This window comes from Nerophis lumbriciformis, linkage group LG21 (assembly GCF_033978685.3).
Source record: "Nerophis lumbriciformis linkage group LG21, RoL_Nlum_v2.1, whole genome shotgun sequence".
NCBI classification, from domain to species: domain Eukaryota; kingdom Metazoa; phylum Chordata; class Actinopteri; order Syngnathiformes; family Syngnathidae; genus Nerophis; species Nerophis lumbriciformis.
This window is the reverse complement of record NC_084568.2, coordinates 13,758,922-13,903,100: the sequence shown is the minus strand read 5'-3', so window position 1 is coordinate 13,903,100 and position 144,179 is coordinate 13,758,922. Positions and strand designations below refer to the sequence as shown.

Sequence of the window (144,179 nt, the reverse complement as noted above, 5' to 3'; positions counted from 1 at the left end):
CGATTGATAATTGTCAAAAATAGATTAGGGGCGGAAAAAAAAAAAATATATATATAATAAAAAATAAAAAATAAATAAAAATAAATATATATATATATTTAAAAAAAAATAAAAAAATAATAATAATTTAAAAAAAATATATATATATACATACATATATTTGAAATGTATAAATATATACGTATATATTTATATATCTAGTCGAGGTTACTGTTGTTTATCCGTTATACAGTGCTCAATACCGGGGTAGAGCGGAATATACGTTCGGTCAGGAAAAAACACAGAGGCTATTTCATCCCTAAAAGCCTGTTTCGCAGGTTTCCCTGCTCTTCAGGGGATTTAAATCCCCCTGAAACATTTAATACTGTTATTATATTGCGATAATGCATGTCGATGACACGTTCTAGCCGCAAATCTGACCGCGGCAAGCGAGTGAGGACGCAATGCAGCGTCCTCACTAGCGGCTAACGTCCCTCCACAATGCAAAGCCACTCCTAAGTCAGAAGTCCTGCCCTCTATGGCGGCAAATAAACTACGTTTCTTAAAAAGTGTCATTATCCCTGGAGGACGAAGAATAGCTCGGCATGCTACACTACACACTGTAGGAGAATATGCTAGCTGCAAGCTAGAGCTCTTGAATGTAAACAAAGGTGAGCGGATCGCTATAAATATTGACAGCAACGATACCAAGTATAGTATCAGTATATGGTCGATACTAGAGTGGTTAAATCGATACTTTCAATCATAAAAATATATTTTGATGTTTTTGTTATTGTTTACAAACTCAGTTAATAAGCTCCTCGACACAGGAGGACTTTAAGGGCAAAAACCATAGGATTTCAATTAGAGATGTCCGATAATGGCTTTTTTGCCGCTATCCGATATTCCGATATTGTCCAACTCTTAATTACCGATTCCGATATCAACCGATACCAATATATACAGTCGTGGAATTGACACATTATTATGCCTAATTTTGTTGTGATGCCCCGCTGGATGCATTAAACAATGTAACAAAGTTTTTCAAAATAAATCAAGTCAAGTTATGGAAAAAAATGCCAACATGGCACTGCCATATTTAATTATTGAAGTCACAAAGTGCATTATTTTTCTTAACATGCCTCAAAATAGCAGCTTGGAATTTGGGACATGCTCTCCCTGAGAGAGCATGAGGAGGTTGAGGTGGGCGGGGTTGGGGGGAGCGAGGTTGAGGTGGGGGGGGGCGGGGCTAGGGGTTAGCGGGGGTGTATATTGTAGCGTCCCGGAAGAGTTAGTGCTGCAAGGGGTTCTGGGTATTTGTTCTGTTGTGTTTATGTTGTGTTACGGTGCGGATGTTCTCCCGAAATGTGTTGTCATTATTGTTTGGTGTGGGTTCACAGTGTGGCGCATATTTGTAACAGTGTTAACGTTGTTTATACGGCCACCCTCAGTGTGACCTGTATGGCTGTTGACCAAGTATGCCTTGCATTCACTTGTGTGTGTGAAAAGCCGTAGATATTATGCGATTGGGCCGGCACGCAAAGGCAGTGCCTTTAAGGTTTATTGGCGCTCTGTACTTCTCCCTACGTCCGTGTACACAGCGGCGTTTTAAAAAGTCATAAATTTTACTTTTTGAAACCGATACCGATAATTTCCGATATTACATTTTGAAGCATTTATCGGCCGATAATATCAGCAGTCCGATATTCTCTAATTTAATTCAGAGTAGGAAATAATTTTGATATTTAATTGATATTGCTACACCGCCATCCACACTGCAAAAAGTCAGTGTTAAAAAAATAAATAAAAATTAGGGGTATTTATTTGAACTAAGAAAAATTATCTGCCAATACAACAAGAAAATTCGGCTTGTCAAGACTTTCCAAAACAAGTAAAATTAGCTAACCTCAATGAACCCAAAAATACCTTTAAATAAGTATATTCTCACTAATAACAAGTGCACTTTTCTTGGTAGAAACAAAAAAATGAGACCTTTTTGCTCAATATGTTGAAAAATATTCTTAAATTAAGTAAATGCTAGTGCCATTATCTTGACATAATGATATGCGCTCGGCATCATGATTTTTTTTTCATGCTTGAAGTAAGAAATTATTACTTTAAAAAAGTGGTTTTATACTTGTGAGTGTTGATGACACAGCTTTGCAACAGTTGATATTCTAGTTTCAAGCATGTTTTACTCAACATAGGTCATCAAATCTCAGCAACTAGCTGTATTATCTTACTGAGATCATTTAGGACCAAAACACTTAAAACAAGTAAAACACTCTAACATAAAATCTGCTTGGTGAGAAGAATTATCTTATCAGACAGAAAATAAGCAAATATCTTTGAGATATTTAATCTTACTTAGATTTCAGTTTTTGCAGTGCATTGTTTTTGTCTGATTATAATTGTGATCAAAATTATGTTGAAAATGTGAAGCGTCGGTATCAGCATTGGTATGACCGATACCGCCCAAATGTGTAATATCGCTCAATTATTGAAGTTTAATGTTAGTGCAGAAATAACTTGTTACAACAGAAGGTAACCAGATATGAATAGTAAATTAGCAAGTGGATTAATAATAGTTTACAACATAATGCAGGAAATGATGTCATATGTTACTGCATACGTGAGCCGCTAAATTAGGGATGGTTTTGACATGCTTCTATTACCATTTATATAACAAATAATATATTGTGTTATGTATTGTTATTGCAGGAGGCTGAAAAATAGAATTTTGGCCGTATTGCCCATCCCTAGTTTGTACCTTGCTTGGACATGACTCCTGTCACCCCCCTGTTTCTTTTTGTGACGTGATAAACAAGTGCTGGGGGCATCAACGCGGCATCCTGACATCCAGCTGAGTTCCCGTGCTGGTGCTGTTGTCAGGCAGATGCCGCTTATTGATGGCCATGATAACGCCTTCATTGGATGCTGATGGCGGCCGGAAAGACGGCGGGGCCATTATCGTGATTTAATCGTCGCCTCGGCCCACGCTCACTTTGGTGTCAGGTCCACCCATCATCCTGTCACGGGAAATAGCTGCTGGTCCTGTGTTGGAATAATGGAGAGTTATGTTTGGACGGTAGAGTACAAAATACTATTAGGTATGCACATGGACCCACTCCTTTTAGGTTGGAGCTTACCAGCGCTGCCACACACACCTTCCTCCGCTATTTATAAGATCAGGATATTTGGGGGGAATTTTTGCCTATCATTCACAATCCCTATGTTAGACAAGAACACATGTTTTTCTTTTTTGTTTGCATTCTAAGTCGTAAAATACGGCAAGTAAGAGGTGGCCCATAAAGCCCTCTAAAAAACATTCAAAAACCACCAACAATATTACATCTCGTGACCTGAATATTAACCAAGTATTAGCGATATTGCTATTATAAGTGCTTCACTAAAGCTGGATCTGTTCAGCACACAGTTTCTAAAACTTATAGATCCTCCTCCTTATATTCAGGCTCAAAAATATAAGTTTCTGAATTTTTAGCGGTGCATTGATCACAGAGAGCTAACTAGCTTGTGCTGCTATATTGACATATTGAGCTGCTGCATCGCCTCTGAGTTGGCCAAAGTTAATTCTAGACAATAAATCATGCCTCTCACCTAGATAGAAGGATGTGGCCATAAACGGAGAAGTTAGTCAACTTTGACATCTAACTGGCAAGAAATACACAAAAAGATGCTTGTTATAGGCCAATTTTTTTAACCCTTTGCAAGGAGTATGATGATTTTTTCATCTCATCGGGAGAATATAAACATCCCATCAGTCAGCATCCAGTTGACAGCAGACATTGTGCAGTAAGTGATGATTTTATCATGTCCGTAGTTGGTATATCTACATGATGCTTAGTGTCTCACTAAAGCTGGATCTGTTCAGCACGCAGTTTCTAAAACTTATAGCTCATCCTCCTTATATTCAGGCTCAAAAATATAAATATCTGAAACGTAACTTGTCCCAAAGTAGTCGCTGTTGTCTCTCACAAAATCTGCTGTGGTTAGTAGTGTTGTTGTTGAAGGAAATCGTCTGTGAAATTAATGTGCCGCTAACTAGCTTGTGCTGCTATATTGACATATTGAGCTGCTGCATCGCCTCTGAGTTGGTCAAAGTTCATTCTCGATAATAAATCATGCCTCTCACTTGGATAGTAGAACGATGTGGCCATAAACGGAGAAGTTGGTCAACTTTGACATCCAACTTAGACCCTGAGATGGCAAGAAATACACAAAAAGACGCTTGTTATTGGCCAATTTTTTTTATCCCTTCGCAATGATTATGATGATTTTTTCATCTAAACGGGAAGATACAAACATCCCATCAGTCGGCATCCAGGTGACAGCAGACATTGTGCAGTAAGTGATGATTTTATCATGTCCGTAGTTGGTATATCTACATGATGCTTAGTGTCTCACTAAAGCTGGATCTGTTCAGCACGCAGTTTCTAAAACTTATAGCTCATCCTCCTTATATTCAGGCTCAAAAATATAAGTTTCTGAAACATAATTTGTCGTCGTTGTCTCTCAGAAAGTCTGCAGTGGTTAGTAGTGTTGTTGTTGAAGGGAAAACGTCTGTGAAATTAATGTGCCTTATGTAAGACTAGAATACATACGTTTATCTTTTATTCATGCATTCTGACTCGTAAATAAATGTTAACTAACAATAGAGCCAATTGGAGTCACTCTATTCTGCCTACAAAGCGCTCTAAAAAACCTCTGACGCTTTATATACATGATGTAAGTATAAATGTAATGTAGTAACATTCATAAAAACATGTAATATTTACACAATTTGCTTATTTTAAGTAAAGGGCAGCGTATTAATTTCACAGACGCATCACTTTTTTTTTTAACAACACTACTAATCATGGCAGACTTCATGAAAGACAACAAACATCGACTGCTGGGATGTTTGTATCTTCCTGTTTAGACAAAGAATTAATCATAATCCTCACATAGGATAAAAAAAAAGGTGCCACAAACGATTGTCTTTTCGTGTCTTTTTCGCCGTCTCCAGGTCTAAATTGGACGTCAAAGTTGACCAACTTCTCGGTTTATGGCCATATCCTTCTACTATCCAGGTGAAAGGCATAATTTATCATCTAGGATTAACTTTCACCAGCACAGAGGCGATGCAGCAGCTCCCCAGCTCAAGATACACAGTTGTGGTCAAAAGTTGACATACACTTGTAAAGAACAATGTCATGGCTGTCTTGAGTTTCCAATAATTTCTACAACTCTTATTTTTTTTGTGATAGAGTGATTGGAGCACATACTTGTTGGTCACAAAAAACATTCATGAAGTTTGGTTCTTTTATGAATTTATTATGGGTCTACTGAAAATGTGAGCAAATCTGCTGGGTCAAAAGTATACATACAGAATGTTAATATTTGGTTACATGTCCCTTGGCAAGTTTCACTGCAATAAGGCGCTTTTGGTAGCCATCCACAAGCTTCTCGACAAGCTTCTGGTTGAATTTTTGACCACTCCTCTTGACAAAATTGTTGCAGTTCAGCTAAATTTGTTACCACACATTTAAGTCAGGACTTTGGGAAGGCCATTCTAAAACCTTAATTCTAGCCTGATTTAGCCATTCCTTTACCACTTTTGACTTGTGTTTGGTGTCATTGTCCTGTTGGAACACCCAACTGCGCCCAAGACCCAACCTCCGGGCTGATGATTTTAGGTTGTCCTGAAGAATTTGGAGGTAATCCTCCTTTTTCATTGTCCCATTTACTCTCTGTAAAGCACCAGTTCCATTCCACAGGCCCAGAGCATAATACTACCACCACCATGCTTGACGGTATGCATGGTGTTCCTTGGATAAAAGGCCTCACCTTTTCTCCTCCAAACATTTTGCTGGGTATTGTGGCCAAACAGCTCAATTTTTTTTTCATCTGACCACAGAACTTTCCTCCAGAAGGTCTTATCTTTGTTCATGTGATGTCAGATGAAACAAACATTTAGCTGTTTGAGTGGTCAAAAATTCAACCAGAAACTTGCCAGAAGCTTGTGGGTGGCTACCAAAAGCACCTTATTGCAGTGAAACTTGCCAAGGGACATGTAAGCAAATATTAACATTGCTGTATGTATACTTTTGACCCAGCAGATTTGCTCACATTTTCAGTAGACCCATAATAAATTCATAAAAGAACCAAACTTCATGAATGTTTTTTGTGACCAACAAGTATGTGCTCCAATCACTCTATCACAAAAAAATAAGAGTTGTAGAAATGATTGGAAACTCAAGACAGCCATGACATTATGTTCTTTACAAGTGTATGTAAACTTTTGATCATGACTGTAAATATAGAAGCATAAACTAGCTATCTCTCTGTGATCAATGCGCCGCTAAAAATAGGTCCTTAACGTTAGCGCTCATGATAACAATATCGCTAATACTTGGTTAATATTCACGAAATGTAAATGGAGTATTGTTGGTGCTATTTGTTTTTTTTGTTTTTTTGTTTGGCTCTGTGGGCGGAATAGAGGAGCTACTATTGACTCTGTTGTTAGCTGATTTTTGCTAATGTTTATTTACGATTTAGAATCCATTAAAAAAAGTGTTCTCGTCTTACATAGACAAATTTCCCGAGAAAAATTGCAGTTCCCCTATAAAATGAGCACAATACACAAGTATTACATGGTATTGTGAATGTTACTACATTACATATACTCACAAGAATATAAAACATTGATGGAGATTTTGGGATGTTTTTTAGAGCGCTTTATAGGCGGAATAGATTGGCTTCATTGTTAGTTGACTTTTGCTAGCATTTATTTACAACTTAGAATAAAAAAAAAACATGTGTGCTTGTTAGGAGTGTGAATCTTTGGGCATCTAACGATTCGATCTGATTCTTGGGTTGACGATTCGATTCAACACGATTGTCGATTCAAACAGATTCTTGCAATGTATTATTTAGTATAGTAATTACAATGAAACATTTTTAAAACAGTTACAGCTTAGAAAATATTATTCTGGTTGCATGGAGATGGCCTAAAAATGTCTTTTTAAAAAATGATTTTTTTTTAATAGATAAAAAAAATAAAATGTGTTGTTGCATCGATTATTGAAAATTATGAATTGATTTAGTGATGAAGTGATTCAGATGCAGTGTTGTCCCGATACCAATATTTTGGTACCGGTACCAAAATTATTTTGATACTTTTCTATATAAAGGGGACCACAAAAAATGGCATTATTGGCTTCATTTTAACAAAAAAATTTACGGTACATTAAACATATGTTTCTTATTGCAAGTTTGTCCTTAAATAAAATAGTGAACATACAAGACAACTTGTCTTTTAGTAGTAAGTAAGCAAACAAAGGCTCCTAATTTAGCTGCTGACATATGCAGTAACATATTGTGTCATTTATCATTCTATTATTTTGTCAACATTATTAAGGACAAGTGGTAGAAAATTAATTATTAATCTACTTGTTCATTTACTGTTAATATCTGCTTACTTTTTCTTTTAACATGTTCTATCTACACTTCTGTTAAAATGTAATAATCACTTATTCTTCTGTTGTTTGATACTTTACATTAGTTTTGGATGATACCACGAATTTGGGTGGTACTTTTCAGAGGCGGTATAGTACCGAAAATGATTAATTAGTATCGCGGTACTATACTAATACTGGTATACCGTGCAACTCTATTCAGATGTGAATCGATCATTTGTGCACCCCTGTCTCATGTAAAGATTGTGAATGATAGGTAAAATTCCCCAAAAATGGCAACTGCACTTTTTGGGGGGGAATTTTGCCTATCGTTCACAATCATTACATGAGACAGGGGTGCACAAATGATCGATTCACATCTGAATAGAGTTGCACGGTATACCAGTATTAGTATAGTACCGCGATACTAATTAATCATTTTCGGTACTATACCGCCTCTGAAAAGTACCACCCAAATTCGTGGTATCATCCAAAACTAATACTGGTATACCGTGCAACTCTATTCAGATGTGAATCGATCATTTGTGCACTCCTGTCTCATGTAAAGATTGTGAATGATAGGTAAAATTCCCCAAAAATGGCAACTGCACTTTTTGGGGGGGAATTTTGCCTATCGTTCACAATGATTATTAAAGACAAGAAGACAAAAGTTGTTATTTGTGCATTCTAAAATGTAAAAATCGTCTCGTTCTTGTTGGCTAGCAATGGGAACAATCGATTCGACCTCTAAATCACTTTTAAAATGCATTCAAAAACCGCCAACAATACTTCAATTACGTTCCATAAGCTGTATAATAACCAAGCTGTAGCAACATTGTTATTGTAAGAGCGAACACTGAGGAATTATTTTTCTAGCATAGTAACACATTGGCGTGCTTCGGTATTAGCCGTAAAAGCTAACTACAGAATGAGATAAGCTCACTTCTACGTCAGCACGAAACGTGTTTGAGTTTGTAATGCACAACACTGCGATATGACACCAATCTGTACTGGCTGAAAAACATGAACAATCATATTACAGTATCTGTAAAGTATTAGCCCACATTTCTTATGTTTGTACAATGTCTGGCGTGATACACGCATGATCAATATAAAGTGTGACTCACTCGATGGACAGTTGTGCGTTTGGTCCAGCTGGCCGGGGACGTTTTTTAAGATTTATTTGGGCAAGCACTCCATTTATGTCGAGTTGCACATTTTGCAGAGTCGAGTCATTGTCACCTCACTCTCTCGTCTTCCGTCTGCTCCAACGGCTCACTCTTCCTTCGTGCTGGCTTCTAGAAGCAATAGTTCATCCTCAGTATATTCAGGTTAAAAAATATATGTAAATCGTTGTTTGTCCAAAAGTAGTCGTCTTTGTTGTTTGTTACCAAATCTGCCATGATCAGAACACACACGCCTTTGTTTCCGGAAGTAGGACACGTATTTGTTGCCAGAAGTCGGTAGTGCGCTGCTGTGGAAACGGAAATCAATGCTCTGAAAAAATCTGTCAAAATAAGGTAAATATTGAACATTCTATATCTTGTTATGAACATGTCTGTTACTACATCATATATAGACTTGCAGTGTATATATAAAACGCTGATGGAAGGTTTTGAAGTGGTTTTAGAGGGCTTTTAAGGCTACAACGGTAACTCCCATTAGCCGCATCTTTCAAGCATTTTTTTTATCATCTTTAAAATCCCCAACCCCCCTCCCAAAAAAAGACATATCCCACCCAGCAGACACAAGACATTAATACACCGTTGTTTATACATACAGTACAGGCCAAAAGTTTGGACACACCTTCTCATTCAATGCGTTTTTTAAATTTTCATGACTATTTCATGACTATGTAGATTGTCACTGAAGGCATCAAAACTATGAATGAACACATGTAGTTATGTACTTAACAAAAAAGGTGAAATCACTGAAAACATGCTTTATATTCTAGTTTCTTCAAAATAGCCACCCTTTGCGCTGATTACTGCTTTGCACACTCTTGGCATTCTCTCTTGAAGCTCATCGAGAGAATGCCAAGAGTGTGCAAAGCAGTAATCAGAGCAAAGGGTGGCTATTTTGAAGAAATATAAAACATTTATTCAGTTATTTCACCTTTTTTTTGTTAAGTACATAACTCCACATGTGTTCATTCATAGTTTTGATGCCTTCAGTGACAATCTACAATGTAAATAGTCATGAAAGTAAAGAAAACGCATTAAATAAGAAGGTGTGTCCAAGCTTTTGCCCTGTACTGTATATGTCTTTTAAAACTGACTTCGAAACAACGTTGCAAAAGAGTTGTATTTGTAAATTGAGACCACATTGATGTCTAATGTTGGATCCACGTTGTTGGTTGGTAAATGACCAAATATCAATGGTGAAATCGTCACAACCTGACATTGAATAAATGTTGTCAAAAAGCATGTTGTTCCAACGTTAGGTTTCAGTTGCTCAACACCAGGACCTCATTCAGAAAGTTTTCAACGTTGTTTCAATGTCTTGTGCCTGCTGGGATGTGTTGTTCTTGTCATGATTGTGAACGGTAGGCAAAATTCCAAAAGAAAAGTGCAGTTCCCCCTAACTGTTCATTTAATTTTGTTTAATAGAAGGTGTCTGTCTGAGGCGCTTACGTAATGGCTCTTACTGCAACATGTTGACTTGAACTCCATCTCATTCGAGGGGACGGTTTAGGGTTGTGTGTGTGTGTGTGTGTGTGTGTGTGTGTGTGTGTGTGTGTGTGTGTGTGTGTGTGTGTGTGTGTATGTTCTTGTATTTCTACCCTTCTTGAGACATCAACAAGGAAAAGTACCTTCCATATGAGGGGCGGTGAACAAGTTAGGACATAAATCATGGTCCCAATACGGAAAACCATTGCATCTAATAGAGAGCCAAATACTAGAGTCTGTGAACATTGCTCCAAAGTCAGGATTTTTTGTTGATTTAATGTGCATACAAAAGTAAACACTGACAGGTGCAAAGGCAGCAATATATGATAAAACAAGACGGCAGCTAAAGAAGGACTTCCCTATTCAAACCCGAAAAAAAACGGCCAGGTGAACAGCTGATTTTACGACTTCCGGTGCTGAGGTAAGACAACCCGCGTCCCATATGTGACCATAGGATGAACAAATACACTACGGTGCTAACACTATAGTGGCCATTAACAGTTAGCTTCTACAGCTGGGTTGCCCAAAGTGCGGCACAGTCTGTGACTCGTTTGTCATCGGCCTTAAGCACATTACAAAACACAAAAAATAGAGATCTCATTTGCACCCCTGGTGGTGAAATCTATTAAAATTAGGGTGGTCCCAAAAAGGAGGGATTTTTCAAATTAACTGTGTGTCGGTTTTAAAAGTGCTCCCCCTCTGGCCAACATATGAAATAACAAGTGTGTGTAAGAAATTGAAATGCGCCCCCTTTGGCCAAAATTAATAATAATAAAAAAATAAAATAAAGTATATAGAGATAAACTGTAATAACGAAGTAAATAATGAAGATTGAAAAATAATTACAAACACAAAAATAACTAAAAGCTTATCTTTTTTATATTTGCATAGTATGTATATATTATCAATGTTGTAAATACAAATCTTTATATATCTCGAAAAAGTTGTCCTAAAGAGGTAGGCATTTTTCGGAGGTCTCAAGAATGCAACAAATACAAGAATGTGTGTGTGTGTGTGTGTGTGTGTGTGTGTGTGTGTGTGTGTGTGCGTGTGTGTGTGTGTGTGTGTGTTTTCATGTATTTCTACCTTTCTTGAGACATCACCAAGGAAAAGTACCTTCCATATGAGGACCGGTGACCAAGTTAGGACATAAATCATGGTCCCAATATGGAAAACCGTTGCATCTAATAGAGAATGTCTCATTTGCACCCCTGGTGGTGAAATATGTCAAAATTAGGGTGGACCCAAAAATTAGGAATTTTTCAAATTGACTATGTGTTGGTTTTAAAAGTGCTCCTCCTCTGGTCAACATACGAAATAACAAGAGTGTGTAAAAATTTGAAGTGCTCCCCCTCTGGCCAACATATGTAAGAACAAGTGGGTGTAAGAAATCGAAATGCGCCCACTTTTGCCAAAATTTCTAAAAAAAAAAAAAAAAAAAAAATTGTATATAGAGACATACTGTAATAACTTTTGTCTCGTCTTGTCTCATAGCAACAGTGGTACTATTGTATTGTTAGTGTACAGAAGCTTTTCTTGTTTTGTTTGCATGGTATTGTTCTTGTATTATATTGTTTATGATAAATGTGGAATGAGTGAGAGGGGTTGGGATATTATAAGCATCTGCTTCATCCAACCCCTTTTCAAGCCTTGCATAAATGTGTCTGCCAAAATGTAAAAAAAAAATGTGTGTTGTTGCACTGTGCAGGTTTGAAATAAATACTTGAAGTAAATAATGAAGATTAAAAAACAATTACAAACAAAAAATTTCAAAAAATGTTACTAACAGCTTACCTTTTTGATATTTGCATAGTATGTATATATTATTAATGTTGTAAATACAGATCTTTATATATCTAGAAAGGCTGGTCCTAAAGGGGTAGACTTTTTTGGGCGGTCTCAAGAAGGTAACAAATACAAGAATGTTTGAGTGTGTGTGTGTGTGTGTGTGTGTGTGTGTGTGTGTGTGTGTGTGTGTGTGTGTGTGAGAACCGGGCTCCTAAATGAAAACATCACCCGGGATGATCTTGTCTGTTTAAGGAGGCGCTTGAGTAGGTGTCCTAAGAGGCTCTCGGGGGACGAGTGCAAAAACTGCCTGGCCAAGGTGTGTTTTATTAGGAAATTAATGTCTCCCGCCGTCCCTTGATGCAAGAACGAATGTCATGGAGGACGGCGGAGAGGCTGCGTCCATTTACTGAGCCGGGTCGAAATTCGGGCTGAACCAACGGCGCGTTTATTTTGCTGGCGGAGAATGTTATTTTAGGGTGTGTTACTTTGCTGTAATGTCGCATTAAAAGTCCATTTACAATGGGGTCAATGAAAAGCTTACTTGACTCAGAGGAAGCAATGGGAGGAGAAGGAATTTGTGCTCCCTTCCAAAAATAAGTCCGCCCCCCCCCTTTTCCTACGTGGTGTTGCCATGACTGAGTGGCAAGAAGGGGGGAATGGTCGGGACTGTGAATAGAGGGATTTAGGTAGGAAGTGCAGGAAGGAAATATGGTTCTGATTAACAGGAATATAGTGTATGTGTTTGACCATTTAGCTGGGGAGCGAGCGGGGGAGGGGCTAGTAGAGAATGCACGCGAAAGCTCGACTGCCAAAAATGAGAAGGAGAGTTTTTTTTTTCCAGAGAGAAAAGAAAGTACGGTGGAGTGTAGGGAAGGGCGAGCGGGGAAGCGCTTGTGGGAGTAGCTGAGAACAGAAGGCGCAAAGATGGCGGCTAGAGTAGGGTAGAGGGGTAGGGGTGGAGGGGGTGGCGGTGTTTGAATCAGTGAGGTGCTGATTGACTGATAACCGACTTAGAGGTCAAAAGTTTTTTTCTTCGATATCTCACTCGCAGATTGTTTTGGAAGAACGCGACTAAGACTTTCTTCCAGTAAAGTGCAGGCATTCTGGGAATCGGCCATGTTGATTAGCCCCCGGGGTCTTCTGCGTGTGTGTGATGAGATCATCTCCGCGGACACGCACACTCTCGCCTGGCTGCAGCTGCCCCGATGGAAGGGGACTTTCCTTCCAGTTTCTGTGTCGCCGCCGCCGCGACTCAGCATCTGTGCTCACTGAAGTGACTAATCACTGGGTTCTATCTCTCTCTCTCTCTCTCTCTCTCTCTCTCTCTCGCTATCTTAACAGGCGTTTTGTGAGCTCAAGCCCAAAGGAGAAGTTGCCGGATGAAGCTCAACTGTCCTTAGACGGAGGGGTTTTCTACAATCCCGTCACTCCACCTGCGATAAAATCCGCCCCCCTACCTTCCCGGTTGGGTGATAGCTCTCTCTTCCTCCCCCCCTGACTTCTCTGATGGACCAGAGAATGAAGGGGGGTACCCCTCCGACCACCGACTCCACTCTGGACGCCTCCCCCGCACCTGAGGATTTGGAGCAGGACCAAGAGAAACGGAAGCGCAGGGTAGAGGCGGAGGATTCGAGGAAAAAACGAGAGGGGGAAAAGGGGGCAGTACTGGAGTTGCTCATCGAGGGGCGCTGCGGAGGCGCGGGGCATGAGCCGCTTCAGCTGTGTGGCAAAGACGCCAGCTGCCCTGACGGGAACGTGCGACTCCGGATCGGGGTCCAGGCCAAGCGCACCAAGAAGCCGCCCAAGATATTGGAGAGCTACGTCTGCAAGCCCACCATCAGAACCTACCAGAGACAGGTCCGAGGGGGGTCGCTGGCCAGCAGGAGCAGCTCTGCGCCGGACGGCGCAAACAGAGACAACTTCTCCAGCTCTGACGCCGTTCAGACCGCGTCCAAACAAACCGCATCTGTTGCCTCGCCGCCTCTATTACCGCCGGCATGCAGCACGGCTTCCGCCTCAGCCGTTGCCAGCTCGGGGACCAGGTCCGCCAAACAGGTGAGTTAAAGCTTCTTCACAGGCGTCTTAACATTGTCAACAAGCTGGGAACTAGGGTTGTACGGTATACCGGTATTAGTATAGTACCGCGATACTAATGAATCATATTCGGTACTATACCGCCTCTAAAAAGTATTGATTGATTGATTGAGATTTTTATTAGTAGATTGCACAGTGAAGTACATATTCCTTACAATTGACCACTAAATGGTAACACCCGAATAAGTTGATTCATGATACAGATATATACTATCAGATATATACTATCATCATAATACAGTCATCACACAAGATAATCATCAGAGTATATACATTGAATTATTTACATTATTTACAATCCGGGGTGTGGGATGTGGAGGGGGGGGGGGGGGGGGGGTGTTAGGTTTGGTTGTTATCATCACTTCAGTCATCAACAATTGAGAACAGAGAAATGGACATTGAAACAGTGTAGGTCTGACTTGATATGTACAGCAAGTAGTGGACATAGAGAGAGAGAGAGAGAGAGAGATCAGAAAGCATAAGAAAAAGTATCTACATTTGATTATTTACATTTGATTATTAACAATCCGGGGAGGGTGTTAGTTTAGGGTTGAAGTTGCCTGGAGGTGTACCTTTATTGCGGTTTTGAAGGAGGATAGAGATGCTCTTTCTTTTACACCTGTTGGGAGTGCATTCCACATTGATGTGGCATAGAAGGAGAATGAGTTAAGACCTTTGTTAGTTCGGAATCTGGGTTTAACGTGGTTAGTGGAGCTCCCCCTGGTGTTGTGGTTATGGTGGTCATTTACGTTAAGGAAGTAGTTCGACATGTACTTCGGTATCAGGGAGGTGTAGCGGATTTTATAGACTAGGCTTAGTGCAAGTTGTTTTACTCTGTCCTCCACCCTGAGCCAGCCCACTTTGGAGAAGGGGGTAGGAGTGAAGTGGGATCTGGGGTGGAGGTCTAGAAGTAACCTGACTAGCTTGTTCTGGAATGTTTGGAGTTTAGATTTGAGGGTTTTGGAGGTGCTAGGGTACCAGGAGGTGCATGCGTAATCGAAAAAGGGTTGAACGAGAGTTACCGCTAGAATCTTCATGATGCTTTTGTTGACCAGAGAGGAGATTCTATAGAGAAATCTCGTTCGTTGGTTGACCTTTTTGATTACCTTGGTTGCCATTTTATCACAGGACTCTAGAATGGAACCTAGGTAGGTGACCTCATCTTTCCTGGTGATAACAATGTCACCCACTTTTATAGTGAAGTCATTGACTTTCTTAAGGTTGATGAGGGACCCAAACAGGATGGATTCCGTTTTACCCAAGTGTACCGGTCCCCCACCGGTACTTTTGCATAGGTGCTTTAAGACATGGCTAGCTAGCTGGCGGCTAATGTCTGTCCGCAGTCAGCAGTGTTGTAACTACTTCAATATCACTAATCCGTGTCTCCATGGAGACAAATCAAGTACGATTATTTCAAGTATCAATAGGGCGCATGGTAGCTCTTCATGCTTCACTTCACACAACAACACATCAGAACCATGATGATGGATGAGGAAAAACTTGTCTATAGTTGACAAAGTCAACATAAGATTTCATTAGGTCCAATCATTAACCATTAAGGTGACCATCTTAACTTTGAACACACTGCACACATGTGAATGACTGCATACTTAGTCAACAGCCATACATGTCACACTAAGGGTGGCCGTATGAACAACACCAACACTGTCATAAACATGTGCCATATAGTGAAACCATACCAAACAACAATGAGAATATTTGCAACACAACATAAACACGACAGAGCAAATTCCCAGAATTCCCTGCAGCACCAACTCTTCCGGGACGCTACAATATAAACAAATTGGTGGATCTACACCTAGCATCCACTGTAATGATACCAAGTACAATAGCGTATCTAGTCGATACTACTATGATTACATCAATACTTTTTAGCATCACAAAAGCGTCTTTCGTTTAAAAAAAAATTACATTATGTTCATAAACTCAGGAAATATGTCCCTGGACACATGAGGACTTTGAATATGACCAATGTATGATCCTGTAACTACTTGGTATCGGATTGATACCCAAATTTGTGGTATCATCCAAAACTGATATAAAGTATCAAACAACAGAAGAATAAGTGATTATTACATTTTAACAGAAGTGTAGATAGAACATGTTAAAAGAGAAAGTAAGCAGATATTAACAGTAAATGAACAAGTAGATTAATAATTCATTTTCTACCACTTGTCCTTAATAATTTTGACAAAATAATAGAATGGAAAATGACACAATATGTTACTGCATATGTCAGCAGACTAAATTAGGAGCCTTTGTTTGTTTACTTACTACTAAAAGACAAGTTGTTTTGTATGTTCACTATTTTATTTAAGGACAAACTTGCAATAAGAAACGTGTTTAATGTACCCTAAGATTTGTTTATTAAAATAAAGCCAATAATGACATTTTTTGTGGTCCCCTTTATTTAGAAAAGTACCGAGATATTTCGGTACCCGTACCAAAATATTGGTATCGGGACAACACTAACAAAATCCTTACCGTTTACAATGTGAGCTTTGTTGCGGACATCCAGTTTGTAGAACACATTCACTCACGAGTCCAAGTCCCGCTGGGACAAGGCTGTAAACAATGACATGAGAGCTTGGGGGGGACGAGTCCAAAACAATAAAGCTGTTGTCGAAGGAGCAAAACAATGAGCTGTTACTCACTATTAAAGCCTAGCGACGCTGATATGAGCCATAAGACCGTTTCCTCACTGCGAGTGCCGTTTCTACACACAGGCACATAGAGATGCTAGCATCAAAGTTACAATAATACCTAACATTATTGGCGCTGTGCACCAAAAACACATCCGGTCGCATTTCTCAACAAATTAGAAAGAAAAAGCATGCTAAAAATAAAATGTTCTGCTGATTCGGGTAAAGATGGGTACCGGATTTAGTACTTTTTTGGCACCGACCGAAGCCACGCCCCCTCGGGTAATATACTCTTCGGTTTTGTGACCTCTGTCTACAACCCATCCATTTTCTACCGCTTGTCCCTTTTGGGCTCGCGGGGGGTGCTGGAGCCTTATCTCAGCTGCATTCGGGCGGAAGGCGGGGTACACCCTGGACAAGGGGCCACCTCATCGCAGGGCCAACACAGATAGACAGACAACATTCACACTCACATTCACACACTCGCGCCAATTTAGTGTTGCCAATCAACCTATCCCCAGGTGCATGTCTTTGGAGGTGGGAGGAAGCCGGAGTACCCGGAGGGAACCCACGCAGTCACGGGGAGAACATGCAAAATCCACACAGAAAGATCCCAAGATTGAACCCAGGACTACTCAAGACTACTCAAGACCTTCGTATTGTGAGGCACATGCACTAACCCCTGTCTACAATCCGTCATGTCAAAAATATTAGGGGTGTCAAAAAAATTTTTTCCCCCGAATGAATCGCTATTCCTATTTGTAATGATTCATAATCGATTCAAAAATTGAGTATTTTTATTTTTTTTATTTACTTATTTTTTTGCCACTCAGGCAAATCATATTGTTGATGTAGATGCCGATATCTGCCGTATTTGTATTTGACTTTGATAAATGTTTGGGCAGAATTTTAATAAACAAAACCAGTTTTCTTTTAAGTAATATAGACATTTATCAGAGCTCTTTATCTATTTTATGGAGGACTGTAATTAATAATTGAATTAGCATCCAAGGTTATTAAAAAAAGTAGTGATTTTTGAATCGAGAATCGTTTTGAATCAAGAATCGATTCTGAATCGAGTCTTTACCCCCGAGAATTGAATCGAATCAAATCGTGTTGTGCCCAAAGATTTTACAGCCCCTAAAAAGATATACCTTCTTGCTGGCTACTAATAAACATTCCAGAACTACAACTGGTTCGGAACTATCAATGTTCGGATTTTAATCATCCAAATATAATTAGCAAAATAGACAGGGGTCAACGTTGTGGCTTAGAGGCGACAACAAGTAAGCTCGATAGATGGTTAGCTAACTAGTGAGCTTGCTTCGGTGCTCATGATCGTCTCCCCGACCTTTAACATAGTGCAGCGTTTAGTCAAAAGGAGCAGCTCGTAACTTTAGCCCAGGTGAGCATTCAACAATTTTTTTGGTAGCTCGTTAAAAAAGCGAGGCAGTTATATTTCAACGCAAAAATGAGTGTTTAAAAATGCAATTTTACGTGTTTTTACAGAAATTTTACATGTTTGCTTAATGAAAACTACAACTAAGATGCACATAACAGTCAAACAGCTGGTGCGTAATAAGTACAATACTTACAGTATTACCCCAATGTAGGGCGCAACAGACAAAAAAAACCTGAAAAGACCAACACACCATAAACTATAAACTACTGCCGTGTTTTTCAACCACTAGTGTGCCGTGAGATACAGTCTGGTGTGCCGTGGGAGGTTATCTAATTTCACCTATTTGGGTTAAAAATATTTTTTGCAAACTAATAATTATAGTCTGCAAATTATGTGTTGTTGTTGAGTGTCGGTGCAGAGTAACTGTGGAACACTCTTCCATATCAGTAGGTGGCAGCCGGTAGCTAATTGCTTTGTAGATGTCGGAAACAGCGGGAGGCAGTGTGCAGGTAAAAAGGTATCTAATGCTTAAACCAAAAATAAACAAAAGGTGAGTGCCCCTAAGAAAAGGCATTGAAGCTTAGGGAAGGCTATGCAGAACAAAACTAAAACTGAACTGGCTACAAAGTAAACAAAAACAGAATGCTGGATGACAGCAAAGACTTACTGTGGAGCAAAGACTTACTGTGGAGCAAAGACGGCGTCCACAAAGTACATCCGAAACATGACATGACAATCAACAAAGTCCCCACAAAGAAGGGTAAAAACAACTGAAATATTCTTGATTGCTAAAACAAAGTAGATGTGGGAAATATCGCTCAAAGGAAGACATGAAATTGGTACAGGAAAATACCAAAAAAATAGAGAAAATAGGAGCGCAAGACAAGAACTAAAACATTACACACAAGAAAACAGCAAAAAACTCAAAATAAGTAAGGGCGTGATGTGACAGGTGGTGACAGTACACCTACTTTGAGACAAGAGCTATAGTGATGCATGCTTGGCTATGGTTTAAAGTCATATCCAACAATTGCGACAACGACTTTCTACTCTCAACTGAGTTTCGTTTTTTTAATGATTTCTGCTGGTGGTGTGCTTCCGGATTTTGTCAACGCAAAAAATGTGCCTTGGCTCAAAAAAGGTTGAAAAACACTGCCCTACTGCCATCTAACGTCTTGGACTTGCACCTTATGGCATGATTTACTAAAGGTTTGCATGTACTAAAACATGTGCAAACCTGATAGCGCACACAAAGATTGCACACTCAACGTGTGCAAAGTGGATTGCGTCTGTTAAGTGAGCAGAATTAGGCGTGCAATTCATTTTGCGTTCCTGTCTTCATTAATATGCACAATATATGTTGATCATCAAAATGCTGGGAGGAGAAGATGCACAGATATTGATTTAGCATGCACAGTGTGATTTTTCAATACTCATCACCGTTTTGAGAGCACTATTTAGCGTTTTATTTAGCACGTGTCAGAAGGACATATAAACTGACACACTGCTGCAGGATCAGTGCTCGCGCTGCACAGACGAGAATCCTCCATCCTACGTGTGTGTGTCAACATATTTGGATGGTCAGAAATAGTGTTGTCCCGATACCAATATTTTGGTACCAATACCGGTACCAAAATTATTTAGATAGCTTTCGGTACTTTTCTAAATAAAGTGGACCACAAAAAATTTCATTATTGGCTTTATTTTAACAAAAAAGTTTCGGGTACATTAAACATGTTTCTTATTGCAAGTTTGTCCTTAAATAAAATAGTGAACATACAAGACAACTTGTCTTTTAGTAGTAAGTAAGCAAACAAAGGCTCCTAATTTAGCTGCTGACATATGCAGTAACATATTGTGTCATTTATCTACCTATTATTTTCTCAAAATTATTAAGGACAATTGGTAGAAAATTAATTATTAATCTACTTGTTCATTTACTGTTAATATCTGCTTACTTTCTCTTTTAACATGTTCTATCTACACTTCTGTTAAAATGTAATAATCACTTATTCTTCTGTTGTTTGATACTTTACATTAGTTTTGGATGATACCACACATTTGGGTATCAATCCGATACTAAGTAGTTACTGGATCATACATTGGTCATATTCAAAGTCCTCATGTCGCAAGGGACATATTTCCTGACTTTATAAACATAATACAAATTTTAAAAAAACAAAAGAAGATGTTGTGATGTCAAAAAATATCGACATAATCATAGTAGTATCAACTAGATACGCTACTGTACTTGGTATCATTGCAGTGGATGTCAGGTGTAGATCCACCAATGGCGTTTGTTTACATTTTGACGCCGGTGAGCTACGGTGTGTAGTGAAGCATGTTTAGCTATTCCTCGTCCTGCAAGGATGATACTTGTAAGAAATGTACTTTATTTGTCACCATGGAGGCGAGGATTAGTGATTTAGAAGTAGCTAAAACACTGCAGACTGGGGCTGGACTTTAGCTGCTAACTAGCTAGCCATGCCTTAAAGCACCTCTTCCTGAGGGCGTTTCAGTGTTATAACTTCACCTTTATCTTTAGTTTCAAAGCCAAAATGCGTCCATTCTCCCTTTTCTGTCTACACACTGTGTCTGCTTGTAAGTACTCAGTGATTGTGCGCTGCCGAACATGCTCCTCTGCTCGTAAACCAGCAATGACACGACGTGGTGACGACTATGTGGTCACGGGGGCGGTATAGTACCGAAAAGGATTCATTACTATCGCGGTACTATACTAATACCTGTATACTGTACAATCCTAGTCAGAAATAAAAAAATATTAGATGTCTATTCAGCAACATAATTGTATTATTTAATAGCAGCTAGAGGACTTAAGGGCTGATTAAAACAAATTTAATTGATGCGTTTTTGTGTCCTTATAGTAATCTTTTAATGACGTTATTTTTTTCCCAAATAGAATATATTGTATATTATTCAAATATTTATTGTATGAAAAAAAAAGTCTGCATTGTTGCATATTGAGCGGCATAAGTGCAGCCTCTCTCTTTCCCTGAGCGCACCTTCAGCACGATTCCTTCTAAAATGCCCATAAAAAGTGGTACATGTCTCATGCATGTTTGAAAACATAGCAAAAGGCCACAGGTAGGGCCATGATAACACGAATGTGAAGAAAATTAGAGTGTCTCCACAGTAATAATAATAATAATAATATATTTTATTAGTAAAAAGCACTTTACATTGAGTAAACAACCTCAAAGTGCTACAGTGTATTAAAAAAATAAAAATAAAAAGATAATAAAAAATAAATACAAATACTAGTATGCATATACCTAAAAAAAGGCTTTTAAAAATTTTTTTTTTTAATTTTTTAAAAGAAGGGTTTTTAAGCCTTTTTTAAAAGCATCCACAGTCTGTGGTGCCCTCAGGTGGTCAGGGAGAGCGTTCCACAGACTGGGAGCGGCGTGATCTCTCATATAGTACACGCTGGTGTTGTCCCGATACCAATATTTTGGTACCGGTACCAAAATGTATTTTGATACTTTTCAGTACTTTTCGATACTTTTCTAAATAAAAGGGGACCACAAAAAATGGCATTATCGGCTTTATTTAAAAAAAAATCTTAGGGTACATAAAACATGTTTCTTATTGCAAGTTTGTCCTTAAATAAAATAGTGAACATACAAGACAACTTGTCTTTTATTAGTAAGTAAACAAACAAAGGCTCCTAATTTAGCTGCTGACATATGCAGTAACATATTGTGTCATTTTCCATTCTATTATTTTGTGAGGGACTGGTATTTTTTAGAAGCGATATAGTACCAATTTTTTGTGTTTTCACGGAAATTTTACATGTTTGGTAAATGAAAACTACAATTAAGATGCACATAAAAGTCAAACACCTGGTGCGTAATAAGTACAATATTTACAGTATTAACACAATGTAGGGCGCAACAGACAAGAAAGACTGAAAAGACCAAGACACCATAAACTATACACTACTGCCATCTAACGTCTTGGACTTGCACCTGCAATTATTGGCGTTATTTTAACAAACAATCTTAGGGTACATTAAACATATGTTTCTTATTGCAAGTTTGTCCTTAAATAAAATAGTGAACATACAAGACAACTTGTCTTTTAGTAGTAAGTAAGCAACCAAAGGCTCCTAATTTAGCTGCGGACATATGCAGTAACATATTGTGACATTTATCATTCTATTATGTTGTGGGGGACCGGTACTTTTTAAAGGCGGTATAGTACCGAATATGATTCATTAGTATCGTGGTACTATACTAATACCTGTATACCGTACAACCCTAGTACACGCAAAATCCTCATTTAAATAAGGCGGTCCAAGTTATTCCTTACATTAGGCGCACTAGTGCTAAATGTCTCATCGACAAAAAAGTAGCATAACAAAGCAGTGTCCAGTCTCACTAAGACGCCGACTAATGAGAGGGCTGTATTTTTCAGCACAATACTTGAGTGACGTCAGCGGGTCTCAGTTGAGAGCCAGTATGCACTGATATTGTTGGTCTGGATCTGTAGTTGGTAACGACGTAACGTGTGGAATGACCAACATCTCGGCTTATAGCCACAACTTTCCACTATATACTGTATGTGTGAGGCATGATTTATAACCTAGCATTAACTTCTTCTAAGCCAAAGGTTGGGTTGGGCCATAAACCGATATCAATACATGTCGCGATAAACACGTAATTGATATCAATAAAAAATGCATTAGATTAAAACTCGAGATATTTTTTTTCTTGTTCGTCAGAAGAAACCGGAAGTTGCAAAGCAAGGTTGGTTGCATGAACAAAGGCACTCGCTCTCTGGTAACCGAGCAACGCAGGAAGTGATCACTGATCAGTGGGAGTGCCACGCTAACAGTATCAACTATCCGATATGGTTGCGCCGTCTTGTCTCGCGGTTGATTCTCTGCATGGAGTGAGAAGAGAAAGTATAAATGAAGAAATTGTGGATAAAACTCGAAAAGTCACCTCAACAGTATGGCAGTTTTTTGGGATTTTTTCAAATGGACCGTAGTCAGACCAATGTGGTCTGTAAAAGATGCAAGACGCTCGTCCTCACCAAGACCGGTAATACCACACCACCTTAGCCGCGCTCACCCTTTAGAGCACAGCTGTAACTTCTTGGCACTAAACCTGCAGAAAATAGTTCTTCTCAGGTTTCTCTATGTTTACGTTTTCACACTTTGCACTATTTTGTTACACTTTATTAAGCATTTCTTACATATTCCTTATTTTTGCACTTTCATTTTAGAAGCTTATTGTGATTTTACCATTTTGTTTACATTGAGTGTTTCCCATGCTTGTGTTGACATTCATATCAATAATTACCAATGTGGCCCGATATAAAACACTTATTTACAGTTTTCAGCCATATCGCCCAGCCCTACTCCAACGTAATGCAGCACGTAAGTTTGACTGTACAATTATAGTCTGAATAATATTCACGGTTTTACCGTTATTATGCATTGATTCATTTTACAATAAAAAAATATTACAATACAGACATTCCTTAGGGATTTTGATGTGTGGTTTATTACTGTTTGAAATAACATTAATCAAATTGTAACATTATAATAACTGTTGGAAATAATACATATTAAGTATGAATAATAAATTGTATTATTAATTAATCATAATAGTCAAAAGTATAAATGACTTTAATTCCCTAACTTTGTTGATCACTCATGTGGGTAAAATACTCAAGTGTTATTGTCATCCTTCTCTATTAATTTTTAATATATTTTATGCTGTATTAATAATTGTGAAGCCCATGGTATAGTGCTGGTATTCTTCAAGCCCATGATGTTATGTTAATGGTTTTACACTTGCTATATTAATTTATAATGCCTATAGTTTGTTCAACACAATGCTATATGTACCTGTTGCTGTTTGTTTACACTAAACTGACTCAACACTATGCTACTGATTGTAAGTGACATGTTTGTATCTTTAAATTAGTTCCTCATTAGGTAACTTATCACTAGGGATGGGTACTGAATTTGGTACTATTATAGGCGCCGACTGAATTCCGTCTGTACTACCGGGTATCGATTGACATAGAATCAAACAGTGACATATTTTAGTACCTTTGTCACGTACGGTTGCAGACTAAACACCGGCTGACGTAAACAATCAGTCAAGCAGCACTCAGGGCGGACTCAGTCAAACTCCCTCTAAGTATTGTTGCAATTTTAAACACCAAAAAGCGTGTATGCCTGGTAGAAAACGTTTGAATGTAAAGTAAGGCCCCACTCTTCCAAAATATGCTAGCTTGATGCTAATTTACAATGGATTTACCATTGACTATTAGCATTAGCGATTTTATGTGGCGATTTCTACACTTCCAAATTTGGTAATGAAAACTACTACTAAGATGAATGTTACAATCACACAGCTGGTGTGTAATAAGCACAATACTTACAGCATAAACACTTTGTAGGGAGCAACATAACCTATTCAGCTTCCTACAACTAAGATGAATGTTACAATCAAACAGCTGGTGTGTAATAAGCACAATACTTACAGCATAAACACTTTGTAGGGCGCAACATGACCTAGTCAGCTTCCTATTTCCTAATTAGACAACATACCATAGATAGCTTATACCAGGCATGTCAAACTCGCTTTCATTGAGGGCCACATTGTAGTTCAAGTGGCCCCTCAGAGGGCCACTTGAAACAGTGAATATATCCATCCATCCATTTTCTACCGCTTATCCCTTTCGGGGTCGCGGGGGGAGCTGGAGCTTATCTCCGAATATATATGAATATAAATCTATATAAAGAAATACATGTACAGTATATAATAGGGGTGCACAAAAAAAAAAAAAAATCTGAATCGTGCTTCTTATTTATGATCGATTGATAATTTTCAAAATTAAGTTTTAAAAACAAGTTGTTGTTTTTTCTTTTTACAAGAATACATTTTTGAAAATATGTTTTTAGGCCATGTCCATGCAACCAGAAGGAGCTTTTCTAACTTGTAACCTGTTTTGAAAAAGTTTCATTATATTTTTTGGTGACTGTTGTTTTGGTTGAGAATTTTTAGTTAGTGGTTGTTGTTTTTGTTGAGAGTATAAAAAAATAAAAAAAAGGAACACAGGAAGTAAGATAACCAATAGTAATAGGTACCAAATGGAGAAGGGGTAGGAATTAATAAGCGAATGCTTCTTCCAGTCCTTTTCAAACATACAAAGGTTTTTTTTTATCATCTAGTGTTTTAAGCGTAATGTAGTTTTCACATATTTGAAATAAAGCATTAAAAAAAAAATTATTATGCCAAACAATACATTGCAAGAATTGGTTTGAATCGGGAATGCTGTAAAAAAAAAAAAGTTTGATTTTAGTATAAAAAACTGGGAGTAGTAGCCAAAATGTTACCGTAAAATTGGTGGTGTTTTTCACAGCATATTACTGTGAACGAAATGGAAAAACAGTAACAATGTTTTTTACGGTAAAATACATGTAACTGTAACTTTTTACTGTATAGTCTGCAATTTTTGTTTTTATAATGTATTCCTATAAATGGAAAAATGGTAACAAAGTTGTTTTTATGGTAAAAAAAAAAAAGGCAGCTCAATTGCCAAAATTTGATCGAAAACATCCATTGTCATTATTACAGTGTACAATTTTAAGGATAACTAGCTTTGGAATCATAAGTCAATCAGATATTTTGGTAATTATTATATTCAAACAATTTGTTTTTTAAATGTGAGATAATATATTATTTAATTAAATTAAAATTTTTTATTTTTTTTAATTGATTAAGAATCGTTGCAAAGAAAAATGGCAAGTCAATTGAAAATAGATTTTTTTTTTTTTTACACCCCTTGTACATATATTTTTTTATTGTCAAAATGGAAAAACATATACATTTAGTAAGAAAAAAATTAAGTGCTTTATTAACGCATATAAAGTATAACACACTTGAAATTATGTGATGGGCCAGATTTGGCCCCTGGCCCTTGAGTTTGATACATGTGGCCTATACAGTACTGCCATCTAATGATTTGGAAGTGCAACTGCATTGCAAATGAGGCTTACTTACATGATATAAATAATCCTACTTGCACTAACATAATTTAACTCACTTATGTCTTACCTTGACTTTGCCGTGTGAAGCTGCATGTTATCGGTCGTATTAGACTCTTTAGCCACAACTTTCTTTTAGACGGTTTAGCAAATGGGTGAGCAATTGTCTTCATTGGTCATTTTTTAAGTACCCGAAATGTCGAAATGTTCCCACACTGCCGACTTTTGCTCTTATTTTTTATTTGTTGTTTTGTTCTGCTTCTATTTTCAAGCTAATAGCATAGTAGTACATGGGCTAGTACCCAGTAGCTATGAGCGGGTCTCTCGATAGTTGCGAACAAGCGCGTGCATCGCTGGTTTTCATTCCGTGCAGGTTGTGCCGAAAGTAACTTATCAGCGTAATGCCCATTTATACAGTCGCGATCAAAAGTGTACATACACTTGTAAAGAACATAATGTCATGGCTGTCTTGAGTTTCCAATCATTTCTACAACTCTTATTTTTTTTGTGATAGAGTGATTGGAGCACATACTTGTTGGTCACAAAAAACATTCATGAAGTTTGGTTCTTTTATGAATTTATTATGGGTCTACTGAAAATGTGAGCAAATCTGCTGGGTCAAAAGTATACATACAGCAATGTTAATATTTGCTTACATGTCGCTTGGCAAGTTTCACTGCAATAAGGCGCTTTTGGTAGCCATCCACAAGCTTCTGCTTGAATTTTTGACCACTCCTCTTGACAAAATTGGTGCAGTTCAGCTAAATTTGTTGGTTTTCTGACATGGACTTGTTTCTTTAACATTGTCCACACGTTTAAGTCAGGACTTTGGGAAGGCATTTCTTTCATCTGACATCACATGGACAAAGATAAAACCTTCTGGAGGAAAGTTCTGTGGTCAGATGAAACAAAAATTGAGTTGTTCGACCACAATACCCAGCAATATGTTTGAAGGAGAAAAGGTGAGGCCTTTAATCCCAGGAACACCAAGCCTACCGCCAAGCATGGTGGTGGTAGTATTATGCTCTGGGCCTGTTTTGCTGCCAATGGAACTGGTGCTTTACAGAGAGTAAATGGGACAATGAAAAAGGAGGATTACCTCCAAATTCTTCAGGACAACCTAAAATCATCAACCTGGAGGTTGGGTCTTGGGCGCAGTTGGGTGTTCCAACAGGACAATGACCCCATACACACGTCAAAAGTGGTAAAGGAATGGCTAAATCAGGCTAGAATTAAGGTTTTAGAATGGCCTTCCCAAAGTCCTGACTTAAACGTGTGGACAATGCTGAAGAAACAAGTCCATGTCAGAAAACCAACAAATTTAGCTGAACTGCACTAATTTTGTCAAGAGGAGTGGTCAAAAATTCAACCAGAAGCTTGTGGATGGCTACTAAAAGTGCCTTATTGTAGTGAAACTTGCCAAGGGACATGTAAGCAAATATTAACATTGCTGTATGTATACTTTTGACCCAGCAGATTTGGTCACATTTTCAGTAGACTCATAATAATTTCATAAAAGAACCAAACTTCATGAATGTTTTCTGTGACCAACAAGTATGTGCTCCAATCACTCTATCACAAAAAAATAAGAGTTGTAGAAATGATTGGAAACTCAAGACTGGCATGACATTATGTTCTTTACAAGTGTATGTCAACTTTTGACCACGACTCTATATAGTAACTTTCTCTAGTGACTCAAAGCCCTTTACATAGTGAAACCCATTATCTAAGTTACATTTAAACCAGTGTGGGTGTCACTGGGAGCAGGTGGTGAAGTGTCTTGCCCAAGGGGATCGAACCAAGAACCTTCAAGTTGCTGGCATGCCTGCTCTACCAACCGAGCTACGCCGGTTCTCGAACACATTTTTTATTGATATCGCAATATACTGTATATTGATATTGCTTTATCGGCCCAGCCCTAAGTGTAATACATCTGATATTGTTTATTATAACACAGATTGGTTTGTTAGTTTAGTTTGTTGAAAGGTACATGAGAAGAAAACTTCGAAAACACACTTGCATATTAAACACTATTATTATTAAGAGGAGAAAAAAAAAATTGCAATTTCATTTTTTTCCGAAGTTGTTTAGCCTGACACAGTACATATTAAAAGTGAGTGATATTAGGGGTTTCTTGTGCCACGTGTCAACTCGGTAAACAAGTACATATTTTTGCTAGCAATAGTGCCAAGGAGAAGCCAGAGCCTGAAGACCCTCTTTCGTGGCATGCTTACTACTCACACATATTTCCAAATTGTTGAACGCTAGTGGATTGCAATAATATACTGTGATGTATTAATATGTGTTATTTTTTTAATGACAAATTGCAAATGCTAGTTCGCTGAAGTTAGTTCCAAAAGGCTAAAAAAATTCTAAATATTCAGATATAATAATGGCACTTAATGGCTAACTGTGCATTGTATTGGGTTTTTTGCGCACTGCCAAGCGTCACATGACGTAAAATCGCTTAGACTTTAGGTGCCCACGGTCAAATGAGTAATTGTTTCAATCCTTAAAAGCAAGCAGCACATTTAAATAAACTGGACTATAAATAGGACGGGCGGCACAGCAACCGCTCGGCCATTACAGGCATTGGTCCATCAGTCCTGACGATCGCCCAAGGGGACGCTTATTGCTTTAGCTGAACAAACGCCACTCACTGCGTACCAAAATTACAGGACAAGTACAAAATGTCAGGCCTTCTCATCTGTATTAGTGGCAATTTATAGCAACCAATAGCAAAAGTGTTCTCTTTTTGCCTGACACTCTATATCTGTCCCTCTCTTCTATTTTTACATCCTCTTCTTTCTCTACCTGCTCTCATTTATCTTTCACTCCACTTCTGTCCCCGTCCCGCTCTCTTCTTGTTCTTTTGCTTTGTGTCTTTCCTTTCTGTGTCACCCCCTCCGTTTTCCCATTTCCATCACCTCGCTCTGTCTCCTCCTTGCTGTGCCCTCCTTTCTCTGCCTGATTGAGTCACTTTGTTCCCAGTCTCAAATTTAATGGGCGGACAAAAACAAAAGCATTTGAGTTATTGTCTTCTGTCTCCTACCGTTGTCAGTTGAATTGTTGTCAACAGCAGCCATGTGATGTCCCAATCATCAGAGATTGCTTTTTTTTTTTTTACTTCCAGGTTCCGCTCAAACAGGCCGCTAACACAGAGTCGACTTCCAGCTCGTCTGAGAGAGTAAAAAAAGAGAGGACTCAAAGCGTTCATGACCAACCAGTCACTACAGGTCTCAAACCTTCGTCGCCCTCAACAGACCAGAAATCTTCAGCTACGCCCTCCACGACATGCACCGAAACTCCGCCTGAAAGGGAAATCAACAAGAAACACAATGGTGCGGTGCAGACGAAGAAACAGAAGGGTCTTTCGAATGGGAGATGCTCCGAAGACAACCTTGGAGACACCACACAACTCAAAGAAGGGAAACACAGGAGCTCTTCCCCTGTTCCTTCTGCGGACACGCCCGCAACACCTCCAAGTTCCTCTCATACAGAGCTCCGTTTGCCGCAAAGAAGTAGCTCTCCTCCGACAACAGCACAATCAAAATCCTTCCCTACTTTGGATAGGTCTGTCTCACCAGTTCGGGATCCTTCACTACCCCTCTCCAAAGACCAAAAGAGAGACAAAGAGCGTATGATTAGGAAAGAGAAACGGAAAGCGAGGAAACCAAAAGGAGATGGTCTGGAAGTAAAGATAGTGAAGGATGATAGCAGAAAGGAAGAAATTAAAAAGAAGAAAAAAGAGAGCAAATCAAGGCACATTAAAGAGCAATTCATGTCTGACCATAAAGGTGGTGAGGAACTGAGGACTGGAGAAAAAGCTGAGAAACACAAGGATAAGATCAGAAAAGAGGACACCAAATCGGGCAGCAGGGGTAAATTACATAAAACACAAGAAGGAAGATCAGACGTGAGAGATATTACCGTACTGCAAGCAACAACTTGCGACGGCAGCAAGTCAAAAGAGAAAGAAGTCTTCAGACATTCAACTGAGCCACCCAAACATCCCGTATTGTCTGTTCTGCCTCCTCTTTCTCCCCAGTCTTATCCCCGAGAGCAAGACAGCAGACCGCTTAAGAAACGCAAAGCTAGACGGCCAAGCTGGACAAAGCTGGTACATCGAGCTCAGAGGGCAGAAAATCAGGAAGATGATTCTCAAACCAGTGTCTGCCAGAATCCCAAGGCCACTAATCAGCAGACTGAAGAGCTGACTCCCTCTTGTTTCCCAACCAACAACTCCCCCTCCGTGTCTTCCTCAATTAAACCATCGTCCCCAAAACGAAATCACTCCACATTAGAACCCAACCCGCCTGCTCCAAAAAGCCCTGCGACTCCTACCAGAAAAAGGGGCCGCCCTAAATCCCACTCCATGATATACAACGAACCTCCTCTTCGACTTTCACCCGAGGAGATCGCCTTTCTGGGGTGTGACAATGTTCCAAAAAGCCCCATACTGGAGTCGAGCCCGAAAAGACGAGGTCGTCCTCGCAAACAACCCCTGAGTCCAACAGACGTCACAGATGATGGCACAGATCCTCATCCTTCTCCTGAAAAAGGAAACAAGCAGTTAAAGATCAGGAAGCTGATTAATGAGAGAAAGAAAAAAAAGAAAAGGCGGCTTCAGAAGGTGATGATGAACAGCTATACAGGGAAGGAGAGCAGAAGAACTAAAGGTGCAGACAACAATCCAAGAACATACAAGTCGACTGAACCTGCAATAGTACCTACGCTCTCTGCCCTATCCTCCTCCTTTGGGGCCAAGCTGGGCCCTCAGATCAATGTCAGTAAGAGAGGAACCATCTACATGGGCAAGAGAAGAGGGCGCAAGCCTAAAGCACAAACGACTCATACGAAATCCAACAGTTTCACTCAATCGTCTTTGTTTAACCAGCCCACAGAAACATCTCTCTTTACGTCTCACCAGTCCCAGCCGCCTCTCGCCCACCCGTTTCCCTCCCCATCTCTTACACACTCCAGTGGGGCACAGAGTCCTTACAGTGAGGGAAGTGTCACCGAACCAACATCTACTTTGGTCTTTCCTCCACTGTTCTCTCTACCGTCCCCATCATCTTCCTGCACTTCACCTAGACCCCTATCCTGCGCCTCCCTCTCCCCCTTTGTAAAGAAGAGTTGTCCATGCCAGGGCAGGCACCACTTCCCTTTTCATCAGTCGTCATGTAAGCTCTCTTCTCACACCCCTCCACTCCATCCGACTCCCGGCTCCCCTGGCCACCTTAAAGACCCAACACCGTCCCCCAGGAGTGAATCTCACAGCGAGGAGACTTTGCCTAGTGATAGTGGAATTGGAACTGATAACAACAGCGTTTGTGAGCGAGCGGAGATGAGGGGTGGTAGGCTCAGGTTGGGTCAAACATCAGGAGGAATTCTAGGTGGTCCGAAACATGCTTCTCTTGGCGACAGCTCCTCTCATTTCGTTATGTCCAGACTCAAGAATCCAATCAGTAACTCATCAACCATGGAGCGACACCGGCATAGGCACAAACGAAGGGATTACAGCTGTCCCTCTTCATGTGCTTGCTTGTGCCCCTACCCTGGACACAAGTGCACTCATTCAGAATACTTCCCTTGCCTTGGTCACAACACACTGAAGAAACAGAAAAATAAACACAAAAAGAAACACCAGCAGCTGCTCATGCAGGATCCAGAGTTTCTGTCTGAACTGGAAGAGCTCATCAGTCAATTCAGTGACATCCACATCGGTCGAAAAGGCTGGGCTAGGCCGGAGCTGGCACAGGGTTTTGACGCAAGTGGGAACACACTTGTAGGAAGGCGCCATCACTCCTCACATTCTCACCGCTCCAACGTATTCAGGATCAATCTGAATGGCTTCTATTCGCCTCACCCTCCGTCTTTTGCCGCTAATGCAACCTTCCCCCCTCAGCCTTTCTTCCCTTGCCAGCCGGTGCATTGCAACAGAAAGCCAGAGCTCAGGCAGTGTGGCTGCCCATCAAAGTTCCAGGAGAGCATTGAGAATATGAGCTTCTACAGCAGCTACCCTCCGGCCACAACACTTTACCACCACCTTCCCGGTTCATACCCACTTTCCTCTCCTCACCAGTATGCACCGCAACAGCCCCATCATGCCCACTTCCTCCTCAACCCAGCCAGGTTCCACAGGCGGAGGAGCAGGCTGCTGAGGGAGGGAGCTCTAGGGAGTGACATTGAAGGAAGTGGAGGAGGCCTCAACTTAGGGTACACATCAAGCCTTCCGTGCAACTGCGGGCAGAGTGAACACAAACATAAACATAGGCAGAAGTCTTGTGAACGAAACATAGATGACGAGGCGTTACATGATCGCGAAGAGGGGGAAGTGGTGGCGAGAGAGCGGTTTTCTAGTTTAAAGTCAAGGTTAAGTTTGAGGCAAGGAGGAGGAAAAAAAGGGACAAGACGAATGGACGGCGTGCTGTCCAAAGAGTCACCTTGGCTACGTGAGAATGGAAATAATTCCTTCTCTGTTGGCACATCATCATCATCTTTATCAGAGAGCTCTAGACCTGCATCTCTTTTCTCAGTGGGACTGGGCTCCTCTCACTTGTCTTTGTTTGGGGGAGGGTGGGGTGGCCTGGGCCAGAGTTGGACCAAACCTGGAGGTGCAGCATTCCCAAACTCCGGCTGGGGATCTTTCAGTGGACATACAAGTCGAACGATCCCCTCCGAGCAAGAAGACGATGATGGGGAAGACGTTGACTCCGTTCACTTGAACAGGACGTCTCCATCCCTAACGCACACCAACCTGTTTACGTCATCCGCTGTGACGACCCGAGAACGTGGCTTGAGAAGCGGGGCAGCCAGTAGAAACCTGGGGAGAGAAGGCAGGCTATGGAGGACAGACCAGCCGGCTTGGACGGAAAGGAGAGAAGCAGGTGAGACGACTGTAGATTCAGCCAGTAACCAAAAATGACTTTGTTTCTACTAGAGATGGCGTTTCAGGCAAATGACTAGTGCTTTTGCACTATTTCAAGTTACTTTTCATTTCTCAGCGATACAGGTATGGGGTTTACACCTCAAATTTACGAGGGAAAAAAAGGGACATATCTTTTACGCTGTTTTTTTGGCATGAAAGCCTGCAATGTGATTGAGAGAAGATCAGACTCTTGCCTTTTTATAGCCTTGTTCAAACTCCTTCTGCTGAGCAGCGGATGTGTTATGCACACTCATAACCACTCAGCAACCGCTGTCTCTCGGAATTTGAAAGAGAGAGAAAAAAAAAAGGGTTATGGTATAAAAGCAACGTCTTAATGGGAACCAGCCAAAACATTTTCACCAAACCGCGCAATGTTTCGTAGCTCAAGGCTACCCAGAGAGCAAAGTCATTAGTTAACCACCACATTGGCTATTTAAAGACGGCCCGTTTCCCCTCGCCGCTGGCCAACAGAGCCTATTTAACTTGGAGAGATTCAATAAGCAAAGAGTGGTCGGCATTGTCGGAGATTGTGGAAAAATGGAAAGAAAAAAGAAAGATGAGCTCAGCATTGATTGATGAAGGATTAGCAGGTCAGTGCCGGGCTTAGACAGAGCGAACGAGGGGGGGAATGTTTAGAAAAAAACATGACGATCATCTAAAACTAAACACACATGTGTTTAGATGTACAGCACACACACATTGATGTCACACAAAATGTATCTTCAAAATGAAAAAAGTAAAATAATATTAAATATATATTAGGGTTGTTCGGTATACTGGTATTGGTATATCCATCCATCCATTTTCTACCGCTTATCCCTATAGTACCGCCATACTAATGAATCATATGCTGTACTACCGTATACCACCTCTGAAAAGTACCAGTCCCGCGCCCCCGTCGTCGTCACGTCGTGTCATTGCTGGTTTTACGAGCAGACGAGCATGTTCGGCAGTGCACAATCACGGAGTACTTACAAGCAGACACAGTGTGTAGACAAAAAAGGTAGAACGGACGCATTTTGGCTTCAAAACTAACGATAAAGGTGAAGTTATAACACTGAAACGCCCTCAGGAAGAGGTGCTTTAAGACATAGCCAGCTAGCTAGCGGCTAACGTCCATCCGCCGTCGGCAGTTTTTTAGCTACTTCTAAATCACTAATCCTCGCCTCCATTGCAACAAATAAAGTAAGTTTCTTACAAGTATCATCCCTGCAGGACGAGGAATAGATAAACATGCTTCACTACACACCGTAGCTCACCGGCGTCAAAATGTAAACAAACGCCATTGGTGGATCTACACCTGACATCCACTGTAATGATACCAAGTACAGGCACGTATCTAGTCGATACTACTATGATTACATCGATATTTTTTTAACTTTGAATATGACCAATGTATGATCCTGTAACTACTTGGTATCGGGTTGATACCTAAATGTGTGGTATCATTCAAAACTAATGTAAAGCATCCAAACAACAGAAGAATGAGTGATTATTAAATTTTAACAGAAGTGTAGATAGAACAAGTTAAAAGAGAAAGTAAGCAGATATTAACAGTAAATGAACAAGTAGATTAATAATTAATTTTCTACCATTTGTCCTTACTAATTTTGACAAAATAATACAATGGAAAATGACACAATATGTTACTGCATATATTCAGCTGCTAAATTAGCAGCATTTCTTTGTTTACTTACTAATAATTTTGACAACATAATAGAATGATAAATGGCACAATATGTTATTGCATATATTCAGCAGACCAAATTAGGAGCCTTTGTTTGTTTACTTACTAATAAAAGACAAGTTGTCTTGTATGTTTACTATTTTATTTAAGGACAGACTTGCAATAAGAAACATATGTTTGACATACCGTAAGATTTTTTGTTAAAATAAAGCCGATAATTAAATTTTTTGTGGTCCCCTTTATTTGGAAAAGTACCGAAAAGTATCGAAATAATTTTGGTATGGGGACAACACTAATATATATATTTTTGTTACATATTAAAAAAAATAATAAATATATATATATATATATATATATATATATATATATATATATATATATATATATATATATATATATATATATATATATATCTGCAAATTGTTTTTTCTTTCCATGCAAATGTATATAAAGAAAATTGTCTCACAAAATATGATTACCCAGACTTTCCTTTGGAAAAATATTATGTCCGAATTACTTTTTTCACAGTGCCTTTCCGCATTCATTTTGACAGCAGTTTTTATTTTATTTTTAGTTATAGTCTTTTGACGAAAATGTTTTTTAGTTTTAGTCATATTTTAGCCATCTAAATTGAATTTGTTTTGGCTGACTAAATTCCTCAACATTTTAGTCAACTAAATTGACAGTAAATGTTGTCGACTAAAATATAAATTGATACAAACACAATGTTGTATGCATAAACTGTTGGTAATTTGGAGTGCGTAACTTTGAGAAATCATATCTTAACTATTACGTTCAATAACATTGCAACTATTTTCTCTTCCATCATTAAAATGTAATGTGTACATTTTATTATGTTGGCCTATTTATTTAGCCAATTATGACCAAACAAAAAATATCACTGATGTATATGAGAGTGATAAAAAAAGGACACACTCAACGCCAGTGTACAGTGCATGAAAATGTGTGCTTTTATTGTGGTCATATAAACAAAAAATCTAGTTTTATTCTATATTGTGTGGCGTCTTCAATCAATCAATCAATCAATGTTTATTTATATAGCCCTAAATCACAAGTGTCTCAAAGGGCTGCACAAGCCACAACGACATCCTCGGTACAAAGCCCACATAAGGGCCATTGTCCTGTTAATCTAGAATGTAGATATTGTATATATCTCACACCTGTCTTTTTTGGTGTGCTGGCTTGAAAAGTAAAGATTGCTTACTAAATTGGCGGGCAATGTCACTCAAGGTAATAGCTGAACAGTGTGCCGAGGACATCGATTAATGTGCACTGAACTTAGCTTATTAAATGGTAATGGTAAAGTAAGCGGTCTGGACCCTGCTCTACCGTCTTTAATAGTAACAGTAATTCAGTACAGTATGAGTAATTTTGAAATATTAGTTTCAGTCACTTATTGTTGCGTAAATGTCCGGACGATTAGCCTGCAGACGGGGCTTCAAGTTGTTTGTATTTTTACCGGTGAAAATCAAGCCACAGGGTTTACAACGTGTCTTATTGTCTACCACGGCAAAGGTGAAGTGCGTCCATATGTCTTCTCTTCTCTTTCTTCCAGGTGTAGAAGACATATTGTATTGAAGTGTGTCACGATACAGTCTTGTTTTCCCAGAGAAAAATCAAAACACTACGCCTTAGAAAGACAGTACCGTGAATTCCAAACTATAGGTCGCTACTTTTTTCCTTCGCTTTGAACCCTGCGGCTGATTTATGGATTTTTCTCCGCTCATGGCCATAATGCAAATAGTTTTCATTAAACACATGCAAGGACACTTAAATGGTGTGTTATTGTTTGTGCTATGGCGCCAGCTTTTGGACAAGTTCGCTCACTGTATTGTTTTTGCTCGAATGGATTCTTCATTCATCCATCCAAGCAACGTATGTAAGTTTACAATATAACTAAAACTATTCATATTTACTAAACCGTCGCATGTGTGATCTCTTCAGGAGTGTTTTCATGCCTATTTGTACGTGCTATCGTGATGTAATGAAGCTAGCGTCGGTAGCATTAGCTAATACGCTAACACGTTTACGAGTGTCTTTGTTGGTATTATTAACTTACAATGTCATTCTTTTTGTATTGTTTCAGTTAATTTACCAAAACAGTTATTGAGTCTGTCTAACTTCCGCAGCTAGTGGGTCCACGACAATGACTTCTGTTTTGTTTGATCCGCTGTTTTACTGACGTGTTACAGACACTGTTTGGAAACAATTAAGGTGTGTAAATAAACATTTACAAAATACTTCTGTGTAAATAACTAATTTCACTACGTATATATCTGCGTCTTATAGTCCAGTGCGGCTTATATATGGAAACTATGTTTTCCTTCTGAAATTTAGTGGGTGCGGTTTATATACCGGTGCGCTCTATAGTCCGATAATTACGGTACTTATGATTGGGTGACGACCGTGATTTACCTCCCACTCCTCTCTCACATGCAACTGTGATTGGATAGATTCCTAACTTGTTCCAACCGCCTAAAGACGAAGTTAAATATGATTGGATTTCGTCTTTGTCAACATTTTCGTCTCATTTTTATTCGTTGACTAAACTGCGAGTGAACTTTCTTCCTGCAAAAATGCAAACTTTGCAATGGAATAGATTCCTATACTTTAGCAAAAAACATTTGTCGAGTGATATCAAGGAGTTGATCGCGTTCCCAGACATGTCGTACTATCTGGTGCTCCAGACCCCATTCTACACGACAAAACAGATGGAAACTTGGAAAAGCATGGAGGTCTACTACTTCTTTGTGTGTGACTGGGTCTAGTAAATTGATATCAAGACTCTCTTGGATAAATATGCATCGTTTTTGCTCGGGTAAGGTTGCATTTCACGATTTAACTTTGCATCTACAGCCATGTTTGTTGTTGTTGCACTGGCCATTTAGGAGTAGCGTGTTTTTTCCCGTCTTTATCAAAATATAACAATAGATGTCGAGATTGTGTATGCGCTGAAAGATTCATATATGATGGTTGCCTTTGGTTAAAAACTGAACTATTTAAGTTTTGCTCACATTTGCTTTCTTTTACTTAGACTCGCCGAGTTGGTGCTTTTCAAAACACTCGTGGCAAACATGTGTCTAAGAAATACAAATGATGTCAAGATAATACTTAAATGGTAAATAATAGCCGTTAAAAGTATATCAAACAAACCTTTAACGAAGTGACTACTGCAAACTAATGCATTCTTCGACTGTGCTCCCTTGGACTCGAGTGTGAGCTGCATGCTTTACTCGTCGTCGTTTCCACAAATACAGTCGTGGTCAAAAGTTGACATACACTTGTAAAGAACATAATGTGATGGCTGTCTTGAGTTTCCAATCATTTTTACAACTCTTATTTTTTTGTGATATAGTGATTGGAGCACATACTTGTTGGTCACAAAAAACATTCATGAAGTTTGGTTCTTTTATGAATTTATTATGGGTCTACTGAAAATGTGACCAAATCTGCTGGGTCAAAAGTATACATACAGCAATGTTAATATTTGGTTACATGTCCCTTGGCAAGTTTCATTGCAATAAGGCATTTTTGGTAGCCATCCACAAGCTTCTGGTGGAATTTTTGACCACTCCTCTTGACAAAACCTGGTGCAGTTCAGCTAAATTTGTTGGTTTTATGACATAGACTTGTTTCTCCAGCATTGTCCACACGTTTAAGTCAGGACTTTGGGAAGGCCATTCTAAAACCTTAATTCTAGCCTGATTTAGCCATTCCTTTACTACTTTTGGCGTGTGTATGGGGTCATTGTCCTGTTGGAACACCCAACTGTGACCAAGACCCAACCTCCGGGCTGATGATTTTAGGTTGTCCTGAAGAATTTGGAGGTAATCCTCCTTTTTCATTGTCCCATTTACTCTCTGTAAAGCACCAGTTCCATTGGCAGCAAAACAGGCCCAGAGCATAATACTACCACCACCATGCTTGACGGTAGGAATGGATTTCCTGGGATTAAAGGCCTCACCTTTTCACCTCCAAACATATTGCAAACAGCTCAATTTTTGTTTCACATGTGGACAATGCTAAAGAAACAAGTCCATGTCAGAAAACTAACAAATTTAGCTGAACTGCACCAATTTTGTCAAGAGGAGTGGTCAAACATTCAAGCAGAAGTTTATGGATGGCTACCAAAAGCGCTTTACTGCAGTGAAACTTGCCAAGGGACATGTAACCAAATATTAACATTGCTGTATGTATACTTTAGACCCAACAGATTTGGTCACATTTTCAGTAGACCCATAATGAATTCATAAAAGAACCAAACTTCATGAATGTTTTTTGTGACCAACAAGTATGTGCTCCAATCACTCTATCACAAAAAAATAAGAGTTGTAGAAATGATTGGAAACTCAAGACAGCCATGACATTATGTTATTTACAAGTGTATGTAAACTTTTGACCACGACTGTATCACACATTTCCGCCCTTTTTGATAAAGTCTCGAAGAACTTGTTTATCCTTTCCGCGATTTGAATGATTTGTACAGCCGAAAACAACACAAGCATAGGGCCTTTTTTGGCGCCTAGTACCCATTGAAAACAGAGCGAGCTTGACCACCACTAGTGTTCATTGGGCGGGACGTGAGCCGGACTTGACGTCAGTAACATCCCAGCAATTTTAGTCAGGGGAAAATAGGTCGTTGACGATAACTAAGACGAATATTTTAAGTCAACAAAATGTCACTGGTGCCATCTGCTAGACCTGGTCTTCACTTTTCCCTGCTGCGAGGTGACAGTACGCATAAATCACTGCTTTCCCAGAAGTAATCTGGTGGTGACTCATCCGGTGGCATGACTCAGCCTCGAGTAGCGTCGCCTCACACCTGCAGGCCTCATCACTGATCCACATCCCTTTCATGGCCATCCCTCTGTTGCACCCACTGCAGGCTTACAAGGTGACTCAAGAAGCCGCCGGAAGCTCCAAGGTGTGCCGGCAGCCCACAGGGCGGAGGGGAAAAATAAAAGGAGACCGGGACGACCCAGAAAACAGCCTCTGCCCTCCGCTTTGTCGTCCCCCGTGCCGTCACCCGACCTCTCGCCCGATGATGATAACAATAGCGACGTCCAAGAGAGGAGGGAGGGGAACGGGCCGCAGCGAGACGTCGGCTCGGTGCAGCAGGTGACGGATTCTGAGCTGCAGGCCAAGCGGAAGAGAGGACGGAAGAGACAACACGACGCCTCTCCCTGTCATCAAAGGTAAACACTCAGCCTTTCATCACCCGTGTGACATCCTCATATTAACCGGCCACATTTCAGCACTGTGTGCTAAACCAGTGCCTCTTCTTTCTCTTTTTTTTTTTTTCCTCCCTATCGCTCTATCTCTCGCTTCATGCTTTCCTTTTTAGCGTCGCAGAGGAGGAGCCTGAATGTCTTGACACACGCGACGGAGCTTTCGGCCCTTCCGCCGTCGAGCTGCCCGAATCGCAACTGGTCGGCGTCCAAAGAGACAAGGGGGACGCCGGTCCTCCGTGGAAGACGTTTTTGAGGGCGGGTCTTTACTCTGACGATTACAAAACTACAGAGTGAGCATCTTACTCATGTCTGTTACCGTATTTATACAGTGGAACCTCTAAGGTTGAACACTATCTGTTACAGGATTGACCTGTGATTTGTGCAGCTTTTAAAAAAGTGTTCCTCATGGAAACAGAAATATTGTACAGTTGGTCCCGTTTATGTCGACAACCCGTCTATGTTGACCAACTCTTCAAGTCCTTGTCCACCATGTACGGTACTTCTTAGTGCCCGCTCGAACGCTTTTGGCGACAGAAATCGATTTATTTAAAGCGAAACTGCATCTTTTTTTGGAAATTTCTCTATCATTCACAATCCTTAAGTGAGACAAGAACACACGTTTTTCTTTTTAATGCATTCTAAATAAATGGTAAATAAACATTAGCTAACAATGGAGCAAGTGGCAGTCGCTCTATTCCACCGATAAAGCGCTCCAAAAAACATCTAAAAACCTCCATCCAGGTTTTATATACACACTGCAAGTACAGTCGTGGTCAAAAGTTTACATACACTTACAAAGAACATAATGTCATGGCTGTCTTGATTTTCCAATCATTTCTACAACTCTTATTTTTTTGTGATAGAGTGATTGGAGCACATACTGGTTGGTCACAAAAAACATTCATGAGTTTGGTTCTTTTATGAATTTATTATGGGTCTACTGAAAATGTGAGCAAATCTGCTGGGTCAAAAGTATACCGGTACATACAGCAACATACATTATCAATTTTAGTGATGTAGAAAAGTTACAATCAAATCAAATTAGCTTCATGGCATGGCCTCTTAACTTCATGTGAGTGATTCAAGTGAGCCTTTGCTCCAGAAATGACACATTAAGGCTTGTATAAAGTTTGCTGCTGATCACATGGACAAAGATAAGACCTTCTGGAGGAAAGTTCTGTGGTCAGATGAAACAAAAATTGAACTGTTTGGCCACAATACCCAGCAATATGTTTGGAGGAGAAAAGGTGAGGCCTTTAATCCCAGGAACACCACACCTACCGTCAGGCATGGTGGTAGTAGTATTATGCTCTGGGCCTGTTTTGCTGCCAATGGAACTGGTGCTTTACAGAGAGTAAATGGGTTGATGAAAAAGGAGGAGTACCTCGAAATTCTTCAGGACAACCTAAATTTCATCAGCCCGGAGGTTGGTTCTTGGGCGCAGTTGGGTGTTCCAACAGGACAATGACCCCAAACACACGTCAAAAGTGGTAAAGGAATGGATAAATCAGGCTAGAATTAAGGTTTTAGAATGGCCTTCCCAATGTCCTGACTTAAACGTGCGGACAATGCTGAAGAAACAAGTCCATGTCAGAAAACCATGCTGAACTGCACCAATTTTGTCAAGAGGAGTGGTCAAAAATTCAAGCAGAAGCTTGTGGATGGCTACCAAAAGTGCCTTATTGCAGTGAAACTTGCCAAGGAACATGTAAGCAAATATTAACATTGCTGTATGTATACTTTTGACCCAGCAGATTTGGTCACATTTTCAGTAGACCCATAATAAATTCATAAAAGAACCAAACTTCATGAATGTTTTTTGTGACCAACAAGTATGTGCTCCAATCACTCTATCACAAAAAAATAAGAGTTGTAGAAATGATTGGAAACTCAAGACAGCCATGACATTATGTTCTTTACAAGTGTATGTAAACTTTTGACCACGACTGTAAATATAAATGTAATGCAGTAACCACCACATTCATAATATCGTGTAATATTTATGTATTTTGCTCATTTTAAGCACATTAATTTTACAGCCGTATCACAGCGTTTGCTTTTCCCTTCAACAACAACAACACTACCACTCATGCAGACTTAGTGAAAGACAACAAAGACTACTTTGGGAAAAGCGATGTATATTTTTCAGCCTGAATATAACGAGGATGAGCTACAAGTTTTAGAAGCTGTATGCTAAACAGATCCAGCTTAAGCACCATGTAGAGGTATTGCTAAGCGCTAAACACGACATACAAACTCCGAACATAATAAAACAATCCCTAACTGTACAATGTCTGCGCTCACCGGGATGCCGGTTGATAGGATGTTTATATCTTCTTGTTTAGATTAAAAAATCTAACCTAATGCTCACCTAGGTTAGAAAAAATAAGTTGCCAAAAACACGCGTCTTACCAAATTCTTGGTTTATGGCTACATCCTTTTACTACCCAGGTGAGAGGCATGATTTATAATCTAGAATTAACTTTCACCAACTCGATGCAGCAGCTCGGCATGTTAGCTCTCTGTGATCACGAAGCAGCTAAAAATAGTTTGTTTGCGTTGGCGCTTATATCGCTAATACATGGTTAATATTCAGGTCACGAAATGTAAATGGAGTATTGTTGGCGTTTTATTTTAGAGGTGCTATAGCAGGGGTGCTCATTACGTCGATCGCGAGCTACCGGTCGATCTCGGAGGGTGTGTCAGTCGATCACCAGCCAGGCATTAAAAAATAGTCCTAAAAATGAGCGATCATTAATCTTCACTATGACGTCACTTTCGTCACTTGATTGACATTCACGGCACCCGAGGGTCTTCTGAGATGACGCTGGCTGCTGCCAGCTCATTAAAATTACCGATTGGAAGGCGAGAAACACTTTATTTTAACAGACTCTGGCGCCGTACCTGTCGTCAAAACTCCAAAGACCGACTGCACAGTTGCACAGTTGCGCTAACAAAACAAGAGTCTCAGAAAGCTGGCGTGCACAAGCTAGCAAGCTACGGAGTTTGCCGACAATGTATTTCTTGTAAAGTGTATACAAAGGAGTACGGAAGCTGGACAAATAAGATGCCAAAAACTAACCACTTTCATGTGGTATTGGACAGAAAGGAGGACTTTTTTCTCCTCCATTCGAAAATGCGGACGTTTTTAGCACCACTGTCTGATTCCAATCAATGCAAGTCATCAGAATCAGGTAATACACCAACTTATATTCTTGTCTTCATGAAAGAAAGGAATCTATATGTGTTAAACATGCCTGTATTATCTTTAAACACCTTAACTTGTTAACAATATTAACTATATGTGTTAAAAATGCTTGCATTATCTTTAAACACCTTTAACTTATTAACAATATTAACTATATGTGTTAAACATGCTTGTATTATCATTAAACACCTTTAACTTGTTAACAATATTAACTATATGTATTAAACATACTTGTATTATCATTAAACACCTTTAATTTATTAACAATATTAACTATATGTATTAAACATTCTTGTATTATCATTAAACACCTTTAATTTATTAACAATATTAATTATGTGTTAAACATGATTGCATTATCATTAAACACCTTTAATTTATTAACAATATTAACTATATGTGTTAAACATGCTTGCATTATCATTAAACACCTTTAACTTATTAACAAAAACATATATTTCATAAGTAAGTAAATATAAATTATATATATGAATGAGGTAGATCCCCACGACTTGATCAATTGAAAAGTAGCTCGCCTGCAGAAAAAGTGTGAGCACCCCTGTGCTATAGTGTACTCCCTTTGGCTGCATTATTATCCACCTCCGACTTGCTGTATATTAGACATTAGATTTGATTAGAATACATACAAAACGAAAAACATGTGTTCTTCTCTTAAATAAGGATTGTGAATGATAGGCAAAATCCCAAAAAGAGTGCAGTTCCCCTTTAAATAGATTATCTTTATGTTGACATATCATTGTCACTAACAGCATAAAAAAAGATAAATAACTACAGTGTATTAAAATGTGCACACAGTAACTTCCTGTTACTGTAGGTGCAAAGTAAGCTCTTCAAAATAAAAGCATGGCAATAGAGTATTAACTTGGATTCCTACACAGAGACATATAAAATGCACTTTTTTTCAAAGATTGTTAGCCACCGAAAGAAAGATTTGTGTTATTCTGGCCACAATGTCACAAGTAAATGCGCAAGCAGCGGCTAGTTTCGGTTGCCATTATTATCCACCTCGAATTTGCTGTATATTAGACATTAGAATACATACAAAACGAAAAAAACATGAGTTCTAATGATTATGAATGATAGGCAAAATTCCAAAAAGAGTGCAGTTCCCCTTTAAATAGATTATTTTTATGTTGACATATGTTCAACCATTGTCACTAACAGCATAAAAAAGCAACATAACTACTAGAGATGTCCGATAATATCGGACTCCCGATATTATCGGCCGATAAATAATTTAAAATGTAATATCGGAAATGATCGGTATCGGTTTCAAAAAGTAAAATGTGTGACTTTTTAAAACGCCGCTGTGTACACGGACGTAGGGAGAAGTACAGAGCGCCAATAAACCTTAAAGGCACTGCCTTTGGCTGTCGGCCCAATCACATAATATCTACGGCTTTTCACACACACAAGTGAATGCAAGGCATACTTGGTCAACAGCCATACAGGTCACACTGAGGGTGGCCGTATAAACAACTTTAACACTGTTACAAATATGCGCCACACTGTGAACCCACACCAAACAAGAATGACAAACACATTTCGGGAGAACATCCGTATCGTAACACAACATAAACACAACAGAACAAATACCCAGAACCCCTTGCAGCACTAACTCTTCCGGGACGCTACAATATACACCCCCCGCTACCCCCCCACCCCACCTCAACCTCTTCATGTCCCAAATTCTAAGCTGCTGTTTTGAGGCATGTTAAAAAAAATAATGCACTTTGTGACTTCAATAATAAATATGGCAGTGCCATGTTGGCATTTTTTTCTATAACTTGAGTTGATTTATTTTGGAAAACCTTGTTACATTGTTTAATGCATCCAGCGGGGCATCACAACAAAATTAGGCAAAATAATGTGTTAATTCCACAACTGTATATATCGGAATCAGTAATTAAGAGTTGGACAATATCGGAATATCGGATATCGGTAAAAAAGCCATTATGGGACATCTCAAATTTAGAATACATACAAAACGAAAAAACATGTGTTCTTCTCTTAAATAAGGATTGTGAATGATAGGCAAAATTCCAAAAAGAGTGCAGTTCCCCTTTTAATAGATTATTTTTATGTTGACATATGTTCAACCATTGTCACTAACTGACTAACAGCATAAAAAAGCAACATAACTACAGTGTATTAAAATGTGCACACAGTAACTTCCTGTTACGGTAGGTGCAAAGTAAGCACTTCATAATAAAAGCATGGCACTACAGTATTAACTTGGATTCCTACACAGCGACATATAAAACACACTTTTTTTTTTAAAGATTGTTAGCCACCCAAAGAAAGATTTGTGTTATTCTGGCTACAATGTCACAAGTAAATGTGCAAGCAGCGGCGAGTTTCGGTTTCCATTAAGCTGACAACCGCTTTCAGTGCTTCTCAAACGAGGTGTTAGGCAAGGGGCTTCCAGTATTAGCGTCTTTTTTTCCATTCTTGATCGATACACAAGCCTCCAGTTCAAATTAATCAACAGACTCAACCAGGAAATATGACCAGGTACAGTACAGGCCAAAAGTTTAGACACACCTTCTCATTTCAATGCATTTTTTTTATTGTCATGACTATTTACATTGTAGATTGTCACTAAAGGCATCAAACACCTGTGAAGTGAAAACCATTTCAGCTCATCCAGAGAATGCCAAGAGTGTGCAAAGCAGTAATCAGAGCAAAGAGTGGCTATTTTGAAACAAACTAGATTATAAAACATGTTTTCAGTTATTTCCCTTTTTTTGTTAAGTACATAACTCCACATGTGTTCATTCATAGTTTTGATGCCATCAGTGACAATCTACAATTTAAAGTGTGTGTCCAAACTTTTGGCCTGTACTGTATGCATAAGTGTGCGTTAAGGCGTGAGAAAACGCAAGTCCTCAGCTATGTGGCATGGAGATGCTGGTGCCAGCAACTCAAAGAGTGGTTTGTACAATTAAAGGAAAAAAAGACGACAATTATCAGGTTCTAAATCGTGTTTCAATTTGGGTGACGACATAAAATAATTGAGAAGCACTTACCTATGTCAACATCAGTCAGCCAGTCCGAGGGGCGTCGACATAAACGGGTTCCACTGTAACACATTGCAGAAGCAAACTGTTGCATCATAAAAATGTGCATTCAGTATTTGAAGTACTTCCATCTTTAACTTATACAAGTTAGCCAAGTGTAACATTGGGACGCCAGAGCGCTGAAACTCTCCACTTTTACTTTTTAGCGGTGATGGCTAAAATGCGCCTCCCTTTTTTTTGACGTTTTTAACTGTCACACAAGTGTAAAAAGAAGTTAACCACTGTAAAGCATAAGAAATAAACAAAACACTCTACTTTAACTTTGGTAACTTCGGTGTTTAATCTTGTTTTGTTCTTCCTCTTTTAACACTTCATGACCAAACCGGTTCTTTTTTTGCAATACAGCAAGTGTTGGCTAAAAAAAAGCCCCCAAAAAATCTAAATAAGTAATATTTTGATGCCCTCTAACTCAGGGGTTCTTAACCTTTTCAACCTTGGGGCCCAACTTTTCCACTACAGAGAGGTCCGGAGCCCACTAAAATAAATATTAACACAGAATTAGTAATACAACTCTTGATTTTAATCATATTCAATAATTATATCTAACCTACTTATAGTTTACAACCTTGTCAAATGATATGAAAGCATGTGTTGATCACAAAGATTATTATGGAGGCTTTGGTCAGCCTGATTACTAAAATAAATACAAATCAAATATACTGCAAAAGAAGGGAGTCTGATGAAAAATAATTGTACATACAATGCTAAAATAAATACATTATAACTGAATTAATAAAAATTCTAATAATACCGGTAATTATGTTTCTGAAATAATTTAAATGCAAATGAAAATACAGCTTGACCACTTTCGTCATAATAAGAAACTTCTCTGAGACTTTAGCTCCAGACTTCTTCTTTTTGTTCGACATTGTCATTACTGCCACACGTGGTGGAAAAGTGTATTACAACTGAGTACCGCTGCGGACCACAGCTGAGAAACAGATATTTTTTTGGTGGCCCTTTGAGTGTTCGCGGCACAACAATGGGCCCCGGCCCTATGGTTAACACTGCTCTAGCTGAAAGGCTTAGATCAGGGGTGTCCGACATTTTTCTAATAAGAGCCACACACAGGAAAATCCAAGGACTGGGGACCATTTTGATATTTTTTTAAATGTTAAGGCTTAAACCAACCCATGTAGAAATGCTAAGACGATGTCAATATTCAAAGATGAAACAGTGAGTCTGTCAGCTTTGAGTTATAGATGACAAAGTGCATCATTTTCAATGTTATTAGACTTCATCTGTTAAACACTGGAAAATGACACAGTCGTGGTCAAAAGTTTACATACACTTGTAAAGAACATAATGTCATGGCTGTCTTGAGTTTCCAATCATTTCTACAACTCTTATTTTTTTGTGATAGAGTGATTGGAGCACATACTTGTTGGAAACTAAAAACATTCATGAAGTTTGCGGTATAAAATGGATGGATGGATGGGTTCTTTTATGAATTTATTATGGGTCTTCTGAAAATGTGAGCAAATCTGCTGGGTCAAAAGTATACATACAGCAATGTTAATATTTGCTTACATGTCCCTTGGCAAGTTTCACTGCAATAAGGCGCTTTTAGTAGCCATCCACAAGCTTCTGGTTGAATTTTTGACCACTCCTCTTGACAAAATCTGGTGCAGTTCCGCTAAATTTGCTGGTTTTCTGACATGGACTTGTTTCTTCAGCATTGTCCACACGTTTAAGTCAGGACATTGGAAAGGCCATTCTAAAACCTTAATTCTAGCCTGATTTAGCCATTCCTTTACCACTTTTGACCTGTAGTTGGGGTCATTGTCCTGTTGGAACACTCAACTGCGCCCAAGACCCAACCTCCGGGCTGATGATTTTAGGTTGTCCTGAAAAATTTGGAGGTAATCCTCCTTTTTCATTGTCCCATTTACTCTCTGTAAAGCACTAGTTCTATTGGCAGCAAAACAGGCCCAGGGCATAATACTACCACCACCATGCTTGACAGTAGGAATGGTGTTCCTGGGATTAAAGGCCTCACCTTTTCTCCTCCAAACTATGCTGGGTATTGTGGCCAAACAGCAAAATTTTTGTTTCATCTGACATCACTTGGACAAAGATAAGACCTTCTGGAGGAAAGTTCTGAATGTTTTTTGTGACCAACAAGTTTGTGCTCCAATCACTCTATCACAAAAACATAAGAGTTGTAGAAATGATTGGAAACTCAAGACAGCCATGACATTATGTTCTTTACAAGTGTATGTAAACTTTTGACCACGACTGTATCTATGTAAATAATATCGTAACGGTGCACATAGAAGATCTTGGGATTAAAGTAAAGGGAAGACTTTGGAGGTTACTGTAGAAAGGTTTAATATTATGTAGTCCGTTAGGGATGCACAAAAATCGATTCAAATCCTAATCCATAAATGCCAAAAATGTATTTAAAAAAAAATAAATGTATCCAATAAAAAAATATATGTATTTGTTATATCTATATATATATTTTTAATAAGAATCGATTTTAAAAAATACGTTTTTTAGGGCCTCTCCATGCAAACAGAAGGAGCTTTTCTAACCTGTAACCTGTTTTGGAAAAGTTTTATTATAATTATTATACCAAATATCGATTTGAATCAGATATCGTGTTTAGTCAACAATCGATTCTGAATCGAATCGTCACCTCAGGAAACAGATTGAATTGTTAGGTGCTCAAAAACAGCTTTATCAAATTTGTGCTTTGTTTTATGCAATTATTCACGAGGTACTAGCTACCTAGTTTTCACATTTGCACATTTTTAAAGGGGCTGTTTGCAGGCGTTATATCATTATTTGCATTATACCCCGCCCTCTTCCTGGTGCGATCATGCGAGATACGCACGCACGCAACAAAGGAATATTGCTATGTTACAAAAGCAGTATCTATAGCAACCATGGTATCCTTTTTCAACCATTTTCTTCTAGCACAGGGGTGTCCAAAGTGCGGCCCGAGGGCCATTTCCTGCCCGTAGCTAATTTTTTAACGGCCCGCGGCACAATCGTTAGCATTCTAATATTAGCACGCCAGCTTTTTTTTTTGCTAATTTTGCAGGTATACACATCAGCGTCAAATATTTTGTTACTCGACAAATGCTAACATTTAGCATGCCAAAGTTGGTATACTAGATTTTTTAGCTAACTAAGCTAAGCATTTATTTTTTTCAAATGTGCACCTCAAAGTAATATATTTTGATACTAGACTACAGTTGGTATTTTAGCATGTAAACATTAGATTTTCTAGCCAATTTAACAGACATACACTTCAGTGTTCTATATTTTAGTATTTTACTAATGCTAACTGTAAGCAGACTGTTATTAGCATTTAAGCATTGTACTGTTAGCAGGCTAGCTTTTCTAGCTCATTTTGCTAGTATGCACAAATGAGTCATAATGTTTGTTAATTGACGCTATCTTGCCAGTGTGCTAACTGTTAGAATGTGTGTTTGGCTCATCAGCAGTCACCCAAAATTCCTACCGAAATTGCATTTTTTTAGTTCTTCGAAAACAAATCTATATTGTACTGGTTTTAAAGGTGAAAATACCAAAATGGCCCCAGCGTCCTTCGATTTGTCAGTGTGTGGCCCCCAGTGGAAAAAGGTTTGGGCACCCCTGTTGTCGAAGGTGTCTTTTGTGTGTGTGCTTGTTTGTGCGAGCCTCAATGCCCGAATAGCAATTTGTGCACAGGTGACAAATATTTATTTGTTAAATCTTTTCTCTGAAACCACTATTGGTAACATTTGCTCGCTGAAATTGTGTTTTCATATATTTTGGTGAAGAAGAAAAAAAATCATAGTTTTAAATGCTCGTTTGAATTGTCTTCTGTTTTCCTAAAAAAAACTGTTTTGTTTGGCTTTTAGCTGATGTTCTTTTAGACTTAGACTTCCTTTTATTGTCATTCAAATTTGAACTTTTCAGTACAGATAAAAACAATATGTTGTTGCATTAGCTCGTTGTAGTGCAGGATAAAAGAGCAATAAGGTGCAGATATAAATAAATAGATTACTGTACAGATAAATATATTGCACTTTTGCATATGCATCCACGTTTATGGATGTATGTTATATTGTCTTTATATTCCAGCGAGTTAATTCGTTTTTTGAGGGGTATTGAGGGGATTATTATGATGCGTTCAAGAGTCTTATATTTTGGTTATATCATATATTTTGGTTATTTATCGCAAGGAACTACATTAAAAGGTTTACATTTTTCACTTTTTCTCATTGCTCTACACATTTTTGCACTTCTTTCACATTTTCCTACAGCTTTTGCTTTTTTTTACTGTATTTTTTTTAATTAAAAAAAAAACAAGTTGCGGGCTGCAAATGGCCCCCGGGTGGTACTTTGGACACCCCTGGCTTAAGTCTTCTGCAACTTTTGAATATTTTGGTCAAATTCCAAATTGCATGACCTTAGAGGTTCCACTATACCTTAATTGGATTCCCTTGCTCAACGTGGGCCTTTTTTGTCTTTAGTCCCCCCTCCCAGTTGTTTTCCAGAGGGAGTGCGGAATACAAAGCAGGGGAGCGTGAACACAGCCTTTTACCTGCGCCCATCCATGTTGGTGAGTCGACACGAGGCCAAAGTGTGGCCGTCAGGTTTGGAACGCTCTCATCCCGACTCCTCTTGTGTCTCGCAGGGAAGTACTTGAGGCTGAAGAGGATCCATTTCCAGTTGCCATATGATGTCATGTGGCTTTGGCAGCACAACCAGGTACAGCACCGCCGTTGAAGTCCTGAGTGGAGGGGACAGGGGAGGGGAAACGACGTCAACAAGGAGAATCATAATCATGGGAGTTCATTGTGTGCATGCTGGGAATCAATCACTTTAATGCTGCTGAAAGATCAAAGTCATGTATTTATCGTTGATTCCTTCCTTGGTTTTTCACTTCCATGGCATTTCAGCTCGCCAACATCATTCGTCATATTCACACGGTTTCTGAGAAGACTGTTATTTCCACCTTGCATTTTACTGCCGCATAATAGTGTAACGGCTGAAATCTGTATCACGATATAAGTGTTTTACATTGTTCGATATCGATAAATGATATTTTGTTATGACCTATGAAATAGACTATATTGCCAAAAGTATTTGGCCACCCATCCAAATGATCAGAATCAGGTGTCCTAATCACTTGGCCCGGCCACAGGTGTATAAAAACAAGCACTTAGGCATGGAGACTGTTTCTACAAACATTTGTGAAAGAATGGGCCGCTCTCAGTGATTTCCAGCGTGGAACTGTCATAGGATGCCACCTGTGCAACAAATCCAGTCGTGAAATTTCCTCGCTCCTAAATACTCCAAAGTCAACTGCCGGCTTTATTATAAAAAAATGGAAGAGTTTGGGAACAACAGCAACTCAGCCACCAAGTGGTAGGCCACGTAAACTGACAGAGAGGGGTCAGCGGACGCTAAAGCACATAGTGCAAAGACTTTCTGCGCACTCAGTTGCTACAGAGCTTCAAACTTCATGTGACCTTCCAATTAGCCCACGCACAGTACGCATAGAGCTTCATGGAATGGGTTTCCATGGCTGAACAGCTGCATCTAAGCCACACATCACCAAGTCCAAAGCAAAGCATCGGATGCAGTGGTGTAAAGCACGTCACCACTGGACTCTAGAGCAGTGGAGACGCCTTCTCTGGAGTGATGAATCACGCTTTTCCATCTGGCAATCTGATGGACCAGTCTGGGTTTGGAGGTTGCCAAGAGAACGGTAGATTTCGGACTGCATTGTGCCAAGTGTGAAATTTGGTGGAGGAGGAATTATGGTGTGGGGTCGTTTTTCAGGGGTTAAGCTTGGCCCCCTTAGTTCCAGTGAAAGGAACTTTGAATGCTCCAGGATACCAAAACATTTTGGACAATTCCATGCTTTCAACCTTGTGGGAACAGTTTGGAGCGAGCTCCTCCCTCTTCCAACACGACTGTTCACCAGTGCACAAAGCAAGGTCCATAAAGACGTGGATGACAGAGTCTTGTGTGGATGAACTTGACTGGCCTGACCTGAACCCGATAGAACACCTTTGGGATCAATTAGAATGGAGACTGAGATCCAGGCCTTCTCGACCAACATCAGTGTGTGACCTCACCAATGCGCTTTTGGAAGAATGGTGGAAAATTCCTATAAACACACTCCGCAACCTTGTGGACAGCCTTCCCAGAAGAGTTGAAGCTGTAATAGCTGCAAAAGGTGGACCGACATCATATTCAACCCTATGGGTTAGGAATGGGATGGCACTTCAAGTTCATATGTAAGTCATGGCAGGTGGCCAAATACTTTTGGCAATATAGTGTATAAGGATTATCAAATGTAAACATTTTTATTTCAAATTTACCCTTCCTCTGATTATAAACCTTACAAGCAATGATCTTTGACTTTTCATCGGACTAGCGTTTACCTTAATGAGAGTATTGGATTTTTCTGCAATTTACATGCAATTTCCTAAAACAACTTTTTTCCCCAAGTACCACCTCAGACAACACTTGGCTCTCCAAGTACCACCATAATGACCAACATTAAAATGCAGTAGCGTAGTAGGCCTAAATATCCATTAAAAACAAGGCAGAGGTTTTATTTAACAAGTGTATGTAATATTGTTGGCCACTGTAACGTTACACACAGTTTGAACAGTAACACTGTATTTCATTATTTAATGAAGTGATTCTCCACTGGTTGGAGCCGGTGTACCACAGTTTGAGAATCACTTTCCTGGAAGGTTGCAGTTCCTCGTTATTCCCACTTTATGTTGCGTAAAAGCAATTCATTGTTTTTCTGACTTTTCTTAGACCTAGCATTTAACGTAAGCAAATATCGGACAAGAAGATCAAAGGGAAGATGGCGTCCAATCAGATTCCTCTGCTGTCTTCTTTGTTACTAGTAGGGGACATATTTGTATGCTATCTGGAGATTGCTATGATATACTGTGATGTCCTGAACGTTATTTCATTGTGACGTCATCACTCGTTTCGGAAATATTTGCTGTTTTTAACCAAATTCTTGTCTTTCTCTCCATAGCTTCAAAAGCAACCCGCCTTCCCGCTGAAGAGGAAGCGGCGTTACTGTAAGTCTTTCAGTAATACAAAAGGAAGTCGCCGAAGTGTTCGCCTTTTTACTAAAAAGTAACCTGAGTCGATATCGACATACAGTTAATGGTTGAACGCTTTTGTCGACACAAAATGTGAGATTCAAAGTTGTCATTTCTATAAGAATTAGGTGCGTTTATGTTGACATGTGTTGTAGTATTATTAAATTCATCTTTATTGCTAAACCATAACACCATAATTACGGCCTAATTACAAGGCTTGTGTAAATTTCCAAATTGAATTGAGAATGGCTCATGCATTCAAATTAAAATCCATAATTTGAATTGAATTTTACTTGAATTATATTTGAAGTAGAGATGTCCGATAATATTGGGCTGCCGATATTATCGGCCGATAAAAGCTTTAAAATGTAATATCGGAAATGATCGGTATCAGTTTAAAGATTATTGGTATCGGTTTCAAAAAGTAAAATTAATTACTTTTTCAAACGCCGCTGTGTACACGGACGTAGGGAGAAGTACAGAGCGCCAATAAACCTTAAAGGCATTGCCTTTGCGTGCCAGCCCAATCACATAATATCTACGGCTTTTCACACACACAAGTGAATGCAACCCATACTTGGTCAACAGCCATACAGGTCACACTGAGTGTGGCCGTATAAACAACTTTAACACTGTTACAAATATGCGCCACACTGTGAACCCACACCAAACAAGAATGACAAACACATTTCGGGAGAACATCCGCACTGTAACACAACAGAACAAATACCTAGAACCCCTTGCAGCACTAACTCTTCCGGGACACTACAATATACACCCCCCCGCTACCCCCCCCCCCACATCGCAACCCCCCAACCCCGCCCACCTCAACCTCCTCATGCTCTCTCAGGGAGAGCATGTCCCAAATTCCAAGCTGCTGTTTTGAGGCATGTTAAAAAAAATAATGCACTTTGTGACTTCAATAATAAATATGGCAGTGCCATGTTGGCATTTTTTTCCATAACTTGAGTTGATTTATTTTGGAAAACCTTGTTACATTGTTTAATGCATCCAGCGGGGCATCACAACAAAATTAGGCATAATAATGTGTTAATTCTACGACTGTATAAATCGGTAACGGTTGATATCGGAATCGGTAATTAAGAGTTGGACAATATCGGAATATCGGATATCTGCAAAAAAGCCACTATCGGACATCTCTAATTTGAAGTATATTTGAATTGCTAAATTATATAATTTTGGTGAATAACAGTGTATTCCAAATATGAATGATTTACATATTTCAAATAAATATTACTATGAACCTCATGTACGCGATATACAAACCCCAAAACCAGTGAAGTTGGAACACATATATATATATATATATATATATATATATATATATATATATATATATATATATATATATATATATATATATATATATATATATATATATATATATAGTATAGTACACACGCTCCCCAGGGGGGCCTGCTCCACTATTTGAGAGGGACTAATTTAGGCCCCAAGCCAACATTTTTAGCCCAATGTGAAAAAGTTTGGACACCCCTGATCTAAATGATCACATGCATAACTGGAGGAACACATGTCAAACTGCTGTTGGTTAAAACATCCTTCATTATCACCCGCTCTTCTTATGCCTCGAAACAAATGCAAGCAATGACTCGTTTCACTTTCGGGATATGTTGACGTGAGTCAGCCAGTCCCAGGGCTGTTGAAGTAAACGGTTCCACTGTAAGTTTTTCAAATGAATGTCCTCATTGTGGGACTTAACTGAGATGGTCTCTCTCCTTCACACAGGCCGACTAAAGGACAGGATGCTACCCTTTCAGCACACAATGGTGGGACTCACTATAGTGGTTTTTTTTTGGTGTGCAAAAGGCATAACTAACGGTAACTCCATGCACAGGAGGAGGGCCCCACTGACCTGGCCAGCCTCTTCCCTCACCTCGACATGGAGCCTTTGACCGACAGCGAGCGGTATGGGAATCAAAACAGCGGCACTGATTTGTTACTCTTACTCAATGACTGCTATCTTTTGTTTCGCCCCCGCCAATGTGGGTCAGGAGCTTTGTGGTGACACATCGCGTGTTCCTAGTGAGGAACTGGGAGCTGGTGAGAGAGCGACAGATCCGACTGAGGACGGAGCACAGGCCAGAAAGGGATGGCGAGGCGGAGGAGAGGGACTGGCGCTTTGTTTGCGGGGACGGAGCCAGTGGAGACGACCACATCAAGTCAGGTCCATGAAGCAAGTGTGTGTGTTAGTTTTTGTTTCTGTAGGTGTCACGCGCTCATATGCGTCATTATATAAATGAATATACTGTATTTTCCGGACTACAGAGTTAGAGTGCGTTGATCTATAGGCCGCGCCCACTAAATTTTAGAAAAAAATGTTTTTTTCCCCAAACATTAGCCAAAGCTGCAGAAATATACATTGCAACATTCAATATTTACACAGAAATATTTTGTAAATGTTTATTTACATACCTTAATTGTTTCCAAACGGTGTCTGTAACACGGCAGTAAAACGGCTGATCGAACAAAACAGAAGTCATCGTCATGGACCCACTAGCTGCGGAAGCTAGCTCTCCAATCAGCTGAACAGACTCAATAACTCCACAGTGACGTCTTGGTGAATTTTACTGAGGAATTTCTGAAACTGAAACAAAACAAATAGAATGCCATTGTAAGTTAATAATACTAACACAGACACTCATAAACGTGTTTGCATATTAGCTCATGCTAACAACGCTAGCTTGATTATTATAATCGTAAGTACAAATATGCATGAAAACACTCCTACAGACATCAAACATGGGACGGTTTAGTAAGTATAAACGGTTTTAATTATATTAATAAACATACTAACGTTGCTTGGAGTGAAGAATGAAGAAACCATACAAGTAGAACTGCTATGGGTGAGTAGTAGACGGAACAGCACTTGTCCTTCCGGTTGAAAGCACTAAACGGAACAGTACTTGTCCTTCCGGTTGAAAGCACTAAACGGAACAGCACTTGTCCTTCCAGTTGAAAGCACTAAACAGAAGGAAATACTGTAGACCAGGGGTCCCCAAACTACGGCCCCCAGCCTCCAAAATCCGGCCCGTGGGAGGTCCCAGGTTAAAAAAAACATATACATTTTATTTTTAAATTATTATTATTTTAAATCTAATCTATTTTCTACCGCTTGTTACTTTGGTTGTGTCCTAGCCGCTGAGGCAAATCATATTGTCTAAAAATGCATTTTCCCATCAATAACATGACATCATCGGCAAAGTGCGCGCTCTTTCAGTCAATTAGTGCACGGGAAATATATATATATATATATATATATATATATATATATATATATATATATACCGTATTTTTCGGACTATAAGTTGCAGTTTTTTTCATAGTTTGGCCAGGGGTGCGACTTATACTCAGGACCGACTTATGTGTGAAATTATTAACACATTACCGTAAAATATCAAATAATATTATTTATCTCATTCACGTAAGAGACTAGACGTATAAGATTTCATGGGATTTAGCGATTAGGAGTGACAGATTGTTTGGTAAACGTATAACATGTTCTATATGTTATAGTTAATTGAATGACTCTTACCATAATATGTTACATTAACATACCAGGCACCTTCTCAGTTGGTTATTTATGCCTCATATAACGTACACTTATTCAGCCTGTTGTTCACTATTCTTTATTTATTTTAAATTGCCTTTCAAATGTCTATTCTTGGTGTTGGGTTTTATGAAATAAATTTCCCCAAAAAATGCGACTTATACTCCAGTGCGTCATATATATGTTTTTTCCCTTCTTTGTTATGCATTTTCGGCCGGTGCGACTTATACTCCGAATAATACGGTATATATATATATATATATATATATATATATATATATATACAGCCCGGCCCCCGGCCAAATTGTTTTAACCCAATGCAGCCCCTGAGTCAAAAAGTTTGGGGACCCTTGCTGTAGACATTCATCTCGCAGCACCTGCAGTGAGCTAACTCGTCCAAAAGATGGCGCCACAGCACAAAAAATAACACACCTCTTCAGTGTGTCTGCTTGTATTTGATGAAAACTATTTGTTGAACACATAACATTATGGGCATTAGCAAAGAAAACCCCCACAAATGAGCCGCACCGTTTTATGAGCCGCAGGGTCCAAAGCGTAGGAAAAAAGTAGCGACTTTTAGTCCGGAATTTACGGTATATATGGTGGCACCTCCAAGGTTGAACGAATAATCTGTTCCTGTCGGTAATCATAGAAAAATAATCTGTTCCAGGGTCATACTTTTCCATATTGCTTCGATTTTACTTATCTTCAAAGCCAAGCAGGACATAAAAATATTTTTTGTTTTTTAAGGGTGTTAAGAACCCATCCATCCTTCCATCCATCCATTTTCTACCGCTTATTCCCTTTGGGGTCACGGGGGGCGCTGGAGCCCATCTCAGCTACAATCAGGCGGAAGGCGGGGTACACCCTGGACAAGTCGCCACCTCATCGCAGGGTGTTAAGAACATTTTAGGTTAATTTTCTTTCTTTCGCCTAAATTTCTTAATAAACTTCTGCCCTCATAAATATCAAACATGTAACCCAGCTATCAAGGCAGAAAGTAAAGGAAATGTCGACACAAACATTGAAAACAAACAATGTAAACAAAATAGTAAATCACATTGAACACTTAACAATAACCTCTTGAAATGAAGGTGCAAAAATAAGGAATATGTAAGAAATGCCTAATAAAGTGTAACAAAATAGCGCAAAGTGTGAAAATGTAAGCATAGAGAAACCTGAGAATAACTTTTTTTCTGCAGGTTTAGTGCCAGGAAATTACAGCTGTGCTCTAAAGGGTGAGCACAGCTAAGGTAGTGTGGTATTGCCTTACATCATTGGTCTGACTACGGTCCGTTTGAAACAAATCCAAAAAACTGCAATACCGTCGAAGGGGATTTTTCCTCTTTTAACCACAATTTCTTCATTTTTACTTTCTCTTCTCACTCCATGCAAAGAATCAACCACAATACAACAAGACGGTGCAACCAATCTTGATACTGTTACCTGATTGGCTGTTAGCCTGTCACTCCCGCTGGTCAGTGATCACTTCCTGCGTTGCTTGGTTACCAGAGAGCGAGTGCCTTTGTTCATGCAACCGACCTTGCTTAGCAACTTCCGAGTTCATCTGGAAAAAAACAACAACAAAAAATTGAATGCATTAACATCAATTACATGTTTATCGTGATATATATTGATAGAGTTTTATCGCTGAGTCCTATTTCTCACTTTCTTTATTAAAGTGCTGGTACTCACAACTTTCTTTGGCCCTATGGTGGATTATTTTGCAGTGAGTTAAAACAGCACAGATGTGTGGTGTACACAACAAGACTGACTAAAGAACACATGTGATTCTTTGATTCGGCATTCGATTCTGTGAAGTGATGTTTTTGCATTAATATAGGCCTTTATGATAGACATAAACCGTTTTCTGTCTCTGTCTCTATTATAAAACTTAGAGTGAAAAAAAAACTAAACAAAAGTGAAACTAAATTTAGCCCTTTTGGCAAGTGGTGATTTTACAATGCTTAGCAAAACAAAATTTAGTTTCACTTTCGTTTTTTTTTTAACTTACAGTTTTATAATAAAGAGACCGAGACAGAAAATGTATTTATTTATATGTTTGTTAATTTATTTTTTAGAATGTATGCCTAAAATAAGGCTTTTATTTCACAATAGCAATGTTAAATGATAGCATTTTTTTTTATTTTTAGCATTAACATACAAACCCCAAAACCAGTGAAGTTGGCACGTTGTGTAAATGGTAAATAAAAACAGAATACAATGATTTGCAAATCCTTTTCAACTTATATTCAATTTAATAGTGTAACGACGTGGTCGCATAGTGATGCGGGTGTGGTTCTCCCAAGGATGCAGATGGCTTCGGACACAGCTTGCAGGTAGGAAAAATGATTTATTATAAATATAAATAATATGATGGATAAACAAAAGGGCTAGCGTGGGAGCTAGCAAACCAAAAGAGCCTAGCGTGAGAACTAGTAGCTAAGAAACAGTACATAATCGTCGTCATCAGTTGTGTGAGAACAAACTACGAAGCCAGACAGAGTGAGGCCAGAGCAAAGACTAAATAGCCCTCTGATTAGCGCCCGGGCAACAGGTGCGCGTCCCGAACACTAACCAGAGGCAGGTGCGTACAATCTGCCGTCATGGCAACAGAAACAAACTAAACTCAAGGTGCTGAAAACACGTGACACAAACATAAACAAACTCTGATCCGGGCAGCGGATCGTAACAAATAGACTGCAAAGACAAGATACTTAACATTCAAACTGGTATTTTTTGCAAATATTAGCTCATTTGGAATTTGATGCCTGCAACATGTTTAAAAAAAAGCTGTCACAAGTGGCAAAAAAGACTGAGAAAGTTGAGGAATGCTCATCCAACACTTATTTGGAACATCCCATAGGTGAACGGGCTAATTGGGAACAAGTGGGTGCCATGATTGGGTATAAAAGCAGCTTCCATGAAATGCTCAGTCATTCACAAACAAGGATGGGGCGAGGGTCACCACTTTGTGAACAAATGCGTGAGCAAATTGTCGAACAGTTTAAGAGCAACATTTCTCAATGAGCTATTGCAAGGAATGTAGGGATTTCACCTTCTACGGTCCGTAATATCATCAAAAGGTCCAGAGAATCTGGAGAAATCACTGCACGTAACATTGAATGCCCGTGACGTTGGATCCCTTAGGCGGTACTGCATCAAAAAGCAACATCAGTGTGTAAAGGATATCACCACATGGTATCAGGAACACTTTGGAAAACCACTGTCAGTCACTGCAGTTTGTCGCTACATCTGTAAGTGCAAATTAAAACTTTACTATGCAAAGCGAAAGCCATTTGTCAACAACACCCAGAAACGCCGCCGGCTTCGCTGGGACCAAGCTCATCCAAAATGGACTGATGCAAAGTGGAAAAGTGTTCTGTGGTCTGACGAGTCCACATTTCAAATTGTTTTTGGAAACTGTGGACGTCATGTCCTCCATAACAAAGAGGAAAAGAACCATCTGGATTGTTCTAGGTGTAAAGTTCAAAAGCCAGCATCTGTGATGGTATGGGAGTGTATTAGTGCCCAAGGCATGGGTAACTTACACATCTGTGAAGGCACCATTAATGCTGAAAGGTACATACAGGATTTGGAGCAACATATGTTGCCATCCAAACAACGTTATCATTGACGCCCCTGCTTACTTCAGCAAGACAATGCCAAGCCACGTGTTATAACAGCGTGGGTTCATAGTAAAAGAGTGTGGGTACTTGACTGGCCTGCCTGTCGTCCAGACCTGTCTCCCATTGAAAATGTGTGGCGCATTATGAAGCCTAAAATACCACAACGGAGACCCCGGACTGTTGAACAACTTAAGCTGTACATCAAGCAAGAATGGGAAAGAATTCCACCTGAAAAGCATAAAAAATTGCTCTCCTCAGTTCCCAAACGTTTACGGAGTGTTGTTAAAAGGAAAGGCCATGTAACACAGTGGTAAAAATGCCCCCGAGCCAACTTTTTTGCAATGTGTTGCTGCCATTAAATTCTAAGTTAATGATTATTTGCAAAAAAAAAAAAAGGTTTCTCAGTTCGAACATTAAATATCTTTTCTCTGCAGTCTATTCAATTGAATATAAGTTGATAAGGATTTGTAAATGATTGTATTCTGTTTTTATTTACGAATTACACAACGTGCCAACTTCACTGGTTTTGTATAGAGGGTGTTTAAATTTGAAGGTTTCAGTGTGCTTTATAAATTCACCAAGATAAAAGAAGTTTGAAGACAGTTTCTCATTGAATGGAATGGGCAAGTGTGTCCAAAACTTTAGACTAAATCTATGCAGCAGGAGTCGAGTGAACATCCGAGTAGACGCGGGTGTCCTGTGTCTTTTTCCTTCAAAAACATTCGTCCGTGCTTCTCTTACAAGCCGCCATCCTCATAGCTGGCTCTCTGTATCGCGCTCGGATCAGCACAAACTTAAGTGCTTTTCCAACCACGACATCGCAGCTCGCATCAATGTTTCCCCATCTCTGTCATCCCACTGTTTGCGGTTCAAAAGGCAGGCAATTAGTCATCAGCTTTCTCTATGTTTCTCCTGCTTAACTGCAATCGGGGGCAAATGAGGACTCTTTCTACTCTTTGGACACGGCATTAGGTACACCTGCACAAACAAATACAATGATAATAAAGAAATCTGCTTTCAAAAAGAGTACAACTTAAAACAGAAAAAGCTCTGTGTTTGTTTTAGTAGACCACTTCCTGGTTTATTGACAATTTTTGTTACTAATTAAAAGAGACGCTCCAAAAAATGGATTCACATCAAAATCGCATTTTTTTTAATTCCGATTCTAAATCTATTAATAATTTGACATTTAACAACTATTATTTATTTATAGTTATATTTTTTGGTAGGGATGGCTGAAAACTGTATCATGATACAAGTCATTTGGTATCAGTCGATACCAATAATTATTGATATTTTTATGACCTATCAAGAAAACAAAAATATATAAATATTAAGTGTAAACATTTTTACTTAAAATTTAACCTTCCTCTGATTATAATACCCTCAGCTATCAAGGCAGAAAGGAAAGAACATGTCAACCATGAAAAAAACCTCAATCAATGTAAACAAAATTGTAAAATCACATTGAATACTTACCAATAACCTCTCAAAATGAAAGTGCAGAAATAAGGAATACGTAAGAAATGCTAAATAAAGTGGAACAAAATAGTGCAAAATGTAAACATAGAGAAACCTGAGAAGAACTATTGTCTGCGGGTTTAGTGCCAGGAAGTTACAGCTGTGCTCTAAAGGGTGAGCGCGGCTGACTTTTCCTGTTTGGTCGACAACTTCTTCGCTCTCTCCAGCTCTGAGTTTTAGTTGTTCTTCTTGCTCTGAGCAAAGAATCAACTGCGATACAACAAAATGGCACAACCAAACGTGATAGTTGATACTGTTACCTGATTGGCTGTTAGCGTGTCACTCCCACCGATCAGTGATCACTTCCTGCAACACTCGGTTACTAGAGCCAGTGCCTTTGTTCTTGCAAACAACCTGGCTTTGCAACTTCCGCTTTATTCCGACAAAGAAGAAAAATAAATTATCGAACACTTTTTTTAATGATCTCGATTACATGTCGATCCCAATATATATTGATATTGTTTTATCACCCAGCCCTAATTTTGGGATTTTCTATTTTTTTGGTAGCGTATAAAATAAGTACTGTATGAGTATGTCTTCTCAATTGCTTTGTAACTGTCTATGCAAAGTATTGTAAAGCTGAGATTGGGTTGGAATTGCTCCATTTTCTTTTTTAGCTTTTGTTTTGTTCCCACTTATCTATGTTCTTATATGTGTAGAGAATCCAGTCGCTTCAGTTTAAGGTCACAGGACATCCTTTGGCGTGTTGGTTCCTAAATCCAACACAAGTCTTGGTAAAAAAAAACCTTCAGACTTGCTGCTCCATGGTCATGGACAGAATAATAAAAGGATCTGAGGCTACCTAAACTGATCACTTTGGGGGAATTTCAGGCTTTTTTGAAGGATCGAGAAGCTGTTTCTATTGGGCATTGTACTTGTTTTTAACTTGTTTGTATTGAAACATCTTATTTTTTACCTATTGCGTGTTTTTATGTTTACGTTGCAAGTAATTTGTACTATTAACCGTAGTGTGTGGCTGCTCCTGTCTTTGTTGTTGTTCTATTAATTTATGAAAACTGTTTTGTAGGTCACTCTCGCAAAAGAGATTGTTATATCAATTAGTTTTTTACCTGGTTAAATTAAGAAAATTAAAATGTAAAAAATAAAATGTAAAAAAAAAAAAATTATAATTTTTTTCAGGCCAACGCTGCGCATAGCAGCACGCTTTGGCTGCCAAGAGGAGCTTTTTAAACCTGTACTCTATTGTGAAAAGGTTTTATTATCATTTATATACCTAAGAATTTTACAGTCGTGGTCAAAAGTTTACATACACTTGTAAAGAACATAATGTCATGGCTGTCTTGAGTTTCCAATCATTTCTATTGATTATTGTGGCCAAACAGCTCAATTTTTGTTTCATCTGACATCACATGGACAAAGATAAGACCTTCTGGAAGAAAGTTCTGTTGTCAGATGAAACAAAAATGTAGCTACAGGTATTTGGCCACAATACCCAGCAATATGTTTGGAGGAGAAAAGGTGAGGCCTTTAATCCCAGGAAGACCATTCCTACCGTCAAGCATGGCGGTGGTAGTATTATGCTCTGGGCCTGTTTTGCTGCCAATGGAACTAGTGTTTACAGAGAGTAAATGGGACAATGAAAAAGGAGGGTTACCTCCAAATTCTTCAAGACAACCTAAAATCACCAGCCCGGAGGTTGGGTCTTGGGCGTAGTTGGGTGTTCCAACAGGACAATGACCCCAAACACACATCAAAAGTGGTGAAGGAATGGCCAAATCAGGCTAGAATTAAGGTTTTAGAATGGACTTCCCAAAGTCCTGACTTAAACGTGTGAACAATGCTGAAGAAACAAATCCATATCAGAAATTTAGCTGAATTGCACCAATTTTGTCAAGAGGAGTGGTCAAAAATTCAAGCAGAAGCTTGTGGATGGCTACCAAAAGCGCCTTATTGCAGTGAAACTTGCCAAGGGACATGTAAGCAAATATTAACATTGCTGTATGTATACTTTTGACCCAGCAGATTTGCTCACATTTTCAGTAGACCCATAATAAATTCATAAAAGAACCAAACTTCATGAATGTTTTTTGTGACCAACAAGTATGTGCTCCAATCACTCTATCACAAAAAAATAAGAGTTGTAGAAATTATTGGAAACTCAAGACAGCCATGACATTATGTCCTTTACAAGTGTATGTAAACTTTTGACCACGACTGTATTACAATAATTGTGTTGAATTAAGAATCGATTCTAAATCGAGTCATCACCCCAAGAATCGGAATCAAATTGTTAAGTTCCCAAAGCCAAAGATTCCCAACTCTACTAATTACCCCACAATACAGTTTTACACAGAGCCGTACCTTTCCGGGATGTGGTTTGGGGCCCGGGGCAGGCTTGCAGGCAAGCACCAGGTCGGGCACAGCTCAGTGAAACTGTTCAGGAACTGCTCTCACTTGGGGCCGTGCACATTTTTGTGGTTGTGGAGGGAATGCTTTCATCATTCCTAAAATGGCAATAATAGAAAATACATCAGGTCCTTCATTCTTATAGGCGCCATGCCCTAATAATGTCTTGTCACCACTCCACAGAAAACTCTGTATGATGCAGAGCACTTCTACAACCACATCAATTAACGTATTAAATCAACAGCAAACAAAACTGAGCAGTACGGTGAAACTGGTTTTAGTCAACGCCCTTGGCCCGGTTGACTCAAATCGAGAGGTTGTCAACATAACCGAAACCAAAACTAGTCATTGCTTGCATATTTACTTGTGACTTTGTCCACCAACATGATGGGATGGGTGATAATAAAGTTAGTTATTATTTTGCCTACCGCAGTTTTTATACTTAGACTTAGACAAACTTTAATGATCCACAAGGGAAATTGTTCCACACAGTAGCTCAGTTACAAAGGATGGAAAGTGTAAGGATGGAAAGGATAATACAGGTATGAAGTAGACAAAAAATGTACCGTAGTAGCAATATAAAATACAACATATATGTAATATTTACATATTATGTATACAGTATATGATATATACTGATATATAATATTAATATATAATATTTTTATATATTATATACAATATATAACAATTGCCATGTACAATATTACAGTATATGTAACAGCTGCAGCATAAAATAGAGAGTAGATCCAGCAGAAAATATACATTATAAACAAAGAGAGCTACCTAACATAGAAGCAGTCAGGTAATAGACTGATATCATCTATTGCTGTATGGTGAGTGATTATACAACTGAATGGAGTGCGGAATGAAGGAGTTCTTGAATCGAACACTGTGGGAACGAAGCTGAAGGAGCCTGTTGGAGTATGAGCTCCGCTGTCCCTCAATTGTCTGGTGGAGTGGGTGGGCGGGATTGTCCATGATGGCGAGCAGTTTGTCCAGTGTCCTCCTATCCCTCACTGACACAAACGCCTTCAACTGCGTGCCAATAGTTTGGCCAGCTTTCCGGATCAGTTTGTCAAGGTATAAAAGAAAGTGCATCTCTATCCTCCTTCAAAACCGCAATAAAAGTTCACCTCCAGGCAGCTACAACCCTAAACTAACACCTTCCCCGGATTGTTAATAATCAAATGTAAACAATCAAATGCAGATACTTTTTCTTATGCCTTCTGATCTCTCTCTCTCTCTCTCTCTCTCTGCCCACTACTTGCTGTCCATATCCTACCAAGTCAGACCTACACTGTTCCAATATCCATTTCTCTGTTCTCAATTGTTGATGACTGATGATAACAACCAAACCTAACCGCCCCCGCCCCCCTCCACATCCCGGATTGTAAATAATGTAAATAATTCAATGTGATTATCTTGTGTGATGACTGTATTATGATGATAGTATATATCTGTATCATGAATCAATTTAAGTGGACCCTGACTTAAACAAGTTGAAAAACTTATTGGGGTGTTACCATTTAGTGGTCAATTGTACGGAATATGTACTTCACTGTGCAACCTACTAATAAAAGTCTCAATCAATCAATCAATCAAAATCCGGTTTAAATCCCTTTTGCTGGTGCTGCTCCCCCAACTAACCACTGCAAAGTACAGTGCACTGGCCACAACAGACTGATAAAATATCTCCAACAGCTTGCAGCACACATTAAAGGACCTGTAACATCCAGTCCAGTCCACTATGGACTGGACTCTCACAATATTATGTCAGACCCACTCGACATCCATTGCATTCGGTCTCCCCTAGAGAGGGGGGGGGAGGGGTTACCCACATATGCGGTCCTCTCCAAGGTTTCTCATAGTCATTGACATGGGGTGAGTTTTTCCTTGCCCTTATGTGGGCTTTGTACCGAGGATGTCGTTGTGGCTTGTGCAGCCCTTTGAGACACTTGTGATTTAGGGCTATATAAATAAACATTGATTGATTGATTGATAAGACATGTTTTTACTCTGTTTTTTTAATTTTTATTCTGTTTTCATACAACAATTAGGGATGTAATGATTACTGTTATAATGATTCACGCTGCTCGGCGATAATGAAGAAGTTAACAATACCCCGAAAATACTTTTTCTCCTCCAAACATATTGCTGGGTATTGTGGCCAAACAGCTCAATTTTTGTTTCATCTGACATCACATGGACAAAGATAAGACCTTCTGGAGAAAGTTCTGTGGTCAGATGAAACAAAAATTGAGCTGTTTGGCCACAATACCCAGCAATATGTTTGGAGGAGAAAAGGTGAGGCCTTTAAGCCCAGGAACACCAGCCTACCGTAAAGCATGGTGGTGGTAGTATTATGCTCAGGGCCTTTTTTGCTGCCAATGGAACTGGTGCTTTACAGAGAGTAAATGGGACAATGAAAAAGGAGGATTACCTCCAAATTCTTCAGGACAACCTAAAATCATCAGCCCGGAGGTTGGGTCTTGGGCGCAGTTGGGTTTTCAAACAGGACAATGACCCCAAACACATGCCAAAAGTGGTAAAGGAATGGCCAAATCAGGCTACAATTAAGGTTTTAGGTCCTGACTTAAACGTGTGGACAATGCTGAAGAAACAAGTCCATGTCAGGAAAAACAACAAATTTAGCTGATCTGCACCAATTTTGTCAAGAGGAGTGGTCAAAAATTCAAGCAGAAGCTTGTGGATGGCTACCAAAAGCACCTTATTGCAGTGAAACTTGCCAAGGGACATGTAAGCAAATATTAACATTGCTGTATGTATACTTTTGACCCAGCAGATTTGCTCACATTTTCAGTAGACCCATAATAAATTCATAAAAGAACCAAACTTCATGAATGTTTTTTGTGACCAACAAGTATGTGCTGCAATCACTCCATCACAAAAAAATAAGAGTTGTAGAAATTATTGGAAACTCAAGACAGCCATGACATTATGTTCTTCACAAGTGTATGTAAACTTTTGACCACGACTGTATCTCTGTAAAGGCATACTTTAAGGTGTACCAATTATTGTGACCAGTCATGATTCCATTCCCTCCCGGAGCGCCTTCACTAAAGTACCACACTGTAACTTCTCAGATGTACCAGTGGGGGTGGTGGAGGTGACCGTTTCCACTAGCAGTGACCCCCAACACCACGAGAGCCCCGACACCCCCAGCTCCCTCGCAGCTAGCCCCCCCGTGAGTGCATGAAAACATGCAAAGTAGACGACGAATAATGAGCATATCATTTGTTTAACTCTGTGATCTTGCTCATCCGCAGCCCACGGACAGCCAGGACGGAAAGGAAGGAGAAGACGAGGAGGAGGAGGGTGGCAGCGTGGAAGACAAAGTCGGAGATACCAGCAGAGAGCAGAGGAGAAAACGGCTCAACGATTTACTTTTGACCCTTCAGCATTCATAAGCTAACACACAGAGGCAAGTAGGGCATAATACACCGACTTAACACACAGTGCATATAAAGTCACTAAAACCTTTACTGCATGCATTTCCATTGAAAATGAACCAAATATTGTAAAAATAAAAAGCAACTTTTGCTTTTATTACAACTTTCGGTCTTGATGGGTTGGAAGTCTGACATCATTTGACATTATTGTCAACTATTTCTCTTCCAAAAGTTCTCAAAATGTGTCAGATCTCTTGTTCATGCCCCCCCCCCCCCTCCAAAAGACCCTCACAGATTTGTCACTGGCATAGTGTTGTCCTGATACCAATATATTGGTACCAGTACCAAAATTATTTTGATACTTTTCTAAATAAAGGGGACCACAAAAAATGGCATGATTGGCTTTATTTTAACAAAAAAATCTTAGGGTACATTAAACATGTGTTTATTATTGCAAGTTTGTCCTTAAATAAAATAGTGAACATACGTAACTAGACAACTTGTCTTTTAGTAGTAAGTAAACAAACAAAGGCTCCTAATTTAGTCTACTGACATATGCAGTAACATATTGTGTCATTTATCATACTATTATTTTGTCAACATTATTAAGGACAAGTGGTAGAAAATGAATTATTAATCTACTTGTTCATTTACTGTTAATATCTGCTTACTTTCTCTTTTAACATGTGCTATCTACACTTCTGTCTTATTCTTCTTTTGTTGGATTCTTTACATTAGTTTTGGATGATACCACAAATTTAGGTATCAATCTGATACCAAGTAGTTACAGGATCATACATTGGTCATATTCAAAGTTCTCATGTTGCAGGCATCAAATTCCAAATGAGCTAATATTTGAAAAAAAAAAACATTTTCCAGTTCGAACATTAAATATCTTATCTTTGCAGTCTATTCAATTGAATATAGGCTGAAAAGGATTTGCAAATCATTGTATTCTGTTTTTATTTACGATTTACACAAGGTGCCAACTTTACTGGTTTTGGGGTTTGTATATCTTGATACAGTTTTCAGCTCTAACCTTATATTTGCTGTACATAAAGTAAACTGATGTGTTGACAGTATTTCCACTCTGTGCGTTATTAGGTGTGAGCACTGACAGGAAAAGGGGACCAGTCCCCCGCCGGGACACATGTACAGGTGCTGTGTGGACATTGGGAGAGGATCAATTAAAATAAGCAAGAAAGACATCATCATGACACGCTGTGGCAGATGTTGAATCGAGCGTTTTTGAAGGATGAAACCATGGCAACACATCTTTTGTCCAGGCAGCCAAGGATGAAAGCGAGACAGAGAATGAGAGCGAGCGGATCACGGAAAAAACAGACCAGCTGAAAATGAATTTGCACTAAAGACACTAAAGACTGTGTGGAGGTTTAAAAGACACACTTCCACAAGCAAAGTGCGCGTAAAGACTGAGCCGAGTGAAACCTGGACGCTTATGAAGCGATAACTAGGTCAGAAAGGAAACTTCCAAAGTCACATTGCACCTTGAGGAAGGGGAAGAAGCTCTTCTATTTACTCTACCAGACAGCGAACACAACGCGGGGGTGTTTGGCGTCGCTGCAAAATAATTTTAAGAAAGATAATATTTTTGTTGTGCCGTCTTCTAAAGAACTCAATGAATACGAGGAATGTTGAACTATTTTCAGTATTGCTTCCTGAGGGTGAAACGTGTCTTTATTTCCATCAGATTGCCTTTGAGAATGTTTTATTGACAATCAGAATGTCCCAGGGCAGTGAGAAATGACAGGATGCGGTTCTAAGTACGGTGGTACCTCGGTTTTCATTAATAATCCGTCCCGAAAGGTCTGCCGAAACCCGAACCGTACAACAACCAACGCAATTATTTCCATAGGAAATAATATAAGTCCACCTAATAATGTGAAGACAAAACACATTTTATCAAAAATAATTACAGATTTACATGCAGAAAACAATGTGAAATACATACACTATATTGCCAAAAGTATTTGGCCACCTGCCTTGACTCACATATGAACTTGAAGTGCCATCCCATTCCTAACCCATAGGGTTGAATATGATGTCGGTCCACCTTTTGCAGCTATTACAGCTTCAACTCTTCTGGGAAGGCTGTCCACAAGGTTGTGGAGTGTGTTTATAGGAATTTTGGACCATTCTTCCAAAAGCGCATTGGTGAGGTCACACACTGATGTTGGTCCAGAAGGCCTGGCTTTCAGTCTCTGTTATAATTCATCCCAAAGATGTTCTGTCAGGTTCTGGTCAGGACTCTGTGCAGGCCAGTCAAGTTCATCCACACAAGACTCTGTCATCCACGTCTTTATGGACCTTGCTTTGTGCACTGGTGCACAGTCATGTTGGAAGAGGGAGGAGCCTGCTCCAAACTGTTCCCACAAGGTTGAAAGCATGGAATTGTCCAAAATGTTTTGGTATCCTGGAGCATTCAAAGTTCCTTTTACTGGAACTAAGGGGCCAAGCCCAACTCCTGAAAAACAACCCCACACCATAATTCCTCCTCCACCAAATTTCACACTCGGCACAATGCAGTCCGAAATGTACCGTTCTCCTCGCAACCTCCAAACTCAGACTCGTCCATCAGATTGCCAGATGGAAAAGCGTGATTCATCACTCCAGAGAAGGTGTCTCCACTGCTCTAGAGTCCAGTGGTGATGTGCTTTACACCACTGCATCCCACGCTTTGCATTGGACTTGATGATGTATGGCTTAGATGCAGCTGCTCGGCCATGAAAACCCATTCCATGAAGCTCTCTGCGTGCTGTACGTGGGCTAGTTGGAAGGTCACATGAAGTTTGAAGTTCTGTAGCAACTGACTGTGCAGGAAGTCAGCGACCTCTTTGCACTATGCGCTTCAGCATCCGCTGACCCCTCTCTGTCAGTTTACGTGGCCTACCACTTGGTGGCTGAGTTGCTGTTGTTCCCAAACTCTTCCATTTTCTTATAATAAAGCCAACAGTTGACTTTGGAATATTTAAGAGCGAGGAAATTTCACGACTGGATTTGTTGCACAGGTGGCATCCTATGACAGTTCCACGCTGGAAATCACTGAGAGCGGCGCATTCTTTCACAAATGTTTGTAGAAACAGTCTCCAGGCCTAAGTGCTTGATTTTATACACCTGTGGCCAGGCCAAGTGATTATTACACCTGATTCTCATAATTTGGATGGGTGGCCAAATACTTTTGGCAATGTAGTGTATATATATATGATCAAACCTTGGAAAGACCTGCGACCTTTGTGGGTCTTTTTATTGCCTTCAGAGATGACATCATGCAACAGAATGTTAATTTTAAAAGTGGTAAAAAATGGCCACAGAAGTTGTCAAGGAATTCATCTCAAAATTTGCGTTATCCAGTAGAGGTTGGAATCTTTGTGCACCTCACGATTCGATTACGATTACGACTCAGAAGATCCGATTCGATTAAAAATAGATTATTGATGCATCTTTAGTTTATGTATATTGATGCAGTTTTACATTTATTTTCGTTTCACTAAATAAGCGTTTATCACTTGCAACTTTAAAAAAAAAAATCAATGGAAGTAAAAAAACTGTTAAATTAATTCCCACATTTAATAAATTATTGAAAATGTGTGCAAAACTGGACCATAATTGTCAGATAGTAAAGGAGTTGGTGGGATCACTGCAGTCAGACACATTTTAGAACTGTCTGCATCATTTTATTTACAATAAATACATCGATTATCAATTATTGACGTTTACTAATCGATTCGATAATCTTCCATGTCTGAATTGCAATGCATCTAAAAATCAATTATTTCCCACACCTGGGACCCTTTTGTCCCCCATTGACTCCCTTTTATAACGGCCATTTTTCGATATACTGTAAACTTGTTATTTTATAACGCTTTTTCCACGAACACCAAATGAATCCAAGCATTTCCTTTTGAAATACGTGTAAATTCTATCAGAGGTGTAATTTGACCTCTTAACCGGAGATACTGCCAGAGTACCCTAGAGTACCATAAATTCATATTAGATGCATAGTTGCTTTGATCTGCCAACAACTTTGATGTCATAAAAAAGATGTTGGTGAGTTGGTAGTGACATGTAATGTGAATCTAATTTAGTGTGTAACTTTGCTGCCTCTTGGCCAGGACTCCCTTGAAAAAAAATGTTTTTTAATCTCAATGAGATTTGTTCCTGGTTAAATAAGGGTTAAAAAATGACAGTTGTATCAATGTGGCTACAATAATATTGTGACTGTATGATTATTGCATACTTTGTTTTTGCCATAACAAAATTGGGATTTATTTGACAAAAAGGGCTTAAAACAAAGAGATGGTCTGAAATGTATCGACCAATTTAAGAGTAGAATATAACAAATAACTATTTTGACCTATTTTTTAAACCTTTATGGCTGAAATCTGTTCAGGTCCCCGGGACCTGTAACATTCACCATATTTGGGGGCTCCCCAAGGGTTAATTGGATAAACAAACATTTCATTTAACATTAAGTTTATGGGAGAGTCTTATCACAGAGAGACGGGACCTCACTTTCGGATTTTGCTACGAGTTCTCATAGTGTTTCTCACCTTCTTTATTCGAGTGTTAGCACTTGCAACTGTTTTTTGGCCCTACGGTTGCTTCTTTTTTTGCTTGGTTGTACAATCACCGAGATGCTACGCGAACATATTAATCGTCAAAAAGCGGGGCGTACGAAAACAGAGGTACCACCGTAGAAATGCCATGCTGTCTCGTATCGATCAAAGCAATATCTCCTGTGATAAGGACTATTATTATCATTACATAGTACATACATACAGTACAGTATATCTTTGTCATGTTTTATTAAGTCGCCTTGGTGTTTATTTTAGTGTACAGATGCTTAGATAGGTCTTACTTTATAAGGGCATTTAATATCTAGTTTCATGTGAATGTACATAAAACAAACTACTACAGTATATACATAAGATATAATCATTATGCTTTTGTTTTTTACCGCTGACCAATACATTAGCTTTCATTAGACTGTGATTGTATACCTTTCGTTTTGTTTTTTAGACATGCATGTTTTTTATTGGTCAAACAATCAGTGCTTATAATTTCTAAGTAGCGTGGCTTTTTTTTAATTTTACGAATAACAAGCCAAGAAAGTGCAATTTTTTTCACTGTTTACATATCCTGCATATATTTTTCCTTCCCTTTCCTGATTATTGATTTTTATAGCAAAAAGGTACAACAATAACAACAAAGAGAGTTATTTATCTAGTTTGCATGACATGTATTACCTTTGCCTGCTGCCTCTCAATGCATCTGGAAAAAAACACACAATTGCCATAGAAAGTCAGCTTTTTTTTTTTTTTGCTTCTCTATCCAGTAATTATAATAAAAACATTTTATGTCTAAGAACTAAACCACGCTTGGCCAAGCAGTGCTGTGGAGTGTGTTGTCCTCCATAATGACCCACAATAGAGGACGTGTAATCATAGCTACAATGTGGGGGTGGGGGCTGAGGATGACTCGGGGGAATTATTCTCCTTTGGTTGCCTTCAAAAACAACCATGGCAGCTATTAATGGCGCTTCTAGAACAAGGGTCGGCGACCTTTACTGTCAAGAGACATTTTCCTCGCTTTTCCACTATAAGAAAAACAGTCGGAAGTAGTGTTGTCCTGATACCAATATTTTGGTACCAAAATGTATTTCAAAATAAAGGGGACAACAAAAAATGCCATTATTGGCTTTATTCTAACAGAAAATCTTATGATACATTAAACCAGGGGTGTCCAAAATGCAGCCCGTGCTAATTTTGCAAGTACAAACTGCATCAAATATTTTGTTACTTGACAAATGACACGAACGATAGTATTCAAGCTTTTTGTTGCTATTTTTGTAGGTATACACCTTAGTCTTAGTTTGGTACTTGATGGATGCTAATGTTGGGTCCAGAGTCGGGACCCGGGGTGGACCGCTCGCCTGTGCATCGGTTGGGGACATCTCTGCGCTGCTGACCCGTCTCCGCTCGAGATGGTCTCCTAATGGCCCCACTATGGACTGGACTCTCACTATTATGTTAGAATCCACTATGGACTGGACTTTCACAATATTATGTCAGACCCACTCGACGTCCATTGCATCCGGTCTCCCACATATGCGGTCCTCTCCAAGGTTTCTCATAGTCATTCACATCGACGTCCCATTGGGGTTGTGAGTTTTTCCTTGCCCTTATGTGGGCTCTGTACCGAGGATGTCGTTGTGGCTTGTGCAGCCCTTTGAGACACTTGTGATTTAGGGCTATATAAATAAACATTGATTGATTGAATGTTAGCATGCCAGCATTTTCCAGTAATATATTTTGGTACTTGACGCATTTTACAGTTATCATTTTACCAGGCTAACATTAGCGTGCTAGCTTTTTGAGCTAATTTAGAAGGTATACACCAGGGGTGTCAAACATACAGGTTTTATACGGCCCGCGGGATGAGTTTGCTAAGTATAAAAATGAGCCGAAATTTTCGAATGAAAGAAAAATGTGTCCACGAGATGTCGCAATAGCAATTATTTGTATCTTTGTAGATGATGCTACACATGTAAAAAAAAACACATAGTTAGTGCACCAGTCGAGGAAAATGAGCAAACTACATACCGTATTTTTCGGACTATAAGTCGCAGTTTTTTTCATAGTTTGGCAAGTTACTCAGGAGCGACTTGTGTGTGAAATTATTAACACATTACCGTAAAATATCAAATAATATTATTCAGCTCATTCACGTAAGAGACTAGACGTATAAGATTTCATGGGATTTAGTGATTAGGAGTGACAGATTGTTTGGTAAACGTATAGCATGTTCTATATGTTATAGTTATTTGAATGACTCTTACCATAATATGTTACGTTAACATACCAGGCACGTTCTCAGTTGGTTATTTATGCCTCATATAACGTACACTTATTCAGCCTGTTGTTCACTATTCTTTATTTATTTTAAATTGCCTTTTAAATGTCTATTCTTGGTGTTGGCTTTTATCAAATACATTTCCCCAAAAATGCGACTTATACTCCAGTGAGACTTATATTTGTTTTTTCCCTTCTTTATTATGCATTTTCGGCCGGTGCGACTTATACTCCGGAGTGACTTATACTCCGAAAAATACGGTAAATAACATCCTGTAATTTGACTTTGACATCATTTTTTTTATCCTGATAGATTGAAAATTAACACCAATGACTTTTATTTTGTCGATTATCACACACGACAAGAAGTCGCACAAGTGATAAGCATGACAGCTTGACAGCATGCTAGGATATAAATGTCAGACACAGACGATAGTTTAAAAGTCCAAAACGCAAGAATCAGTAAAATAATGACATTTAAATTATGTGCTGGGTAAGCAGCACTATTTCTCAGTCGGTGCATGGACACGTGTGTGACTATAACAGGAACAACTGTTTGCTTTGAATATTTTTGAATAATAATTGCAAATATACAGACAGTTTTTAGTTGGTTTAAAGGCCTACTGAAACCCACTACTACCGACCACGCAGTCTGATAGTTTATATAATCAATGATGAAATCTTAACATTGCAACACATGCCAATATGGCCGGGTTAGTTTACTAAAGTGCAATTTTACATTTTGCGCAAAATATCCTGCTGAAAACGTCTCGGTATGATGACGTCAGCGCGTGACGTCGCAGATTGTAGAGGACATTTTGAGACAGCATGGTGGCCAGCTATTAAGTCATCTGTTTTCATCGCAAAATTCCACAGTATTCTGGACATCTGTGATAGTGAATCTTTTGCAATTTGTTCATCGAACAAAGGAGACAGCAAAGAAGAAAGCTGTAGGTGGGAAGCGGTGTATTGCGGCCGACTTCAGCAACACAAACACGGCCGGTGTTTCATTGTTTACATTCCCGAAAGATGACAGTCAAGCTTTATCATTGGCCTGTGGAGAACTGGGACAACAGAGAGTCTTACCAGGAGGACTTTGAGTTGGATACGCAGACGCGGTATCGTGAGTACGCATGCAGCTGCGGCTTCCAAACATTTGATCGCTTGCCCGTACGTGCGTGCCGCTATGTGCATGTCACGTACGTAACTTTGGGGACTTTGGGGAAATATGTGTGCTGTATGAACTTTGGGGAGGTGAACGGTACTTTGGGCTGTGGGATTGAGTGTGTTGTGCAGGTGTTTGAGTTGTATTGGCGGGTTATATGGACGGGAGGGGGGAGGTGTTTGTTATGCAGGATTAATTTGTGGCATATTAAATATAAGCCTGGTTGTGTTGTGGCTAATAGAGTATATACAGGTAAAAGCCAGTAAATTAGAATATTTTGAAAAACTTGATTTATTTCAGTAATTGCATTCAAAAGGTGTAACTTGAACATTATATTTATTCATTGCACATAGACTGATGCATTCAAATGTTTATTTCATTTAATTTTGATGATTTGAAGTGGCAACAAATGAAAATCCAAAATTCCGTGTGTCACAAAATTAGAATATTACTTAAGGCTAATACAAAAAAGGGATTTTTAGAAATGTTGGCCAACTGAAAAGTATGAAAATGAAAAATATGAGCATGTACAATACTCAATACTTGGTTGGAGCTCCTTTTGCCTCAATTACTGCGTTAATGCGGCGTGGCATGGAGTCGATGAGTTTCTGGCACTGCTCAGGTGTTATGAGAGCCCAGGTTGCTCTGATAGTGGCCTTCAACTCTTCTGCGTTTTTGGGTCTGGCATTCTACATCTTCCTTTTCACAATACCCCACAGATTTTCTATGGGGCTAAGGTCAGGGGAGTTGGCGGGCCAATTTAGAACAGAAATACCATGGTCGGTAAACCAGGCACGGGTAGATTTTGCGCTGTGTGCAGGCGCCAAGTCCTGTTGGAACTTGAAATCTCCATCTCCATAGAGCAGGTCAGCAGCAGGAAGCATGAAGTGCTCTAAAACTTGCTGGTAGGCGGCTGCGTTGACCCTGGATCTCAGGAAACAGAGTGGACCGACACCAGCAGATGACATGGCACCCCAAACCATCACCCAACCATGCAAATTTTGCATTTCCTTTGGAAATCGAGGTCCCAGAGTCTGGAGGAAGACAGGAGAGGCACAGGATCCACGTTGCCTGAAGTCTAGTGTAAAGTTTCCACCATCAGTGATGGTTTGGGGTGCCATGTCATCTGCTGGTGTCGGTCCACTCTGTTTCCTGAGATCCAGGGTCAACGCAGCCGTCTACCAGCAAGTTTTAGAGCACTTCATGCTTCCTGCTGCTGACCTGCTCTATGGAGATGGAGATTTCAAGTTCCAACAGGACTTGGCGCCTGCACAAAGCGCAAAATCTACCCGTGCCTGGTTTACGGACCATGGTATTTCTGTTCTAAATTGGCCCGCCAACTACCCTGACCTTAGCCCCATAGAAAATCTGTGGGGTATTGTGAAAAGGAAGATGCAGAATGCCAGACCCAAAAACGCAGAAGAGTTGAAGGCCACTATCAGAGCAACCTGGGCTCTCATAACACCTGAGCAGTGCCAGAAAATCATCGACTCCATGCCACGCCGCATTAACGCAGTACTTGAGGCAAAAGGAGCTCCAACCAAGTATTGAGTATTGTACATGCTCATATTTTTCATTTTCATACTTTTCAGTTGGCCAACATTTCTAAAAATCCTTTTTTTGTATTAGCCTTAAGTAATATTCTAATTTTGTGACACATGGAATTTTGGATTTTCATTTGTTGCCACTTCAAATCATCAAAATTAAATGAAATAAACATTTGAATGCATCAGTCTGTGTGCAATGAATAAATATAATGTACAAGTTACACCTTTTGAATGCAATTACTGAAATAAATCAAGTTTTTCAAAATATTCTAATTTACTGGCTTTTACCTGTATATGTCTGTGTTTATTTACTGTTTTAGTCATTCCCAGCTGAATATCAGGTCCCACCCGCCTCTCACAGCTTCTTCCCTATCTGAATCGCTCCCACTGCCCTATAGTCCTTCACTCTCACTTTCCTCATCCACGAATCTTTCATGCTCGCTCAAATTAATGGGGAAATCGTCGCTTTCTCGGTCCGAATCGCTCTCGCTGCTGGTGGCCATGATTGTAAACAATGTGCGGATGTGAGGAGCTCCACAACCTGTGACGTCACGCTACTCGTCTGCTACTTCCGGTACAGGCAAGGCTTTTTTATCAGCGATCAAAAGTTGCAAACTTTATCGTCGATGTTCTCTACTAAATCCTTTCAGCAAAAATATGGCAATATCGCGAAATGATCAAGTATGACACATAGAATGGACCTGCTATCCCCGTTTAAATAAGAAAATCGCATTTCAGTAGGCCTTTAAAATTGTACTTAAATTACATGAAGTACTACGTATAACCTTTGAATTAGGAGTATTGAAAGTTGTCTGTCTATCTGTGTTGGCCCTGTGATGAGGTGGCGACTTGTCCAGGGTGTACACCGCCTTCCGCCCGAATGCAGCCGAGACTGGCTCCAGCGCCCCACGCAACCCCGAAAGGGACAAGCGGTAGAAAATGGATGGATGGATGGAGTTGACTGATGAACGTTATCACATCATTTATTCAGAAAGTATAAATAACGACAAAAACAACAACATTATGATTTGTACATTTTTCAGAATGTGCTTGTTCTATTTTTAAACAAAGAAAACAATCTGAAGTTGTCTTTATTTTCAAGTTCTCGTGCCGTGATTTTTTGAGTAGATTTTTCTCCATGTGGCCCCCGATCGAAAATGAGTTTGACACCCCTGGTATACACTGTCATGACCTGTCATGTTTGATTTTGAATTTGTGTTTTTTTTTCCCATGTTTAACGCTTAGTTCCTGTTGTGCGCTCTTATTTTGTACTTTTCACTTCCTGTTTTCTCCTGCAGCACCTTGACGTTACTTGCCGGCACACCGATTCCGTGTATATAATCAAGACTATTTCAGTTCTGCTGGCTGGTGTTGGGTCAATGCCATTTATTCACGCACCTTCCTCTTGAACTCCTCAATATATTCCCAGAGAAATCACATCGTAGTTTTGGTTGGGACATTCTGTCAAGCTCGGGTCGCATGTTAACGATTGTCAGTCTGGATTTTCAGCACGAAGGAGAAGATAGGCGACAGGCGATAGTTTGCAGGTATTAAGAGATTTACTCAGAGACAAAACAAACAAACAAAAGATGAGCATCGAAGTGAAGGGATGCTAGACAACACCAAAATAAACAGAATGCTGGATGACAGCAAAGACTAACGAGTGACAAACTCAATATCAGCCATGACAGGTCATGACATACACCTCAGTGTCATATACAGGTAAAAGCCAGTAAATTAGAATATTTTGAAAAACTTGATTTATATCAGTAATTGCATTCAAAAGGTGTAACTTGTACATTATATTTATTCATTGCACACAGACTGATGCATTCAAATGTTTATTTCATTTAATTTTGATGATTTGAAGTGGCAACAAATGAAAATCCAAAATTCCGTGTGTCACAAAATTAGAATATTACTTAAGGCTAATACAAAAAAGGGATTTTTAGAAATGTTGGCCAACTGAAAAGTATGAAAATGAAAAATATGAGCATGTACAATACTCAATACTTGGTTGGAGCTCCTTTTGCCTCAATTACTGTGTTAATGCGGCGTGGCATGGAGTCGATGAGTTTCTGGCACTGCTCAGGTGTTATGAGAGCCCAGGTTGCTCTGATAGTGGCCTTCAACTCTTCTGCGTTTTTGGGTCTGGCATTCTGCATCTTCCTTCTCACAATACCCCACAGATTTTCTATGGGGCTAAGGTCAGGGGAGTTGGCGGGCCAATTTAGAACAGAAATACCATGGTCCGTAAACCAGGCACGGGTAGATTTTGCGCTGTGTGCAGGCGCCAAGTCCTGTTGGAACTTGAAATCTCCATCTCCATAGAGCAGGTCAGCAGCAGGAAGCATGAAGTGCTCTAAAACTTGCTGGTAGACGGCTGCGTTGACCCTGGATCTCAGGAAACAGAGTGGACCGACACCAGCAGATGACATGGCACCCCAAACCATCACCCAACCATGCAAATTTTGCATTTCCTTTGGAAATCGAGGTCCCAGAGTCTGGAGGAAGACAGGAGAGGCACAGGATCCACGTTGCCTGAAGTCTAGTGTAAAGTTTCCACCATCAGTGATGGTTTGGGGTGCCATGTCATCTGCTGGTGTCGGTCCACTCTGTTTCCTGAGATCCAGGGTCAACGCAGCCGTCTACCAGCAAGTTTTAGAGCACTTCATGCTTCCTGCTGCTGACCTGCTCTATGGAGATGGAGATTTCAAGTTCCAACAGGACTTGGCGCCTGCACACAGCGCAAAATCTACCCGTGCCTGGTTTACGGACCATGGTATTTCTGTTCTAAATTGGCCCGCCAACTCCCCTGACCTTAGCCCCATAGAAAATCTGTGGGGTATTGTGAAAAGGAAGATGCAGAATGCCAGACCCAAAAACGCAGAAGAGTTGAAGGCCACTATCAGAGCAACCTGGGCTCTCATAACACCTGAGCAGTGCCAGAAACTCATCGACTCCATGCCACGCCGCATTAACGCAGTAATTGAGGCAAAAGGAGCTCCAACCAAGTATTGAGTATTGTACATGCTCATATTTTTCATTTTCATACTTTTCAGTTGGCCAACATTTCTAAAAAATCCCTTTTTTGTATTAGCCTTAAGTAATATTCTAATTTTGTGACACACGGAATTTTGGATTTTCATTTGTTGCCACTTCAAATCATCAAAATTAAATAAAATAAACATTTGAATACATCAGTCTGTGTGCAATGAATAAATATAATGTACAAGTTACACCTTTTGAAAGCAATTACTGAAATAAATCAAGTTTTTCAAAATATTCTAATTTACTGGCTTTTACCTGTATATTTTGGTATTTCACTCATGCTAAATGTAAGCATGTTATTGCTAGCATAATACCTTTGGCATGCTATCTTTTTTTTTAGCTCATATTTTTTGTTACTTGACGCTATCTGGCCACGATCCTAACTGTTAGCACTTCAGTTCTGCTTTGGCTCTTCACCATTCACACGGAATTTCTATCGAAATTGTATTTTCTCGTTCTTTGAAAAGATTATAAATATATCACACTGGTTTTGAAAATAATTACCAAAATGGCCCCTGCATCCTTTGATTTGTCAGTCTGTGGCCCTAACGGGAAAAAGTTTGGACACCCCTGCAATAAACACACTTTTCTTACAATTTTGTCATTAAATAAAATAGTGAACATACTAGACAACTTCTCCTTCAGTAGTAAATAAGCAAACAAAGATTTCAAAAATGGATGGATTATTAATCTATTTGTTCATTTACTGTTAATAGCTGCTTCCTTTCTGTTTTAACATGTTCTATCTACACTTATGCAACTAGCACTTATTCTTCTGTTGTTGCATACATTTTTGGTAATACTGCAAATGTGGCTGTAGATCTAATACCAAGTAGTTACAGGGTCATAATTACAGTTCTCCTGTATCCAGGGACGTATGCCATGAGTTTATAAACAATAAAAAAAATGACAAACTATTTTGTGATGATAAAAAATATTGATGTGATCATTGTGGCTATGGTACTTGGTATCGTTACAGTCGATATTTGTGTAGATCCACCCATTTGTTTACATTCAGGGGCGCTGGCTTGCTGTTAGCGGTTAGCTATTGAATCCTCCTACGGTGTGTAGTGAAGCATGTTTAGCTATTCCTAGTCCTAAAACACCGTGGAGGCGAGGATTAGTGATTTAGAAGTACCGTCGTGGTCAAAAGTTTACATACACTTGTAAAGAACATAATGTTATGGCTGTCTTTAGTTTCCAATAATTTGTATGACTCTTATTTTTTGTGATAGAGTGATTGGAGCACATGCTTGTTGGTCACAAGAAGCATTCATGAAGTTTGGTTCTTTTAGGTTTTGGTTTGATATGTTCTTTTATTATGGGTCTACTGAAAATGTGAGCAAATCTGCTGGGTCAAAAGTATACATACAGCAATGTTAATATTTACTTACATGTCCCTTTGCAAGTTTCACTGCAATAAGGCGCTTTTGGTAGCCATCCACAAGTTTCTGCTTGAATTTTTGACCACTCCTCTTGACAAAATTGGTGCAGTTCAGCTAAATGTGTTGGTTTTCTGACATGGACTTGTTTCTTCAGCATTGTCCACATGGTTAAGTCAGGACTTTGGGAAGGCCATTCTAAAACCTTAATTCTAGCCTGATTTAGCCATTCCTTTACCACTTTTGACGTGTGTTTGGGGTCATTGTCCTGTTGGAACACCCAACTGCGCCCAAGATCCAACCTCCGGGCTGATGATTTTAGGTTGTCCTGAAGAATTTGGAGGTAATCCTCCTTTTTCATTGTCCCATTTACTCTCTGTAAAGCACCAGTTCCATTAGCAGCAAAACAGGCCGAGAGCATAATACTACCACCACCACCGTGCTTGACGGTAGGGATGGTGTTCCTGGGATTATAGGCCTCACCTTTTCTCCTCCAAACATATTGCTGGGTATTGTGGCCAAACAGCTCAATTTTTGTTTCATCTGACCACAGAACTTTCCTCCAGAATGTCTTATCTTTGTCCATGTGATGTCAGATGAAACAAACTTTTGACCACGACTGTAACTAGAACACTGTGGGCGAACGTTAGTCGCCAGCTAGCTATGTTTTAAAGCACCGCATGCAGAACAGCACGAAAAGGGTTTAAAGCTTTACCTTTTTTTAAGGCACGATACGTTTATTCTCCCTCTTCTGCCTCCACACTGTTTCTGCTTGTAAGTCCTCTGTGCGTGTGTTGACTCGCATGCGCCTTGCCTCATTACCAGCAACGTCACTACGGCGTGCCATCATGACCATGAAAAAAAAGTACAGGTATTTAATAAGGGCAGTATTTTACCTTTTTTAATTAATTAGTACCGCTGTACTTTATTAGTACCAGTAAACTGTACTGTGCCCTAGTCTGAGACCACAAAACATAACACCGCTTACAAACTTTTAAACATTTGTTTTCTATTTTACAAGTAAAATAATCTCTCTGTACAGAATTAAACTATTTTTTTTCGGATGTATTTATTTTTTTATTATATAATGAAGGTTAGCGTCCTCCGGGGGTTGTAGACTCAAAATGACTACGTCCTCCTTTTACTTGCCTTTCTCGCACTCATCCACTCGCCAGTCAGGACACATTCATGGCCTCACAGACAATCATAACATTTAAAAAACGATTTTCAAAACTGCCGATTTTGATTTACAACCCCTGGTAAAAACGTTGGAATCAGCAGACTTGGAGGATGGTTTGATTTTGTAAAAAAAAAAAAAAAAAAAAAAAAGCAGATAACGGAGATGACACAGATCTATATTTATTTCAAATGGCAGCTTAAACACTAAAATAAACCAAGAAAATGGACTGTGGTAGACAGTAAGTTTCATTTTTAGATCAAGCAGTGAAAAAAAAAAATGGAATCACTCTATTCTGAGGTAATTATGGAATCAAGACAAAGAAACACGACACTACACCACTAGTACTTTGTTGCACCACCTCTGGCTTTCATAACATCTTGCAGTCTGTGAGGCATGGACCTAACCAGTGACAAACAGTACTCTTCATCAATCTTGCTCCAACTTTCTCTGATTGATGTCATAAGATCAGCATTGCAGGCCGGATTCTTGTCATTCACCATTTTCTTCAATTTCCACCAAACATTTGACATTGGGATTTGATGGACCTTTTGTATCTTTCTTTAAGGAATTTTTTTTCAGTTTTTGCTCTAAATGGCAAGATGAATTATCATCTTTTAAAAAAAGATGTCATCATCCCCAAACATCCTTTCCATTGATGGAATAAGAGATACAATGTAAACGTGTGTATTTATAGAAGATGTAATGACAGCCATTTTCTTCAGGCAGTTGTCTTCAAAAATCTCATTGGAACGCCACTAAACTTAAGTTCACGATGTATTACCGAATAAGACTTTCATCCAGTCATCCATAGACCACCATTGCTTTTCCTTCGTCCATTGGAACCTTGTTATTTATGTTTAACTGTTAATGACAGCTTTCAGTCAGCTTTTTTGTATTTAAATGTCATATTACCTAGATCCACTCGACGTCCATTGCCCTGGTCGCCCGGGGAGGTCCCTACATCTGCAGTCTCCTCCAAGGTTTCTCATTGTGTAGCCCATTGGGTTGAGTTTTTCCCTTGCCCTGATGTGGGATCTGAGCCGAGGATGTCATTGTGGCTTGTGCAGCCCTTTGAGACACTCGTAATTTATGGCTATATAAATAAACTTTGATTGGGATCTTTCTGTGTGGAGTTTGCATGTTCTCCCCGTGACTGCGTGGGTTCCCTCCGGGTACTCCGGCTTCCTCCCACCTCCAAAGACATGCACCTGGGGATAGGTTGATTGGCAACACTAAATTGGCCCTAGTGTGTGGATGTGAGTGTGAATGTTGTCTGTCTATCTGTGTTGGCCCTGCGATGAGCTGGCGACTTGTCCAGGGTGTACCCCGCCTTCCGCCCAATTGTCGCTGAGATAGGCTCCAGCGCCCCCCGCGACCCCAAAGGGAATAAGCGGTAGAAAATGGATGGATGGATGGATGACTTTGACTTCCTTTAGGCGTTTTCCTACAGTTCGCTCACAGACGGTGACTCCAGTTTTCGCCCATTTCTTCTTTGTTTTGCTTTGCATTTTCTGTTTTCAAGACATATTGCTTGACATTTTCTGATGTTTCCTTGGTCTACCAGTACGCTTGCCTTGTACAACCTCCCCATGTTGTTTGTACTTGGTCCAGATTTTAGACACAGCTGACTGTAAACAATCAACATCTTTTGAGATGTACCTTCTTGAAGAAGTTTGATAATCATCTCCTCTGTTTAAATTGGCATATCTCGTGTTGGAGCCATGATTCATGTCAATCCACCAGGTGCAACAGCTCTCCAAGGTGTGAACATATGAACATATTTAATCTGATGCAGGTGTTAGCTTTGGAAATGAACATTTACAGGGTAAATCCATCATTTTTTTCCCCTCAGAATTGAGTGATTCCATCATTTTCACTCGCTTGATCCAAAAAATGTAATTGTTACGGACTACCACACTTTGTATTCTTGATTTATTTGAGTGTTTCTTAAAGCCAGAAAGTTTTCATTTTAAATGCTTTTTTCTACATAATTAACAATTGATTGAACATCCTCCAAGACTGATGTTTACATCATTTTTGCCAATCTATTCATACAAAGCTTGTGTTTTACTTATGTTAGAATTTGCATTCGAATTTTCCAGAAAAGATGGGTTAAAGAAGATTAATTCTGGTCTTTCCACCAGCAACAAATCGCCCTAATGCCACAATTTTTGTTTTTTTTGTAAAACATTTGTTTATTAATTGTGTAAATATATATATATATATATATATATATATATATATATATATATATATATATATATATATATACATATATATATTACATATACAATCCAAAAATGCACTTAAACACATGGCAAATATTTTTTTAAATTTTTTCTACCCCAAACAAGTAACCCACAGATTTTTTTTATATATACACATTAGTTATTTTTTTGAAATTATATATATATATATATATATATATATAATAGACCAGAAAAAAATACAGAAATCTATTTACTGATCTTTTTACATTAACATTTTCAAGATCCTTGAATAATGTTGTGATTTTACATATATTTTACATATACAATCCAAAAATACACTTAAACACATGGCAAATATTTTTTTAAATTTTTTCTACCCCAAACAAGTAACCCACAGATTTTTTGTTATACATACACATTAGTTGTTTTTTTTTTTAATTATATATATATATATATATATATATATATATATATATATATATATATAATAGACCAGAAAAAAATACAGAAATCTATTTACTGATCTTTTTACATTAACATTTTCAAGATCCTTGAATAATGTTGTGATTTAATTCTGCCAGAATAAACAGGACAAATCATTTGGCAACCAAATAACTAAACTAAAAGACAACAATTCATAAATATAAGAATATTAACCGTGTAACAATATGAACCAAACAAAAATAAAATATTTGTAAAAAAAAAATAGATGAGAACTGAAAAATGTCGATACCATCATTCTAGTATCGAGCCAAATCTGATACTGCACTGTCCTTGGCATCCAAACCTGGGTCGACCTGCCGTCTGTCCCACCAATAATGACGGAGAACGGCACTGAGTCAGTGTTTGAGCTTTACAATGCTTCTCCAGCAAAGTCTCATTTTTATACCACCAATGTATCAAAACATGGACTCACAACACTGACCAGAGTCTTCATTCAAGGACGAAAAGAGTTCAAAATGTTTCTTACCGCCACCGGAAGTGCGTTGAGAACTTTAGTGCGCATGCGCGGCCATATTAGTTTCTTCCAAAGTAGCAGACATCGCCAACTAGTGGCCTGGAAGGCGTTTTTTAATTTGTTGTACGGTAAAATAAGGTAAAATTCACTTACACTTATGGAAACCCGTTTACGCCACGAAAAAAATACTCAAATGTTAAGTCATAATTATGAGATAAAAAGTTATCTTTAGAGATAAGTCTAAATGATCAGATAAAGTTAAAATTATGAGCTAAAAAGACATAATTATCAGACAAGAAATCGAAATTACGAGATAAATTGGAAGTCCTACTTATCGGATTAATTATGGGATATGAAAAGTCATAATTATGAAATCAAAAGTAAAAATGATGATATGAAAATATGAAATTATAAGATATAAAGTCATAGTCATGAGATCAAAAATTTGAATTATAAGATAAGAGAATCGAAACTGAGATAAAAAAAAAAAGTCATGAGAGAAAGTCAAACTTTTGAGATAGTCAAAATTGTGATGAAAATTATAACATTTCAGATAAAAAGTCAAAATTATGGGAAAATAAAGTTAAAGCTATAAGATAATCAGAATCAGAATCAGAATCAGAAATACTTTATTAATCCCCGAGGGGAAATTAAAAAAAACAAAAAACATTCAGACAAACATTACAGGAAGACAGAACAGGATCAAACATTACAGGGAGACAGAACAGGATCGCTGACGGGTCTGCCAACTTCCGGCGCCCCTTACATAAAAAGTCATAATTACGGGAGAAAGTCAAAATTATGAGATACAAACTCGCATTTTTTTCCCAGTGTTTATTTTTCATCTCCTAATTATGACTTCTTGTTTCATAATTTCAACTTTTTATCTCATAAATGTGACTTTTTATCTCTTAATTTCTACGCTTAATCTATGACTTTTTATCTAATTAAGATTTTTTTAATCTCACAAATGCAAATTTTCTATCTTTTAATTGTGACCTTATAATCTCATAATTATGAATTTTTATTTCATAATTTTGATTTGTAATCTTATAATTATGACAGTAAAAGAATAAAAGTAAAATACAGTAATACATCGTTAATATTCATATATTTTTTCACATTAAAATGCACCAATCTCGCTTACAAACTATACTTTGGCCTGAAATAGACATAACAAAAATTAATTAGATTTTTTATTTATTTTTATAAACAATCTAAAGGCCAGCATGTTCACAACCACGCCAGTTTTTTTTTCCTCATTAAAAATATTTACAAATAAAAGTAAAATACATTTTGCAAAGTATTAGATGGGTCACTGATTGGCATCAACATTGATTTTCATGTATTGCCTAAATGCAAGTTTATTGACATAGCTTCACTGTTATTTTATCGTAAAAAACAAAAACAAAGAAAAGCCTACACACATTTAAAAAATGTTTACATTTACACCAGGGGTGTCCAAACTTTTCCACTGAGGATGCACAAATCATAGAATGCAGAGGCCATTATGGTAGTTTTCACCTTCAAAACCAGAATATTATGTAGATTTTTTTCAAACTAAAAAAAGGAATTTTGGTAGAAATGTTGTGCGAATGCCGAAGAGCCAAAGCCGAACTGAAATCCCGACAGTTAGCGCGGTGGCCCGATAACGTCAAGTTAAAAAAAATATGAGCTATGAAAGCTAACATGTTAACAGTACAATGCTAACAGTAGCATACTTACAGTTAGCATTAGTAAAACACCTGATTATATGACAACGAGGTGTATACCTGCTAAATTAGCTAAAAAAAAAAAAAATCTAACATTTTGCTAAAATGCTAACGATAACATGCGTCAAGTACAAAAATATATTACCTGAGAATGTGTTTAGCTTAGACTTAGACAAACTTTATTGATCCACGAGGGAAATAGTTCCACACAGTAGCTCAGTTACAAAGGATCGAAAGGGTAATGCAGGTATAAAGTAGACCAAAAATGTACCATAATAACAATATAAAATATAACATATATGTAACATTTACATATAATTATATTTTATATAATATATAAAATATATAACAAATCCCAATTACCATGTACGATATTACAGTGCATGTAACAGAGAGAGTAGATCCAGCAGAAAATATACATTATAAACAAAGAGAGGTAGCTAACATAGAAGTGGTCAGGTAATAGACAAATATCATCTATTTCTATATGGCGAGTGATTATACAGCTGGATGGAGTGCGGAATGAAGGAGTTCTTGAATCGAACACTGTGGGAACGAAGCTGAAGGAGCCTGTTGGAGTATGAGCTCCGCTGTCCCTCAATTGTCCGGTGGAGTGGGTGGGCGGGATTGTCCATGATGGCGAGCAGTTTGTCCAGTGTCCTCCTATCCCTCACTGACACAAATGCCTCCAACTGCGTGCCAATAGTTTGGGTGGCTTTCCGGATCAGTTTGTCAATCCGGTTTAAGTCCCTTTTGCTGGTGCTGCTCCCCCAACAAACCACTGCAAAGTACAGAGCACTGGCCACAACAGACTGGAAAAAAAGATCTCCAACAGCTTGTTGCACACATTAAAGGACCTAAGCTTCCTCAGGAAAACTAGTCTGCTCATGCCTTTCTTGTATACAGCTTTGCTGTTGTCCTTCCAGTCCAGTCTGCTGTTCTAGTGGACTCCCAGGTACTTGTACTGCCCCACTACTGCCACCTCCCGGCCCTGGACGCTAGGATGCATTAAGCACCAAAATATGACTGATGCGTAAACTAAATTATCAGAATCAGATTCAAAAAATACTTTTAATAATCCCCGATTTTCAGCACAATCCCATTCAAGAGCAGACAAACATCACAGGGAGACAGAACAGGATCGCTGACGGGTCTGCCAACTTCCGGCGCCCCTTACAAAAAAGGTGAGAAATAGATAAACGCTGGGGAGGGGAGGTGAGAAAAATAAATATTCAGTCCAAGCCTGGGCCCCTGGAGAGGGGGTCCAGACTGAGGCCAAGAAAAAAAGAATTCATAGCGAAACTAAAAACTGAACTTGCTGCAAAGTAAACAAAAACAGAATGCTGGACGACAGCAAAGACTTACAGCGTGTGGAGCAGACGGCGTCCACAAAGTACATCCGTACATGACATGACAATCAACAATGTCCCCACAAAGAAGGATAGCGTCCGCACAACTTAAATAGTCTTGATTGCTAAAACAAAGCGGGAAATAGCGCTCAAAAGGAAGACATGAAACTGCTACAGGAAAATACCAACAAAACAGGAAAAAGCCACCAAAATAGGAGCGCAAGACAAGAACTAAAACACTACACACAGGAAAACAGCAAAATAAGTCATGGCGTGATGTGACAGGTGGTGACAGTACACCTACTTTGAGACAAGAGCTATATTGATGCATGCTTGGTTATGGTTTAAAGTCATATCCAACAATTGCGAGAACAACTTTTATTTTTTTAATTAAAACAACATAAAAAAAACACAAGATACACTTACAATTAGTGCACCAACCCAAAAGGGTTGTTTCTTTCTGTTATTAATATTCTGGTTCCTACATTATATATCAATATATATCAATACAGTCTGCAAGGGATACAGTCCGTAAGCACACATGATTGTGCGTGCTGCCGGTCCACTAATAGTACTAACCTTTAACAGTTAATTTTACTCATTTTCATGAATTACTAGTTTCTATGTAACTGTTTTTATATTGTTTTACTTCATTTTTTATTAAAGAAAATGTTTTAAATTCATTTATCTTATTTTTTTAAATTCATTTGCTACAGGAAAATACCAACAAAACAGGAAAATGCCACCAAAATAAGAGCGCAAGACAAGAACTAAAACACTACACACAGGAAAACAGCAAAAAACTCCAAATAAGTCATGGCGTGATGTGACAGTACACCTACTTTGAGACAAGAGCTATATTGATGCATGCTTGGTAATGGTTTAAAGTCATATCCAACAATTGTGAGTACAACTTTTTATCGTCAATATCGACTGCTGAGTTTCATTTTTGAATGTTTTCTGCTTGTGGTGTGCCTCCGCATTTTTTCAATAAAAACAATTGTGCCTTGGCTCTAAAAAGGTTGAAAAAAGGATTGTGCCGAGGGGCCGCGTTACAGTTTTTCCATGATTGTTGCCATTTAATACAAAAAAACCCAGGACAAACAGGTTCGGTTCATACTGAGGGTTTTATTGTGTGTATTTACAAACAAGCACATGCAGGAAGTGGACAGTGACTGGACACTATTGCGCAATCATCGTAACAGGACACGGGGGCATGTCTACGGGCTACATGACACCAGAGAGAGGGGAGCGGGGCAGGGAGGAAGCTATAATGACTACTTTCCATTGTCACGCTCCCACACCGGTGAAAGTCCGGAAGATTCCATCCACTCCGAAAAAAAAAAAAAATAGTACATCCAATAAATTAAAACGTGCAAACAAGCACGCGTCGCTTGAGAAAAAATGAAACACACCCGAGATTGTTTTCCTCGAAGGCGACAACACGCGCGTCATCAGTTGGGAGCACCGGTCTAACATAATGCTACTGTTGCCGTAGTGACAGTAATGCTACACGGCAGTTGATAACATCCCTGATAGCTGATTGGATCAGTAAAAGAAAGGAAAAAAACAAAAACCCTCTACTGTACTGTACAGTATGTCGCACACGTGCAATGCTGGCCGATACGGAGTCTGCAGACAGCTGGGAGATGACACAAAGCAATAAAGTACTGCGTGTGAACATATCACTGCCACCAACCACACAATCGTTAAGAATAGCCATCATCGTGACAGGCTCAAGGGGTCAAAGGTCGATGCAAAAGGGACCAGGACATTACCAGCCTTTATTTATTTATTTTTCCTATCATTATTAGCACATACATTGCTGCATTCAGGTCGGACAGTGTTGACTGTGTCTCAGTTGGCCCACTTATCTCCCACTTACTCCTTTTCAGTGATTTTATATATTTGAAAGACAAAACTTTGTGTGGGTTTTGTATTATAAGTCATTGTTTCTGAACCGTAGGTCGAGGGCCACCCAAAAAAAATATCTGTCTCAGCTGTGGTTCGCAAGCTGTAGTACACTTTTCCGCCACTTGTGGCAGTAATGACAATGTCAAACAAACAGAAGACTCCAGGAGTTTTTTAAGCGCAAAAAATTATGACTAAAGTGGGGAAGTTGTGTTATATAATGTTATTATTTATTATTAATTTAGTTTGAATGTGAGTGTGAATGTTGTCTGTCTATCTGTGTTGGCCCTGCGATGAGGTGGCGACTTGTCCAGGGTGTACACCGCCTTCCGCCCGATTGTAGCTGAGATAGGCTCCAGCGCCCCCCGCGACCCCAAAAGGGAATAAGCGGTAGAAAATGGATGGATGGATGTATACATTTTAGCACTGTGCAATTTAATGTAAATTTATTTTCATCAGTCCCACTTTTGCAGTTTATTTGATAACTATTTATTTTTGTGATCAGCCTGACCTAAGCCTTGATAATCATCTCTGTTGTTTACTTTTATATATTTTAAAGAAGAAACTTTGTGTGGGTTTTGTATTATAGGTCATTGTTTCTGAACCGTAGGTCGAGAGCCACCCAAAAAAAATATCTGTCTCAGCTGTGGTTCGTAAGCTGTAGTACACTTTTCCGCCACTTGTAGCAGTAATGACAATGTCAAACAAACAGAAGACGCCTGGAGTTTTTTTAAGCTCAAAAAATTATGACTAAAGTGGGGAAGTTGTGTTTTCATTTGCGCTTTAATTTTATTGACAGTTTATTTAAGAAACATATATTATGTTATTATTAATTTAGTTAAAATGTATTCATTTCAGAACTGTGCATTTTATAATGTAATACTATTTATTTTTGTAATCAGCCTGACCTAAGCCTTGATAATCATCTTTGTGATTAACACATGCTTTCATATCATTTGACAAGGTTTAAACTGTAAGTAGGTTAGGTATTATTATTGAATAAAATAAAAAAAGGTTAAAAAAGGTTAAAACACTCTGTTATAGGTGACTAAGTATAATACTAGTAATTATTACACCATTTCAGCTTCTTTTTTTTTATTACATTCTGACATTTTTATTGTTGTTTTTTCCCCTGCAAGAATATAATAATAATAATTGTAATACGATTGTGTAACTGCTTAATCTAGTATGTCAAATATTCTGCCTGTGCAACAATATCACTGTTCAGTTATACATTTAAGAGTGTTTATTATGTTGTTATAACTTTTAAAATGAATTCAGAAGTTAGTATTACTTTTATTTTTTAATGAACTAACTAAACTTTGTTTATATTTTAATTTTATTTCGTTTTTATTTTTTTAGGGGTGTTTAAACATTTTCCACCAAGGACCGCATACTGAAAAGTCAAGTATGCCAGGGCCATTTTGATGATTTTTAACAATGAAAAAATGCCAAAAACAGATATTGAATATATTCAAAGACAACACTTTGTGTTACGGGTGACTAAAAATATTATTAATTATTAGTTTGCAAATTTCAGCTTTTTTTTCATTACATTCTGATTTTTTTTTTGATTTTTTCTTACAATGTTTACTGTTTCTTTCCCACCCTGTAAGAATAAAATAATAATAATACAATTCTGTAACTGCATAATCTAGTGTGTCAAAAATTCTGCCTGTACGAAAATATTAGTGTTTAGCTACACATTTAACAGTGTGTATTATTGTTGTTGTTGTCATTTTTAAAATGCATTAATTCATAGGTTAGTATTATTTTAAATGTTTAATTAACCAACTAAACATTGTTTATATTGTTATTTTATTTTTACTTTGAGAGTTTCGGATATTTTAGATCAGGTGTGTTTAAACATTTTCCACAAGTATGCGGGGGACCATTTAATTTTAAAAAATTAATTAAAAAAAAAAGCTAAAAACCGGTATTAAACATATTTTTAAAGACAAACCTTTGTGTTATGGGTGACTAAGTATATTATTTTTAAATAATAGTTTGATTTCATATTTTTCTCACTACATTCTGATATTTTGCTCTTTTTTTTCTTACATTTACACATTTTTCCACTAATTTGTTACGGCCAACAAAACTCAGCCTGTGGGCCACAAATGGCACCGGGCCTCACTTTGGACACGGCTGCCCTAAATGGTGAGCCTAACCACCCCAATAGTCGCCATCTTGGCAATAAATTATCTCCGTAAAAAGGAGAGAAGAAGGAAAAAAATGGTAAACATTTTATATTTTGTGGCAAGTGCGCAATGACAGTAATAGATTTGGAAGAGCACCACACCGTTAAAATTCCCACCCTCAGAACTAAGTCCACATTGTGCATAATATACTTTGAAGCAGTGGTAGTTCTCGCTTAAATGGCACCCTGGGCGAGAGCATAATTAGTCAGCGTAGGTGCGCCCACACAACACAGGGAGGCACTAATTCCCCACATTAAGCGACAAAAACTATTATAATGTGTATTTTTACCCTAAATTAACCATATCTAAGGATAAAAATTGCTAAATCAGGGTTGTCTAAAGTGCTGCCAGGGGGACCGTTTGAGGTCCACAGCTAATTTTCGGAAGAGAAAAAAACATTAAAAGGGGAGTAATAGATAAAAAAAAAAAGTTGCAATGTTGACGCTAATGACAAAGCTGCCATACAGGATGTTTTTTCTTTAAAGCTTACTCAAAAAATCAATCAAAATCAAAGTTATGAATTATTGACCTATTAAAAGCTCCAATTACTTCACATCAAATATTCCACTTTGAAATTATTTTTGGGGGAAAATATTGCATATTTTGTGTGTTTGCCATATAAAAACGAAAGTTTTCTTTGACAAAAAAAAGGCATAAAACAAACAAATAAAAATAATAATAAAATCTTATATTTGACGGATACATCTGAAGGTGATTTAAGACTTAAGTGTTGAAAGTAAAACAAAAATGTCTGACTTATTTTCAACACTTTTATGAGTTAGGCCCTTTTGGATCCCCAATAATTTTAGTGGGATTTTTATTTTAAACTTTCATTGCTCATAAAATAATAATGCATTAAAATCAACGGTGTTGTGAATTATTGACCTATTTAAGGTTCCAAACATTTCATATCAAATTCTACACTTTGAAATAACTTTTGAAGGAAAATGATGAATTTTTATTTTATTTTTTTTCGACAGATAAATAGACCCGAAGTTGATCTAGAGATGTATTGTAAGCATTGAATAAAAAAAATACAATAAAATATATGCGTATAAATATGTGTGTGTATATATATATATATATATATATATATATATATATATATATATATATATATATATATATATATATATATATATATATAAAATATATATACTCGTACCCTAATTAATATCAGTTTGCTGGACCACCATCAGACAGAAAGCCCCGGGTTTTTGCATGTTTATGTCATTTAATTCATATTTTTTTAATCAAGTGTTAAGATTTCCCACTTTGACTGTCCTTTAACACACTTTTATGTGCTCTGAGGCAAAGTCAAACTGATGCCTAACTTTCTCAGACTTATATTTTACATTTTCCTCCTCTTCATCTTGCCTTTCCAAATGCTGATGCTGTGTGTGCACACATAAAGACCACATCTTCATCCGCCCTGCACTCACGTCCTAACTTCCTTGTTTACAATGACAGAGGTGTAAACTTGTTTGGTTTGATCAACTTGTGAGCACCAAACAAATACGGCCCAAAAACCTCTGCAGAGTATTAATGGAAGTGTTCCATTTGAGACACAGCCAATGTTTTTTTTGGTGTTTTGTTTTTTTACCAGTAGGAAGATTAAGCTAAACATAGCCAGTAGGGATGCAACCCTATTTCCTCAAATAGTGGCCCTGGCCAGCTTGATTTACTTAACTGCAGAGAGTACTGCAGTATGTGTTCATTTGCCAGAAGGCTTTTGTTTGTTTGTGTGCTGAAACTCGTTTGCTGATTAGTTGTAACGAGCATTACGATGGGAATTTGAATGTGTAACTAAGTAATTAGTCCTGTCACTAGTACTAGAGCTGGGCGATAAAATGATATCAGTATATATCGCGATAGACACAAAATCGATATCAATTAAAAAATAAGTTAATTTGAATTTCTTCTTTGTCTGAAATAAACAAAGGCACTCGCTCTCTGGTAACCGAGCAAGGCAGGAAGCGATCACTGATCAGTGGGAGTGACACGCTAACAGCCAATCAGGTAAGTGGTTAAAGTGTATGCCCTGAGATCGGTAGGTCGTGAGTTCAAACCCCGGCCGAGTCATACCAAAAACTATAAAAATGTGACCAGTTACCTCTTTTACCATGAAATTGATTAACGTGGACCCCAACTTAAACAAGTTGAAAAACTTATTGGGGTGTTACCATTTAGTGGTCAATTGTAAGGAATATGTACTGTACTGTGCAATCCACTAATAAAAGTCTCAATTAATCAATCAATCTGTCATGATCTGTGGCCTGGATCATGTTTTCGTTATATTCTGTTAGTTTTGGACTCCCTTAGTTCCTGTTTTGTGCACCCTTGAGTTTGTTTTAGTTACCATGGTTGCTTATTATTTTCACCTGCCTCTGATTGGTTTTCGGGACGCTCACCTGTTCCCCGAGCACTAATCAGAGGCATTATTTAAAGGAGAACATTATCACCAGACCTATGTAAGCGTCAATATATACCTTGATGTTGCAGAAAAAAGACCATATATTTTTTTAACCGATTTCCAGACTCTAAATGGGTGAATTTTGGCGAATTAAACGCCTTTCTAATATTCGCTCTCGGAGCGTTGTGACGTCACATCGGGAAGCAATCCGCCATTTTCTCAAACACCGAGTCAAATCAGCTCTGTTATTTTCCGTTTTTTCGACTGTTTTCCGTACCTTGGAGACATCATGCCTCGTCGGTGTGTTGTCGGAGGGTGTAACAACACGAACAGGGACGGATTCAAGTTGCACCAGTGGCCCAAAGATGCGAAAGTGGCAAGAAATTGGACGTTTGTTCCGCACACTTTACCGACGAAAGCTATGCTACGACAGAGATGGCAAGAATGTGTGGATATCCTGCGACACTCAAAGCAGATGCATTTCCAACGATAAAGTCAAAGAAATCTGCCGCCAGACCCCCATTGAATCTGCCGGAGTGTGTGAGCAATTCAGGGACAAAGGACCTCGGTAGCACGGCAAGCAATGGCGGCAGTTTGTTCCCGCAGACGAGCGAGCTAAACCCCCTGGATGTCTTGGCTCACACCGTCCCGAAGATGATCAAGAGAAGAATATCGACCCTAGCTTCCCTGGCCTGCTGACATGAGGGTATGTCTACAGAATATATTAATTGATGAAAATTGGGCTGTCTGCACTCTCAAAGTGCATGTTGTTGCCAAATGTATTTCATATGCTGTAAACCTAGTTCATAGTTGTTAGTTTCCTTTAATGCCAAACAAACACATATCAATCGTTGGTTAGAAGGCGATCGCCGAATTCGTCCTCGCTTTCTCCCTTGTCGCTGGCTGTCGTGTCGTTTTCGTCGGTTTCGCTTGCATACGGTTCAAACCGATATGGCTCAATAGCTTCAGTTTCTTCTTCAATTTCGTTTTCGCCACCTGCCTCCACACTACAACCATCCGTTTCAATACATGCGTAATCTGTTGAATCGCTTAAGCCGCTGAAATCCGAGTCTGAATCCGAGCTAATGTCGCTATAGCTTGCTGTTCTTTCCGCCATGTTTGTTTGTGTTGGCTTCACTATGTGACGTCAAAGGAAAATGGACGGGTGTTTATAACGATGGTTAAAATCAGGCACTTTGAAGCTTTTTTTAGGGATATTGTGTGATGGGTAAAATTTTGAAAAAAAACTTCGAAAAATATAATAAGCCACTGGGAACTGATTTTTAATGGTTTTAACCATTCTGAAATTGTGATAATGTTCCCCTTTAAGCCTGCCTTTGCCGGTCAGTCGGGCTGGCTTCATTGTTTGCTTCTTGCCACAGTTACGGGAGTATTCCTTATCTCTAGTCTATGCCAAGTATTAGCGTTTCCTCTGACTTGTTTTCAGTTTTTTGTACTTGTTGGATTTCGACAATAAACCGTGTTCCTACCTGCACGTCCTGTCCGGAGTGTTCCGCCTGCATCCCGGGGGAGCGAACCCCGCAGTAAGCTGCGACCACCCACACGTGACAGAATGAAGCCAGCCCGACTGACCGGCAAAGGCAGGCTTAAATAATGCTTCTGATTAGTGCTCGGCGAACAGGTGAGCATCCCGAACACCAATCAGAGGCAGGTGTAAATAATAAGCAACCATGGTAACTAAAACAAACTAAAGGGTGCACAAAACTGGAACTAAGGGAGTCCAAAACTAACAGAATATAACAAAAACATGATCCGGGCCTCGGATCATGACACCTCCCTGCTTGGCACTCAGCATCAAGGGTTGGAATTGGGGGTTAAATCACAAAAATGATTCCCGAGCGCGGCCACCGCTGCTGCTCACTGCTCCCCTCACCCTTCAGGGGGTGAAACAAGGGGATGGGTCAAATGCAATGTAATTTCACTACACCTACTGTGTGTGAGACTATCAGTGGTACTTTAACTTTTTAACAGTATCAATTATCAAGTTTGGCGGCGCCATCTTGCTTGATTTTTTTGCGTGGAGCGAGAAGACAAAGTAAAAATTAAGAAATTGTGGAAAAGTCACCTCGACAGTATGGCGGTTTTTTGGGAGTTTTTCCAGCGGACCGTAGTCAGACCAATGTGGTCTGTAAATGATGCAAGGCGCTCGTCCCCACCAAGACCGCTAATACCACACCATCTTAGCCGCGCTCACCCTTTAGAGCACAGCTGTAACTTCCTGCCACTAAACCTGCAGAACATAGTTCTTCTCAGGTTTCTCCATGATTACATTTTCACACTATTTTGTTACACTTTATTAAGCATTTCTTACATATCCCTTTATTTTTGCACCTTCATTTTAAGACGTTATTGTTAGGTGTTTAATGTGATTTTACAATTTTGTTTACAATGTTTGAGTGTTTTCCATGCTTGTGTTGACATTTCCTTTCCTTTTTTTCCTTGTTTGCTGAGGGGATTATAATCAGAGGAAGGTTACATTTGAAATAAAAAATGTTTACATTTCTTTGTTTTTTTTCTTCCTGGTCCTTATTTTCAATAGGTCATATAAAATATCAATAATTATCGATACGGACCGACACAAAGCAATTGTATTGTTACGGCTACTCTTGCGTTCAAAAAAATAGAAATAATGATAGCAGAGTAGTCTTCTGAGGAGGAGGTCTATGACTCACTAAATACCTTACTTAATAAGCACTCGCGGAGATATTTCTAGATTCAAAATGATCATAATTGATTTTATTTTATAATTGACAGACAAAAGGAGCACCCAGCCGTCCTCCTCCTATAATTAAGGAGAGAGGACAGCTGGGTGCTCCTTTTGTCTGTCTTTCATGTTGAAGGAGTGAAGAGTGAGACAGTTTATCTACGGCTAAATAAGTCTTCTTTTGATTATTCTGAAGTCAACCACGGAGAATATTTTTGTTTGTGAAAATACATTATGATCATTTGGAATGTAGAAATATCTCCGCGAGTGCTTTTTAAGGTATTTAGTGAGTCATAGACGTCCTCCTCAGAGGACTACTCTGCTATATTTTAGGGCTGCAACTAACGATTAATTTGATAATCAATTAATCTGTCGATTATTACTTTGATTAATCGATTAATAATCGGATAAAAGAGACAAACTACATTTCTATCCTTTCCAGTATTTTATTGGAAAAAAAACAGCATACTGGCACCATATGTGATTATTGTTTCTCAGCTGTTTGTACATGTTGCAGTTTATAAATAAAGGTTTATTAAAATAAATAAATAAATAAAATGCGCATAGCATAGATCCAACGAATCAATGACTAAATTAATCGCCAACTATTTTTATAATCGATTTTAATCGATTAGTTGTTGCAGCCCTAATATCTTTATTTTATTTTAACTTTTTTGAACGCAAGAGTAGCCGTAACATGTATCGTGATACAGTTTTCAGCCATATCGCCCAGCCCTATAAAGTAGTAATCAAGAGTTTTGCCGCCACAAATAGATTTAGTGCTACGTTATCACCCTTACTCATAAACACATTATACCGCACCTGGTCCGCCAGAGCATAAAAAGACAAAGCAGTTGGAATCGTTAGTGTTGCCAAATTAGTTTTTCATTGCGTTTTACTTTTGTTTCTTTAAGTAGAAATGGCGCCACTTTTATGTCCCTCCTCTTGTTTTCATGTGTTCTTTTACCTTTTGGTTTAAAACCCCTTTGGGACTTTTTAAAACTGCACTGCAGCCACATCATTTTGTGGGATAAATAAAAGTCTAGTGCTAAACATATTTGTTTTGCTTTTACATGTTTTTGGCAAGTGCGCCATGGACAATTACACAAATTCAACAATAACATCAAAACAACAACAACAACAAAAAAACTCATCATTTCCTGGTTTACATTCACTGGTTAATCACCGACCTGCTATCACGATCTTATGATCTACATAGTGCAAACATTCACCAAACCGGGGACCAAACTGAGCATGTGCGAACCGGACTGAAAGGTACCTGGTTGTCGCATTAAAAATAACTACTATTTTTGATACAAAGTGGCGATTCATTGAGGCGGAGGCCACTATTTGAGGATATACTCCGATGGATTTGAATGCTATTTCAAGACAATGGCGATACATGAAGCACACGGGAAGGAAGATATTGGATATTCAAACACATACACATTTATTTGTATGACGACCACCTAAATGTCAAGAGAATGGATCCCGTCCGTATCGTCGCTGTGGCATTCCACGACCAGCTCGCTCTTATGACTTTTAAAGTAATATTAATCTCACTTTAAATATGTATATATTTATATATATGTGTGTCTATGTATATATGTATGTATATTATTTATACAGTCAAATACAGCAGTAAAATGTCAAATAGCGGCGGAGAAGAATGAGAGGTCAATATCGCACGGATGTACACACAGCTACAGTTCACTATATGATCACGTATGCACGAGGAAGTTATGGGACAATACTCTCAAAGTGCGCCCTGCTTTGAAACCATGACGACGAGGGGTGGGCAGACCCATCTTAACATCGATAGTATCGATATCAAGGGAAGTATTAGTACCGAATCAATACTTTGATACTGATGACTCAATATTTTGATAATAATCTGGTTTTTTTGTTCATTTAGTTACATTGTTGATATTTATGAATTGTTTATAAAGTCAGGGAATGAGTTCTTGGATACAAGAGGGCTTTGGGTGACTAAAAAATACAAATTTGAATGAGAGCCAATAGGGGTGTGAATCTTTGAGCACCTAATGATTGGATCTGATTTTGATTCCTGGGGTGACTATTCGATTCAGAATTGATTCCTGATTCAAACAGACTCTCGCAATGTATTATTTGGTATAATAATTATGATGAAACTTTTTCAAAACAGGTAACAGGTTAAAAAACCTCATTTAAAAAATGTATTTGTATTTGTAAAAAAATCTTAAAAAAAAAAAAAGATTTTGGAAAATTATGACTTTAATTAGAATCCGGCTAAATAAGAATCGCGATTCCCATGTGAATGGATTTTTTTGTGCACCCCTAAAAGCCAATAGCTTTAATAGTATGTACTAGTTTTGTCCCGATACCAATATTTTGGTACCGGTACCAAAATTATTTCTATACTTTTCGGTACTTTTCTAAATAAAGGGCACTACAAAAAATGGCATTATTGGCTTTATTATAACAAAAAATCTTAGGGTACATTAAACATATGTTTCTTATTGCAAGTTTGTCCTTAAATAAAATAGTGAACATACAAGACAACTTGTCTTTTATTAATAAGTAAACAAACAAAGGCTCCTAATTTAGCTGCTGACAAATACAGCATTTTCCATTCTATTATTTTGTCAAAATTATTAAGGACAAGTGGTAGAAAATGAATTATTAATCCACTTGTTCATTTACTGTTAATATCTGCTTACTTTCTCTTTTAACATGTTCTATTTACACTTCTCTTAAAATGTAATGATCACTTATTCTTCTGTTGTTTGATACTTCACATTAGTTTTGGATGATACCACAACTTTGGGTATCAATCCGATACTAAGTCGTTACAGGATCATACATTGGTCATATTCAAAGTCCTCATGTGTCCAGGGACATATTTCCTGAGTTTATAAACATAATATACATTTTTAAAAAGCGAAAGAAGATGTTGTGATGCCAAAAAATATCATAGTAGTATCGACGAGATACGCTACTGTACTTGGTATCATTACAGTGGATGTTAGGTGTAGATCCACCAATGGGGGTGGCGGACCGGTACTTTCCAGAGGCGGTATGGTACCCAATATGATTCATTAGTATCGCGGTACTTTACTAATACTGGTATACCGTACAATACTAGTATGCACTAAAACAAAATATTTTTTACTATTTTGTTGATTTTACTACATCGGTCATTTGTTTGCATTGAATATTTGTCTGATTATAATTATGAACAAACAAATTAATTAATACAAATCATAAAATGATTCAATTTGAAGTAAAAAGTGGCACTATGGGCATTAGTATTTACTTGATGATGTATTGTAGTGCCAACCCCTACAGTCGCTGATCTGCAAGCAAAACATTGCAGGAAGTGCACTTAAAGAGATATTTCACGGCAAGATGGAGTTATTAGTTATTTGATGCCGAGTGAAATATTCCTTTTAGAGTACTGTAACCTCATCACAACCTCTCAGTATTTACCCAGGAATATTTCTTCCTCTTGTGTACTTCTCTTGTTGTCGTTGTCATCTTTAATTCATGGCGTCCAGCAGTTGTGGTGTCACATGATGAGCGAAGTGTAGCCAATAGGTACCAGGCCCTCTCTGTCTCCCTGACGACAGCGAATCCAGTCTTGGTCGACGCCCCCCAGGACCAGCAGCTCCTCCCCCTTGCAGAAGCTGAGCTCCGAGGGCTTTCCGGCGTAGTCGCACAGCGTTCGCACCGACCTGGGTGGAGACAGCGCCAGGGAAGAGGCGTGAAGCGCGAGCCAAACAAAAGCGGGCGATGACATCCTTCCGCATAACTGCCACGGGCGCTCATTTTATAACAGAACAAAAAATAAATGAATAAAACATGATGTTGGGGGAGGAAGGCATCCAATTTGTGGTGACTCAGCCTAAAATGTATGTGTTAAATAAATTATACTCTTAGTGATTAACACATGCTTTCATTTTATTTGACAAGGTGTATCCTGTTAAACTGTAAGAAGGTTAGATATAATTACTAAATATGATTAAAATATAAAGTAAGATCACTAATTTACTGTTAATTAGAGATGTCCGATAATATCGGACTGCCGATATTATCGGCCGATAAATACTTTAAAATGTAATATCGGAAATTATCTGTATCGGTTTCAAAAAGTACAATTTAGTACAATGCATACTTGGTCAACAGCCATACAGGTCACACCGAGGGTGGCCGTATAAACAACTTTAACACTGTTACAAATATGCGCCACACTGTGAACCCACACCAAACAAGAATGACAAACACATTTCGGGAGAACATCCGCACCGGAACACAACATAAACACAACAGAACAAATACCCTGAACCCCTTGCAGCACTAACTCTTCCGGGACGCTACAATATACACCCCCCGCTACCCCGATCAAGATTCGGTCTATGTCCCGCCTCTTCCTGCTGGCATCGACAAACTGAAGTAGAGAATTACTTCCTCACTGAATAATAAGGAGACATGCTGGGGCGTGTTTGGCAAGAGCTTGACTACCGACTTGACGTGTGCCGTGTCACCGGCAATGCACATATTGAACACCACTGAAACCGTTCAATTTCATTAAGCTAGATTTGGTAGTTTTCAAATAATTGCTTTTAAAATTACCGGTATGTACCGTATTTTTCGGACTATAAGTCGCAGTTTTTTTCATAGTGCGACTTATACTCAGGAGCGACTTATGTGTGAAATTATTAACACATTACCGTAAAATATCAAATAATATTATTCAGCTCATTCACGTAAGAGACTAGACGTATAAGATTTCATGGGATTTAGCGATTAGGAGTGACAGATTGTTTGGTAAACGTATAGCATGTTCTATATGTTATAGTTATTTGAATGACTCTTACCATAATATGTTACGTTAACATACCAGGCACGTTCTCAGTTGGTTATTTAGGCCTCATATAACGTACACTTATTCAGCCTGTTGTTCACTATTCTTTATTTATTTTAAATTGCCTTTCAAATGTCTATTCTTGGTGTTGGGTTTATCAAATACATTTCCCCCAAAAATGCGACTTATACTCCAGTGCGACTTATATATGTTTTTTCCCTTCTTTATTATGCATTTTCGGCCGGTGCGACTTATACTCCGGAGCGACTTATACTCCAAACAATACGGTAAACATTTTTAGGACACTATGTATGTTCATTCATACTGTAACAACCAGCTGTGTTATTGTTATGTTTGGATGTTATTGATGTTCATTGTTCTTATGATCATGAACACACCGTGCTGGATAGGGGGTTGGCGGATAATGAGGAACTGTTGTTGTGTGTCTAAGAATTAAGCAAAGAGACGGACTTGTGAAAACGGGAGGGAATACGTGTTGGAATTGGGCCGTGTGTTAGCATAAGATAGATAAAAGTTAATAAGAGCGTGGGACTTTGTGTGATTGCTTCTGGACTCCACAACGCATTATATTACAACCCACATTTTCAATGTGTGGCGGCTTTTATTTTGCTGTGGCGGGCCGCCACGATCAGTTCCATGTAGGGGAAACCGTGTAATGAGTCTATTTTTGTGATGTTGTTTGGTAATGTATAGATTTTGTAAAAGTACCTTAGTGACTTGGGTCTATCCATCATCTCCAGTGTGTCCGGGACGCTCTCCGACTTGGCCTCAGTCTCCCACTGTGGTTCCGGTGTTTTCCGTAATACCGGAGCAGAAGTGCTGCTCACCATTCGGGTCAACGCTGTGACACTGGGAGCCAACCACTGAGAGGGCCGCCTGGATGGGCGCACGGGCATGAAGGTTGTTGTCTCAGCTGACCGTCCCTGAAACCGAGTAAGTGCTGTGGAACTCACCTGGTTGGTGGTGCATGCCCCACTGGACTGTTGGGACTTTTGGGGGTAGAGCCAAAGAGGCGACTAAGACCCCAGGGCACCTGAGCAACAGAGCTGACCATGGCAATGTCGCTAGCCGGCTCGGCTTGGTGAACCGGCGGACTCGTCCTTCCTGCCGCCAGGTTCTGGCTCAGTCTGCCTCCCCAGCGCATCACAGCGCCCCAGCCCTGTTGGATCACCTGGAATTGAATTGACAGTTCCACATGTGTCAGTGCATGTGTACAACAACCTAAAACAACAACAGAAAGTGGGGTACCTGTCCAGCCTGTTGAGCAAGGCCCTCCTCGTCAAGATTTGGAGGTGGCAGTTCACCGATCCTTTTCTCCTGGACCCACATCAGCTGAGGACTCGTGTGGCTCAGAGTAGGTGCAGTATTGCTATCACTAGACCCCCCTAACCCTCCATTGTTTGGAGTAGCCGCCGAAGCTACCTGATGCTCTGGACTCGCAAAGTCTACTTCCGAGAGGCTCTCCATGTACCTGCCGCCTCTCAACTGAGAGTGCGGCGCCTTTTGTCCCGCATCCTGACCGGGTGGGCTGCACACCTTTGAAACAGGGCTGTGGGGCTCTAAGTAGTGGTGCTGGAAGAGCAAGTCCAGGTTAAAGGTCAACAAGCTGAGAGGCTGCAGGACGACGAGCAGCTCGTCGAACAGGGCCTGGCAGGCGGTCAGCGACAGACGCATGAAGGAGGTCGGACGGTAGTATGTGTCCAATACATCTGTACATCAACAGAGGTGGTGTTACTATTGTGTGTGCTCAAAACACCCAGCATTGTGCAAAATGATTACACTTAATATTTTGGCAACACATTGGAACCAGCCTAAGTTGGTCACGCTTATTTTGACAACCCGTCTAATTCGACTAGGGATGTAACCATATGAAAATTTCATACCAAGGTTACCGTGATCCAAATGGTCAGGGTTATTATTATCGCGGTACTGTAGAATGCACTTACTTACACAATTAAATCTTTTGACCAGGTTATTTTATTCTACTAACTAAAATAAATGTACACGCTGTTAGGAAGCTATCACTGATAGGGTTTTAGTTTGAGTCGGGGATCAGCAACCCACGGCTCCTAGTGGCTCCTGGGGCATTTTTAAAAAAGGATTGAAAATGGAAAAAGATGGGGGAAAATACATGTTTTGTTTTAGTATGTTTTTTGTTTGAGGACAAACATGACACAAACCTTCCCAATTGTTAGAAAGCCCACTATTTAATATGTTTGTGTGTATGCTTCAGTGATGAGAGTAATTAGGGAACATCGTTTTGTCCTACTAATTTCGGAGGTTCTTTAACTCACCATAGTGTGGACTGTTTGTTTACATGTAAAATCTTCCACTCCTTCTTTGTCTCATTTTGTCCACCAAAAGTTTCATGCTGTGCATGAATGCTCAAAGGTGCGCTTTGTTGATGTTATTGACTTGTTGGAGTGCTAATCAGGCATATTTGGTCAGTGCGTGACTGCAAGCTAATCAATGCTAGCATGCTATTTAGGCTAGCTGTATGTACATATTGCATCAGCATGCCTCATTTGTAGCTATATTTGAGCTCATTTAATTTCCTTTACTTTTATCCTATTTGTATATCATTTATATTTGCATGTCTCATGACACATAAGTATGTAATATTGGCTGCATTTCAGATAGTTGTTTGTGTGCCATGTTGTTCCAGTCTACAGCAAACTTTACCTAGCTTGCCAAAGATTGTAATAAATCTATTAAAAGAAGGCAGCCTGCCGTTTCCTTTAACTTGGACACACACATCTATAACTTTGGCCATTAAAAGCCAGAAATTTCCAGGAGTTATCTCACCCTCTGAGTAGCCTCTGATTTACTAATGGTTTCTAATGTTGTAAAAATGTGTAGAATAAATATTACATTTCAACATTTCTGTCAACGAGGATTTGCTTCAACCTGCGACACATAGTCATTTTGATAGTAGGCTATTATAACTAATATAGACACTTACGTCATGTGAGTCTTACATACAAGGCTTTTAATTTTTTGAGGCTCCAGACATATTTGTTTTTTGTATTTTTGGTCCAAGATGGCTCTTGCAACGTTGTGGGTTGCCGACCCCTGCTCTAAGTATTTAATCTGTTTTAATGTCTAAGCTTTTATTGTTTAATATAATATTGGTTTGTACTGTAGCACTTTAAGAGTTATTTAAATGAAAAGTGCGCAACTAATGACATCTATTATTATTATTTATTATTTCTGGCGGGCGTTGTGGCGTCCTACTCTTTCAGCAGTATTTGAACGTGCCGTCAAAACACTTCTGTCTCATATTCCTCTAAATATAGATCGATCACTCTGTTCTAAGAGAGCACAACTTGTAAGGTCAATGCCCATAGTTAGTTCTGCAATACATCTTCTGATGCACCTGAACACATCATCAGTGATGTTCCTGGGGTCATAAGGTGTTTCGGGTCTTTCAAACATCATACATCCTCTCCCAGGTGACCCAATCGCAAAAAAGAAATGCGGCTTGTGTTCATGTGGAACTTGCTTGTCCTCATCATGGTTCTCCTCTCTGGATCCGGAGCCATCTCAAGGCTTTCTCAGCTGCATCGGTGATGTTCTTGATGGCTGTGCTCCTTGCTGTTCCTGTAATGCCCAGGACACATGGGGCTTTGTGGAGTGAGTGCCCCAAAAATCCTCTGCTGCCAACCTTGATGGGCATACATCTTACCTTCCAGCCCTGTTCACGACAGTTGATGCCATGGGCCTCCCCCAAGCGGTCATCCCATGGCACTGTCAGCTCCATTATTATGATTTTATTGGTGCTTTCTGAGACCAGTAGGATGTCTGGCATCAGGATGGTGCAGACACTTTTTGGGGGGAAGCGCAGCTGCTTCTCCAGGTCTACGGAGAGCAGTTGTCAGAATCCCTGTTGGTGCTTTCTTGCAATCTGCCTTCGGCTGGTCTCTTGCTTTTACCTAAGGCAGGTACCCTGTTTTGACAAAAGCGATTGCGTAGGTAGCGTTGTGCACTCGGCTGCAGCTGTTAATACCTTTGCTGATGGCTTCTGCAAACGGTTTCAGCGCCTTGTTTTGGCGCCAGGTGCAATGGTCCTGGCCGAGCGCTTTTGGGCAGGAGCTCAGAACGTGTTCCAAAGTTCCTCTTACTAAAAAAAGTTAGCAGTTCAGGGTCTCCACTTTCCCCCGGGTGAAGAGGTTTGCTGGGCTAGGCAGGACGTCATAGACTGCCCGGATCAGGAAGCTGATACAGTGTGGTTCAGTCTGCCACAGCTCCGTCCAGGTGACTTAAAGGTCCACGGCGTGCTCCCATGGTCCAGGCCCCCTGTTGCTTCGGATCAGCCGCTTTACTAGTCCTTCCTTCTTCCACTGCTGTCCTGACCTTCTACTATATTTGCCTTTGCTTCTTCTTACCCTTGCTGTCCTTGTGTCGAAGTGGTCTTGGGAACATCCCCAGGCCTGATATGCCATGGGTCACTACACCCACTAGATCTCTGTGGCGCAGTTGTGCCTTCACATCCAGCACAGCAGTCTGGACACTCCACTTCCTTCCGGTCTTCACCACAACTCCTGCCAGGGGCCAACTTTGTATCCCTCGAGTCACTGTACAGCAGCACCTCTCTGGTCCGAGTTACCCTTAACTCCTCTTCCAGCGACTTCATAGGCAACTGGAGCTTTGTGGTGTTACCATAGAGGGCGATGTAACTGAGACTTCTGGGTAACCCCAACCATCTTCTGAGACCGGTGCTGACCTTCTCTCCAGGGTCTCCACAGTGGAGATGGGGACCTCGTAGACAAGAAGCGGCCATAGATTCCCTGGTAATATACCATGCTTGTATATCCACGCTTTGAACTTGCCTGGCAGGCCAGATCTGTCCACTGATCTCAGCCAGCTGTCCAGTTCCTGACAGGTTGACTGGACAGATGAAGAGTCTTTAAGGCTGCTTTCAAAGACCTTGCCTAAACTCTTCACAAGCTTCTCTGACACTGATGATAATATTGACCCTTCAATGTTGAACTGGTACCTGTTCGTGACCTTGCCCTTCTTCAACACTAGCAATCTAGACTTTGAATCCCATCCGTATGAGTCTTTCCAGCCCTTGGAGGATCCACCGGCCTCCTCGCACGGAATCTGTGGTGACTGTCAGGTCATCAATAAAAACCTTGATGCCTGATTGGATCCGGGGGCCTCCGCAGATTGCACAATCATGTTCATTGCCAGGGCGAACAAGGTTACAGAGGTGGTACAGCCTGTGTATATCCCCACCTCCAACTTATGCCACTCTGATGTTGCTTCCCCTGCTGTGACTCTCATCCTGAGCTGGTGGTATTAATCCAGGATCAGATCTGCTCCAGATCTGTTCATGATGTTTGGTCATGGTGGTCTGAACCAGCTTGTGTGGCATGAATATCTTAGTTGCTCTGACAGGAATGTGTTTAAATAAGTTTAGATTGATGTATGTGGTTTCTTAATGGGGAAAGACGTTGATGTCTTGTTTTCAGGTTAGCATTTAAGCTAGCGAGTCAGTACGTGAGTTTATCAAAGTAAAGTTATCAATCGTGGTTTTTCAATCATTTTAATTTAAAACAGTAATACTAACCATTGTGAGTTTTACCATTTATCCCTCATCAAGTACTGGTTCCGCGTGTTCTTATTCTCGCAAAAAAGTGCCTGCTTAAAGAGGTCATATTATGATTTTTTTTCTACATAACATGTAATGGTGGTTCTTTGGTCAAAATGTTGCATAGATTATGTTTGACAAACCGTTTTTAAGATGCTTTCTGACTGTCTCTTAAGGATGTACCATTTTGTGGGTGGTCTTATTTACGTGGCTCCACTTCGACAGTGTCTTCTCCCCGCCATTGTTGTTGTAGTTTTTAGCGCTTCCAAAGCGGGCCTACTGACAGATTATGCTTGAACTATACTCTACTTTGTATTATAAATGGCAAAAGCGAAAGATGCTTGTGCATGTATGAGTCAGTCGGCCCCACAACAAGAGGATAGAGAAAAAGAAGGAACTTATTGGCTACAGCGTCGGACTTCAATGGCAGACTTGCGCAAGACGGTTTGGGTAAATCTCTACCATATAAGAAAAGATCTGCTGACGTCACACTTAAAAACGTAACAAAATGGGAAAATTCCAAACGCAGAAAGTATGAAGGAAGGCAAGATATTTTTTTTTATCGCTCTGCATTGCCTCCATGGTTTGATTTCACATTTGTGGGGCTTGTGCAGATTCCAAATACACAACAGCAGGAACCAATAGGTAGGAAATGTTGGTTTTGCATTAAAGTGCCCCTCTAAGACGACGCTGACACACATAGTTGACAGCTTTTTGCAGTTTATTTACTACTGCAGGAGAGTCTAAAAAAACAATAAATGTCATGGTGCACTAAGACTTTTTCATGGTAACTTACCACAGCAAGACTGAACGTGAGACACCCAGAAATCAAGTCGCTTTGAGCTGGAAACATAGAAAAGAAGAGGCTTTATAGACCAAAACAAATATGCAAACATGATCTATTTCAGTGGTTCTTAACCTGGGTTTGATCGAACCCTAGGGGTTTGGCGGAGCCTCCGCCGCGGAGGTCAAGACACACCCGACTCATCGTGTAAATAAAAACTTCTCCCTATCGACGTATTATGGATACCCCCAAACAATATTCCCTCTAATTTTCCATATGTGTGAGCAAACGTAAAAACTCCTTGAGCATTCAGTGGAGCACATGTGAGCTACGTCAGACGTGCACACTGTGGCCACACCAGCAGCACACCTGTCCCAAACCTGACTAAATAACAAGTTAAATATTTTATTTTTATAATCAAATGACAACAGTCATTTCCATTAGATTATTTTCTAATATAAGTGTTTTGGCCCACTTACAATAACAATAACAAAAAATATTGTTTTCCATGAGCTGTGTACTAGTATTGTATGTCTGGGTGGGGTTCCTGCTTTCGAAATAATTTGTACCCCTTTCAGATATCGCATTTAGTTCCCACTAAAACATTCACATGTTGCACAATGAGATGTAAACATGGGATCACGTGTACATTCCTGTAACTTTCTGTTTGTAAAATATATATTTATTAGCAGAGGTGTGGACTCGAGTCACATGACTTGGACTCGAGTCAGACTCGAGTCATGAATTTGATGACTTTAGACTCGACTTGACAAAATGTAAAAAGACTTGCAACTCGACTTAGACTTTAACATCAATGACTTGTGACTTCACTTGGACTTGAGCCTTTTGAATTGACATGACTTGACATGACTTGCTACTTTCCCCAAAACCCAAAGATGAAAAAGTTATTCGGGAGCGCTCCGTATTTTTCATCGTGTACTTGTCTATCAGCGTTGCGTGTGTCAGCTGGTGTGGTCTCAGTACAACAGCCAATCAAATTAGATCTACTTTGTTTTCATCACACAGCATTCATCCAATCAAATTGCAGGACAACCAACGAAGAAGACATGTCCAAACCACACGCCAGTGAACAAAAAATGATACCTAAAATAATTTCGTTTGGGTATAAAAATTACGAGGTGGTCAACACAAAACGGTTTGCAGTATGCAACACATGCGGTTCGAAAATGACTGATGGAGAGGCAACAACTTCCAACTTCGTCCGGCATTTGAAGTTGCACAAAGAACGGTAAGTTTTGAATGTAAGATAACGTTTATTGGCTAAGTAATGTGACTTTTATTTGCTGTGTAGTTAAATCAGTGAGGCTGTAAACTCACTGCTAACGTTATAACGTTATTGCAAACACGGGAATCTGTTGCAGTTCACTACCTTATTCATACTTTTTGTTCAGTGATTTTTTTTAAGCAGGGTTACGTTAGTCAATATATCACACGTAACGTTAGACGGCGGTCAGCAGCACCGCGTATTTTAGCCACCTAAAAAAAGACAAAAATAGTCAAATAAAGGTCAGTTAAAATGTATACTATATTATGAATAAGTGTACCGTTTTAGCTAGCTTTCTGACATACTGTTGGTTGTTTACCTCAGTGGTCCCCAACCACCGGGCCGCGGCCCGCTACTGGTCCGTGAATCGATTGGTATCGGGCCGCACAAGAAATAATTTTTTTTTATTTTATTTTTTTTATTAAATCAACATAAAAAACACAAGATACACTTACAAGTAGTGCACCAACCCAAAACAACTCTCTCCCCCCTTTTGTTCTGGGCATTGAACATGAAGACTCTTCCTTCACTGTTCCGAGTGGCCATGAGAGTCTTGGCAGTGCCTGCCTCCAGTGCTCCAGTGGAGCGAGTTTTCAGCCATGGTGGCATCATACTACGCCCCCATCGTGCACAAATGACTGACAGACTCTTGGCTAATTTGGTCTTTTGCAAATGCAATGCAGCATAGGGCCCTGACATATAAAAAGTACAACTTTTTTGTTATGTTCACGTATATGTCATGTTTTTTCAATGTTAACACTTTTGTACAAATAAGTACATTTGCACTTTATTTTTCAATGTGTTTGTTCTGTGAAGGAATGAGTTAATGTTTAAAATGACTGGTTAATAGTGCTATTATGAAGTGCAATGTCAGCACAATTTTCTTTCCTGCAATTTAAAATGCACTTGTTTTAATAAATAAATACAGCGTTTGAAAAGCATACACAATCTGTGTTAATATATTAGTCTGTGGTTAAAAGGACTTGAAAGGACTCGAAACTCAAAATGCAGGACTTAGGACTTGACTTGAGACTTTCCAGTCTTGACTTTGGACTTGACTCGGGGCTTGCCTGTCTTGACTCAGGACTTGACTCGGACTTGAGGGCAAAGACTTGAGACTTACTTGTGACTTGCAAAACAATGACTTGGTCCCACCTCTGTTTATTAGTATTTCTTTAATATAATAACATAATTTCATGATTAATATTTATAAATTAAGATTAAATTAAGAAAAAAACATTTTATTTTTCATTAAAGAAGGGTTCGGTGAATCCGCATATGAAACTGGTGGGGTTTGGTACCTTCAAAAAGGTTAAGAACCACTGATCTATTTCTTTAATACTCACTTGAGTAATCCGAGGAGGAATGCATTGAAGCGATGTTTGTTCTGCTTAAGCTGAGGCAGCTCTCCAACTCTAGCTTGAAGGTTGAACAGGGCTTGCGTTTTAGGTCCTGAATGAGAAAAATAGAATTAATTGAGAGATATGCAAGAAAAATTCTAACTGATTAATATATAGTCAATTCTATTAATAGTATCCTAATTCTACATTACCCTACCTGGTCGGGTTGAAGCCTGGACCAGGCTCCAGGCGGAAGTTGGCCTTCTGCCTGCAATTAGGTCACTCTGGTGGGGCTTGAGGCCGTCCGTCAGCAGGCTGTGCAGGGCGGGGCAGAGGCACTGCAGCACCAGACGACCCAGCGATGGATTTACGGTGCTGTCTCCTGATAAGGCCTGGAAGACAGATGGACGGGGGAGTATGATACACAGTGGAAGTCGATGGCCCTCAAACTGGTTAACTAACAGAGCTGCTGCGTTTATTTTGTTGTATGTTTTGACTAAAAAAATAACAATAATGGATTAGATTTGATTAGCGCTTTTAAGACACCTAAAGCACTTTACATTGAGAATTGAGAACCTATTATTCAGTCACTTCATATCTGGTGGTAGGCTACATCTGTAGACAGAGATACAGTCGTGGTTAAAGGTTTATATACACTTGTAAAGAACATAATGTCATGGCTGTCTTGAGTTTCCAATAATTTCTACAACTCCTATTTCTTTGTGATAGAGTGATTGGAGTACATACTTGTTGGTCACAAAAAAAACATTCATGAAGTTTGCTTCTTTTATGAATTTATTATAGGTCTACTGAAAATGTGAGCAAATCTGCTGGGTCAAAAGTATACATACAGCAATGTTAATATTTGGTTACATGTCCCTTGGCAAGTTTCACTGCAATAAGGCGCTTTTGGTAGCCATCCACAAGCTTCTGGTTGAATTTTTGACCACTCCTCTTGACAAAATTGGTGCAGTTCAGCTAAATGTGTTGGTTTTCTGACATGGACTTGTTTCTTTAGCATTGTCCACATGTTCTCAATGGGGTTTAAGTCAGGACTTTGGGAAGGCCATTCTAAAACCTTAATTATAGCCTGATTTAGCCATTCCTTTACCTTGGGGTCATTGTCCTGTTGGAACACCCAACTGCGCCCAAGACCCAACCTCCGGGCTGATGATTTTAGGTTGTCCTGAAGAATTTGGAGGTAATCCTCCTTTTTCATTGTCCCATTTACTCTTTGTAAAGCACCAGTTCCATTGGCAGCAAAACAGGCACAGAGCATAATACTACCACCACCATGCTTGACGGTAGGCATGGTGTCCTGGGATTAAAGACCTTACCTTTTCTCCTCCAAACATATTGCTGGATATTGTGGCCAAACAGCTCTATTTTTGTTTCATCCGACCACAGATCTTTCCTCCAGAAGGTCTTATCTTTGTCCATGTGATCAGCAGCAAACTTTAGACGAGCCTTAAGGTGTCGCTTCTGGAGCAAGGGCTTCCTTCTTGCATGGTAGTCTCTCAGTCCATGGCGATGCAAAACACGCTTGACTGTGGACACTGACACCTGTGTTCCAGCAGCTTCCAATTCATTGCAGACCTGCTTTTTGGTGGTTCTCGGTTGACTCTTGATCATCCTGACCCATTTTCTCTCAGCAGCAGGTGATAGCTTGCGTTTTCTTCCTGATCGTGGCAGTGACAAAACTGTGCCATGCACTTTATACTTACAAACAATTGTCTGCACAGTTGCTCTTGGGACCTTAAGTTGCTTTGAAATGGCTCCAAGTGACTTTTCTGACTTGTTCAAGTCAATGATTCGTTTTTTTCAGATCTGTGCTGAGTTCCTTTGACTTTCCCATTGTCGCGTTTGTAACCGAGTCTAATGACTGCATCACATGAGCCCTATTTAAATGGGCTCAGAGAAGTCAACAGGTGTCGTCAATCATAATCACTCACAAAGCTAATTTGATTGGATTGTACCTTTTCTACATCACCAAAATTGATAATGTATGTTGCTGTATGTATACTTTTGACCCAGCAGATTTTCAGTAGACCCATAATAAATTCATAAAAAGAACCAAACTTCATGAATGTTTTTTGTGACAAACAAGTATGTGCTCCAATCACTCCATCACAAAAAAATAAGAGTTGTAGAAAAAATTTGGAAAGTCAATACAGCCATGACAAATGTATATAAACTTTTGACCGCTGTATACTGCGATATAGATTTTAGGCTATATCGCCCATCCCTGGTCCGCAGTATCGGAGAGTGCGAAGGCATGCAACATACAGCAAAACCAAAGCAGGCACTGACCTTCTGAACCGCCGTCCGAGAAGAACTAAACTGAGCTAAGACGGCCTCCACTGCCACACTGACGGCGCCGACAAGAGCTGGAGGAGGACGACAGTGTGCGGTTACTAAACAGCGGGACACGGCAACACGAAACAGTGCGCCCGTACCTCTCTTTTCCAGGAGGTGCAGAGAGGACAGACGCAGGCCTCTCATTGGTTGCGGCGCATCTTCACCCATCCAGGACGCCTCGCCTCGTTGCGCAGCTCCGCCGAACGACACACTGCGGACGGCTGGAGGTTGGCAGCCGTAAAAAAAATAAAAACAAATCAAAAAGAGGAATGACTTAGAGGAATAAAAAACAGAAATTAAACAAGCGCAAAAGAAACCATGAGGGAGAGAAATATTCTAACTAAAAATGTTAGTATTGGAGAGCCATAAGCGATGACGTGGAGAAGAAGGCAGAAAGAAGCAGATGGTACTACTGATCTAAGAGGGACCAAGCCCATCATGTGATTATCAGCATATCATGCAGTAGGTTTGGATTAGTTTTTGCCCCATCCTTCGCTTAAAGCACGGGTGAAGAAAGGTCTTTCCTCAATGTGAACACCTGATAAATCCGAAAGAGAAAGAGATGATACAGAATTTTCTGCTCTGGTGGTTGTTTGAGCACACTGCAGCTAGCCCTGGACACGTTAACCAACACCCACTCATTAATAACACGCAGGATTCTCACAGGAATGAAGCAAAAATGCATCCAGACTCACTGTGAAGTGAAGTGAATTATATTTATATAGCGCTTTTCTCTAGTGACTCAAAGCGCGTTTACATAGTGAAACCCAATATCTAAGCTACTTTAAACCAGTGTGGGTGGCACTAGGAGCAGGTGGGTAAAGTGTCTTGCCCAAGGACACAACGGCAGTGACTAGGATGGCGGAAGCGGGGATCGAACCTGGAACCCTCAAGTTGCTGGCACGGCCAATCTACGAACCGAGCTATACCGCTCCACTGTATGCAGTCATCCATTACATGGTTAGTTTTCTATTCTTTTGAGTGTACATAAATATATCAAAAGCATCCATTTAATTCATACTCAATCCAAGCAGCGAGACTGTTTCTGTCAGAATAATTGTATCTAAGTTATCACAAAACTTTGTGTTGCCATGAGTTCCCGGCGAGAGGACAAAAGCTGTCTTTGATTCTACCAAGCAAAAGGCTTGTAAAACTCCACTGTGTAGGATGGGAAGCGACATGAAGGTGTCGGTTTCTTTGATGTATTGTAATCCACAGGAAGATTTTGTCTTGACCCGAGATCTACAAAGCGGAGAGGAAGCAGGACCTGACCCCCCTCCAGGCACCTTTTCTTTGAACTGTTTGGTAACCAAAGGCAGCGCCTGTTTACGACCCCCTTCCTTTAGAAACAGCTGTTGCCATGTAATCAGGGAAAGTCCAAATAAAAGAGGAGGCGTACAATCTTTCGTCAGAGCGTGGTGGGAGACTGTACAAGAGTACAGCCCAGACGTTTCTCCTCAATTGAGCAAAATTTAATTCTGTCTCTGTTTAATTCCTTGCTTCTTTGTCTGTTTAATAGATGTCATCAGTGTTTGAACCTGACAGTTTCCTATACCAAATTGTATGGAAATACTGTGGAAGCTAAAAGTCAAAAACAAAAGTTGGACAAAAACCTCGGGTGAGCTGCTGATGTTGTTGATGATGTATGCGCAAAGCCACAATAGAAGGGCACGCAGGGGGAAAGTTTGACGAAAAAAAACAGAACACGCAGCTCTGTGAAGTGAAGAGAAATATATATATTTTTGTAGCGCTCTTCCTCTCGAGACTCAAAGCGCTTTACACGGTGAAACCCATTATGTTTAAGCCAGCAAGGACACACCGGCGTAAGATGGAATCGAACCTGGAACTCATCTGAGCCACATTGTCCTGGCTGCTCATTACAACAAGGCCGAAACAGAGGCAATGAGTTGAATCCACATTAGAGACTAACGGAAGCTCAGCTGCTTAATGTGAAGAGACACACCTCCCAGGGACACAGTAAGAGTCCCTGTTTTACGCTTGGGACTATAATAATTTACAAGTTTTATTATATAGCGCTTCTTTTTGCGCTTTAACCATAGAATGCCGTCTCCATTTCCATGAAAACCCATCATAAAAGGATGGGGTAAAATTCATTAAAGTTACATTATTTATAGTTTTAGCATTTCTTATACAGCGGCGCCTCGGTTTTCGTCGACCCACGTTTTTCGTCAAAATGTTTACACTGGTTTGTGTTTACCAAGGATATTCAAAGTGTGGCCCGTACTCATTTTTTTAACATTCTAATTTTGCGTCAAATATTTTTTACTTGACAAATGCTACCATTTAGCATGCAAACAATAGTACGCTGTGTTTTTTTTTTTTGGCAAATTTTGTAGGCATGCACCTAAGTCATATTTTGGTTCTTGATACATCCTAAGCATTTTTAACACATTTTTCAAATACAGTTTTTTTTATTCTTATAACCAGACCTGTGTGTTATGTTGTTGATGTGATGTGTCCAGTCAGCTGATTTAAACCGTTTTTTGCCGCTTTCTTCCTGCTTGTAGTAGAACCGGGACAAGGAGCATTCCAGCTTTCCTACACCTGGGACACGGTCCTGAAGAAGTCGGACTGCAGATGGCGCTGTCAGCATGCCGTGAAAGCCTTACCATGAATTGATTAACATGGACCCCGACTTAAACAAGTTGAAAAACTTATTCGGGTGTTACCATTTAGTGGTCAATTGTACGGAATATGTACTGTACTGTGCAATCTACTAATACAAGTTTCAATCAATCAATCAATGCTACAAGCAGGAAGACCGCGCCAAAAACGGTTTAAATCAGCTGACCAGACACGTCACATCAACGTCACGTGACGACTTCTGAGGAAGGCCGTAATTGTCAGGAACAGAAATAAACACAAAAGTCTGGATATAAGAATAAAAAAATGCATAATTCTTTGAAGACCTAATGAACCTAATCAGACTATTTTTTCAGATGTGCACTTAAGAGTAATATATTTCGGTACTTGACGCATGTTACAGTTAGCATTTTAGCATGCTAACATTAGCACGCTAGCTTTTTTAGCAGGAACACTATTTAATTAATGCTAATTGTAAGAATACTGTTGTTAGCATGGTACTGTAAGCAGGCTAGCTTTTTTTTTTATAGCTCGGTTGGTAGAGTGGCCGTGCCAGCAACTTGAGGGTTCCAGGTTCGATGCCCGCTTCCGCCATCCTAGTCGCTGCCGTTGTGTCCTTGGGCAAGACACTTTACCCACCTGCTCCCAGTGCCACCCACACTGGTTTAAATGTAACTTAGATATTTGGTTTCACTATGTAAAGCGCTTTGAGTCACTAGAGAAAAAGCGCTATATAAATATAATTCACTTCACTTTGCTTTGCTGGTGTAAACCAATGAGTCATATTGCTTGTTCCTTGACACTATCCAGCATTGCTAACTGTTAGTATTTTAGTTTGGCAGCATTCACACCAAATTTCGACTGAAATTGCATTTTCTAATTCTTTGAAAAAAAATCTACATCTGGCATTGCTTTGGAAGGTGAAAGATAAGGAAATGGCCCCAGCATCCTTTGATTTGTCAGTCTGTGGCCCTCAGTGGGAAAAGTTTGGGCACCCCTGGTGTATACAGACTCGGTTATCGTACGCTCAAAGGAAGAATCCCACCCATTAGCAATGTTAATTGTTTATTTATCCAATTCATTCATTATTTATAGGTATTTCACATCGTTTTCTGCATGTAACTCTAGAATTATTCTCTATAAAAATGTGTTGTGTTGGGGTGTAACGATTAATCGATATATCGATTTATATTCCTTAGATTCAACTACATCGATCTGTGCTAAGCAAGATGGCCTTTTGGAAGATAGGTATCAAATCGATCCAACAGCATTTTAAAAGAAAATCAATTGATTTAATCGATGCTAGAAGAAGGACTTATCAGACTTTATCTGAAGTTCACCACTTAAGAATGAAACATTATTTAAGTCTGTTTGCTCGTCTGTGGCCTCATCGCCATATTACGGACAAACAAGAATGGTAGATCGCTACGGTGGCTGACAAAGGTCACAACAAATGCAAACGCGACAATATCATGAATTACAACACAACTTTCAGCTACAGCATGATTGCAAAAGCCACAACACGACTTTAAACCACAAAGGACGAAAGTGACAGCGGAGCAAGTTACGCCGACGGACCACTTCCTGAACATAGTATGTTACCGTATTTTCCGTACTATAAGGCGCACCTAAAAAACTCAAATTTTCTCAAAAGCTGACAGTGCGCCTTATAATCCGGTGCACCTTATATATGGACCAATATTAAGCCACAACAGGTCTCGCAACTACGGGATGCATAAAGTAACCCCAGCCTCTACTGTAGCTTCTATTCTATGCGCCTTATAAGCGGTGCGCCTTATATATGAACAAAGTTTTAAAATAGGCCATTCATTGAAGGTGCGCCTTATAATCCGGTGCGCCTTATAATGCGGAAAATACGGGTAATATTATTGAAAAGTAATAAAAGTTTTTTATGACGGAAAAAGTGGTCACTCTTCACTTCCTTTTCCAACTCAGTTCATTGCAAAGTTTTCAACTTTCCGTCTCAGGAAGTCGGTGAGTCGTCAAAACTTGTCCGCTCTCACTTCCGTTCCGTCTTTGTATTGTTGCGTTTTGACCTATAGTTGTGCTATGGCTTCATGTTGTCGTGTTGTGACGTTTGCATTTGTTGTGACTTTTCTCTGCTATCGTAGCTGTTTGTTGAAATAGGAGTAGTGGCAGGTCAAACCACTGCACATTTAACCTGAAGAGATTTGGTTGCACTTCATGTTTTGTATGAATTTATTTTGTATTTGTATTATTTTCTTGTAAAACAAGTAGCAGGTAAATCTACTTTTGATTCAATGTTGGTTGCACTCTATTTTTAATATTAATATTGTATTATTTTAAAACAAAAGCAGAAGTAAGCAGAAGTAGCAGATAAAACTACTGTTAAAATGTTGGTTACTGTACTTGTATTGAACATTTCTAGAACATTGAAAATGTGAGCAGAAAGTGTTTCCTCTTGTTAATTCAACCTAAAGTGTTGGTTGCACTTTATCCAAATAAAATGTGAATGCATCGGCCATTAATTGTTGTTTACTTGCTTGTTTGCATCCATAATTCATTTAGATCTAATCCCCTTATGAGGAAATAACTGCAATATAGGAAACCTCACCTGCCGTGTCCAGTATTTATTTTACAGTCACACTTTTGATGAAAAGTTACTGAATCAATTTCAACTCACTGAATCAATTTGTATTGTTCTAAAAAAAATAATATCGCCCCTGAATCGTATCGGCAACCAAAAATTCTGAATCGAATCGTTGTTAAAAAGAAACGTTACACCCCTGTTATATTACTTTAATTTGTTTTCACGTAAAAAAAATTTTTAAGGTGTGGCAGCTTTTATTTTGCTGTGGCGGACCGCCACGATCAAGTACATTAAGGAGAAACCATAAAATACTTCCATATGGTGTGGATTTCATCATTTTTCATTAGTCCAACTCTCATTTAACAATCCATCAAAGCTTTTTTTTCTAATCAAATCGATTAATCGTTAAAGCCCTACTCTGAAGGCTATTTTTCAGCTTTAAAAAGTACAGTCGTGGTCAAAAGTTGTAAAAAACATAATGTCATGGCTGTCTTTAGTTTCCAATAATTTCTACAACTCTTATTTTTTAGTGATAGAGTGATTGGAGCACATACTTGTTGGTCACAAAAAACATTCATGAAGTTTGGTTCTTTTATGAATTTATTATGGGCCTACTGAAAATGTGACCAAATCTGCTGGGTCAAAAGTATACATACAGCAATGTTAATATTTGGCCCTTGGCAAGTTTCACTGCAATAAGGCGCTTTTGGTAGCCATCCACAAGCTTCTGGTTGAATTTTTGACCACTCCTCTTGACAAAATTGGTGCAGTTCAGCTAAATTTGTTGGCTTTCTGACATGGACTATTTTCTTCAGCATTGTCCATATGTTTAAGTCAGGACTTTGGGACATCACATGGGCAAAGATAAGACCTTCTGGAGGAAAGTTCTGTGGTCAGATGAAACTAAAATTGAGCTGTTTGGCCACAATACCCAGCAATATGTTTGGAGGAGAAAAGGTGAGGCCTTTAATCCCAGGAACACAATTCCCACCGTCAAGCATGGTGGTGGTAGTATTATGCTCTGGGCCTGTTTTGCAGTCAATGGAACTGGTGCTATACAGAGAGTAAATGGGACAATGAAAAAGGAGGATTACTTCCAAATTCTTCAGGACAACCTAAAATCATCAGCCCAGAGGCTGGGTCTTGGGCGCAGTTGGGTGTTCCAACAGGACAATGACCCCAAACACACGTCAAAAGTGGTAAAGGAATGGCTAAATCAGGCTAGAATTAAGGTTTTAGAATGGCCTTCCCAAAGTCCTGACTTAAACGTGGGGACAATGCTGAAGAAACAAGTCCATATCAGAAAACCAACAAATTTAGCTGAACTGTACCCATTTTGTCAAGAGGAGTGGTCAAAAATTCAAGCAGAAGCTTGTGGATGGCTACCAAAAGCGCCTTATTGCAGTGAAACTTGCCAAGGGACATGTAAGTAAATATTAACATTGCTGTATGTATACTTTTGACCCAGCAGATTTGCTCACATTTTCAGTAGACCCATAATAAATTCATAAAAGAACCAAACTTCATGAATGTTTTTTGTGAGCAACAAGATAAGGATTGTAGAAAGTATTGGAAACTCAAGACAGCCATGACATTATGTTCTTTACAAGTGTATGTAAACTTTTGACCACGACTGTATGTGCCAGATGAAATACATTAATATTCTTTCCCACAGAATGTAAGAAATCAAGACAAAGCAATAAAAGAGAAAGCCAGACAAAGTGAAGAAGAAGAGAAATAGAGATCTTACTGGCCAGGCGAGGCTGCCGTGAAGCCTGGTAGAGTTTTGGGGGCCGCGGGGGAGCACAGGGGGGCATAGGGGGGTAAAGGTGAGGGTAGTAAAGGGGAGCGACAAGGGCGGGGAGTGTGTGCGAGCGGGGGAAAAGTGGCGAGCTGAGGTCGGAGCCTGCCCCCGAGCGATGAGGAGGGGAGAGGGCTCCTACGGGGGAGAGTCGGGGAGGGGAGCCCCCATGCAGTGGGCAGTTCTTGGAGCGGTGCAGGTAGTAGGTGGGCAGAGGTGGAAGCTCTTTGGAGGCCCTGATCTTGTTAGTGCTATGGTCTGTTTGCTTCTTTGGGTTGCACGAATAAGTCATCATGACATCTACGTTCCTATATGGCGTGGTGCAGCCCGGTGCGGCATTCGGGACTGCTAAGCCCGCCTTGTCACTGCAGTAGAGGGAGTCCAAATTAGTCGGAGAATCCCAACTGTCTTGGATTCTGTAGTCATTGAAATAGAACGCTGCTGCGTTTTGCTTAAATTCACGGTATTGAGCGTCAAAACCGGCCCTTGAGTCATTGCTGAACACAGAATCTAAGTCAAAGTCAGCTTGGGCCCACCGCGAGTCTAAAGACTCTCTGCCCGCATGAGCGTTTTGTCGGGCATTGATATGGAAGCGACCTGGGTGACCGTTAGAAGGAGCAGTGTGCAGGAAGTAGGGCTGGGGGGGCTGGGTGAGGGACAGCGGGGGTGAGGAAACTGATTATTGGAAAGGTGCAGGCGACGGGGGTGGTCAAATGATGGAATGGGATTGGATAGAAGACACGTCGAAAATGTGGCAAATAAATGGGAAGGAGAGAGAAATGCAGAGAATGTTAGTGTCTGTTGAGAGAAAACAATTACATTCTTCAGCATATAAACACACAACACTGAAAAAATACATCATATAAACAGTTACAACACATTCTTTGTTGTATAGAGGTAAATGATTTATGAAAAACATTTCATTTTGAGTAGGTATGAGTGTATTCGCCTTTTGCTGGATCTCCGCGGTGGTCTCAGAGCGTTTCACATTCGATCGTGCCATCATGAGTAGTGTTTGCGTTGTTTTCATCACCACTATACACCAATAGTCATGAGTAGAGATGTCCGATAATATCGGACTGCCGATATTATCGGCCGATAAATGCTTTAAAATGTAATATCGGAAATTATCGGTATCGGTTTCAAAAAGTAAAATGTATGACTTTTTAAAACGCCGCTGTGTACACGGACGTAGGGAGAAGTACAGAGCGCCAATAAACCTTAAAAGCACTGCCTTTGCGTGCCGACCCAATCACATAATATCTACGGCTTTTCACACACACACAAGTGAATGCAAGCATACTTGGTCAACAGCCATACAGGTCACACTGAGGGTGGCCGTATAAACAACTTTAACACTGTTACAAATATGCGCCACACTGTGAACCCACACCAAACAAGAATGACAAACACATTTCGGGAGAACATCCGCACCGTAACACAACATAAACACAACAGAACAAATACCCAGAACCCATTGCAGCACTAACTCTTCTGGGACGCCACAATATACACCCCCCGCAATCCCCCCCCCCAACCCCGCCCACCTCAACCTCCTCATTTTCTCTCAGGGAGAGCATGTCCCAAATTCCAAGCTGCTGTTTTGAGGCATGTTAAATAAAATTGTGCACTTTCAATAATAAATATGGCAGTGCCATGTTGGCATTTTTTTCCATTTTGGAAAACCTTGTTACATTGTTTAATGCATCCAGCGGGGCATCACAACAAAATAAGTCAAAATAATGTGTTAGTTCCACGACTGTATATATCGGTTTCGGTTGATATCGGAATCGGTAATTAAGAGTTGGACAATATCGGAATATCGGATATCGGCAAAAAACCTATTATCGGACATCTCTAGTCATGAGGTAAACCACGTATCCTAGTTTTCTCAAAATGTACAAATTTTCGGATTGGACAAACTACTCACGCCCAAGGTCTAAAGCCATGTCCACACAAACACGAACACCTAATAAACACATACTTACAGTATCTCTGTGTTTGTCAACACGCAAACGTATACTTTTGTCCTTAAAAACGCACACTTTCGCAAACGCTGGCCAGGGTGAAGAGTTCCAAAACTCTCAGTTCAGCGTATGCTTGTACTAGTGTTGTCCCGATACCAATACTTTGGTACCAGTATGGGTACCAAAATGTATTTCGATACTTTTCGATACTTTTTTAAATAAAGGGGACCAAAAAAATTTGCATTTATTGGCTTTATTTTAACAAAAAATCTTACGGTACATTAAACATATGTTTCTTATTGCAAGTTTGTCCTTAAATAAAATAGTGAACATACAAGACAACTTGTCTTTTAGTAGTAAGTAAACAAACAAAGGCTCCTAATTTGGTCTGCTGACATATGCAGTAACATATTGTGTCATTGTGCCTTGTTAGTGTGTACTGATGTTAAAAACAATGTACACTTCATTGCACGTGTAATAATATATCCCTATATTGATGATTAAATGCATTATGATTTGGGAGTTTTGCAGCGGCACGCGCTTTAGGCACTTAAACATTCAGTTAAAAAGTTAAAGCTAAAGTACCAATGATTGTCACACACACTAGGTGTGGTGAAATTTGTCCCCTGCATTTGACCCATCCCCTTGTTCACCCCCTGGCAGGTGAGGGGAGCAGTGAGCAGCAGCTTTGGCCGTGTCCGGTAATCATTTTTGGTGATTTAACCCCCAATTCCAACCCTTGATGCTGAGTGCCAAGCAGGGAGGTAATGGGTCCCATTTTTATAGTCTTTGGTATGACTCGGCCGGGGTTTGAACTCACAACCTACCGATCTCAGAGCGGACACTCTAACCACTCGGCCACTGAGTAGGATTCAAGAGGTTTCCTTGGCTCCTTGTTAATGTGGGCTGATTTTAGTAATAATCTTCACATAATTCCGCAAGTATTGGGTTTCAGCATATGCGCGCTTTAGACACTTAAAAAAGATTCATAATACAAGTGTGGGCTGGCACTAAAGATAATGCACACGTCTCGTATGTCAAAATAAACATTATAATAACAGAGGTGTAATGCCACCAAGTCAACTTTTGTTGCTTTTCCAGGCTTTTGATTGTACAAAACGTGCATGACAGCAGGTGTATGCGTTTTCTGTGTAGACAGAGACGGTTTTGAAACCACACTTGCGTGCGGATATGCGTTTTTTAAACTATCCCTGTACGTGTGGACATGGCCTGGCAAAAGTTGGCAAGTTTACACTCAACAAAAATTCCCTGCAGAAAATTGACGGTGAGTAAAATGTTCATTGGAATACCTATTATAATATCAGTTGTACATTTATCTGTGAGTCTTCCAAATATATTTTAAATTGATCGATTCGGACACAGATTTTTTTTGGAAACCGCCGAGTACACGCCCGTTTGCTTTGTGAATCATAAATCAAAATTTTCTGTCGCTTCCTACGATAATTTTGTGAATTTGAATTTTTTTTTTTTAAATTAACTGTAAAACCTATTTTTTCCTGTGTATTTGTTTTGCAAGCTTTCCAATGATACTGACATTCTTAAAATGGGGTAAATATAAAGGGACAAGCGGTAGAAAATGGATGGATCGATTAAGATAGTAATGACATTTTTTTTTTTTTTTAAAAAGGTCACACCTACAATCCTGAGCATATTGACCTATTTTATATTCAAATTTCTTCAAAATAGCCACCCTTTCCTCTGATTACTGCTTTGCACACTCTTGGCATTCTCTCGACGAGCTTTAAGAGGTAGAGGTAGGTACATTTATCTGTGAGTCTGCCAAATATCTTTTAAATTGATCGATTCGGACAGAGATTTTTTTTGGAAACGGCCGAGTACACGCCCGTTTCTTTTGTGAATCCTACGTCGAAATTGTCTGTCACTTCCAACGATAATTTTGTGAATTTCATAAAAAAAAACATGTAACTGTTTATTTGTTTAGCAAGCTTTCCAATGATACTGGCATTCTTAAAACGGGGTAAATATTAATATAGTAGTTACATTACAAAAAGGTCACACCTATGAATGCTGAGCCTATTGACTTTGCATTAAAGAAGTTCCCCAGAAATAAGTGATTTTTCACCGGTTTTAAAAATCCGTATCTTTCTTATTATTTATCACAAAAAATACTTATATCGCTAAAACTATTTTTTATAAGACATGCCTATATGGAAATCTTTTTTATTTTAATTGAAATTTTTCATCATACTGTACCATTTTATTGGCGCGATCGGAAATGACGTAATCAACTTGTCATTTAACAGTGACTCGACAGCTTCCGGTTTCACTTTCAAGCCTATAATTGGCGAATTAACGTCAACAAACACCAGAACGAACCTACTTTGTTAATTTACACAATTAATGATATATAAAGATTCATATCATTACCTTCTCGTCCTCTTTAATTTGCTTGCATTTATTTAGTCCTTTTACTCGTTTTTGACACCCCGAATCAGTCGTCGCTCGGATAGCAAAGTTTTTAACTTAAGTGCGTAAAATATAATTACCAGTCACTGCAGAACCTGGGTGAAGAGGGCCACAATTTCTACACAGTTACTTGTGGTATTAAGAGAAAAGAGAAAGAAAAGAGGCTGAAAGTACCTCGTTTGGACTCCGGTTTAGGGTTACAATGGACAACACTTCCTGTTTTTCTAACACTTCTTGCTTGTGATTGGAAGTTATAAGCTCCGCCCCTACGACTCTTAAAGGTGTACACACAACGTAAATGCTTTACTTGGGGCTTTGGATGTTGAACTTCTTTCTTAAAAGCTACGGTATTTATTGGCATAATAGCTCAAATAGTAAAGAATAATGTGTTTAGTATGGTAAGAAGAAATAAAAATAAGGTAGAAGTTCAATGATACCTCCTTTTCGCCTGTTATCTTGAGGACGACAATACTAAAAGAGTTTACAATTGTAGAAATAGGGATAATAAGGACAAGATATATTACTTAAAGTTAAATAAATATGATTTAACATTTTTAATGAAAGACAAAGGTATAGAGATGTCCCCATTTAATAGAGAATAGATTACATTTGGTATATTTATGAAAGATCACAACCTAGAAATTATTATCAATATTAATATGTTGCAAGCTAAACTCTTCATACATAAAAGTCGATTACGGACAGTGAAATCCAAATTCTCCCATTGGATTAATGATTTCAAATTATTAATCAAATATTGGAAAATGGTTAAAAAATAGCCCTTAAACTATTGTCTTTATTGGAGGATCTTTTTTTTTTTGTATTGGTATCTGTATTTTTTAATTTGTTTCATATTTTTGTATTGTCTATTACTCTTTTTTACAGTATTTTTTTGCATAAAGATGTTGCTCGCTCAACCCTGTGAATGTCTGTAATGTTGAAGTGTTTTTTGATTTGTTTTGCATCTCGTCAATATAAGTTGTGTGTGTGTTCAGTTGTTCAATTAAAAAAAACAAAAAAAACAACAACATTAGGACGGACAACACTTCCTGTTTTTCGGACACATGCATACATACAGTTGTGGTCAAAAGTTTACATACACTGCCCCATTGTCCCTCATAACTGCCTTCTCTTCGGTGCAATAACCCATTCCACCAACCACCCTGTTTTTTTTTCATGTATATATTCATTTCACACCATATTCATTGCACTTCTACATTTTTTATATTTTTATATATTTGCACATTGTTTTTCTAGCATGCACACATCGCACTGTATGGAATGGCCTCAATCTCGTTACCTTGCGTAATGACAATAAAGCTGATTCTGATTCTGATTCTGATTCTGAAGGACATAATGTCATGGCTGTCTTGAGTTCCCAATCATTTCTACAACTCTTATTTTGTTGTGATAGAGTGATTGGAGCACATACTTGTTGGTCACAAAAAACATTCATGAAGTTTGGTTCTTTTATGAATTCATTATGGGTCTACTGAAAATGTGAGCAAATCTGCTGGGTCAAAAGTATACATACAGCAATGTTCATATTTGCTTACATGTCCCTTGGCAAGTTTCACTGCAATAAGGTGCTTTTGGTAGCCATCCACAAGCTTCTGGTTGAATTTTTGACCACTCCTCTTGACAAAATTGGTGCAGTTCAGCTAAATTTGTTGGTTTTCTGACATGGACTTGTTTCTTCAGCATTGTCCACACGTTCAAGTCAGGACTTTGGAAAAGCCATTCTAAAACCTTCATTCTAGCCATTCCTTTACCACTTTTGACGTGTGTTTGGGGTCATTGTCTTGTTGGAACACCCAACTGCGCCCAAGACCCAACCTCCGGGCTGATGATTTTAGGTTGTCCTGAAGAATTTGGAGGTAATCCTCATTTTTCATTGTCCCATTTACTCTCTGTAAAGCACCAGTTCCATTGGCAGCAAAACAGACCCGGAGCATAATACTACCACCACCATGCTTGACGGTTGGAATGGTGTTCCTGGGATTAAAGGCCTCACATTTTCTCCTCCAAACGTATTGCTGGGTATTGTGGCCAAACAGCTCAATTTTTGTTTCATCTGACATCACATGGACAAAGGTAAGACCTTCTGGAGGAAAATTCTGTGGTCAGGTTTTAGAATAGCCTTCCCAAAGTCCTGACTTAAACGTGTGGACAATGCTGTACAAACAAGTCCATGTCAGAAAACCAACACATTTAGCTGAACTGCACCAATTTTGTCAAGAGGAGTGGTCAAAAACTCAAGCAGAAGCTTGTGGATGGCTACCAAAAGCGCCTTATTGCAGTGAGACTTGCCAAGGGACATGTAAGCAAATATTAACATTGCTGTATGTATACTTTTGACCCAGCAGATTTGCTCACATTTTCAGTAGACTCATAATAAATTCATAAAAGAACCAAACTTCATGAATGTTTTTTGTGACCAACAAGTATGTGCTCCAATCACTCTATCACAAAAAAATAAGAGTTGTAGAAATTATTGGAAACTCAAGACAGCCAGGACATTATGTTCTTTACAAGTGTATGTAAACCTTTGACCACGACTGTACATAATACTCTTAAGGTGTGAACACACCTAAAAAAAAACTTAGTTTGGCGCCTGTTTGATAAATGCCAATGTAATATATATATAAGAGATATTAAGGTTGTAATTGTGAATAGCTCATTGTTTATTTTGGTAGGAAGGCACGTAGTTTGAAATAAACAAAAATTTATTTTGGTCAGCATTAATTTGTCTTCAGTTCCAACAGCAGCACATGAGTTATGAAACCTGATCGGAGCTATTTGTGAGCCACTCTTGGGAAAGGGGAGGAGGCAGGGTAGACAGAAAGAGGAAAAACACAGTTTAGACCTCCCAAAGGTGACGGGCTTTAAAATCACTAAGAGCAATTTAGATGTGCCAGGATATATATTGCGACGGTGAAAAAGAGGTAAGTGAGTTGGCGAAAGAGAAAAGAAGCTCAGAGGACTTTGGAAAGAGAGGCAATGAATAATTAAGCACGGCAGCGATGACATCACACTTTAATAACCAGAGACTTGGACAACTGTCTGGAACGTGTCCAATATTCTCCTCATAATGACTTTTATCCCTCCATATCTCACACGGTTACCTCTTACATTGTGGAGTCACCAATCATTAAACTATCATTTTTTTCTGACTCATGCTCATCTTCCATCTTGGCCATTAAAAAATAATCTACACTTTCAGCTGCTTTGGTTTTTTTCTATTTGAAATCGTAACTGTACCGCATTGTGGTATAAATAATAAATAGAGCAACCCCTACTAAGTAAGTTAATAGACTCTCAAAAATGGATTATCGCAATGCTGACTTAGCATCATTAGCATTTTATCAGTGGAAAAAAAAAGTACAACTATACCTTTATAATATTTTCAATGCAGTGAAATCCACTAAAATTGTTCCCCAGTTGTGTTGACAACCTGTCTACGTTGACAACTCATCAAGTCACGGCACGGTCACCATGTTCTTCTTATTAGGGAGTAGCCTTTGTCATGAAGCTGAATGTCAGTGTAGTCTTATGTTGATTATTACAAAGCGTTTGTACTATAAGTAGTATACTTACACATTTGCTGTTTTGTTATGTGCATCTTATATGAAGTTTTCATTAACAAATTTGGAGGTGGTGAACTTGCCATGTAAAATTGCTAATGCTATTAAGTAGCATGTATATGGCAAAGCCATTATAAATCAGCTTCAAGGTCGCGCATTTTGGAAAGATGGAGCCGAACTTTACTTACGTTGGAGCGTTTTACTACCAAGCATACTTGCTTTGTTGGCACGGAAACTTGGAACATTGGCTGAGTCCACCCTGAGTGCTGCATGGGTGATTTTTTTCCTCGCCAAGTGTTTGAGTTTTGATTGATTGATTGAGACTTTTATTAGTAGGCTCCACAGTGAAGTACATATTCCGTACAATTGACCACTAAATGGTAACACCCGAATAAGTTTTTCAACTTGTTTAAGTCGGGGTCCACTTAAATTGATTCATGATACAGATATATACTATCATCATAATACAGTCATCACACAAGATAATCACATTGAATCATTTACATTATTTACAATCCGGGGTGTGGAGGGGGGCGGGGGGTGGGGGGTTAGGTTTGGTTGTTATCATCAGTCATCAACAATTGAGAACAGAGAAATGGATATTGGAACAGTGTAGGTCTGACTTGGTAGGATATGGACAGCAAGTAGTGGGCAGAGAGAGAGAGAGAGAGAGAGAGAGAGAGAGAGAGAGAGAGAGAGAGAGAGAGAGAGAGAGAGATCAGAAGGCATAAGAAAAAGTATCTGCATTTGATTGTTTACATTTGATTATTAACAATCCGGGGATGGTGTTAGTTTAGGGTTGTAGCTGCCTGGAGGTGAACTTTTATTGCGGTTTTGAAGGAGGATAGAGATGCACTTTCTTTTATACCTGTTGGGAGCGCATTCTTCATTGATGTGGCATAGAAAGAGAATGAGCCCTTCTTTAGTCTGCAACAAGACGCCATGAGCAACAAAGGTGTCGAAATATGGCACCGTTTGATTTTACGTGAATCGATATCCGGTAGTATGGACAGAATTCGGTACGTGCCTACACACTAAAAAATGTTGGGTTAAAAAGTAACCCAATTTTAACCCAACTGCTGGTTCAGAAAAGGACAAACCCCTTATTTGAGTTATTTTAACTCAACATTTTGGGTTAATTTTTTCAACACAACTTTTGCATTGAATTATTTAACCAAAAAAATGAGTTATGATAACTAAATGTTGGGTTATTCCCAACCAAACTATTGGGTTGAATTATTTAACCCAAAGGTTGAGTTATGCTAACTCAATGTTGGATTATTCTCAACCAAACTATTGGGTTGAATTATTTAACCCAAAAGTTGAGTTATGCTAACTCAATGTTGGGTGATTGTAAATAATGTTAATCCATAATAAAATTCCTTTCAAGAAAAAAGTAACTTTTTAATTAAAAAAAGCCTTTCACCCAAAAATGTGTTACTCGTTGAAAAACCCAGAAATTGAGTTAAAATAATACCTTTATAACAAAATCGAACCCAACACTAGCAACTCATAAATTGGATTATCAAAATAACCCAGTATTTTTTAGTGTGTATAATAGCACCGAATTCGGTACGCACTGCTGGCCCAGTGCACAGTAAGTCTCAAAATAAAAGACGGCAGTATTAACCAAGATAATACCAATAATTTTTTTTTAGTTTATTGTTAGCTGCCGGTAGTTAAAAACGTTGTTTTGATGAAAACGTTCAGGAAATGTCACACGCCGGATAAGGAACAAGTGATTAGTTTTTTCTGGGGGGCCGGATCACCGCCTGAATTCAGGATTTTTTTAAAGGATTCTTTACTTTTGGAAGATAGGGTTGCGTTCTCTTAAAGCTTTTCTAGATGTCATTGTAGTCAAGACATACAACAGATTTAGAGCAGATGCTCCTTTAGCTAAAAGTATACATATACAAATGAAGAATCCCAATGAAACAAGGCACAAATGGCAGATAACCATATCAACAAATTGCCTTTAGTAAAAAATAATAATACAAAATAATAACACTTTAAGCTATTTGTCTTATGTCTCCAAAGTCACAAGTAAATGTGCAAGCAATATCTAGTTTTGGTTTGTACAACCTCCAATCTGAGGAGCATCTACACAGTACTTGTAATTGTTTAGCATGATCAATTAGAGTGTTTTGTTAGTAGCACAATTTGTAGACAACCTTGTCATGAGAATTTAATTTGGGTATAAGTAAATGATTGTCTGTTATTGCAATTTAGTAGATTACAATTTCCTCTTTGGCTTAGTAACATTAGACAAACCATTAAGCATATTTGTCTTAGAATTTTAGGACGAAAACCCCCAAGGTAAGCCTAGTGTTGGAGCATTTGAGTGTTAACCAAGTGTTGCCAAGCGGACCGAAAGCCGAGCTTCTCCGGCTGAGTACCCGTAGAGTTATCAAAGTTAAAATATGAGAAATGTACGAGAACAGGAGGCCGTCGGGAAGAAAAAGCCAAATACGTGAGTTTCCCAGAAAAATCGAGACAGTTGACGGGTATGGTGTAGGTGGTCCACATATCAGATCATTATAGCCCTACCTTGTCCCGCACCATTGTTAACACATACTTGAAAATAGCATCATCATAAAATGGCTTCTCACCAGTGGTTCTTGATTCAAGAGTCCTCCCTCCGTCGGCTTGTCCTCGAACATCTGCCTCGTCTTCTTCCCGCCGTTCTTTCTCCTCCCTCTTCAGATCTTCCCGCTCCCACTCCCTGCTCATCGTCCACAGGCTGCTGTCGCTGACCGAACCGACCGTTTTGTCGCTTCTTTTCCCGCTCTCCTTGTCGGCCCTCTGCAGCATTTCCTTCAGCGCCGCCATGGAGGTGAGAGCCGGAGGTGGCTGCATGAGCAGGGCTTTAGCCTGCGAGGTGTACTCCCACTGACTTCCCCCGCTGCCCTCCTTCTCCCGCCTCCACTTCAGGTTGTACAGTATGTCAGGGTCAGGGGTGATGACCGTGGGGTCGGGGTCCGGCTCGATGATAACCCTAGTTGCAGGGGCGGCGCTCTTGTTGCGGTAGCGCAGCTCTTTGAAGCTCGTGACCTTTGGTGCTGTAGGGCTCTTTTTTGCCGTCTCTACCTGAGGTTTTTTTATTTCGGGGGGCTGTGGCGGGGCAGCTGCATCGGGGGTGAATGCTATGAGCCAATCAAAGCGCTCAGGCTGTGCAGAGTTAGCCTGGAGAGTGCTGGCTTTGAGGGATGGCACACTTGGGGGTACTGGGGGCAGTGGGCGAGGTGGAGGAGGAGGGGCAGGTGAAGTGAGTCCCTTGCCTGCATTTTGACCAGACTCAAAGTTATTAGCTTTAGTTTCTTGCATATTACTGAAGATGGTGCTGTAGTAAGTGTCTGATGTCAGAATACTGTTATTCTTCCTTCTTCGTGCCATGCCAGAGAATGAGGTGGTTCTCTGGGCTTCCATCTTTACTTCCTCTGGAAAAACTGACTCTTGAGTGCTCGCCAGTTTGCTTTTGCTGCTCCATCCATCTTCGGCGTATTCTTCTCTTAGCCTGAACTCAACTGGCTCTCCGCAGACCTCTTCCTCTAATGACCCAACGCAGTCGCCGAGCTCCGGGCTCAGTTTGAGGAGTTCGGCCTGGGTCAACCCTGCAAGCATCAGGAGCTTTCGGATCTCCACATCCAGAGCATGGAAGGAAGGTGGAGGAGGCAGGGCAGGTGGAGGTACACTTGGAGGAGGCAGAGAGGAGGAGATAATGGGCGGAGGAGGCAAAGGAGGGGGGCGGGTAGTAGGAGGCGGTAAGGACAGGGGGGTCTTTTCTTGTTCGGCTTGAAGGGCAGCAAGGCGCTGCGCCTCCTTCCTAGCGAGGTGTCGCCTTCGGGGTGGGGGAATGGGAGGAGTCGGGGTGGGTATTGACGGGGAGGAAGTGGTGTAAAGAGTAAGGTAAGGGACTGGTTTAGAGAGAGGGAGGGGAGGGATGGACGGTGGCGACAAAGGCAAGGATTTCTCGCAACGAAAGGTGGTAAATGTGGGAGAGGAAGAGTTGGGGGAGAAGGTGGTCAAGGTAGGAGAGGTGGTAACGGCCATGGAGGTGGTCTCCCGGCTGATATTGATGTAGGTGTGGAGGTCGGAGTTGACACTGGCGTGACGTGCCGGAGGTTTCGGGGGTCGGGGTGGCGGCTCAGCAGGGGAAGGGCTGAGGGAGTCCGGAGCGAGAGGATCATCGCTGTCCGATGGAGCGGTAAGGTCAACCCCTGCATCAGAGAACTCCTGAGATTCTCCCATGAACCCTCCTCGGGTTTTATACAACTTCCAGCCAATGTCAATGTTGCCCATTTCATCCATCAAATCGGAGAGGTCCCGCTCTTCGAGATCTCCAAGATCCAATCCCTTCTCATGTAGTCTGGAGATGTAGGCCAGTTTGACCTCCCTGTTGACCTTCTCCAAGCGATCCAGGTGATCTAACCGATCCCGTAAGACATCCCAGTTCTGCTCACCCTCTAAATCCCAGCGAGCCACTTGGATCACCTGGCTGAAGCGTTCCATTTTCCCAAACTCTCCGACCGATTCTAGGAAGTCTAGCAAACCCAGCTTGGTGACTTCGGGATCGCCTTTAACTCCCAAGTAGTCTGGAGAAGGAGTGTCCAGGGCGGAGGGGTAGCCCTCATCTGGGGATGAAATGGGGGTGTGTGACGTAAAAGAGTAGGGGCCACGGCCAAGAGGTAAGGCGGGGAGTGACCGTGCAGGCGGATGACATTCAGGAGACAAGACCTTGACTGATTGGTTTTGGGGGGTGTATTGTTCTGCACAGTCAGACTCCAGATCAGAGCAGGAGCTTATAGAAGTAGAGGAGGACGAGGTAGAAGAGGAGAGCGAGAACTCCAAGAGAGATGGCGGGCAGTCACAGCATGAGGGCACCAGGGTATCATCGTCATCGTCGTCATCGCAATCACCGTCATCCTCGTCATCAATGTCAATGTCACCACTGCTGCTTTCATCGTCCTCTTCTTCTGATTTGACATCTTTCTTATCGTCCATGTCTGATTTATTTTCATCCACGGCGGCAGGCTGGGGAGCAGGCTCCAGTTTGGGGGCCTCCACCTGAGGGGGCAACTCCTTGGTCCCCGTCCTTTCTTGCCTCGAAGTTGCGACGGCCGGACGCGGCGGAGGAAGCTGCAGTTGATGCCTGAGAGAAACGGTGTTGTTGTTGTTGTGGTTATGGTTGAACATGCTGTTGTTGTCCTGCGGCGAGCGCCCGTCGCAGCAGAGACATGGCAGGCTTGGCTCGTTGCAGTTGGGGTCGAGGGGGAGCACTACGGGAGGTGGTGGAAGAGTTGGAGCGATCTTGGTTGCCAGAGACGCACGGACGCTCTTGGGTTTGGGTTTAGCTGGTTTGGAGGTGGCAGCGCAAGCTTTTTGAGCCCCAAATCTGCTTTGGCTGATTGGTGCTCGAGGCTGCACCGCCGGCCTGGTTCTGGGGAGAGCGACGGGAGCTCTGGTCACCCGTCGAGGAGAGGGGGAAGAGATGGTATTCATGTTTTTATCCTCCTTCTGAAGACCACGAGATCTTGGTGCAGCTAAAGTAGCGGGCCGCCTGCTGACATCAAAACGCCGTGGCTTGGCAGGCTGAGAGGAGCAACCAGAGGACTGCATTGTGGGAATGACAGTTTTTTGAAACTATGAAACTCTGATATTGGGTTGCTATAGAAACTGAGCTGAATGATGACGCAGTGTGATGATCACATCTTGGACTGAACGCCTAGAACCTGAAACAACAAAAGAGACACATTGATTATATACATAGATTCAATGTCATAAATACAGTTTTAGGACATTATTGCAATACATTTTATACTTTTTTTAAGTTAGGGTTTCATGGAAGGAAACATAAAAAATGGACAAAATACCCAAATATAATAAAAACTTGATAGGCAGAATGCCAGAATCAGTGTTTAAAAAGTTTTAAGTAGAACATTTTCATTTTTCATTTTTACAGCAGTTTTTGGGACGAAAACCCCCCAAAAAACTACTCAGTAGTCGAGGTGGCCGATACTACAAATGTTAGTATTGATCGATCCAATACTACAAACAGAGCCAACTACATAACTCAGGGTTCCCCAAACTACGGCCCGCGGGCTGGATCCGGCCCGTCAACGTCCAAAATCCGGCCCGCGGGAAGTCCCAAGTTAAAATATTTTTATTTTCATTTTATTTTTGTGTTATTATTTTTTTAAATCTGTACTTTCTAATCCATTTTCTACCGCTTGTTACTCTCGGTGTTTCCTAGCCGCATAGGCAAATCATATTGTTTAAAAATGCATTTTCCCATTGATAATGTGACATCATTGCGCTCGGAATAAAATTTGGAGGTGTTGAACTCGCCATGTAAAATCGCTAATGCTAATCAGCTGCATGTCAATAGCAAAGCTAATGCCTATTAGCATCGAGCTTGTGCATTTTTGGAAAAGTGGAGCCTTGCTTAACTCACGTTGGAGTGTTTTTTTGAGTCACTCGCTTTGTTGACATTGAAGATTGCAACATTGCCTAGAGCAGTGTTTTCAGCCACTGTGCTGCGGCACACTAGTGTGAGATACAGTCTGGTGTGCCGTCTGAGATTATGTAATATCACCTAATTTGGTTAAAAATATTTTTTGCAAACCAGTAAATATAATACGCAAATATTGTGCCGTTGTTGAATGTCGGTGCTATCTAGAGTGCAGCAGAGTAACCGTGTAATACTCTTCCATATCAGTAGGTGGCAGCAGGTAGCTAATTGCTTTGTAGATGTCGGGAACATGGTTTGTCGTGATCACAATATGCAGACAACAGCGAGAGGCAGCGTGCAGGTAAAAAGGTGTCTAATGCTTAAACCAAAACTAAACAAAAAGGGGAATGTCACTAAGAAAAGGCATTCAAGCTTAGGGAAGGCTATGCAAAACGAAACTAGAACTGAACTGGCTGCAAAGTAAATAAAAACAGAATGCTGGACAACAGCAAAAACTTACAGCGTGTGGAGCTGAGACGGCATGACATGACAATCAACAAAGGATAGCAACAACTTAAATAGTCTTGATTTGTAAAACAAAGCAGGTGCGAGGAACAGCGCTTAAAAGAAAACATGAAACCGCTACAGGAAAAGCCACCAAAATAAGAGCGCAAGACAAAAACTAAAACACGACACACAATAAAACAGCAAAAAACTCCAATTAAGTCAGGGCGTGATGTGACAGGTGGTGACAGTACACCTACTTTGAGACAAGAGCTATAGTGATGCATGCTTGGTTATGGTTTAAAGTCATATCCAACAATTGCAAGAACGGGCACAATTTTTATAAAATATTTTTTTTTAGAATGGGGAGTTTGCCCAACCAGTCTACATGTGCTTTGTGGACTTGGAGAAGGCATTCGACCGTGTACCCCGGGAAGTCCTGTGGGGAGTGCTCAGAGAGTATGGGGTATAGGACTGTCTGATTGTGGCGGTCCGCTCCCTGTATGATCAGTGCCAGAGCTTGGTCCGCATTGCCGGCAGTAAGTCGGACACGTTTCCAGTGAGGGTTGGACTCCGCCAAGGCTGCCCTTTGTCACCGATTCTGTTCATAACTTTTATGGACAGAATTTCTAGGCGCAGTCAGGGCGTTGAGGGGATCCGGTTTGGTGGCTGCAGTATTAGGTCTCTGCTTTTTGCAGATGATGTGGTCCCGATGGCTTCATCTGGCCAGGATCTTCAGCTCTCACTGGATCGGTTCGCAGCCGAGTGTGAAGCGACTGTGATGGGAATCAGCACCTCCAAGTCCGAGTCCATGGGCCTCGCCCAGAAAAGGGTGGAGTGCCATCTCCGGGTTGGGGAGGAGATCTTGCCCCAAGTGGAGGAGTTCAAGTACCTCGGAGTCTTGTTCACGAGTGAGGGAAGAGTGTATCGTGAGATCGACAGGCGGATTGGTGCGGAGTCTTCAGTAATGCGGACGCCGTATCGATCCGTTGTGGTGAACAAGGAGCTGAGCCGGAAGGCAAAGCTCTCAATTTACCGGTCGATTTACGTTCCCATCCTCACCTATGGTCATGAGCTTTGGGTTATGACCGAAAGGACAAGATCACGGGTACAAGCGGCCGAAATGAGCTTCCACCCCCGGGTGGCGGGGCTCTCACTTAGAGATAGGGTGAGAAGCTCTGTCATCCGGAGCCAGATGAGGTGGTTCGGGCATCTGGTCAGGATGCCACCCGAACGCCTCCCTAGGGAGGTGTTTCGGGCACGTCCAACTGGTAGGAGGCCACGGGGAAGACCCACGACACGTTGGGAAGACTATGTCTCCCGGCTTGCCTGGGAACGCCTCGGGTTCCCCCGGGAGGAGCTGGACGAAGTGGCTGAGGAGAAGAAAGTCTGGGCTTCCCTGCTTAGGTTTTTGCCCCCGCCACCCCACCTCGGATAAGCGGAAGAAGATGGATGGATGGATGGACAGTTTTGTTTTAGCCGTGTTGCATTATATTTTAGAATATGCAGTAAAAAAACAAACAAACAAGCTGTGAGCCGGAAATCACCCCTGGGCCGCACTTTGGACACCCTTTAGTGTTGAAGTCCCTTTAAACAATTCCTATCAACGCAATGAATCGGCAATGTTGCTCATCGTCATCTGTTCCTCACTTTACAGCTGCCAGCCTGTCTCCGTCTGTGCATGCATCCCCCTCACCATGCTTCCGGCATGCTTTAAAAAAAAAAAAAAAGAAGCGTCCCTTTAAGGGAGAAGTGGAGCAGGAATAATCGGACAAGCAAGGCCGCATGACAAAACGCTATTGCTCATTCCTGCACTGTGCTTGCCCTTCACAGCACTAGAATATCAATCACCTTTCTCTTTGGCTTCCCCCCCTTTTCTATGACTTTGATAACCCAAGCAAGCTTTTTGTGAATGATGTCATATATCTACAGTATCGATCCTATGTGATGGAGACTGGGAGGGGAAGATGGGAGGACGATGAGGATGAGGAAGGAGAGAAGGGGTACCATCCGCATCGCCCTGATAGGAAGGCCTGTCCGTTTTTGCCCGGCTATTATACTCGTAAAATAACGTCAGTTCAAAGCACAATAGCTGTAAAAAAGAAAAGAAAAAAGGTGGCCATTTAAGGAAGTAGGCCAATTGGGATTGGCGCGAGACGGTGGATGGACACAAGCGACGAGCATCCGGGTATTTATCGACCTACACAACGCATTTAAAAAAAAAACATGATAATAAAGTACCGGACTCACGTTTGTAGGTGCGGGAAGGAGTGCGCCATCTCGTCGTCCCCAAGTCCGCGTCACGGTGCCTCTCTCCCCGGACGTGAACACCGCCGTCACCAGCATCTCCCGAGCGCCGCCGAAGGAGAGCCGAGTTGTCACGAACCGGAAAAAAGAAGAAGGAGCAGGAGAGGAGGTGGGGGGAGAGGGGGGTCGGGGGGGAAGTCACGTGTTCAACGCTGCAAGGGGGCGCGGAGACGCAACGTCATCGCTGACGTCATCAACACATCTCATTCAAGTCGTACTTTTTTATTTATTTAAAACGCTCCCAGATTACCGTAATGTACCGAATAGACGACATTTCTTTTCTTTTCTTTAAAAAAACAAAATGTATATTTTTTCTTCTCTTTTTTTCTCCCATATCACGTTTTCAAATTAGTTAAATCACTTACCGACACTTAAAGGGGGTACTTGAGATAAAAAAAACAAAAAAAAAAACAGAATACATATAAGCCAGGAATGTCCAAACTTTTTCCAGCGAGTGCCGCAAAAATAAAAATTGAAGGATGCGTGGGCCCATCCATCCATCCATTTTGTACCGCTTGTCCCTTTCGGGGTCGTGGGAGGGGGGTGCCGGAGCCTATCTCAGCTGCATTCGGGCAGAAGGCGGGGTACAGTCGCCACCTCATTACAGGGCCAACACAGATAGACTGACAACATTCACACACTAGGGCCAATTTAGTGTTGCCAATCAACCTATCCCCAGGTGCATGTTTTTGGAGGTGGGAGGAAGCCGGAGTACCCGGAGGGAACCCACGCAGTCACGGGAAGAACATGCAAACTCCACACAGAAAGACCCCGAGCATCGAACCCAGGACCTTCGTATTGTGAGGCACACGCACTAATCCCTGTCACCGTGCTGCCATATCTTAGCTTATTCTAGGCAATTATGTCCTAAATTAAGCATTTTCAAGCATAAAAATAGCTGAATGAACTAAAAATACAATTATTACAGTAGTATTGGCCAGTAGACGAGACTAGTTCAGTATTGTGGCCACTGATTAGCTCAGCCTCAGACAGCATTACTAACATTCAGCATGCTAACTTTTTTTTGGCCAATTTTCCAATCGAACGCCTCACAGACTCATATACAGTCGTGGTCAAAAGTTTACATACACTTGTAAAGAACATAATGTCATGGCTGTCTTGAGTTTCCAATCATTTCTACAACTCTTATTTTTTTGTGATAGAGTGATTGGAGCACATACTTGTTGGTCACAAAAAACATTCATGAAGTTTGGTTCTTTTATGAATTTATTATGGGTCTACTGAAAATGTGACCAAATCTGCTGGGTCAAAAGTATACATACAGCAATGTTAATATTTGCTTACATGTCCCTTGACAAGTTTCACTGCAATAAGGCGCTTTTGGTAGCCATCCTCAAGCTTCTGGTTGAATTTTTGACCACTCCTCTTGACAAAATTGGTGCAGTTCAGCTAAATTTGTTGGTTTTCTGACATGGACTTGTGGCCAAACAGCTCAAATTTTGTTTCATCTGACATCACATGGACAAAGATAAGACCTTCTGGAGGAAAGTTCTGTGGTCAGATGAAACAAAAATTTTGCTGTTTGGCCACAATACCCAGCAATATGTTTGGAGGAGAAAAGGTGAGGCCTTTAATCCCAGGAACACCATACCTACTGTCAAAGCATGGTGATGGTAGTATTATGCTCTGGGCCTGTTTTGCTGCCAATGGAACTGGTGATTTACAGAGAGTAAATGGGACAATGAAAAAGGAAAATAACCTCCAAATTCTTCAGGACAACCTCAAATCATCAGCCCGGAGGTTGGGTCTTGGGCGCAGTTGGGTTTTCAAACAGGACAATGACCCCAAACACACGTCAAAAGTGGTAAAGGAATGGCTAAATCAGGCTAGAATGAAGGTTTTAGAATGGCCTTCCCAAAGTCCTGACTTAAACATGTGGACAATGCTGAAGAAACAAGTCCATGTCAGAAAACCAACACATTTAGCTGAACTGCACCAATTTTGTCAAGGGAGTGGTCAAAAATTCAAGCAGAAGCTTGTGGATGGCTACCAAAAGCGCCTTATTGCAGTGAAACTTGCCAAGGGACATGTAAGCAAATATTAACATTGCTGTATGTATACTTTTGACCCAGCAGATTTGCTCACATTTTCAGTAGACCCATAATAAATTCATAAAAGAACCAAACTTCATGAATGTTTTTTGTGACCAACAAGTATGTGCTCCAATCACTCTATCCCAAAAAATAAGAGTTGTAGAAATTATTGGAAACTCAAGACAGCCATGACATTATGTTCTTTACAAGTGTATGTAAACTTTTGACCATATATATACATATATATATATATATATATAAACAGTTTAAGAACAACATTTCTCAACGAGCTATTGCAAGGAATTTAGGGATTTCACCATCTACAGTTCGTAATATCATCAAAAGGCTCAGAGAATCTGGAGAAATCCCTGCACGTAGGCGATGATATTACGGACCTTCAATCACTCAGGCGGTACTGCATCAAAAAGCGACATCAATGTGTAAAGGATATCACCACATGGGCTCAGGAACACTTCAGAAAACGACTGTCAGTAACTACAGTTCTGTAAGTGCAAGTTAAAACTCTACTACGCAAAGCAAAAGCCATTTATCGACAACACCCAGAAACATTGCCGGCTTCGCTGGGCCTGAGCTCATCTAAGATGGACTGATGCAAAGTGTAAAAGTGTTCTGTGGTCTGACGAGTCCACATTTCAAATTGTTTTTGGAAACTGTGGACGTGGTTGTCCTCCGGAAGAAAGAGGAAAAGAACCATCCGGACTGTTATAGGCGCAAAGTTCAAAAGCCAGTATCTGTGATGGTATGGGAGTGTATTAGTGCCCAAGACATGGGTAACTTATACATCTGTGAAGGCACCATTAATGCTGAAAAGTACATACAGGTTTTGGAGCAACATATGTTGCCACCCAAGCAACGTTATCATGGACGCCCCTGCTTATTTCAGCAAGACAATGGCAAGCCACGTGTTACAACAGCGTGGCTTCATAGTAAAAGAGTGCGGGTACTAGACTGGCCTGCCTGTAGTCCAGACATGTCTCTCATTGAAAATGTGGCGCAATATTGAGCCTAAAATACCACAACGGAGACCCCGGACTGTTGAACAACTTAAGCTGTACATCAAGCAAGAATGGGAAAGAATTCCACCTGAAAAGCTTCAAAAATTGGTCTCCTCAGTTCCCAAACGTTTACTGAGTGTTGTTAAAAGGAAAGGCCATGTAACACAGTGGTAAAAATGCCCGTGGGCCAACTTTTTTGCAATGTGTTGCTGCCATTAAATTCTAAGTTAAGGATTATTTGCAAAAATTAAGTTACTCCGACATTAAATATCTTGTCTTTGCAGTCTATTCAATTGAATATAAGTTGAAAAGGATTTGCAAATCATTGTATTCGATTTTTATTTACGATTCACTGGTTTTGTATATAAATACAAAAAATATACATATAAATATATATGTATACAAAAATACATTTTTAAATGTATTATTAAGAAAATTGTACCCTGAAGATGGTAGATGAATCGAATCCTCCAATTGTGTTCCACCAATTGCTTTGTTTCAGCCCCTTTAAGTGTGATACCTAAAAGACGCCACCTTGCTATTGTGTGCTTTTCCAGTGAAAATTTGGGGTAAATCTGGCGATGAGGTGAAGGTTTTTAAATGGGATGTACAAGTTCCCATTGCAGATGTCTCTCTACCTTCATTTCCTGCTAATGTACAAAATCATTGTTTATTCACAGAAGTAGAAGTGTGAGCGAGAGGTCATATACTTGTCAATAATTATTTATTAAAAACAAACACATTCAATCAAAGGCAGCAAAGTATAATAGAAGCAATAAAAAAAAAAACTAAAGATTTAAGAAAGTAGGCCTGGCTGGATGTACAGTAATATATATATATACCGTATTTTTCGGACTATAAGTCGCAGTTTTTTTTCATAGTTTGGCCGGGCTCCAGTGCGATTTATATATGTTTTTTTCCTTCTTTATTATGCATTTTCGGCAGGTGCGACTTATACTCCAAAAAATACGGTACCCATATATACATACATACATATATATATAAAGAGAAAATACTGTACTAGCTTCACGTGCCTGCATGGTCTCTCTTCTAGAAAAAGCAGGGCTGCAAGAAAGTCATGTGACATTATCCCCCCCCCCCTCACTTGTTCCTCTTGTAGATTTTCTTGGCGAAGTTGAGGAAGACGGCGTGAGGGAGGTTTTGAGCGTGACGGGCGATAAGCTCCTGTAGCCGCTGGTAGCTCGCGTCCTCGTATTTGCGATACAGACTCGGCATCTGCACGGCGTCGTACAGCGCTTTGACCTTTCCCACGCTGGCGTCGTCGTGCTGCCCGTAACACGCCTGAGGAGAACGAGCACGCAAGTTTTAGGTGGAGAGAACCTTTTCGTCCAACAATGATTTAAGGTTTTGTCTAGAATACATCTTTATATGTAATATTATATAATATGTACTGTATTTGATCTGAGTCAGACACTCTGAAGGGGGTTGCCTTGAGAAAGAACTGGGCAAAATACGGCCCGCGGCCACATGCGGCCCATTAAACATTTTCAATCCGACCCGCCGGACAATCTACATAATTTTTTTTTAGACCTTTAACATTAAAACTGTCGCCGCCATTATGACGTGCAGGGCTGTTTTTAAATGACCGTAAGTCTTGAACTATAGAAAGTATTTCAATGGTTGAAATCTGTGCTTTTGGGTGTTATACGAGTTATTACGGTAATCTACGTCACAGCAGCTCAGACCAGGAACAAAGCAGAGTGGGCGGGGCTTGTTTCCAGAGCAGCCAGCCCGAAACGCTTGTGTCAGAAACAGACGCGGAAGCAAATTTTTACAACACATTTCTGCATAAAAGTGATAATACATCATATTGCAGGTGTTTATCACCCTTTGCGTTCATATTTTGTCACATTTTTGTTATGTTTTGCTTGATTGTAAAAGAAGTCTATCGAGGAGCGATGTTCATATGTTTTGTTAATATTCAGTTGTGGAGGGGAGCGTGGCCTGCCGCGGAACGGGGTGTGCAAGGACCGGCCTCGAAGACAGCGACAGGTGAGTGGATGGCCCAGGTGGGCCTCGTTATCTAATCACCTGTCGCCTTTATTAGCAGCAGCCGGGACGAGACACGGAGTTGGAGATGGAGTGGGAGCCG

At 39.8% G+C, this 144,179-nt stretch overlaps 3 protein-coding genes and 1 long non-coding RNA gene across 10 annotated transcripts in view; 1 reads left to right on the top strand and 3 right to left on the bottom strand.

The window, feature by feature from the left end:
- Positions 1 to 73,251, top strand: part of LOC133621079 (uncharacterized) — a 79,015-nt gene extending 5,764 nt beyond the window's left edge. The window contains exons 2-14 of one of the 5 annotated variants that reach the window (XM_061982909.2): positions 13,235 to 13,948; positions 29,215 to 32,971; positions 39,606 to 39,915; positions 40,065 to 40,241; positions 50,730 to 50,818; positions 50,894 to 50,967; positions 53,270 to 53,315; positions 55,107 to 55,147; positions 55,216 to 55,286; positions 55,373 to 55,545; positions 67,553 to 67,653; positions 67,736 to 67,890; positions 68,963 to 73,251. In XM_061982909.2, coding sequence (XP_061838893.1) covers positions 13,400 to 13,948; positions 29,215 to 32,971; positions 39,606 to 39,915; positions 40,065 to 40,241; positions 50,730 to 50,818; positions 50,894 to 50,967; positions 53,270 to 53,315; positions 55,107 to 55,147; positions 55,216 to 55,286; positions 55,373 to 55,545; positions 67,553 to 67,653; positions 67,736 to 67,876 — 5,529 coding nt within the window. In that variant the 5' untranslated portion in view covers positions 13,235 to 13,399 and the 3' untranslated portion in view covers positions 67,877 to 67,890; positions 68,963 to 73,251. Of the gene's footprint in view, positions 1 to 11,157; positions 13,949 to 29,214; positions 32,972 to 39,605; positions 39,916 to 39,975; positions 40,242 to 50,729; positions 50,819 to 50,893; positions 50,968 to 53,269; positions 53,316 to 55,106; positions 55,148 to 55,215; positions 55,287 to 55,372; positions 55,561 to 67,552; positions 67,654 to 67,735; positions 67,891 to 68,962 lie in introns of those variants that run through there. The other 4 variants (XM_061982910.2, XR_009817599.2, XM_061982911.2 and 1 more) reach the window with 4 other exon arrangements.
- On the bottom strand, positions 50,807 to 58,602 carry LOC133621095 (uncharacterized). The gene is made up of 3 exons (XR_009817604.1): positions 58,375 to 58,602; positions 55,794 to 55,965; positions 50,807 to 50,989 (listed from the first exon to the last, which is right to left on the bottom strand). It is a non-coding gene; the product is annotated as an uncharacterized lncRNA (long non-coding RNA).
- Positions 73,252 to 98,614: 25,363 nt separating the features above from the next.
- On the bottom strand, positions 98,615 to 139,088 carry rusc1 (RUN and SH3 domain containing 1). 2 transcript variants are annotated; one of them, XM_061982904.1, is made up of 11 exons: positions 138,940 to 139,088; positions 132,347 to 135,466; positions 114,860 to 114,982; positions 114,714 to 114,790; positions 112,621 to 112,795; positions 112,410 to 112,515; positions 109,791 to 109,837; positions 104,650 to 105,110; positions 104,355 to 104,572; positions 104,110 to 104,277; positions 98,615 to 102,250 (listed from the first exon to the last, which is right to left on the bottom strand). In XM_061982904.1, the coding sequence occupies exons 2-11, from the start codon at positions 135,351 to 135,353 to the stop codon at positions 102,085 to 102,087; spliced, it is 4,548 nt and encodes a 1,515-aa protein (XP_061838888.1). In that variant the 5' UTR covers positions 135,354 to 135,466; positions 138,940 to 139,088; the 3' UTR covers positions 98,615 to 102,084. The 2 variants fall into 2 exon arrangements, with proteins under 2 accessions (XP_061838888.1, XP_061838889.1); XM_061982905.2 differs by lacking the exons at positions 98,615 to 102,250; positions 104,110 to 104,277; positions 104,355 to 104,572; ... (4 more) ...; positions 114,714 to 114,790; positions 114,860 to 114,982 and adding an exon at positions 121,488 to 122,413.
- Positions 139,089 to 142,773: 3,685 nt separating this feature from the next.
- The window catches only part of fdps (farnesyl diphosphate synthase (farnesyl pyrophosphate synthetase, dimethylallyltranstransferase, geranyltranstransferase)), a 9,725-nt gene continuing 8,319 nt past the window's right edge, over positions 142,774 to 144,179 (bottom strand). For both annotated transcript variants that reach the window (XM_061982932.2, XM_061982931.2), the window contains one exon: positions 142,774 to 143,368. In XM_061982932.2, coding sequence (XP_061838916.1) covers positions 143,168 to 143,368 — 201 coding nt within the window. In that variant the 3' untranslated portion in view covers positions 142,774 to 143,167. The remainder of the gene's footprint in view (positions 143,369 to 144,179) is intronic.

Excerpts from the sequence above, each read along its gene's own strand:
- rusc1 (XM_061982904.1), bottom strand. The coding sequence starts at position 135,353 with ATGCAGTCCTCTGGTTGCTCCTCTCAGCCTGCCAAGCCACGGCGTTTT. Across the intron at positions 114,983-132,346 it reads TCTTGAATCAAGAACCACTG|CCGTCCGCAGTGTGTCGTTC; the intron begins GTGAGAAGCCAT and ends GCCAACCTCCAG. Across the intron at positions 105,111-109,790 it reads TCACGTTCAGTCTTGCTGTG|ATGTATTGGACACATACTAC; the intron begins GTAAGTTACCAT and ends GTTGATGTACAG.